Source organism: Salvelinus fontinalis, chromosome 23 (assembly GCF_029448725.1).
Source record: "Salvelinus fontinalis isolate EN_2023a chromosome 23, ASM2944872v1, whole genome shotgun sequence".
Lineage (NCBI taxonomy): Eukaryota > Metazoa > Chordata > Actinopteri > Salmoniformes > Salmonidae > Salvelinus > Salvelinus fontinalis.
In genome coordinates this window covers 33,560,486-33,680,821 of record NC_074687.1, presented here as the reverse complement: position 1 = coordinate 33,680,821, position 120,336 = coordinate 33,560,486, and the positions used below count along the sequence as shown (strand labels likewise).

General features: G+C 42.9%; 1 protein-coding gene across 2 annotated transcripts; it reads left to right on the top strand.

The window, feature by feature from the left end:
• Positions 1-14,656: 14,656 nt before the first annotated feature.
• LOC129821172 (transmembrane protein 163-like) lies at positions 14,657-107,454 on the top strand. 2 transcript variants are annotated; one of them, XM_055878519.1, is made up of 8 exons: positions 14,657-15,146; positions 32,710-32,829; positions 89,800-89,843; positions 90,505-90,596; positions 91,489-91,585; positions 97,984-98,095; positions 99,101-99,242; positions 100,524-107,454. In XM_055878519.1, the coding sequence occupies exons 1-8, from the start codon at positions 14,963-14,965 to the stop codon at positions 100,582-100,584; spliced, it is 852 nt and encodes a 283-aa protein (XP_055734494.1). In that variant the 5' UTR covers positions 14,657-14,962; the 3' UTR covers positions 100,585-107,454. The 2 variants fall into 2 exon arrangements, with proteins under 2 accessions (XP_055734494.1, XP_055734493.1); XM_055878518.1 differs by having other exon boundaries at positions 14,657-15,149.
• Positions 107,455-120,336: the final 12,882 nt, after the last annotated feature.

Below are 120,336 nucleotides of genomic sequence, written 5' to 3'. Positions count from 1 at the left end.
CTGCAAGCTGAAAATCTTTGCCTGTGCATGTTTTTTTGTTGCTACCTGCTCCTACCCTTCAAAACATAAGATAGACTTTTAATTAGCGAGATAATGCATGTCACAAGAAGATGCCCAGTGTCTCAAGCCTCCTCAACCCTCTCTAGCTTTCACCCCACCCGCAAAATTCCAGTCGCATCTTGCGCCATAGGCTACACTTTGTCTGTCCATCACGCATGTAAATAACTAGCTTGCCTACTCTATCCACACTTGATTCGTGAAGTAATTTAATAAGCTCAATGTAAAAAAAGAAGAAGTATTTCACAGGTTAAAAAAGGAACAGAAAGGAATGATATAAACCAGTACTTTTTGTTATAAAAGCTTTATGAATGCATGCAGAAAAACACCTACAGTAAAGTGTTACCAAATATTTTCTGTTGCAATCTTCAGTTGGCTCCTCTTATATTAAATTAATATAACAAGTATTAGTGTGATAAAATGCTTACTGAGAATGTAAGTGCAGTTTACATTCAGCCATAGAATCAATTACCAAAGAAATACATATTTTCAACTTCTGGAATCGACTTTTTTTCAGAACATAAAATTTACCCGATTTCAACGTCCCAAAAAAATACATATTTTCAACGTCCGGTTAATACGTATTTTCACCTTTCATCCAGAACCTAATATTAACCTAACCTCAACATCTGGAAAACACCTTTTCAATGTAATTTTGCTTACTGGATATTAAGCTTGAAGTACGCGATGGACTGCTGATCGACATGATAACTCATGAGGAACCTTTCAACAGAAAAATTTAAGCATTGTTCCCTACTTTTAAGTAAATTTGAAACTCATGATTTGGAATAGTAATTCAACAAGCTCTCAGACTCACTGCAGAAGTAAATGTTCAGCCATGTTCTCCAAACTTCAAATTTTGAAGTTGCTCCAAACGTCGAATTTCAAAGTGTTTTTTTGCTCCTGCTGATCTATATTGTTCCAATTCTCCAAACGTCAAATTTTTAAGTCAAGAGTTTAGTTGAGGCACTCATTATGAGTGGTTAAGGTTTGGGATAGGACTAAAGCTTCTTCAGGATTGGTGGGTCCCCTGCGGGATGGTTGAGCTAATGTAGGCTAATGCGATTAGCATGAGGTTGTAAGTAACAAGAACATTTCCCAGGACATAGACATATCTGATATTGGCAGAAAGCTTAAATTCTTGTTAATCTAATGCTGCTCATGCAATTGAATCTGCTCCTCAAGGACATCATGGCACTGAAAACAATGGATACACTCTACAAGAAAGCCATGGAAATGGTTAGGTATGTGAAGGGTCATCAAGCTATTGCAGCAATCTACCTCACCAAGGAAAGTGAGAAGAATAAGAGCACCACATTGAAGCTGCGCAGCAATACCCGTTGGGGTGTTGAAGGAGTCTCTCCAGGAAATGGCCATATCACAGTCTGCCGATATGGACAGCCCTATCAAGAGGATCCTCCAGGATTATGTATTTTCCAGCAGCCTGAAACCTATAGCAGTAGCCGTTGCACGGATTGAGGGAGACAATGCCATCCTGTATGCTGTTCAAACTCTGCTTGCAGATGTAAGAAAATAAATCCATACTGCCCTCCCAACTTCACTGTTGCTCCAAGCAGAGGAAACTAAAGTTCTGAAATACATCAAAATCGTGAAGACTTCTGCCTGAAGCCCATACACACCGCAGAGTACATGTTGGTCCCCAAGTATGCTGGCAAGAGCATCCTGTCTGGTGCAGAGATCAACAAGGTCTATGGTGTCATCACTACCGTGTCTTGCCACCTTGACCTGGATGAGGGCAAGGCTCTTGGCAGTCTGGCGAAGTACAAGGGCTTTGGGATGGAGATGCAATATGGCAGTCGTGCCAACATATCTCATCAGCCACATGGAAGGGACTTTGTGGATCTGAGGCTCTTTCCCCTGTTGCCTCCATCATCCTCCAAATCCCACCAACATCAGCCGCCTCTGTTCCTAAACAAGGACCAGTTGGGCTCTAACACACCAAAGCATACAACAGGCTGACCAATTCAAGGATTGAAAAATTGGTGTCCATCTTGGAAAATTTGAGGCTTTTTGAGCCTGCCAACGAGCCATCCTCAACAAGGTTGGAAAGTGACAGTGAAGATGAGGCCTCAGAGTCTGATGTTCAAGAAATGGACATTGAGGAGGTCCAGGGAGAAGACATGGAAGCCTGAGAGGAAGACAGTCTAGAAACTAAAGCTTTGGTTATCATTTTACAGATGTATGTTGAAAATGTTTTTGGGAGATGCGATGGATCATTGGGGATCATTCCACATTCCCTTTCTTTTGTTGTTCAGTGAAATCCTCCCATATGAAGAGTCAGCTCATTTAATTAAAGTTAAATTCGTAACTAAATTGTTTAAAAAATATATATATATTGGAAGGATTTAATCATTTGCAATTATGTCTACTTATGAAAAGGTAAAACGTTTATGTTTCTGTCTCTATATGATATGGTAAATATATCCAATGCAAAAAAAACATCTACATTTAAATGGTATGATATGAATGAACATATATTTCCGTTAATTACCCCGGGATGTTTCCACCTCTGAATATACCCCAAAATGTTCAACCCTATAGGAGAAAATTGTGGTGGTTAATTTCTTTACATACAATAGAGAGAGAGACAAACTTATCACACAAGTCAGAGTTATACTTAAACTAAATCTTTAATAATAAGAGCTTTGCAATAGCAATGACTTTCAATAATTCTCCATTTCTAATGAACCGTTGAGAGTGACAACACAATGGCTACTGAGATCTTTTATAGCAAAGATCCACCCCCTAGTCGACATAACAAACCACAGATATTAGGGACAGTTCACAAAGGAATACTTTATAAATGAGAAAGAGTATCCCGTAGCCAGATAGCATTCGCTATAAATTACCGTTCAGTTTGGTCCCTAAAACGAGGTTCTAATCCCGTTCCTGGTACTTCATTGCCCAAAAACACCAACTCATCCAATGGCATAACTCAATTGCCAACTCTAGATACCCCCATCTCAAGTATACCCCTTCTTGACCCCACTCCTGGACAAGCTCACTGAGGGGAGTGAGCATCTAGGTCATACACTATCCCAGGATAAGTGCAACAGAGAGGACATACAATTTGCATGTAGGTCCTACTGCAGCTCTGATTGGTTATGTCGCACAGGTCTGTGTAGAGTAAAAAATATTTAAAAATATTAAATTTTTATGAAATCACAAGTGCAATACACCAAAACACAGCTTAACTTGTTGTTAATCCAGCCGGCGTGTCAGATTTCATAAAGGCTTTACAGTGAAAGCAAACCATGTGATTATGTGAGGACAGCTCTCAGCAGACAAAACATTACAAACAGCTAGCGGCAAAGTAGATTGGTCACGAAAGTCAGAAAAGCAATAAAATGAATCACTTACCTTTGATGATCTTCGTATGTTTGCACTCACGAGACTCCCAGTTACACAATAAATGTTTGTTTTGTTCGATAAAGATTCTCTTTATATCCAAAAACCTCCATTTGGTTGGCGCGTTTTGTTCAGTAATCCACAGGCTCATGCGGTCACGACGGGCAGACGAAAATTCCAAATAGTATTCGTAAAGTTCGTAGAAACATGTCAAATGTTTTTTATAATCAATCCTCAGGTTGTTTTTACAATAAATAATGGGTAATATTTCAACCAGACGGTAGCCTTTTCAATAGAAGAGAGAAAGAAAAGGTCTCGCTCCCGGCGCGCGCGCATGCACAAATCTGAGGACATCTGGCTATCCACTGACGCGATGTGATCGTTCTCGCTCCTTTTTCAGACTAAAAGCCTGAAACTATGTCTAAAGACTGTTCACATCTTGTGGAAGCCATAGGGAAAGGAATCTGGTTGATATCCCTGTAAATGGAGGATAGGCTTGCAATGGAAAAGAGTAGTTTCAGAAAAACAGCACTTCCTGGATGGATTTTCCTCAGGTTTTCGTCTGCCATAATCAGTTCTGTTATACACACAGACAATATTTTGACAGTTTTGGAAACTTTAGAGGGTTTTCTATCCTAATCTGCCAATTATATGCATATTCTAGCTTCTGGGCCTGAGAAATAGGCAGTTTACTTTGGGCATGTTTTTCATCCAAACATCAAAATACTGCCCCCTAGCCTAAAGAGGTTCACACAGGACACTGGATAAGACAGGAGAAATACTCCAGATATAACAGACTGACCCTAGCCCCCCGACACAAACTACTGCAGCGTAAATACTGGAGGCTGAGACAGGAGAGGTCGGAAGACACTGTGGCCCCATCCGACGATACCCCCAGACAGGGCCAAACAGGCAGGATATAACCCCACCCACTTTGCCAAAGCACAGCCCCCACACCACTAGAGGGATATCTTCAACCACCAACTTACCATCCTGAGACAAGGCCGAGTATAGCCCACAAAGATCTCCGCCACGGCACAACCCAAGGGGGGGGCGCCAACCCAGACAGGAAGATCGCGTCAGTGACTCAACCCACTCAAGTGACGCACCCCTCCTAGGAACGGCATGGAAGAGCACCAATAAGCCAGTGACTCAGCCCCTGTAATAGGGTTAGAGGCAGAGAATCCCAGTGGAGAGCGGGGAACCGGCCAGGCAGAGACAGCAAGATCGGTTCGTTGCTCCAGTGCCTTTCCATTCACCTTTACACTCCTGGGCCAGACTATACTCAATCATAGGACCTACTGAAGAGATGAGTCTTCAATAAAGACTTAAAGGTTGAGGTCTGCATCTCTCACATGGGTAGGCAGACCATTCCATACAAATTGAGCTCTATAGGAGAAAGCCCAGCCTCCAGCTGTTTGCTTAGAAATTCTAGGGACAGTTAGGAGGCCTGCGTCTTGTGACCGTAGCGTACGTGTAGGTATGTACGGCAGGACCAAATTGGAAAGATAGGTAGGAGCAAGCCCATGTAATGCTTTGTAGGTTAGCAGTAAAACCTTGAAATCAGCCCTTGCCTAAACAGGAAGCCAGTATAGAGGCTAGCACTTGAGTAATGTGATGAAATTTTTTGGTTCTAGTCAAGATTCTAGCAGCCGTGTTTAGCACTAACTGAAATTTATTTAGTGCTTTATCCAGGTAGCCGGAAAGTAGAGCATTGCAGTAGTTTAACCTAGAAGTGACAAAAGCATGGATACATTTTTCTGCACCATTTTTGGACAGAAAGTTTCTGATTTTTGCAATGTTACGTAAATGGGAAAATGTTGTCCTTGAAACAGTCTTGATATGCTCATCAAAAGAGAGATCAGGGTCCAGAGTAACGCCGAGGTCCTTCACAGTTTTATTTGAGAAAGACTGTACAACCATCCAAAGTAATCGTCAGATTCAACAGAAGATCTCTTTGTTTCTTGGGACCTAGAACAAGCACCTCTGTTTTGTTCGAGTTTAAAAGTAGAACATTTGCAGCCATCCACTTCCTTCTGTCAAGATAGAACTGCCAAAGGGGGAGGAGTTGCAATGTACTGCAGAGATAGCTTGCAAAGTTCTGTCATACTTTCCAGGTCTATGCCCAAACAGTTCGAGTTTCTAATTTAAAAAATGAATCTCTCCAGAAATAAGTCTCTCACTGTTGCCGCCTGTTATAGACCCCACTCTGCTCCCAGCTGTGCCCTGGACACCATATGTGAATTGATTGCCCCCCATCTATCTTTAGAGTTCATTCTTTTAGGTGACCTAAACTGCTTAACACCCCAGCAGTCCTACAATCTAAGCTAGATGCCCTCAATCTCACACAAATTATCAAGGAAACCACCAGGTACAACCCTAAATCCGTAAACATGGGCACCGTCATAGATATTATCCTGACCAACTTGCCCTCCAAATACACCTCTGCTGTTTTCAATCAGGATCTCAGCGATCACTGCCTCATTGCATGCATCCGCTATGGGACCACCCCTGCGAGCAGGCCTTTCTAATCGACCTGGCCCAGGTATCCTGGAAGGATATTGACCTCATCCCGTCAGTCGAGGATGCCTGGTCGTTCTTTTAAAGTAATTTCCTCACCATCTTAAATAAGCATGCCCCTTTCAAAAAATATAGAACTAGGAACAGATATAGCCCTTGGTTCACTCCAGACCTGACTACCCTTGACCAGCACAAAAACATCCTGTGGCGGAATGCAATAGCATCGAATAGTCCCTGTGATATGCAACTGTTCAGGGAAGTCAGGAACCAATACACAATCAGTCAGGAAAGCAAAGGCTAGCTTTTTCAAACAGAAATTTGCATCCTGTAGCTCTAACTCCAAAAAGTTTTGGGACACTGTAACGTCCATGGAGAACAAGAGCACCTCCTCCCAGCTGCCCACTGCACTGAGGCTAGGCGACACGGTCACCACCGATAAATCCATGATAATCGAACATTTCAATAAGCATTTCTCTGGCTGGCCATGCTTTCCTCCTGGCTACCCCAACCCCGGCCAACAGCTCCGCACCCCTCGCAGCTACTTGCCCGAGCCTCCCCAGCTTCTCCTTCGCCCAAATCCAGATCGCAGATGGTCTGAAAGAGCTGCAAAACCTGGACCCGTACAAATCAGCTGGGCTAGACAATCTGGACCCTCTCTTTCTAAAATTATCCGCCGCCATTGTTGCAACCCCTATTACCAGTCTGTTCAATCTCACATTTCGTCCGAGATCCCTAAAGATTGGAAAGCTGCCGCGGTCATCTCCCTCTTCAAATGGGTGACACTCTAGACCCAAACTGTTACAGACTTATATCCATCCTGCCCAGCCTTTCTAAATTTTTTGAAAGCCAAGTTAATAAACAGATCACTGACCATTTCAAATCCCACCGTACCTTCTCCGCTGTGCAATCCGGTTTCCGAGCTGGTCACGGGTGCACCTCAGCCACGCTCAAGGTACTAAACGATATCATAACCGCCATCGATAAAAGACAGTTCTTTGCAGCCGTCTTCATCGACCTGGCCAAGGCTTTCGACTCTGTCAATCACCGTATTCTTATTGGCAGACTCAACAGCCTTGGTTTCTCAAATAACTGCCTCGCCTGGTTCACCAACTACTTCGCAGATAGAGTTCAGTGTGTCAAATCGGAGGGCCTGTTGTCCGGACCTCTGTCAGTCTCTATGGGGGTATCACAGGGTTCAATTCTCGGGCAGTCCCCTTTTCTCTGTATATATCAACGATGTCGCTCTTGCTGCGGGTGATTCCCTGATCCACCTCTACGCAGACGACACCATTATGTATACATCTGGCCCTTCTTTGGACACTGTGTTAACTAACCTCCAAACGAGCTTCAATGCCATACAACACTCCTTCTGTGGCCTCCAACTGCGCTTAAACGCTAGCAAAACCAAATGCATGCTTTTCAACCGTTCGCTGCCCGCACCCGCCCAGCCGACTAGCATCACTACTCTGGACGGTTCTAGCCTAGAATACGTGGACAACTACAAATACCTAGGTGTCTGGCTAGACTGTAAACTCTCCTTCCAGACTCATATCAAGCATCTCCAATCCAATCCAAAATCAAATCTAGAATCGGCTTTCTATTTTGCAACAAAGCCTCCTTCACTCACGCTGCCAAACTTACCCTCGTAAAACTGACTATCCTACCGATCCTCGACTTCGGCGATGTCATCTACAAAATAGCTTCCAATACTCTACTCAGCAAATTGGATGCAGTCTATCACAGTGCCATCCGTTTTCTTACCAAAGCGCCTTATACCACCCACCACTGCGACCCGTATGTTCTAGTCGGCTGGCCCTCGCTACATATTCATCGCCAGACCCACTGGCTCCAGGTCATCTACAAGTCTAATCTAGGTAAAGCTCCGCCTTATCTCAGCTCACTGGTCACGATAACAACACCCACCCGTAGCACGCGCTCCAGCAGGTATATCTCACTATTCATCCCCAAAGCCAACACCTCCTTTGGCCGCCTTTCCTTCCAGTTCTCTGCTGCCAGAGACTGGAACGAATTGCAAAAATCGCTGAAGCTGGAGACTTACATTTCCCTCACTAACTTTAAACATCAGCTGTCTGAGCAGCTAACCGATCGCTGCAGCTGTACATAGTCCATCTGTAAATAGCCTACCCAATCTATCTACCTCATCCCCATATTGTTTTTATTTACTTTGCTGCTCTTTTGTACACCAGTATCACTACTTACACACCATCATCTGCTCATCTATCACTCCAGTGTTAATCTGCTAAATTGTAATGACTTTGCTACTATGGCCTATTTATTGCCATACCTCCTCATGTCATTTGCACACACTTTATATAGACTTTATTTTTTTCTATTGTTGACTGTATGCTTGTTTATTCCATGTAACTCTGTGTTGTTTCTGTCACACTGCTTTGCTTTATCTTGGCCAGGTCGCAGTTGTAAATGAGAACTTGTTCTCAACTAGCTTACCTGGTTAAATAAAGGTGAAATAAAAAATAAACAAATAAATGTCTGAAACACAGGCTTCCAGCAAGGGCAAGTTTGGGGCGTCACAATGTTTCATCGAAATGTACAGCTGTGTGTCATCTGCATAGCAGTGAAAGTTAACATTATGTTTCCGAATGACATCACCAAGAGATAAAATATATAGTGAAAACAATAAATGGTCCTAAAATGGAACCTTGAGGAACACCGAAATTGACAGTTGATTTGTCAGAGGACAAACCATCCACAGAGACAAACTGATATCTTTCCAACAGATAAGATCTAAACCAGGCCAGAACTTGTTCGTGTAGACCAATTTGGGTTTCCAATCTCTCCAAAAGAATGTGGTGATCGATGGTATCAAAAGCAGCACTAAGGTCTAGGAGCACGAGGACAGATGCAGAGCCTCGGTCTAACGCCATTAAAAGGTAATTTACCACCTTCACAAGTGCAGTGATGGGGTCTAAAACCAGACTGAAGCGTTTCGTATACATTGTTTGTCTTCAGGAAGGCAGTGAGTTGCTGCTTCACAGCAGGAATGGGAGATTAGATATAGGCCTATATATTTTTTTTTTTCTGGGTCAAGGTTTGGCTTTTTCAAGAGAGGGCCAAGCACAGGGAGCAGCACTTTCAGTAGTTTAGTTGGAATAGGGTCCAATATGTAACTTCGAAGTTTTAGAGGCCAGGATTATTTTCATCAATGTGTCACGCTGCGTGGTGCAGCGTTGTAAACGCTTAAAAATAAACAATCGTGAAGCTTAACAGGGCTATAGTGCCACTAACAAAGATAACTACCCACAAATGCGAAAGGAAAAAAGGCTGCCTAAGTATGATTCCCAATCAGAGACAATGATAGACAGCTGCCTCTGATTGAGACCACACCCGGCCAAACACAAAGAAATAGAAAACATAGAAATAAAGAAACTAGAATGCCCACCTTAGTCACAGATATAGTTGCGCTTGGTGACCTCTGACTGTTTCATCCTAACATAGTTGGTGCCGACGTGGATAACAATATCCCTATACTCTCTACACTCGCCAGTTTTAGCTTTAGCCAGCACCATCTTCAGATTAGCCTTAACGTTGGTAGCCCTGCCCCCTGGTAAATAGTGTATGATCGCTGGATGATTAGTTTTAAGTCTAATACTGAGGGTAATGGAGTTGCCAATGACTAGGGTTTTCAATTTGTCAGAGCTAATGGTGGGAGGCTTCGGCGTCTCAGGCCCCGTACCGGGAGGAGTAGAGACCAGAGAAGGCTCGGCCTCTGACTCCCGACTCGCTGCTTAATGGGGAGAACCGGTTGAAAGTTTGTCGGCTGAATGAGCGACACCGGTTGAGCATTCCTACAGCATTTCCCTCCAGAAGCCATGAGAAAGTTGTCTGGCTGCGGGGACTGTGCGAGTTGATTTATACTATTATCTGTACTTACTGGTGGTACAGATGCTGTTTCATCCTTTCCTACACTGAAATTACCCTTGCCTAACAATTGCGTCTGAAGCTGGGCTTGCAACACAGCTATCCCCGCCATAAGGCGATCGGTCTCCTGTATATTATGCGTACAGCGAATGCAATTAGAAGGCATCATGTTAAATGTTACTACTTAGCTTTGGCTGGTGGAGGTCCTGATGAACCACGTCCAGATAAAGCGTCCGGAGTGAAAAAGTTGAATGAAAAAAAATGTTGAGCGAGGGAAAAAAGGCACAGCAGCACGTAAACAAGTCTGCAAGTTGTGACCGGAATATGCTGTTTAACCCCAAATTGAAAAAACAGTGGTGATGCGTTATTAGCCAACTAGTATAGCACAACTGGATGAAAACATCACGTTTGCAGACGACACAACAGTAGTAGGCTTGATTACCAACAACAACGAGACCGCCTACAGGGAGGAGGTCCCGTGTGGCTCAGTTGGTAGAGCATGGTGCTTGCAACGCCAGGGTTGTGGGTTCGTTTCCCACGGGGAGCCAGTCCAAAAACGTATGAATGTATGTACTTGTAAGTCGCTCTGGATAAGAGCGTCTGCTAAATGACTTAAATGTAAATGTGAGGTGAGGGCTCTCGGAGTGTGGCGTCAGGAAAAGAACCTCTCACTCAACGTCAACAAAACAAAGGAGATGATCGTGGACTTCAGGAAACAGCAGAGGAAGCACCCCCCCCATCCACATTGACGGGACAGCAGTGGAGAAGGTGGAAAGTTAAGTTCGGCGTACATATCACTGACAAACTGAAATGGTCTACCCATAGAGACAGTGTGGTGAACAGCGCCTCTTCAACCTCAGGACGCCTCTTCAACCTCAGGAGGCTGAAGAAATTTGGCTTGTCACCTAAAACCATCAAACTTTTACAGATGCACAATTGAGAGCATCCTGTTGGGCTGTCTCACCGCCTAGTACGGCAACTGCACCGCCCACAACCGCAGGGCTCACCAGAGGGTGGTGCGGTCTTCTCAAGCATCACCGGGGGCAAACTACCTGCGCTCCAGGACACATACAGCACCCGATGTCACAGGAAAGCCAAAAAGAACATCAAGGACAACCACCACCCGAGCCACTGCCTGTTCACCCCGCTACCATCCAGAAGGCGAGGTCAGTACAGCTGCATCAAAGCTGGGACCGAGAGACTGAAAAACAGCTTATATCTCAAGGCCATCAGACTGTTCAACAGCCATCACTAGCACAGTGAGGCTGCTGCCTACATACAGACTTGTAAGCACGGGCCACTTTAATAAATGGAACACTAGTCACTTTAAAAATGTTTACATATCTTGCATTACTCATATCATATGTATATACTGTATTCTATACTATCTATTGCATCTTAGCCTATGCCGCTCTGATATTGCTCTGACATTGCTCATCCATATATTTATATATTCTTATTCCATTGTAAATGTTACTTAGATTTGTGTGTATTAGGTATTTGTTAGATATTGCTCCACTGTCAGAACTAGAAGCACAAGTATTTCGCTACACTCACAATAACATCTGCTTACCATGTGTATGTGACCAATAACATTTTATTTGATGCCACCAGAGGTCTCTACACAGCCCCCAAGTCCAAAACAGACTATGGGAGGCGCACAGTACTACATAGACAGAGCCATGACTAAATGGAATCAAGTAACTCATCCAAGCAGTACAATTAGATTGAAAAAACTGAAAAAAAGACACCTTATGGAACAGCGGGGACTTTGAAGAAACATAGGCACAGACACATGCATACAAATGTAACAGATGTTTATCTACTCTACTTGCATTGTGTTTTGTCCAAATAAATCACCCCTGTCTGTGGTCCCAGTTGAGCATTATTTATTATCTGCTGTTGTTAAATAGGAAACAGCACGTTAGTTGTGCATGGCTTGATGATATTGATGGCTGTTGATGGTAAAATGCCTTGCATCACATTTTCATACTGGGGCTAAACAAAATACAATACAAAATATAACATGTGTAAATACCTGTTATTAAATAGGGCTTGATGATGTGCAGGGCTTGATGATGTTGATGGCTGTCGATGGTAAAGTCTGTAGCATGAAAACAACTGTGTTAGCAGTGGGCTTATGTGACCAGCACACTAACTAACACACTTATATACAGCAATCATATACCAAAGCACATCCCAGAAAGCCCCTAAATCCCTAACAGGTACCATATACCCACACATGTATGAAATCAGTAATGTACAGCAAACTTGTACACACTGTAAAATAGAAAACAGTATTCAGAACGTGACCTACCCCTTGCCTCACATTTTCATACTGGGGAGACCTGACGTTCGCGATCTCCCCCTATCTGCAAGCGGGGCCAATCACAACACGCCTTATTGTCATCAGAATTGAACAAACCAATAAGAATGCTTGAACATTAAATACACCTTTCTTTAGAGGCAAGTGGAAACATAACCATCCCTGTTACACAAACACACAATAACATACACTATACACACGTACACATAGATTTTGTGTTGTAGATATGTGGTAGTAGAGTAGGTTCCTGAGGGCTACACACTTAATATGTTGTGAAATCTGTTGTGAATGTATTGTCATGTTTTAAACAATTTGTATAACTGCCTTCATTTTGCTGGACCCCAGGAAGAGTAGCCAAGGCAGCAGCTAATGGGATCCATAATAAATACAAATACAAACGTTACTTTAACAGGCTAGGTTAGCTAACGTTAGCTTGGTAGATTATAGCCACGTTAATGTTAGACAACAATACAAACCTAGTACACATACACCAAAGACACAGCTCACAGTGAATGGCAAAATGTTTTGCCTAACTGAAATTCCTTATCATCTCTGCTAACCAAGACCATGAGGAAGACTCACTGAAAGTTTGAAACAGAGCATAACAAATCTGCTCAATTAGCTTATTCGCTTGAAATATGCCCACTTCGGTTGATCAGCCCACTTCTGTTTACACATCACTTTCAAAGACTCTCCACACATGACTCTGAAAATGCGGCAAGTCAATAAAGTTATGCCACAGACTAAGTTACGTACCAAATTTCGTGTTTACTGGATGTACACTACAATGTATACTACAATAAATTAATGTACACTACAATACCAAAAGTATGTGGACACCTGCTCATCGAACATTTCATTCCAAAATCATGGGAATTAATATGGAAATGGTCCGTTGTTGCTATAACTGCCTCCACTCTTCTGGGAAGGCTTTCCACTAGATGCTGGAACATTGCTGCAGGGACTTGCTTCCATTCAACCACAAGAGCATTAGTGAGGTTGGGCACTAATGTTGGGCGATTAGGCCTGGCTCGCAGTTGGCATCCCAATTAATCCCAAAGGTGTTTGTTGGGGTTGAGGTCAGGCCAGCCTGTGCAGGCCAGTCAAGTTCTTCCACAACGATCTCGACAAACCATTTCTGTATGGAACTCGCTTTATGCACGCGGGGGGGGGGGGGGGGCATTGTCATGCTGAAACAGGAAAGGGCCTTCCCCAAACTGTTGCCAGATCTGTATAGAATGTCATGCTGTAGAAAAACAGCCCCAGACCATTATTCTTCCACCATTAAACTTTACAGTTGGCACTATGCATCTCCTGGCATCCGCCAAACCCAGATTTGTCCATCGGACTGCCAGATGGTGAAGCGTGATTCATCACTCCAGAGAATGCGTTTCCACTGCTCCAGAGTCCAATGGCGGCGAGCTTTACACCACTCCAGCCGACGCTTGGCAGTGTGCATGGTGATTTTAGGTTTGTGTGCGGCTGCTCGGCTATGGAATCCCATTTCATGAAGCTCCCGATGAACAGTTATTGTGCTGAAGTTGCTGTCAGAGGCAGTTTGGGACTATGTTGTGAGTGTTGCAACTGAGGATAGACGATTTTTACGCGCTATGCACTTTAGCACTCTGCAGTCCAGTTCTGTGATCTTCACTGCTTAGCCATTGCTACTCTTAGTTGTTTCCACTTCAAAATAACAGCACACACAGTTGACCGGGGCAGCTCTATCGGTGGAGTAATTTGACAAACTGACTGACTTGTTGGAAAGGTGGCATCATAAGACGATGCCACATTGAAAGTCACTGAGCTCTTCAGTAAGGCCATTCGACTGCCAATGTTTGTCTATGGAGATTGCCTAGTGTGGCTGAAATAGTTGAATCCACTAATTTGAAGGGGTGTCCACATACTACTGTATATATTGTGTACGTTGCAAAACTGAAAACTATGTTTTGGTTGGTAATGTGAACCATAGATTAAGCTATAATACACACATATTTTATGTTAATAACTGTTTATTATAATTCAACAACAGGTGCATCCGGCGTTCTGTTTTCTGCTATGTGCAGTTTGCGCCACCTTGTGGACTCATGCTTTCAAGTTGCTGAAAACCCCCACTATTGATTGAGTTGCATTCACTCATACCATTCAATCCATTACTGAATTTATATCTATTACTTGTAAAACCAGATCAACTGTAGGCAACATTGAAAAGTAACCTATTATAATAGTTAATATCAAACTAGAAAATATATTTACAAACCAATAGCTTAAGTAATTATTGTCAATCAAGTCGGCCCAGGTAGCCTATCGCTATCACACTAAAGGCTATTATTTTCCAACAATAAATTAGAGAAATAGTGTATGGAATCCAAACCCAGTGATACTGTATATTGACAGTAGTTTTTTTGAGCGGGGTTCTTGCATTTTGCGCATGGTTGCGTGCAAGGATTTAGAGGGAGGGGTGAAAAAGTTGCTGTGTCTCAAATGACAATTGAGCATCACATGGCAGTCTTATGTCTAGCAAATGCATGTGCTGACAATCAGATCTCTCCTACACAAGTGAAACAAAATAACCTTAATTTAGGATTCTGCACACGTCAGAGTTGAGAGGGAGGGGTTTGGGGTCTGTTGCTGCTGATGCTGTGGTGTGGATATTGCGTTTATCTTTCTTCTAGTCATCGCCGCCTTCACTTCGTACCTGTCAACACCGGCGGCATTCGCGCCCTAGATGGCTGCACTTGGCAGTCCTTTGTGAGATTATTTTCCCGAGGATTTTTGACCTATAAGTAAACCATGACTGACCCAACGACACAAGATTCCTTTCCCGTCCCGGATCCCACAATCGTGGATCCTTCAGCTGTAAGAAACGGCGGATGCGCTCCGGAGGCGAACCTATCCAAAAGACCGAGTCAGGGCGATCCTTTCAGTATGGACCGGGACCAAGAGATGAAAATCACGGACAGTGTTGAGGGACAAGGTAGTAAGTAATGCAGGGATTACAAACTTTATTGTTGTAAAAGTAAATCCCCACTTCGATGTGATTGATTGGCACTTCTGGACTTTACTTATAGGCCTACCATCTAGAAAGTGTTTTTAAAATATATAAATTATGAATTTGCTCAATTGTTAATGTGTTCTTCTAATAATTTACAACGTGCATAATAGCCTATCAAATACATGGCAATATGTCACACATTTCTTTGAGAGACAAATAATAGTCAAGCATTTTTCTTGTCATTATATTTATCAAGGTGTTAATTGAGTTTGACATCTATTTTTTCTCGATGAATCACAAAAACCCTTATGTGAATGTGTATAGGTTATCAAACAATACAAAAATGAATGTACATTCTGAGCCCTAACTCAGTCTGTAACATATATATATTTTAAGAGAGATAATAAGATACAGTTTACAAAACAGTCCTGCAAGAGAGTAGAGAGTCTTTGGTGATGCAGTGGTTATGACAATTCACTCAATATTCAGAAGTTTTGTCACTCTCTCTCTCTTTCACACTCACTCGCTTACTCACACACACACACACACACACACACACACACACACACACACACACACACACACACACACACACACACACACACACACACACACACACACACACACACACACACACACACACACACACACACACACACTCTTGTTTTAAATCCCTGTTTGAAAGAATTGTGTTCACAACCACAAAATGTGCTATTGTCCTCAGAAAGGTGGTGAGGACATCATTAATCTTTACTTTATGGTCATGCAACATAATCATACATGATTACTATAGCTTATTTGAACTCAATACCTGACATAAATTCTATACATAACCTATGTTATATACACTTATAAAACTGGTTGTTTGGATCCTGGATGCTGATTGGACAAGCAGCGTTCCAAGCCGTGCTGTATTGGCAGTCACAGACACACACATATGCCTGCTAAAAGTTCCATCTGAAAATGATCACTACGCCCCCCTAAGAATATCATGTTCATTGTTGCTGTCCGAATCATCCAGTGGTGTAGTGGTATACCCACTTATTTTCCCGGGGGCGTTCCGTATACTCACTTCTTAATCCCCACTGATACGTACCAAAGTAGTGTAGTGGAGGTATACGCCGTTTTAATTAAGAAGGCTGATGGAACAGATCAGCATGTTTAGCTTAAAATGTTGATAAACTATTATTCCTTCACTTTTTAGTCGCGACAATGTACAGACAGACGGCGGTAGGCCTTCGCTTAAATGTTCCAAAATGCAATTTGCTGGAAAACAACGTTCTATAACGTGCACCGCACATGCGAGCGGTTTCATGGACCGAGATAGACATATCTATTAGAAATTTAGAGAGAGGGGGGATTTAAACATGCAACAACTATCGTGGGTTGCTAATATGACTAGGATAATGCCTTTGGCTGCTAGACAATGAAAGACAGAAAATCAATAGAACATTAGAAAGCATATGAGTAAGTCATACAAATAATTGCCTCCACATATCTATCGTGGGATGTTGGCTATGGGCTACTTTCAAGTAAGGTAGGCCTAAAACATGCCTCATAATATGAAGTAAAACGTCCAAGTTTCAAACAAATAAGGAATAGCGTATATGTTTTCTAGCGATGCGAATGGTAGGCCTAACCATCTTCTGGTAGATGGAAAAGCTTTCCCAAAACCTTGTCTATTAAATGTTAACTACAGTAGCTACAAAGTAGCTTTGTCTGTCAGAATGATATCATGATTATTTGCATCAATCCAATAGCCATTTATTTTGCAAACTCCAACTCATGTGGTACAGAAACACCGCTAATCAAACAACAGTGCTCGGTGCTTCTACACTTTAATTAAGGGTAACTACACTTAAAAATATAAATTTCTTACATTTTTCCAAGACCTCAAAAGTGGTCTCCTGATGTAGTTTGAGCATGGTTATGGACTTGGAACTGTGTTTCCCAACCCTGGCCCTCGTGTACCCCCAGCAGCACACATTATTGTTGTAGCCCTGGACAACCACACCTCATCCTCTTCCATTGAGGGCTTGATGATTAGTTGACAAGTTGAATCAGGTGTGCTTGTCCAGGGTCACAATAAAAAAAAGTGTACTGTTGGAGGTACCCCAGGACCAGATTTTGGAAACACTGACTTAGAATATTAAATTTTTTGTTTGTTTCTGTTAAAAAAAAGTGTGACTTTGAGAGTGAAAACCTGAAAAAAAATTGGAAAAATCTGAAACCTGTGATTTTTATTTTTACAAGTATCTGTTTCAATGGTAGGATTACTAGTAGCATACTTGCACAGTACAGCTTGGGTTGGCCTGACTGTGAAAGACCAATATGGGATTGATCATTTTAGGGAATTCAGAGTGCATGTCACTGTTTCTCCCTTTTAATTTTTCACACAGGGCGCCTTTCCTTCACGGTGTTTGAATAAAAAAAATAAAAAAAATCAGTATACCCACTTCTCCAGACACCACTATACCACTGGAATCATCTCTTGTAATTATCTTGTATTTATCCTAACTCACACATTATTTCCCCATGCTTCCAGCCTAGTATTTAGTTTGGTACAGCGGTGGTTAATATAACCCTGTCCAACCTCGGAAACAATGTTTCACTTTTGAATTTCTATTTCTGTAGTACCATACATAGAGTGAACGAGACAACCACGTTGCATCGTGCATAAGAACAACCATTAGCTGTGTTCTATTGGCCATATACCACACCACCTCGGGCCTTATTGCTTAATTCTTACATGTTCTATGTTTGAGCATCGTTCATTATTTTCCATAGAACGCATAGCCCCTCGTTGATTATCCTTTACATGATCTCGTTCACAAGTTTGATCATAATCCCTTTGTTATCCACATGGAGGCTTGAAAATTATAAAAAATATTACTGGATTGTCACAGATGCCTCTGGAACTTTCATTGCGCACACCTGGCCCCTATTCCCACTGATTGTATTTGTATATATGTGTCCTTTGTTCACCATGGTGGGGTTGATTATTGTTACTAGGTCCGTTGGTGCGTGTGAGTACCTGTGCTGTGTGTTTTGGGCTTTCGTGCCCTTGTGAATTGCACAGATGATTACGGGTCTCGTCCCAAGTGTTAATCATTGTGTTCGTGTGTGATTTATTCGAGGTACTCCTCGCTCTTTTGTTTGGGTTTCAACTCTGTGTTTTTGTATAGTGTTTGTTTGGTCTTCGTCCCCGTGTCTTTACACGGCACGCCGTAATTTGGGTGCAATAAATACCCCTATTACGCATTCCTTCGTCTGTCTCCCGAATCTCTTTATACCAACGTGACATGGATATGACCAAGGATATGACCAAGGCCCCAATTGTGCTTATCATAACTCCCACCCCCACTTGGCATTCATCTTTGTAATAGTGTGAGATTACACATGGTGGCCCCTTCCATGCCAAATTATTAACACATTTTCTTTTTTGCTTTATGCTGTAATATTTATATTTACGCTTAATGGAAATCCATTACCAATTGGGTCATATGATGACCAGAGCCGTTGTAATGAGATGGTAATAAGGTAATATAACATATAATTTCCCTAAACATTATAGTATTTAGTATCTCAATCAATCTCGGTAGAAATTTTACAAATAGAGAGGTTCAAGACCCTCATAAGACATCACAGTAAAATAGAAGGATGTATTGCAAAAATAAACAATACAATGGTAGTGAACTGGGAAAGATGGGTTAGTCTGTGGACATCTGAGGGTTGGAATTAAGATTGGAGTGATTGGTTGATTGGCAGATGTGCTTGGATTCCAGTGCAATTAGGAAATAAACTTATATATAATTTGTATGTTTTCCATTAAGTCCTCCAATCAGGGGAGAGGGGGGTATCGGCATAATAAATAAAACAATACAGTATATATAAAAAAAGGGGATTAGAAATTATGCAAGTAATGTTACTTGATAGACTTCAATTCTATCTGCTTATTTCATAGCTGATTTATCCCCCCGCCAAGGACCGCCTACTGTAGTTCTGTAAGTACCTATCAAAAGCGTCTGTTGAAGACAGACAGGTAAAGTGGTGAATGAGGTGAAATCCTAACTTCCTTAAAAGGAGCCACTCACCTGCCCTCTGGTTATTCTGAAGCATGCTTCTTTTCCTCACACTCTTGCAAGCAGGGGAATGCGATGATTGATGTCACTCATATTATTAGTTCTCTTTCAAATACTTGACAATTTTTAAAATATTTTTTATATATATAGTCACATAAACCAGATAGGTGTAGTAAAATGTGTTAATTTACAGGGTCAGCCATAGTAGAACACCACCCCTGGAGCAAATTAATGTTAAATTCCTTGCTCAAGTGCACATCGATAGATTTTTCACCTTGTTTGCGCATGTATTCAAACCAACGATCTTTGTGTTTCTTGCCCAATGCTCTAACCGCTAGGCTACCTGCCACCCTAATTTCACTGCATCACTATGGGGATATGGCCAACATCTGTATCGCAAAACATACTTTCCGAAGCCAGGGAAGTCCCAAAATCAGCAACACTCAGAGGTCCCGAAACTAAGGGAGTACTGCCCCAAAAAGATGCAGAGACAACCCATTAAGGGAAAAACCTCATAACAAAGTGAGGGGAAGCCCAATACAAGGCGCATACAGTGCCAACAAGAAAATAGCTTCAAGTGTTTTGTCCAAATACTCATGGATTCTAGTAATAAAAGAATGGACGACCTGACCAGAGAGGTCCAGGACCTGAAGAACAGTTTGCAGTTTTCTCAGGGTCAGCTCGATGAGTTGAAACAGGAGAACGGCAAGAAGACAGCAATCTGTAAGTCATTGATAGAGGACATCAGTTCTGTGTATGAATCCATGATAGCAATGATTGTCTCGAGGGACAATCAAGGCAGAACAACATGGTTGTGGATGGAATTGCAGAATCTCCACATGAGACATGGATGGAATCTGAGGACAAAGTGAGGGAAATGATCTCTGAGAAATTGAAGATGGACCACAGGAAGATTGAGGTGGAGCACGCCCACAGGACTGGAAAACCCACCCCCGGCCCAGGTGATAGGCCCAGGCCAATAGTGGTCAAGTTCCTGAGGTTCAAGGACAAGGTAGCTGTTCTGGAAAGAGCAAAGATCCCAGCAACTGATCCCAGCCATGAAAGCTGCCAGAGTGCATGGGGACATTGCTTGCATCTGTTATGACAGGCTCATTGTCCACCCTCCCTCCCAGAAGCCTGGAAGGGATGAGAGAGCCAAGCCTATGGTTTCGTAGCTTCAACCCCGCAGCACACACACACACACACACACACACACACACACACACACACACACACACACACACACACACACACACACACACACACACACACACACACACACACACACACACACCAATTGATTAATGGACTGCTGAAGGTATATGTTTTTCTCTTGCTTTGTTTGCTCTTTTCAGTTTTATGTCCCCCTCTGATAAGGTTCATGAAATCAATAACTTGCTAATATCAGATAACATTCATATATTAGCCATTTATGAGACTCACTTAAATAATTAATTTGATGATACATCAGTAGCAATACAAGGATATAACATCTATAGAAGAGGTAGAAATTATTTTGGGGGAGGTGTTGCTGTATATATTCAGAGCCATATCCCTGTAATGCTTAGAGAAGATCTTATGTCAAGTGTTATTGAAGTGTTGTGGTTGCAGGTTCACTTGGCACATCTAAAGCCTTTTCTTTAGGGGTATTGCTATGGGCCACTAAGTGCTAACAGTCAGTATCTAAATAATATGTGTGAAATGCTTGATAGTGTATGTGATGTAAACAGAGAGGTCTACTTTCTTGGGGACCTGAATATTGACTGGTTTTCATCAAGCTGTCCGCTCAACAGGAAGCTTCTTACTGTAAACAGTGCCTGTAATCTGGTTCAGGTTATTAATCAACCTACCAGGGTGTTTACAAACACTACAGGAACAAGATCATCTACATGTATCGATCACATTTTTACTAATGCTGTAGAACTTTGTTCTAAAGCTGTATCCGTACCCATTGGATGCAATGATCACAATATAGTGGCTATATCGAGGAAAGCCAAAGTTACAACAGCTGGGCCTAAAATAGTGTATAAGAGATCATACAAAAGATTTTGCTGTGACTCTTAGGTGGATGATGTTAAAAATATGTGTTGCTCTGATGTGATTAATGAGGAGCATCCAGATGCTGCACTTTACACAATTTATGCAATTGCTTCTTCCAATTATTGATAAACATGCACCTGTCAAGAAACTGACTGTTAGAACTGTTAAGGTACCATGGATTGAGGAATAATTGAAAAACTGTATGGTTGGAAGAGATGGGGCAAAAGGAGCAGCTAATAAGCCTGGCTGCACATCTGACTGGTTTACTTCTTGCAAATTGAGAAATTATGTGACTAAACTCAACAAAAAGAAGAATAAACTTTATTATGAAGCCAAGATCAATGATATAAAGAATGATTTTTTTTGAGTACTTTAAATGAAATTATGGGCAGAAAGACAAATTCAACTCCATCTTTCATCGAATCAGATGGCTTATTCATCACAAAACCATTTGATGTTGCCAATTATTTTAATTATTATTTCATTGGCAAAGTGGGCAAATTTAGGCAGGAAATGCCAACAATGAACAGCAATTGTATTCATGCATAAAAATAAAAAAAATAATGAAAGAAAAGCATTGCAAGTTTGAATTTTGTAAAGTTAGTGTGGGAGAGGTGTAAAAATGATTGTTATCGATCAATAATGACAAACCTCCTGGCATTGACAACTTAGATGGAAAGCTACTGAGGATGGTAGCTGACTATATAGCCACTCCTATCTGTCATATCTTTAATCTGTAAACTGTCTAGGTCAAAACATATAGATTCAATGATTGTAAATATGGGAAGAGGTCTAGCCGTAAAAAAGAGATACTCTACTTTTTTGACACCACACTTCAAAAAGTATGTTCTGCAGGCTCTAGTTTTGTCTAATCTTGATTATTGTCCAGTCGTGTGGTACAGTGCTGCAAGGAAAGACCTAGTTAAGCTGGCCAAGAACAGAGCGGTACGTTTTGCTCTTAATTGTAATCAGAGAGCTGGTATAAATACTATGGAGTCTTTCTTGGCTAAGAGTTGAGGAGAGACTGACTGAATCACTTCTTCTTTTTATAAGAAACATTAATGTGTTGAAAATCCCAAATTGTTTGCATTGTCAACTTACACACAGCTCTGACACACGTACCCCACCAGACATGCCACCAGGGGTCTTTTCACAGTCCCCACATCCAGAACAAATTCAATAAAGCGTACAGTATTATATAGAGCCCTTATTGGATGGAACTTCTCGTATTGCTCAAATAAACAGCAAACCTGGTTTGAAAGAAACAGATAAAGCAAAACCTCGCGACACAACGCCTCTCCCCTATTTGACCTAGATAGTGTGTGTGTATGTACTGATATGTAGGCTACGTGTGCCTTTAAAAAAAAATGTATGTCGTTCTGTCCTTGTCTATTGATGTTCTGTATTATGTCATTCTGTATTATGTTTCATGTTTTGTGTGGACCCCAGGAAGAGTAGCTGCTGCTTTTGCAACAGCTAATGGGGTTCCTAATAAAATACCAAATACCAACTGAGATATGTTCCAAAAACAGTTCCCAATAGGTAAACTCATCAGAATATTGTCCCAATGAGAGAAGAGCATGACACCCTTGCCCAAGCGCTCTTACAATCCAAGTTGATGCGAACCGCACGAACTGGACAACGACAGCGACACCTTTCTAGGGAAGGCGACAGGTGAAAAGCCATAGTCTCCTAAGGTGCAACAATGCGAGAAGAAAAAAAATTGACCCGAGCCAAAGATGGGTTTCGGTACATTAACCTAAAAAACCTCTGGGCAGACTACAGGCGCGAACAGTGGCTGGTAGAGCACAGTCCAGACATACGCTTAGGGCAGTAGTAAAGCATAAGTTGGAGAAATATTATATCTCCAAGCTTTTATTTATTTTATTTATTTTTATTTTACCGTTATTTTACCAGGTAAGTTGACTGAGAACACGTTCTCATTTGCAGCAACGACCTGGGGAATAGTTACAGGGGAGAGGAGGGGGATGAATGAGCCAATTGTGCTTTAAGCACAATAGACATGCCCCAGGACGAGCTAAAAGCTTAGCGACTGGGCATAAGCAACATGCCCCCCTTAGAGACGACACAACAGTTATGGATAAACTGTATAACTGTCGGGGCCTTGGCAGGCAGAGAAAGATGAACCTTCTCTCCATCCAAAAGATCCCGCAGGGAGTATAGGACCATGGAAAACAGAGTGTAGGAAGGAACAATCTGTATAGTCACACCACTTCTCCACAAAAAATGTAACAACTGTAAAACAGAGAGCGTGCATAAGAGGCTGGCACTCTTTTCCTACTCTCTCCCCCCCCTTTTTCTCTCATCAGCTATCCCCGAAGGCTAAAGTGTCCTAGCCTGACGACTTATACTAAATTCTTCCACTGCTCTATTGCTTGGTAAATACTTTAGTCTGAGACTGCCACTATTGAAGTTGTTTGTGGTGACGAGGGGCATGGGTGGTGTTGTACAAAACAAAGTCATCAGCGATTGGATTGTCTCTAACAAATCAGAATATCAAAGCCAATGACACTTCTTTTTAATTTTTTAATTTTTTTATCCCCTTTTCCCCCCAATTTTCGTGGTATCCAATCGCTAGTAATTACTATCTTGTCTCATCGCTACAACTCCCGTACGGGCTCGGGAGAGACGAAGGTCGAAAGCCATGCGTCCTCCGAGGCACAACCCAACCAAGCCGCACTGCTTCTTTAACACAGCGCGCCTCCAACCCGGAAGCCAGCCGCACCAATGTGTCGGAGGAAACACCGTGCACCTGGCCCCCTTGGCTAGCTGCGCCCAGCCCGCCACAGGAGTCGCTGGAGCGCGATGAGACAAGGAAATCCCTACCGGCCAAACCCTCCCTAACCCGGACGACGCTAGCCCAATTGTGCGTCGCACCACGGACCTCCTGGTCGCGGCCGGCTGCGACAGAGCCTGGGGGCGAACCCAGAGACTCTGGTGGCGCAGTTAGCACTGCGATGCAGTGCCCTAGACCACTGCGCCACCCGGGAGGCCCAATGACACATTTTCTAACTGCCTACCACCGCTCAGTCAGACTGCTCTATCAAATCATAGACTTAATTATAATATAATAACACACAGAAATACGAGCCTTAGGTCATTAATATGGTCAAATCCGGAAACTATCATTTCGAAAACAAAACGTTTATTCTTTCAGTGAAATACAGAACCGTTCTGTATTTTATCTAAGGGGTGGCATCCCTAAGTCTACATATTGCTGTTACATTGCACAACCTTCAATGTTATGTCATAATTATGTACAATTCTGGCAAATTAATTACTGTCTTTGTTAGGAAGAAATGGTCTTCACACAGTTCGCAACAAGCCAGGCGGCCCAAACTGCTGCATATACCCTGACTCTGACTGCACAGAACGCAAGAGAAGTGACACCATTTCCCTAGTTAAAATGAAATTCATGTTAGCATGCAATATTAACTAAATATGCAGGTTTAAAAATATATACTTGGGTATTCACTTTTTAGAAAGGCATTGATGTTTATGATTAGGTACACATTGGTGCAACGACAGTGCTTTTTTCGTGAATGTGCTTGTTAAATCATCCGTTTGGCAAAGTAGGCTGTGATTCAATGATAAATTAACAGGCACCGCATCGATTATATGCAACGCAGGACAAGCTAGATAAACTAGTAATATCATCAACCATGTGTAGTTAACTAGTGATTATGTTAAGATTGATTGTTTTTCATAAGGTAAGTTTAATGCTAGCTAGCCCCTTACCTTGGCTCCTTGCTGCACTCGCATAACAGGTAGTCAGCCTGTCACGCAGTCTCTTCGTGGAGTGCAATGTAATCGGCCATAATCGGTGTCCAAAAATGCTGATTACCGATTGTTATGAAAACTTGAAATCGGCCCTCCCGATTAATCGGTCGACCTCTAGCATAAAGCAATCACAGGTGTTGATCAGGAGAGCTAAGACAACACCGGGTAAATGGCGATGAATGGGAAGAGCGGGTCAGTTAGGTACATATAGGACCTGAGTTGAAGGTTTGGGCCGACTGGTAAACAAAATGAAGTACCGTGTTATTGAAACAGTCCAGGGGGCATCAGCTGTGTAGCCGAGTGATCATAGGGTCAAAAGAGCAGCAATAGGCGAGTCAGGGTGCCGTTCGGTAGTCACTACTACGCTAGGCGAGCAGGGGACACAGCGTTCAGAAAAGCTAGCGGGCTTGGGCTAGTAAATGGTTCTTCGGCGACATCGTAACAGAATAGCCTGTTGAGACCACATCGGGCGATCACGTCGGCAGTCCAGTCGTGATGGATCGGCGGGGCTCCGTGTTGACAATAAAGGGTCCAGGCCAATTGGCAAAGGAGGTATTGTAGCCCTAGAATTAGCTGGTATATGGGCCTAGCTCGAGGCTAGCTCAAGGCTAGCTAGTGCTTACTTCAGGACAGAGGTGTTAGCTAACAGTAGCCACTCGTTTGCAGCTAGCTAGCTGCGATGATCCGGTGTAATGATCCAGAGCGGCAGGAATCCGGTGATATGGTAGAGAGAAGCAGTCTGATATGCTCTGGGTTGATATCGCGCTGTGCAGACTGTCAGGTGTCGTCTGAGCTAAGGCTGGCGGGTTACCGAGAAAAATGTGAAGACCATTAGCCGTGGCTAACAAAGACTAGTAGCTAGTTAGCTGACTAGCTCCTGTTGGGAGTTCCGGTTATAAGGAATAAAAATAGCAGATCCATACCACATTGGGTGAGGCGGGTTGCAGGAAAGTATATTTAGTTTGTAGATAGAAAGTGAGATTAAGATATATACGAAAAAGACTGGCTATTTACACGGGATAAGACGCGGGATAAGACAACGACAAATACACACGTTCTACTGCTACGCCATCATAGGCATTTGTATCTTAGCTCTTCCATCCCAAACGGCATGGTCACCATGTTTTGGGATGGGGTCTCCCTGGGCCCTCATAGGATTGTCTTGTCTACCAGGCTGCAGCAAGTCAGTATGGATAGATGCAGCAAGCGGGCTCTTTCGGGACAGAGCAGCCAGAACCATGACATAAGACATCAAGCAATAAAGCCTAAGGAAGAAGCAAACAACTGTGGCGCAGTATTCGTAATCCTGGGCAGCAGAACAGCTTCGTAACTGGTATGTCTTGGCCCTGCTCCATGAAGAAGGGTTTTCAAGAGCAAAGGCAGAGCAGGCAGTGACCCGGCTGCGTGAACCAATCACAGTAAAAAGCGGTAAGATGAAAAGCCGAAGCTTTGTGGACTCCCAAGACCGCAGAGCCATGAGGCTAGCCAGTCGGTCTAGTTAACACAAGCAAATAAACATGGGTTAAACTTGATGAGAGAATGGAGAATGGCCCCGGTGATGTACTGGGCTGTATGCACTACCCTCTGTAGTGCCTTGCAGTTGCCATACCAGGCAGTGATGAAACGTGTTGGTATTACAGACTCAGACAGGGAGAGGTTGAAAATGTCAGTGAAGACACTTGCCAGTTGGTCAGCGCATGCTCGGAGTACACGTCCCGGTAATCCGTCTGGCCCTGCGGCTTTGTGAATGTTGACCTGTTTAAAGGTCTTACTCACATCGGCTGCTTAGAGCATGATCACACAGTCGTCTGGAACAGCTGATGCTCTCATGCATTTTTCAGTGTTACCTGCCTCGAAGCGAGCATAGAAGTTATTCAGCTTGTCTGGTAGGCTCGTGTCACTGGGCAGCTCTCGTCTGTGCTTCCCTTTGTAGTCTGTAATGGTTTGCAAGCCCTGCCACATCCGACGGGCATCGGAGCCAGTGTAGTAGGATACGATCTTAGTCCTGTATTGACTAATACTTAATACTTAGACTGTTTGATGGTTCGTCGGAGGTCATAGCGAGATTTCTTATAAGCTTCCGGGTTAGAGTTCTGCTCCTTGAAAGCGACAGTGCGAATGTTGCCTGTAATCCATGGCTTCTGGTTGGGGTATGTACGTACAGTCATTGTGGGGACGAGGTCCTCAATGCACTTATTGATAAAGCAAGTGACTGATGTGGTGTACTCTTCAATGCCATCGGAGGAATCCCGGAACATATTCCAGTCTGTATTCCAATCTACTATCCCCCAAAGTTGACGTATTCTATTGGTGAACTTGTCCTTCTGTGAAATAAATATAAATTTAACACTCTTTGTTTCTGTCCATTTTGAGCCTGTAATCGAACCCACAAATGTTGATGCTACAGATACTCAACTAGTCTAAAGAAGGCCAGTTGTATTCCTTCTTTAATCAGTACAACAGTTTTCAGCTGTACTAACATAATTGCAAAAGGGTTTTCTAATGATCAGTTAGCCTTTTAAAATTATTAACTTGGATTAGCTAACACAACATGCCATTGGAACAAAGGAGTGATAGTTGCTGATAATGGGCCTCTGTATGCCTATGTAGATATTCCATAAAAAAATTGCTGTTTCCAGCCACAATAGTCATTTACAACATTAACAATGTTTACACTGTATTTCTGATCAATTTGATGTTATTTTAATGCACAAAAAATGTGCTTTTCTTTCAAAAACCTGGACCTTTCTAAGTGACCCAAACTTTTGAATGGTAGTGTACATGTTAGATATAACATATCTGTGTCTGTGTGTCTACAACTGTGCCTTTCTGCTCCTCATAGATTTAAGCTGAGGTTTCAGAGTCTTCAGACCCCCATCAAGTGTTACTTGGAATCACCCCAACCAATCAATTCAGTGTGTTGACTCATTTAGGAGTGTTTTTAATTGACAGCTGGCAATATGGGAGACTGTGGGGAGGAGTGGAATGTCAGAGTGAATTGACATTCTGTTGGATCTACCTTTTGAAAGGGAGGGTGCCATGGGTTTTATTCATATAATTTATTAACATTCTAAGAGAGATTATACTCATAGCTAGAGTGTCATGGGAATCTAATTACCTATCCATTAGAGGGAGAAAATTGGAATTACTGCCAATATGAGTATGTTGAACATTCTGAATCTATTCAATCCACAAAATCAACATGGATGGAAAATCTATGTATTTCTCTGGGATGAATTAAACACTAGCCACTACGCATACAGTGATCTTTACCCTCCGTAGTTCTGGGAAAGGGAAAGTGTGAATCATCCAATGTATGCTGTTTATCATCATGACGGCAAATGTAGTGTGTGTGTGTGTGTGTGCATGTGTCTACAGAGGGGTTTGTTGGGCACATGCTTCCACTGCTGATCCTAGATGTGGATCATGTGAGTTGAACGAGGCTGCATCCTTCCTTGCTGCTCTCTCACTCACTAAACACACACACACACACACACACACACACACACACACACACACACACACACACACACACACACACACACACACACACACACACACACACACACACACACACACACACACACACACACACACACACACAGCTGATTGCAGGTCAGTGCTCAACAAGTGATAAGATCTGTTGGGTCCTGATGACGTTCAAATCAAGTCAAATCAAATTGTATTTTTCACATGCGCCGAATACAACAGGTGTAGACCTTACAGTGAAATGCTTACTTACAAGCCCTTAACTAAAAATGCAGTTTGAAGAAAAATGAGTGTTAACTAAAAAATAGATACAAATTAAATAAATAAAAGTAATAAATATTTAAAGAGTAGCAGTAAAATAACAATAGCGAGGCTATATACAGGGGGTACCGGTACAGACTCAATGCAAATAGTCTGGATAGCCATTTGATTAGCTGTTCAGGAGTCTTATGGCTTGAGGGTAGAAGCTTGTTAAGAAGCCTTTTGGGCCTAGACTTGGCGCTCCAGTACCGCTTGCCGTGCGGTAGCAGCGAGAACAGTCTATGACTAGGGTGGCTGGAGTCTTTGACAATTTTTAGGGCCTTTCTCTGACACCGCCTGGTATAGAGGTCCTGGATGGCAGGAAGCTTGGCCCCAGTGATGTACTGGGCCGTACGCACTACCCTCTGTAGTGCCTTGCGGTTGGAGGCCGAGCAGGCAGTGATGCAACCAGTCAGGATGCTCTTGATGGTGCAGCAGTATAACTTTTTGAGGATCTGAGGAACCATGCCAAATCTTTTCAGTCTGAGGCTTTGTCGTGCCCTCTTCACAACTGTCTTTGTGTGTTTGGACCATGATAGTTTGTTGGTGATGTAGACACCAAGGAACTTGAAGCACTCAACCTGCTCCACCACAGCCCTGTCGATGAGAATGGGGGCGTGCTCGGAGTGGGACTAGGGTTGGAGTGGGACTAGGGTTTCTGGGATGGTGTTGCTGTGAGCCATGAGCAGCCTTTCAAAGCACTTTATGGCTACAGACGTGAGTGCTACGGGTCGGTAGTCATTTAGGCAGGTTACCTTAGTGTTCTTGGGCACAGGGACTATGGTGGTCTGCTTGAAACATGTTGGTATTACAGACTCGGTCAGGGACAGGTTGAAAATGTCAGTGAAGACACTTGCCAGTTGGTCAGCGCAAGTACATCCTGGTAATCTGGCCTTGTGAATGTTGACCTGTTTAAAGGTCTTACTCACATCGGCTACGGAGAGTGTGATCGCACAGTCATCCGGAACAGCTGAGGCTCTCATGTATGTTTCAGTGTTACTTGCCTCGAGGCGAGCAAAGAAGTAATTTAGCTCGTCTGGTAGACTTGTGTCACTGGGCAGCTAGCGGCTGTGTTTACCTTTGTAGTCTGTAATAGTGTGCAAGCCCTGTCACATCCGAAAAGAATCGGAGCCGGTGTAGTACGATTCAATATTAGTCCTGTATTGACGCTTTGCCTGTTTGTGTCACGCCCTGACCAAAGAAATCCCTCGGGGTTCTCTATGGTGTTTTAGGTCAGGGCGTGACTAGGGGGTGTTCTAGTCTTTAATTTCTATGTTGGTGTGTGTATGGTTCCCAATTGGAGGCAGCTAATGATTGTTGCCTCTAATTAGGGATCATACTTAGTGTGGTCCTTTTCCCACCTGCGTTGTGGGATATTGTTTTTGTTTAGTGCATTGTGCGCCACGAACTGCACGTTCGTTTATTTATATGTTGTTTGAGATTTCACTAAATAAATATGTGGAACTCTACTCACGCTGCGCTTTGGTCCACTCATTATAACAAACGTTACAGTTTGATGGTTCGTCAGAGGGCATAGCGGGATTTCTTATAAGCTTCCGGTTTAGAGTCCCGCTCTGTCACGAATGTCGTCAGGGAAATGACCGGACCAAGGTGCCAACAAAACAAGAAACAACAAAACCGAACGTGAAGCTGTCTAGGGCTATACAGGCCACTAACACAGTCAAATACCCACAACTAAGGTGGAAAAACAGGCTGCCTAAGTATGATTCCCAATCAGAGACAACGATAGACAGCTGTCCCTGATTGAGAACCATACCCGGCCAAAACATAGAAACAGAAAACATAGAAATAAAGAAACTAGAATGCCCACCCTAGTGACACGCTCCTTGAAAGTGTCAGCTCTACCCTTTAGCACAGTGCGGATGTTGCCTGTAATCCATGGCTTCTGGTTGGGGTATGTACGTACAGTCACTGTGGGGATGACGTCATTGATACACTTGTTGAAAAAGCCAGTGACTGATGTGGTGTACTCCTCAATGCCATTGGAAGAATCCCAGAACTTATTCCAGGCTGTGCTAGAAAAATTGTCCTATAGCTTAGCATCTAACCACTTTTTTATTGACCGAGTCACTGGTGCTTCCTGTTTTCGTTTTTGCTTGTAAGCAGGCATCAGGAGGATAGAATTATGGCCAGATTTGCCAAATGGAGGGCGAGGGAGAGCTTTGTACGCGTCTCTGTGTGTGGAGTAAAGGTGGTCTTGAGTTTTTTTCCCTCTGGTTGCACATTTAACATGCTGGTAGAAATGAGGTAGAACTTATATAAGTTTCCCTGCATTAATGTCCCTGGCCACTAGGAGTGCCACCTCTGGATGAGCGTTTTCCTGTTTTCTTATGGCAGTATACAGCTCATTTAGTGTGGTCCTAGTGCCAGCATCAGTTTGTGGTGGTAAATAGACAGCTAGGAAGAATATAGATTGGTAAATAGTGTGGTCTACAGCTTATCATGAGATGCTCTACCTCAGGCGAGCAAAACCTCAAGACTCCCTTGGATTTCGTGCACCAGCTGTTTACAAATATATACAGACCGCCACCCCTTGTCTTACCAGAGGCAGGTGTTCTATCCTGCCGAAAAAGTGTAAAACCCGCCAGCTGTATGTTATTCATGTCGTCGTTCAGCCATGACTCGGTGAAACATAAGATATTACAGTTTTGAAATATCCCGTTGGTAGGATATACGTGCTCGTAGTTCATCTGTTTTATTATCCAATCATTGTACGTTGGCTAATAGGACCGATGGTAAAGGCAGATTACCCACTCGCCGTCGGTTCCTTACAAGGCACCCAGACCTACGTCCCCGATATCTCTGTCGCTTTCTCCTGCGAATGATGGGGATGAGGGCCTTGTCAGGTGTCTGAAGTAAATCCTTTACGTCCAACTGGTTAAAGAAAAATATCTTATTCCAGTACGGGGTGAGTAATCGCTGTCCTGATATCTAGAAGCGCTTTTCGGTCATAAGAGACGGTGGCAGAAACATTATGTACAAAATAAGTTACAAATAACGCGAAAAAACACACACAATAAATCTGTAAAATGGCAGCCACCTCCTCCGGCGCCATTATTCCTGCCTCCCACTGAATACAAATCAATGAATGAAGGGACTGGGAGAAGAGCTGTGAATATTCTGTGAAAATTCTATCACTATTGTCCTCCAAGGCAATTTCTCAGAGAGAGTGCCCTTGTCCCCTAGCATGGGACTGTTAGGATCAGAATAAAATGAGAGGAGGGGTTCCCATGTTGTTTTCCACCCTTATGATATCACTACATGACTTTGCAATCTCCTGTCAGTCAGTGTGTATAAAATGTTAAGTCTTACTGCTCATTCACATGAAGCCACATGACAATGGAGAAGGAAGCCACGCCAGATTCACAATCCCAAATTCTAGTAATTCTCTCTCTGTGCCTTTTCTTCTCAGGAGTCTGTCTTCATGGGTCCATGATCACACCGCCACTTGTCAGCACACTGTATTTAACTTCGCAACAGCAAACTTAATTCATCCTTTATCAAAAAGAGCAGCAAATTAGTGAGCCCTGCCGTGTCCTGAGAAACAATTTAGTCAAGCTAATTAAATGTAGCTGTGTTGTACCTTGCTCTCAGTGAGTCATGCACCCTTTACCTCCCTACAACACCTAGCAAATTACATATTCACTGACCCAGTGCTTTCTTTGCTAGCTGGGACAGGAGGAGAGGGAGAACTACTCCATTGTGGTTTGAAGCAGTGTTAATTAGCTCTTGTTGTGGTGTATTCTTCTCCTGCCTTTGGTTTGACGTGCATGGGGGCTGCCATTAACCACCAGTTTCTCACCTCTCTACAGGCCTGCTGGAAAGCAGCATGCGACTAAAGCCCCACGAGGCTCAAAACTACAGGAAGAAGGCATTGTGGGTGTCTTGGATCTCCATCGTGGTGACACTCATCCTGGCAGTGGCAGCGTTCAGTGAGTACATACCATTAAATGGTGTCCTTCAATGGTTTAGTGTACCCTGGTGTCCTTCAACTGTTTTATGTTGTTAAGTGAATGTCCCTGAGTGACTGTGGTTCCAGATGTTTCTTGATGAGCATTGCTATTAGGTTTTTAACTTGGTGCTCATGGTGAAGTGTGACAGAATATTTTTATTGCAAAAAAGGCTATACTGTAATATTTTGTTGTCAGTATGTTTGTTACACTCAATTATAACTCAGTCCAACAATAAAAAGACCAGAAGAAAGAATGAGAGGGGGAAAAAATGTGGATAGTCTTTTGAAGCATTTGTAAGCTAAACCAACCTGCCACTAAATCTCTGGCCCATTGGCACTACCGTACAAAACAACAGAAAGATAACTTTGCAATCAGACAGAACAGAAGACCAAATCTAACTCTTGTTCATAAATATTGTAGAACATAATTATTTTGAAGCCTTCACAATGCACTGTGAAAAAGGAAAGCAGGCCTATGAACTACAATTCGGGAAAATACTCTTGCAGTGCTGCCATTCATTGCTAGTCGCGTCATGTCAAAAAGTTCACTTCATGAGGACTCATTCTGTTTGGTGTATTTTGGTGTTTAGATTCAAGAGATAAAGAAGAGAGAGATTGTCTCTTCAGGTTCAAAGCACACTAGGGCATTCCATTCCAACTTCCTGTTACAAGTCACTCTAGGGCCCTTGAACTTTCCTGTGACCTTCGACACCATGAAAAGGGGCCAGGGTTGTCTTTATGGTGTGGTGCATTCACTTGGCAGGTTTGACTTTTAAATATCTCTGTGAAAGGCTGCGGTGTCATCATGTAACCTTTTCAAGCTTTCATCCGAGGAGGATGTCTTTTGTCCTCTTTCAGGTGTAACTGTCTCTCACCTCAGTGTTTTATATTACAGTTATATTGCCATAAACGGCCTTGCGTGACTCAAAGTACAGCTTACTGTTGCTAGCTGCGAACAGCTGTGGCTCAGAATCAACATTTTGTTTCCTTTCATAAACCAGCTTTTGATTGTACGAAGTAGTTGCACAAAGTGGAGCATCTTTAAACTGGCTCAGTCATAAGTGTCTGCAAACTCAACAGAAAAATAGAATATAAAACGTTGGAGGTTTGGAGTAGACAAAATCAAATCAAATTGTATTGGTCACATACACATATTTAGCAGATGTTGCAGGTGCTGTGAAATGCTTGTGTACCTAGCTCCAACAGTGCAGTAGTATCTAAAAATTCCCAACAATACGCGCAAATCTAAAAGTAAAAGATTGGTATTAAGTAATATATAAATATTAGGACGATCAATGTCAGAGTGGCATGGACTAAAATACTTCAGAATAGAATACAGTATATACATATGAAATGAGTAAAGCAGTATGTAAACATTATTAAAGTGACTAGTGTGCCATTATTAAAGTGACCAGGGATTCCATGTCTATGTATATAGGTCAGCAGCCTCTAAGGTGCAGTGTTGAGTAACCGGGTGGTAGCCGGCTAGTGATGACTATTTAACAGTCTGATGGCCTTGAAATAGAAGCTGTTTTTCAGTCTCTCTGTGGATCTATTGGGGCGGTAAGCAAATTGAAGTGTGTCTAGGATGTCAGGTAAGGTAGAGGTGATAGGATCCTTAACTAGCCTCTCAAAGCACTTAATGATGACAGAAGTGAGTGCTACAGAGCGATATTCATTTAGTTCAGTTACCTTTGCTTTCTTGTGTACAGGAACAATGGTGGACGTCTTGAAGTAAGTGGGGACAGCAGACGATGTGCCCTTGAGCAAGGCCCTTCACTCTAATAGGAAATTCAGATCTATCCAAATAGCTTGATTGTCCACATGGTAATGAGTATCTACAGTGGAATAAACCTAATGTATATTCTAATGTTGCACCTTCCAGAATAGTGGCGTTTGTTTATTTTTTATTACATTTTTATTTCACCTTTATTTTATTTAACCAGGTAGGCCAGTTGAGAAAAAGTTCTCATTTACAACTGTGACCTGGCCAAGATAAAGCAAATCAGTGCGACAAAAACAACAACACAGAGTTACACATGGGATAAACAAACCTACAGACAATAACACAATAGAAAAATCTGTATACAGTGTGTGCAAATTAAGTAAGGAGGTAAGGCAATAAATAGGCCATAGTGGCGAAGTAATTACAATTTAGCAATTAACACTGGAGTGATAGATGTGCAGATGAGGATGTGCAAGTAGAAATACTGGTGTGCAAAAGAGCAGAAAAACAAAAACAAATATGGGATGAGGTAGGTAGTTGGGTGGGCTATTTACAGATGAGCTGTGTACAGCTGCAGCGATCGGTAAGCTGCTCTGACAGCTGATGCCTAAAGTTAGTGAGGGAGATATGTCTCCAACTTCAGTGATTTTTGCAATTCGTTCCAGTCATTGGCTGCAGAGAACTGGAAGGAAAGGCGGCCAAAGGGGGTGTTGGCTTTGGGGATGACCAGTGAAATATACCTGCTGGAGCGCGTGCTATGGGTGGGTGTTGCTATGGTGACCAGTGAGCTGAGATAAGGCGGAGCTTTACCTAGCAAAGACTTATAGATGAGCTGGAGCCAGTGGGTTTGGCGACGAATATGTAGCGAGGACCAGCCAACGAGAGCATACAGGGCGCAGTGGTGGGTTGTAAATGGGGCTTTGGTGACAAAACTGATGGCACTGTGATAGACTGCATCCAATTTGCTGAGTAGAGTGTTGGAGGCTATTTTGTAATGATATCGCCGAAGTCAAGGATCGGTAGGACGGTCAGTTTTACGAGGGTATGTTTGACAGCAAACGTGAAGCAGACTTTGTTGCGAAATAGGAAGACGATTCTAGATTTGATTTTGGATTGAAGATGCTTAATTTGAGTCTGGAAGGAGAGTTTACAGTCTACCCAGACACCTAGGTATTTATAGTTGTCCACATATTCTAAGTCAGAACCGTCCAGAGTAGTGATGCTAGTCTGGTGGGCGGGTGCGGGCAGTGAAGAGCATGCATTTAGTTTTAGTAGATTTTAAGAGCAGTTGGAGGCCATGGAAGGAGTGTTATATGGCATTGAAGCTCGTTTGGTGGTTTGTTAACACAGTGACACTTGACAATTACATGTAAATGAGGCAATGTCTCATCTGTTAGACAAACGGTAGGCAATTTGTGGTTGTTAGTAGTAGTGGTCCTCTGTAGCTCAGTTGGTAGAGCACGGCACTTGCAACGCCAGGATAGTGGCTTTCAGTTCCAGGGACCACCTGTATATGAACTGTATGCACGCATAACTGTAAGTTGCTTTGGATAAAAGTGTCTGCTAAATGGCTTGTGTTATACTGAACAAAAATATAAATGCAACAATTTCAAAGATTTTACTCTGTTACAGTTCATATAAGGAAATCAGTAAAAAAAAAAATGTAGGCCCTAATCTATGGATTTCACATGACTGGGAATACAGATATGCATCTGTTAGTCACAGATATCTTTAAAAAAAAGATATGGGTGTGGATCACAAAACCAGTCAGTATCTGGTGTGACCATTTGCCTCATGCAGTACAACACATCTTCTTCACATAAAGATTATGGGAATGTTGTTCCACTCCTCTTCAATGGCTTTGCCAGGTTGTTGGATATTAGCAGGAACTGGAACACGCTGTCGTACACATCGATCCAGAGCATCCCAAACATGCTCAATGGCTAACATGTCTGCTGAGTATGCATGCCATGGAAGAACTGGGACATTTTCAGCTTCCAGGAATTGTATACAGATCCTTGTGACATGGGGCTGTGCATTATCATGCTGAAACATGAGGTGATGGCGGCGGATGAATGGCACGACAAAGGGCCCCAGGATCTCGTCAGGGTATCTCTGTGCATTCAAATTGCCATTGAAAAAATGCAATTGTGTTCTTTGTCCGTAGCTTATTCCTGCCCATACCATAACCCCACCGCCACCATGGGGCACTCTGTTCACAACATTGACATCAGCAAACCGCTTTCCCAGAACAAGGTGCATCTGTTTAATGATCATGCTGTTTAATCAGCTTCTTGTTATGCCACACTTGGATGGATTATCTTGGCAAAGGAGAAATGCTCACTAACTGGGATGAAAACAGATTTGTGCACAACATTTTGGAGAACTAAGGAATCTTTTATTTCAGCTCATGAAACATGGGACCAACACTTTACATGTTGCATTTATATTTTTGTTCAGTGTATATAATCATATCTCTGTGGGATTGTGTGATGCCTGATGATGATTGAAAGTGTTTTAATTATTGTGCCTGCTCTATCTACAGTAGTCTATGCCTTCGAAGGTTAAATACGGTGTATTACTGTTCTGCGTGCCTGCTGAGAGAGCACTATATAATAGCAAAGCTGCTTCATATTCAAAGACGCGTTTCTTCACAACAAGCTGATTTAAGAAAGCCTACAGCCCTGTTAGGGATTGTCTGAGGATTCTGGATGGTGACAAATGGTGTGCTGCTCGATTAATCTGTCCCTCTGTCCGGTTCCATTTGATGCTATGTGAGGAGGGAGGGAGAGAGAGAGGGAGAGAGAGAGAGAGAGGTAGGGGCAGAGGGAGGGAAGGAGAGAGAGATGGGAGAAGCAGGAAGGAGTAGATGAGAAGGAGAGAGATTGGGATAGAGAGTGAGATAGAAAGAGGGATAGAGATAGGGATATAGAGAGGGAGAGACAGAGAGAGAAAGCGGGAGAGATGGGGAGAGAGGGAGCGAGAGAGAGGAGGATGAATAAAGCACATCAGTGCAATCTCTGTTATGGGTGGTCCAAATTATTCCCATCTGAATGAGGAGAGAGCTAGTTTGGCTGAGAAAACAGTCGCTCCCTCCTCTTATCCATCTCTCACAGCAGTAATTGGCTTGGTTTTAACCCAGTTATAGTCTGAACACAAGTTAAAAATAAACACTCAATGATTCTGGCTATTGAATCGGGCCAGCAACATACCACCCTGCATCCCACTGCTGACTTTTCTCTGAAGCTAAGCAAGGATGGTCCTGGTTGGCCCCTGGATGGGATACCAGATTGGGAATCACACACGAAGTGGTGTTGGAGAGTGTTGGAGAGCCAGTAGGAAGCACACTTACCTCTGGTCTAAAAAAATATCCCAATGCCCCTGGGCAGTGATTGGGGACAGTGCCCTGTGTAGGGTGTCCCACGTTAGACGGTTGTTCTGACTCTCTGTGGTCACTAAAGATCCCATGACAATTGTCATAAGAGTAGGGGTGTTAACTCCGGTGTCCTGGCTAAATTCCCAATCTGGCCCTCATATCATCATGGCCACCTAATCATCCCCAGCATCCAATTGGCTCATTCATCCCCCCTCGTCTCCCCTGGAACTATTCCCCAGGTCGTTGCTGTAAATATGAATGTTTTCTCAGTCAACTTACCTGGTAAAATAAGGGTTCAATTAAATTGGCTATCCAGTTCACATTAAACGGATTCTCTGGTACTTTTGTATACTTTTTAGCCAGTTGTTCTGAAAGTAGCACCCACAAGCCAAAAGTGGTCTCCTAAAATTGCGTACTACATCACATATGTGCAGATAATGTGCCCCAAGTCATTGCTCTCTCCCTCTCCCTCTGTCGTGTGTGATTCTTGGCTGGAACTTGAATTGCTAGGGGGCTGGCCCATGTAGGGGAAATGTAGGGAAAATGGTGCAGCACCGCTTCCAAAAAACAGTTGCTTTCAAACTAGGGATGTCTTGGCTAATTGAGGTAAGACAGTGATTATGCATGTATGAACTACACATTGATACATCCACCCCAAAGTGGTTTAAAAAAGACTTAGTAGTCCCCAAAAAAACGGAGTCTTTAAGATAACTTTGTGCACATAAGGGACATTCTCTTGCAGGTACTAAAACAGTTAAATGTGGTAGCTAGTGCAGGCAAATGTTCACAGGAATCTATATATTGTGTATTGGCCATCAGATCTGAAGAATGAATTATCTTATTTGAGACCACTTATGTCGTAGAGGTAGCCCTTTAACTAGAATCATTGGCCTTCAACTTGGTGCTGTGTTTTCCTATGTTGCTCCTAGACCTCCAGCTTTCCCCTTGGTTTTAAATAAAACATTAGCTGGCTTTCACAAACCGCTGTGCCGCCAGGCTTAGTGCACTTCGCCTCCTCCTTCTTCATTCCCTCTGTTTTCTAATCAACTTCAAATCTAATAATTTCAGCCAAAGTGCAGCATCAAAATTGCTTTTAGAGCACAGGAGTATAAGGGAATGAATACCTTCACATCTTTAGAAGATACTGTTCATATTCCATTCCTATAAAAGGATATTGTCATATAATATTCTGTTCTTTGAAGTGGATGAGGCATACAATGCCTTCAGAAAGTATTCACACCCCTCGACTTTTTCCACATTTTGTTGTGTTACAAAGTCGAATTAAAATGGATTTAATTGTCTTTTTTTTGTGAACAATCTACACAAAATACTCTGTAATGTCAAAGTGGAAGAAAACATCTAACATTTGTATAAAAAAATATATAATTTCAAATAAAACAGTCATATATCTTGATTAGATAAGTATTCAACCCCCTGAGTCAATAAATGTTAGAATCACTTTGAGTCTTTCTGGGTAAGCCTTTAAGAGCTTTCCACATCTTGATTGTTCAACATTTGCCCATTATTCTTTTCAAAATTCTTCAAGCTCTGTCAAATTGGTTGTTGATCATTGCGAGACAACCATTTTCAGGTCTTGCCAAGGACTTTCAAGCAGAAGTTTAGGTCAAAACTGTAACTCGGCCACTCAGGAACATTCAATGTCTTCTTGGTAAGCAACTCCAGTGTAGATTTGGCCTTGTGTTTTAGGTTATTGTCGTGCGGAAAGGGGAATTCATCTCCCAGTGTCTGGTGGAAAGCAGACTGAACCAGGTTTTCCTCTAGGGTTTTTGCATGTGCTTAGCTCCATTCTGTTTATTTTTTATCCTTGCTGATTACAATAACATGATGCAGCAACCACTATGCTTGAAAATATGGAGAGTGGTACTCAGTAATGTGTTGTATTGGTTTTGCCCCAAACATAACACTTTGTATTCAGGAGAAAAGGTTAATTACTTTGCCATATTTTTTGCAGTATTACTTTAGTGCCTTGTTGCAAACAGGATACATGTTTTGGAATATTTTTATTCTGTACAGGTGTCCTTCTTTTCACTCTGTTATTTAGGTTAGTATTGTGGAGTAACTACAATGTTGTTGATCCATCATCAGGTTTCTCCTATCACAGCCATTAAACTCTGTAACTGCTTTAAGGTCACCGTTGGCCTCATGGTGAAATCCCTGAATGGTGTCCTTCCTCTCTGGAAACTGAGTTAGGGAGGACGCCTGTATCTTTGTAGTGACTGGGTGTATTGATACACCACCCAAAGTGTAATTAATAACTTTACCATGCTCAAATGGATATTTAATGTCTGCTTTAATTGTTTTACCAATCTACCAATAGGTTCCCTTCTTTGCGAGGCATTGGAAAACCTCCCTGGTCTTTGTGATTGAATCTGTGTTTGAAATTCACTGTTTAACTGAGGGACCTTACATATAATTCTATGTGTGGAGTACAGAGATGAGGTAGTCGTTCAAAAATCATGTTAAATTATTATTGCACACAGAGCGAATCCATGTAACGTATTATGTGACTTGTTCTCAACATTTACTCCTGAACTTGTTTGCCGAAGGGGTTGAATACTTATTGACTCAAGACACTTCAGCTTTTCATTTTTTATTAATATGTAAAAATTTGACATTATGGGGTATTGTGTGTCGGCCATTGACACAAAAGATAAATTTAATCCATTTGAAATTCAGGCTGTGACTCAACAAAATGTGAAAAAAGTCAAGGGGTGTGAATGCTTTCTGAAGGTACTGTACATTTTAATCTAATGCTATTTAGGTTTGTTTCCAACAATAAAGCTTTACATTCCATGGTGAAATTACAATGTGGTGTTGTGAAAAGATTAAACCTTGTTCGAACATAAATGTACCTGAGGTCATTACTCACACAGTATTCAGGGATTTGACTATGACTGGTCCCAGATGCCATGCCAAATACCATAGAGTTGGTAAAACAGCACATTGAGATCTGGGACAAGGCTTTGGAATGTGAGTGACACTTGGAAGAAAAGCTTCACTATAGTTGCTGGGCAGCTGAACATGACAGATGGGTGGAAAAGCCACATTACAACGGAGGGCAGTCCACCCCCATTCCGTCTGAAAACTCTGCTAAACTGTTGGTGATTATCTGTGTCCTAAATGGTACCCTTTTCCTATATGGCTCTGGTCAAAAATAGTGCACTATATATGTACATGTAGGGAATAGGGTCCCTATTGGGACTCCCACAAAATATTTTTTTAGAGAGACAGACAGATGTACAGGAGTCTGGAGGGAATACAATAAATCATTTGTAGCTTTGAAAACACCCAGCAAAGGAAAACATTCTCACCGGCGCAGCCATTCATCATGTCGCCTTTTGCTTGGTGGAAAACATGATTATTTATTCATTTGTTTTTCTTTCCTGTAACCTATTTGTGTTGGTAAATGTCAAAACAACAGGGAGAGATGGACAACAAGGCATGGTGAATAAAAATGGAATCCATTTGTGTCTATAATTAGAGGGGCCAATGTGTGACATCGGGGTTAAAATTTCTAAATGGTTTGATATACATTTAAATATAATTGTCTTGCAGCTTCACATGTGCAGTTACATTAATACAATTCTAGGTAGGTACAATGAGACCATAAATCCACCTAGCAACAACAAAACATTTACATGTCATTCAAAATGTCACAAGAAACATGTTTCTTTGTCATGCCTAGTTGCCAGGTCTTTTTGTGCTTTAGTCAACTTCTCTATCATGTATAGCCATGCTGAATAATGAAAAAGATAAATAACACCATTTATATATGTTTTAATAGTTGATATAATAATGGAATATAATAAAATTATATAATACAATGGGTTCTGTCAACAAAATCATTAACACTTATAACCAATAATGAAATCGTTGTAATAAGTTAACTCTTCAAGCATTTTGTGTGTGTGAGTCTGTCTGAAAACTTGCCATCAAATTCTTGCTTCCTCTGTCCTTCCTCCACTCCTTGTCTCTCCTTGAAAATGCATTGTAGCCTGAGGAGAAGGACCTTCACCCCTCACCCCCAAAGTGCTTTGAGAGGGATGAGAGGAATGGTGAAAAAAAAGGGGAGAATCTCAATTGCATTTCTTTGCTGCCTCACATCCTCTCTCCTCGCCTCTTTCTTAAAATCCATTGGATAAGAAGGTGAGAGGGGAAGGACCGCTGACATTCTCATCCAATCGGTTTTGAGAAGGAGATGAGGAGAGAGGATGTGACGAATCAGGGAAATACAATAAAAATTATACCAAGCACAGAGGAAGCAAGTATTTGACAGCTATTAAAGCCCCCATGCAGTCTTTCTAATTGTATTTTTAAATCACTGTATGTCTAATAAATCCCTCCTAAATATTTGGCACTTGAAATGCTCAGTCTGATCGTGTGGGTGTTATGAAACAAATTTGAAGATATTTACATACACAGCCCTGATCTGCTGATAGGATTGTCTAGAGAGCCTACCCCCTTACCAAGATGAACAGTCATTGGTGTATTATAATCAGATCACATTGTGACGTCATGATGTTCCAGAAGGACAACCATCTCTGCAGCACTCCACCAATCAGTCCTTTATGGTAGAGTGGCCAGACGGAAGCATCTCCTCAGTAAAAGGCACATGACAGCCCGGTTGGAGTTTGCAAAAAGGCACTTAAAGGACTCTCAGACCATGAAAAACAAGATTCTCTGGTCTGATGAAACCACTATTGATCTATTTGGCCTGAATGACAAGTGTCACGTCTGGAGGAAACCATGCACCATCCCTACGGTGGAACATTGTGGTGGCAGTATCATGCTGTGGGGATGTTTTTCAGCGGCAGGGACTGGGAGACTAGTCAGGATTGAGGGAAAGATGAACAGAGAAAAGTACAGAGAGATCCTTGATGATAACCTGCTCCAGAGCGATCAGGACCTCAGACTGGGGGCGAAGATTCACCTTCCAACAGGACAACGACCCTACGCAGGAGTGGCTTCGGGACAAGTCTCTGAATGTCCTTGAGTGGCCCAGCCAGAGCCCGGACTTGAACCCAATGGAACATCTCTGAAGAGACCTGAAAATAGCTGTGCAGTGACGCTCCCCTTCTAACCTGACAGAGCTTGAGAAGATATGTAGAGAAGAATGGGAGAAACTCCCCAAACGCAGGTGTGCCAAGCTTATAGCGTCATACCCAAGAAGACTCAAGGCTGTAATCGCTGCTAAAGGCGCTTCAACAAAGTACTGAGTAAAGGGTCTGAAAACTTATGTAAATGTGATATTTCAGAAGTTTTTTTAATAAATTAGCTAAAATTTCTAGCAACCTGTTTTTGCTTTGTCATTATGTGATATTGTATGTAGTGTAGATTGATGAGGGGAAATTTTTTTTTTAATCCATTTTAGAATAAGGCTTTAAACGTTTTCTTTGGGGGGAAAAGTCAAGGGGTCTGAATACTTTCCGTATTTACAAACGATCAAAACGTACACGGACCACAATCTTACCTCAGGAATCTTGACATAATGTTGTTCATGGCTAATTATCTTGACCACCATAACAAAATGGACACAAATGTTCTGTCAATTCTCCAGATCAACATTAATTCCCGCACTTTGGCTGTTGTTCAATCGCGTGCAGTATTACACCCACTCTTTATCACTTGACTGTCATTCAGAAAATCCTTTCCTGAATTAGCTGATGTTGCGCGATAATTTCCCCACGTAACTAAATAGCTAGACATCAAATGCGCATCAAACAACTATTACGCATAATTATTGAAGAACCCCATTAATGACCCTAGCGATTTTGTTTAATTCATCTTGTTAAAGTTACTCTTTCTGTTAGAAGCAATCAATTTTGCAAACCATACATTATTTTGGATATGTGTGCCCGTGAAAACTATTGTCAGACTAACATAGAGAGATACAAAATGTTACAGGTAGGTTACAGTGCTCTTCTGAGATCTCCATAGATAAAAAGTCTGACAGCAACATTGGCATTCATTCATGGATGCCAAGGGAAGCCAGGGTTCCCCCAAAAATGTTTACATTTTTTTTAATCTTTCGTCTATCTGTGTTTATTTTTCTTCAATTCGCAAGAGGTTGAATGCATCTCACCTGAGATGGCATCCGAGTGCCCCTCTGTCTCTGTATGTGTAGCCCATCTATCTGATACTGTCTGGTCAAAAAGAATATGATATTGTGCCGCCCGTAGCATTGAATGCAAGGGAAGCCAGCGAGCATTTGGCCTCCCGTGATAAAACATTTATAAAATAATAGCCATTCAGCGTTGAGCTAAACTGAACGAGCTCAACTGTGAATGGTCCTGGCGCACCAAAAAAAAGCGTCAAGGGAAGCCAATTTGACTTCACACCAATCACATCACATCGAAAGCCAAATGTCATTGACAGAAAAACTTGAATTGCTGCATCTTGTAGTGTTGTTGTACTCCAGTGTCCCTGTAGATCAGCTTTAATATTGCAGATAGATTGTGGCTTCTGTCAATGTAATTGTCTGCATCATTTCCAATCCCCCATATATTATTTATATATAGTTTCACTTAATTCCCCGAACTGGCCAATTATGGCGTTTCTGATCCAACCATAAATTCGTACATTGTGCCCCTTGCCTGAAAGGATGAAATTTCAATATGTAGCTAGCTGTATTAGGCTAATATTAACTAGCTGACCCATTGTTGCACATGAAAGGAAGGTAGGCTAGCAAGCAAGCTAAAAAGCGTGTACCAGGGTTGCCAACTGTCCCGTATATTGGGCTAAATTGGTTTGTCCCATACGGGACCTCCCTTGTCCTGTATATTCATCCAATCACAGTATAGCGTAAACTGGCCAATTCCTGCAAAGTAAATTCTGTTATTGTTCGGTCGGTTTGGCATATCAAGGAAATATGGATAAACCTGCAAAAATGAAAAGACTGTGCAGCTACAACAAACAATGTGAAGCAAAAAAGACGTGGGTTAAGCCCGTCAGTGGTGACTCGACGAAAGCTTTCTGTACTTTATGCATCGGGAATTCTCAATTGGCCATGAATGGGAGAATGACCTAATTCAGCATGCATCCACAGAAATGCACAAGGCCACGCTAGCTAAAGGTGCTAGCAATATCGGTGCATTCTTGGTGACGTGTCCTGCAGAAACGGACAAAATTGGGAAACACCTCTCCTTTTAACAGTTATTGAGCAGTGCCAACAATCACATTCTGAAAGCTAATTGCCCAGCTCACATAGCTCATAATGCCTGCAATCAGCTGTCAGTGGATATTGAGACAATTGTTTTACAGATCTACAGCCACTTATCAGTATCTGCTTCCCGAAGGGACGAACTGCGAGCATTTTTTTTGCCTTTGTTGACATTGATTGGCGTGAAATCCTGCGACATGTTTGCACACGATGGCTCTCTCTTCATCCAGCTGTCGATCGTCTTCAGCAAAGCTGGCCAGCTCTTACATCATACTTCAGGTCCCTTGGAGAGACCTGTCCTGTGGCACTGAAGAGTATTTTTGATTATGAAGAAAAAACGGAAGCTGTTGAGATTTATGTGATTTTTTCCACAACGTGGGGTGTGTTTATGACCAACTCGTAAAAAAGCTGGAGGAAACAACGCTCTGCATCACAGATGTTTACGAGGAAGTCCAAAAGTTCAAAATGAAGATGCTTAAACTGAAACAGGACAGTTTTTTTCCCGATACCAGACCAAGCAGCTGATGGACAAACAATTGTCAGCACAAAGGTCCAAGCAGCAACAGGACTTTGAAGTTTGAAGTTCTATGACACTGTCATTACATATATTGACAAGTGGTTTGATTTCTCACCAGAAAATGTAATGGTGAAACTGATCGGCCTCTATGAGGAGCTCTCCTTCACTGACCTGGAGCAGATGGTGGTTGCCCTCAAAATGAGACAGTCAGTATGGACCAACTCTATGAAGAGTTTTGTGCTAGCCGGGAGGAAATACAGAAAGCCAGACAGGATATCACAAAATCCACCAATGAGCAGTAGGTGGCATTTTTCCAAAACCTAGGGAAAGCCAACTTGGTCAACATGCTCAGGATTGTCTCATTTGTCCTCAGTGTGCCAGGCTCAAATGCATTTGTAGAGAGAATTTTCTGTCTGATGACCATTAAATGGTCACACTCAAGAAAAAGATGTAGCACAGAGCTGATCAAAAATGAACTTCAAATATCTGTGAACTGTGACTTGTCATGTAATGACTTCTCTCTGGCTATGCAAAAGGAGAAAGGACTGCTTGAATCAGTGAAGGGCAGCAAAAAAAATGGGAACTTGGTGAGTGACTCATGCTCCTCTTTTCCTCTTTTGCATTTGAAAAGTTGTTTTTTTGCTGTAAAGGTCCAAATTGGGATTTCTTTGATAATTTATTTTGAGGTTTATTCACATAAGTTTACATAATGATACAGTTTTAGTAAAGCTATAGGCTAAATGGAATGTACAAATGTTTTTCCTTTCCAATTGAATAATATGAATATACACTGTATATTCATTCACACAACACCATACCCATACCGCCGTGGCACCGTGCACTGGCACGCAACCTTTTGTCCCTTATTTGGTAGTGAGAACGTTGGCAACCCTAGCATGTACTGTATGACAGTGTCATAGACCATGTCAGCAAAATGAAAGAGAGGAAGATGGCATTGGCATTTCTTTACAAGTAGGGTGAGTCAACATGTTTGTTCTACTTACAAGCACGTACACGCACACGCACAGAAATCAGTTCCATGGACAGCCACATCATATTTAGCTGACATTGATTGGACTAAATTTTTTTTGTATCTTTTATTTGTCACTGTGTTAGACTAAGCATAGGTGATTTGATGATGTTGAAATGTTAAAGTTGAAATGGTGCTAGAATAGTGGAGGCAGCTTCGGTTTTCTTTGTGACTTGCGGTAGGTAGCCTAACTCTCCATGGTTTTAAATCAATAACATTAGTTGTTTAGTAGTCCGGATATGTTGGAAACATTGACTTGCTTGACCGTGCTGTAGGTTTTGTAACTGTTTGTTACGTGCACTATGCTTTGTGGACTTCACTAGATAGATGTTGCTCTCTGATTTTGTGATGAAACACAGGTGTGGTTGAATTTATTCTGCCACTGTGTCTTCTTATTGTCTCGGCCTTAGGCCTATATATCATGGTGGCAAGGCATATGAACTAACAGGTTATAGCGCAAACAATACAATTATCACAACACATACAGTAGGTTGTAATATGGCTATTTTTCCTGGCTTTGCTTCCCCATATAAGGGCACAAGGCGAGACCCAGATGCAGACACAGGAGGCAGATGGTTTGAGTCTTTGATATTTATCAATCAATCCAAAAGGGCCAGACACGAGAATGGTTGTGGACAGGCAAAAGGTCAAAACCAGTTCAGAGTCCAGGAGGTACAGAGTGGCAGGCAACCTCGAGGTCAGGGCAGGCAGAATGCTCAGGCAGGCGTGTACCTTAGTCCAGAAAACAGGCAAGGGTCAAAATCGGGAGGACTAGCAACAAGAGAATAGAAGCAGGAGTACGGGAAAAAACGCTGGTTGACTTGAAAGGCATACAAGACGAACTGGCACAGAGAGACAGGAAACACAGGGATGAATTCACCAGGGAAAGTAAGCGACACCTGGAGGGGGTGGCGACAATCACAAGACAGTTGAAACAGATCAGGGCGTGACACCCCAGTGATTTTACCAAGGCACCGCTACTTGACAGCAATATCCACACATTTTACAGGATCAAGCTCATTGTGTAATTATATTGTGAAATGCTTAGTATGATATAAGAACAAACAGCAGCATCATAAATGTAAGAAAAGAAAGGTAGTGTTTTATGTCACATAATTTTTGCCAAATATGTGAAGACTCCAAGCATGAGAAAGGTTTTAAACATTAGGTTTTGATTCAACTCATGGATTATATTGAGTGTATTTATGTTCCTTCCCCCTTTATATCTTAATGTATTAACGTAAAAAAATGTGAATGATTATGAATGACTTTGTAACAGCTCCAAACAGTTGTCCTCTACAAGAAATAGAATATAGAATGACCCATTTACTGTGAGACATTTACAGATTTTTCTTCAACGTAATTGTGTTTTCCTCCTTCACATAAAGGCAATATTCTGTCGGGTACAGTACATTGATTAAAACACTTAGTAAAGCAGTGATCTATGGAATGCGTTGTTTGTATGAACTGCTGTAGGAAAATAATGTGTTACTGGAAAAGCAAGGACCAGTGAGTTCAAGCTTGTACAGCTTTTATATCCTCTAGTCTACGGGATCGGTGTCCCTATACCGGGGCGGTTGATGCTAACTTGCGCTAACGTGACTAGAATGACATTGTAAGTAACAGCAAACTTTCCAGGACGTAGACATATCTTATATGGGCAGAACACTTAAATTATTGTTCATCTAACTGCACTGTCCAATTCACAGTAGCTATCACAGTGAAAAAATACCATTGCTATTGTTTGAGGAAAGTGCACAACAACAAACTTTTATCACAGCAACTGGTTTGATACATTCACCTCTGAAGGTAAATAATGTACTTACATTCAGTAATCTTGCTCTGATTTGTCATTCTGAGGGCCCCAGAGATAAAATGTAGCATAGTTTTGTTTGATAAAATCAATTTTTATATTCAAATGTAGGAACTGGTTTTTACAGTTTGAACCCCTGCTGTCTCTGGCTCCACACCCACCCCGCCAGTCATCTAGATGTGTGAAAGTTAGTGTATAAGCTAATGATCCATCATGTATGACATTCCTGGGAGTGTGTAAACTTAAATGTTGTATTACCATATCATTTTTGTATTTTCTCTATAGTTATGTACTTGAAAATGTATCAATTGACCAATTCCGCACATTTGGGCAGACTTGATATAAAATACTGTTCAGTATTGCAATGCTTCTATCACGCTTTAAGGTATGACCCAGGTGCAGACAGTGTTGAAGAAACAAAAGTTTATTCTTTAAACAGGGGCAGGCAAACGACAGGTCAAGGCAGGCAGGGGTCAATAATCCAGAGAGGGTGTAAGGCACCAAAACAGCAGGCGGGCTCAGGGTCAGGTCAGGCAGAGGTCAGTAATCCAGAGTAGTGGGGCAAAGGTACAGGACGACAGGCAGGCTCAGGGCAGGCAGAACGGTCAGAACCTGGAAACTAGAAAACAGGAGCAAGGAGTAGGCGGGCGCAGGGAAACAAAACGCTAGTAGGTTCTACGAAACAAAACGAACTGGCCCCAGACAAACAAAGAACACAGGTATAAATACACAGGGGATAATGGGGAAGATGAGACAAGCACAAAGACAGGTGAAACAGATCAGGGTGTGACAGCTTCACTGGATCAATCTGAAACGTTGCACACACACTGCTGCCATCTAGTGGCCAAAATCAAATTGCGCCTAAACTGCAATATTATATTATGGCCTTTCTCTTACATTTGAAAATGCATATTTTTTTTGTACTATCTTTTACCAGAACTCATGTGTTATATTCTCCTACATTAATTTATCCTACATTAATCTAGTGACTTGTGTTATAACATTGTATTTTTCCACCGAGGCTGCCCACACGCCTACATGGTCACAACCACTTTACTTTGTTGACCCATCTCTTGCATTGGAGTCATTGGAGTGGACTGCATCTCTCGGAGTCTCTCTTTACTGCGGCAGGTAGTCAGGTAGAGAGATAGAGACACTGGGGTGGTGGACTGAAAGATCTCACAGGGAAGTGTTTGTGTGTGATGATAGATACTTTATTATCTGTTAGGACAATGCCTTTGTATCACAGGCACCATGGTGGCAGCAATAGTGTGTGTGTGTGTGTTTTGTGTGAGACGTGTGTATGTCGGGATGTATCACTGACTATTTGTCTTGTTTATTATCAGGGCCGCCACTTGCCACAGGGTAGAGAATAATTTTGTAATAAAAAGTAGCAATGTGCCTCTCCGCTGTCTCCCGAGGTCTGGTGGTATGAATACATCTTTGTTACGTGTGTCTAGATGACCGGGCTATGGGCAGATCGACTGGAGCTGTTTTTCACCACTGATGTAATGGTCTGCATGACTTAGTACACAAGCACAGTATCTCATGTGAGGGGTGGTATGTACATTTCTAAAATTTACATTGAATTGGGAATCTATGGTGTGACGTGAGGTTCATCCAACTATGCTGAATACAGCTTTTTCAATCCTCAGGGAATTAATGACACAACATGCCCTGTCTCCTGATACATTCCTTGGCATGTATATTTGCTCCCATTAGGCCTGCATTGTAAACGTTTACAATGCCTGTTGTCAGTAAACTGATAGGGAGTCGATCTGTTAATCAAACAAGGTATGGTAACCCAATTATGTTGAATTAGTTGAAGTAAGTAACAGGAAGCACCCATTGATACCACCATTTTTTTAGTAACTATCAATGGAAAAGGTGCCGTAAAATAAAGTGATAAAGTGCAACCTAACAGGTAAAATAGCTCAACAATGGTTTGTAAGTAAGTAAGTTTGTATTAATTAAACCTATAGCTAAACTCTGTTAATCAAACGAGGTATGGTATAATAATCTTGTTAGAAGCTCAACAATCCAGGACTTATTCTTGGGGTATGCATGTCATGAATGAGCAGTCTGGTTTAACCAGGCTATTGGAGAATGCTGTATCATTATTAGACAGACAGACTCTCTCTCAACTGGTCATCATTGCACAGCAGTGACTGAGCCCTCCAACAGGAAGTTCTTAGGTCACATGCCAGATGTAACATTTCACAGTTCCCCCTTGCCTCTCTTCACGCCTAATGACACATGTTGTGGTGGACTTGTGACTCTCTCCTTCTGATTCTAGATAACACAAACACAGAGGCATTCTCCTTTTTTACATTTTTTTCTTTGATAAATATTGCCTTACCCTCAAAATACGTGTTTGTACCTATCATATGATGTGTTTATGAAATGTGTTCTTTATGGATATTACGAGAGGTTATGATCATTTTGCTTCAGCTGTGGTTATTAAATATTTTATAAGGCCATGGAAATGTCACTGTCACGACTTCCGCCGAAGTCGGTCCCTCTCCTTGTTCGGGCGGCGTTCGGCGGTCGGCGTCGCCGGCCTTCTAGCCATCGCCGATCCACATTTCATTTTCCATTTGTTTTGTCTTGTCTTCCCACACACCTGGTTCCAATTCCATAAATACATATTGTGTATTTAACCCTCTGTTTCCCCCATGTCCTTGTCCGGAATTGTTTATTATAAGTGTTTGTGCTAGTTCTGTCTGGCGTGCGAAGGGTTTTTGTCCCGTTGTATGTATTTATTGATTTTGTTCATGGTGATTTTTATTATTAAACTGCGCCATTGTAACACAGTCTTTGCTCTCCTGTGCCTGACTTCTCTGCCGCCAGTACGCACTCACTACAGTCATAATCAGCGATTATTCATTATTTGTTTAAAATTCAGTCATTATTATTTATTATAAAACATCCACATACAAACAACAACATACAAACGCACACCAACATCCTCAACATCACCCCTGCCCAGACTCACCTGCTCACACCCCCGTCTCCAGCGCTCGCATCATTCTCCGCTACATGGCCTCAAACTGCACCATTTTTGTTTCTCTTCGTCGTCCTTGGCACTTTCAACATATAGTTAATGAAGCATTTGACCTTTATAATTCACAGTCATTCTGCTGCAATAGTTCACAGTTAAACTTTGTTCAATGAGCTTTGATTTATGCCAAACCCAGACTAAAATATATCGTTTTCAGCAGAAATTAGATTTTTGTTGATACCTTACGCAGTTTTATTGAATAGAAAGCAGTGTTAGAAAATATTCCTTGCAAATGATTATAGCCAAATTCAGAGGATATTACAGTAAATAAATACAAAACAACACTTCCAGTTATTGGTCCTTTCCCTAGGGCACAACCACAGTTTCCTCCATAGGATCACATCAGGACATAGACATTACTGGTGTCATATACACAACATAGAGCATCTGCTCACTGTAGTGCTACATGGAATTATTAGGTACCAGCTCATAGAGACAGTGGCAGAGGATCTGTTTCTGCTTACCTTTTGACAATTCCGTCAGTAAATGTCTAATTACTATTAATTGAAATGTGGAGTAAATGTTATATTTCATTCTGATAGGACCAGCCAGCTCATAGAGACAGTGGGCTAACTAATGGGAGTGTAAAGTTCAGGTCTGGTGAATCTGTATAAATCCTATAGTTTCTGTAAGTCATATAACTCAGGGTCAAACTATATCTGCCTACTGAAGCATGTATGTCGCCCTGCAGTCCAAGGTCACCCATGGCAACTGAGTAGACTGAGTGTGCTGGTTAGATACAGCAGTTTGTTTATGGGCTTGAGGGCATCAGCTGTTTATGGGATGCAGAGGGGATGTAAAGGGGATGTGTGCTTCAACATGTGCTTCACTGATCCCAGTCCAAAGGGATATAAGAATGAAAGTGGGATTTTCTGTTTACCAGCCTGACCACTGTGTCTAAAAGACCCTATTCACACTGTGCATTAATATGCAACATACTGTAGATAAAATAACCAGTATACTATATGTCACATTCTTATTGTACTGCGTTTAGATACAAACGCTGATGTGTTGCACCATAGTGTGTATAGCTTGCGCAAATGTTTCTAGGTGCAAGGTAAACATCCCTCAAAGAGAGAGATTAGGGTCACATAATGCTCACTGCCACACCCTGATCACAGACACTTCTCATGGGATTATGTGTAAAATTCCACCACAAATCCGACTAATCCAGCCAGACTGTTGTGCCAAGGGAAAACATCCATACAGGCCAAGTGACTGACCCAGCCAGCTAAAAGGCCTAAAAAGGTGCCTCTTTATGACCTCCTAGACTGCCAACTAAAGCTAATCTCCCCATGGCACTAAAAATAACTCCTTGATATATGTTTTATTTTGAGTTTAAACAGATACAAATAGATGTATTCTCTCTCGGCTTGTCAAAACGACAAAGTCATTGTCAGTGCACAAATGTTCACTTGTATTTCCCTCAGATAGGCCTACAACATGTAACTGTCTGTCCGTGCCATGTAGTCAGTAGTTCATACACAAGGTATATTCACTGGTGTGCTAATGCCAGTTAATCTGTGTATGACCACTTGTAGAGTGTGTTCTGTACATTTAGTCAAAGGCACAGGTGTACATGTTGTTGACCAACCCCTCTTACATCACAGGTACAGGCAGCTGCTGTGAGGTGAGTTGGTCCAGGATTCTGGCCATCCTGATATACTGTCTCTCTCTCTCTCTCTTTCTCTCTCTCTCTCGCTCTCGATTAGTACTCTGGTCATCCTGTTCTGATAGCAGCTGCAGGGGCAGTCGGGGCTTAAAGGGAGTTGTCAAGGAGATGATAAGTTGTCTATCCCTCAGCGTCAGGAATTGGCCTTGTCTCTCTCCTGTCTGAGTGGATGGAAGCTGTTTGAGCATTACACCAGATTTACCTCTGATCTGGCATGTTGTTTGTTCCGCCCAATTAGGTTTTATGAGTGGCGCGCTCTGCAACCCCACTAGGCCCTGGTAATGCTCCATCAACAGAAAAAGCAGTACTCTTACAACAGCAGCATCAGTCACTGTCACTTATAGAGTTCCCTGTTTAGTGGAGTTCCTTCTTCTGTAGTGGGTTTGGTAAACTAGGTTTGGCCTCTGGCAAATTTTTTATGTGCTAATAATCGGCGGGCCAGAAAATAATTTGCATAATAGCACAGTGAATAGGCCTACACTACAAATTGAACAACATTTTTAACACATCTGATTAGTGCATAATAAATTCAATGACAATAAATAATCATTTCGATCTGATTACACTCATAAAATCACCAAAGTCTCTATTCAATGATTATATTTGTCTATTTCTCTGTGTGTTGATTGGTGGGGAAAAAGGTCTACCTACGTAGCCTACTATAGGCTACTCTACTTTTTTTAACGTCAACATTCGTTCAGAACAATTAGTTTGCTAGCAAGAGAAACTGCTGCTCTCAAAAAGTAGCAAAAGAAAGGTGGATAATGAAAAGGTTCAGGGAAGAGATATGCATTCATCTTACCATCTTTCTCCAATGCCATGCCAGTGTGTCTTATTTGCAATGAAAATGTTGCTTTTTTCAAAGAATTCAATCTCAGACGTCATTATAATTCTAAGCGTGGTACTTTCAAAGTGGCTTTCCTGCCCCAGACAGAGGCCCGACGCAGAATAATTTAAACGTTAACTGCAAGCTGCACATGGCAGCCGAATCATCCTTCATGGCCTGACCCAACAACAGAAGGTCACCAGTGATCGTCGTGTGTTCTGACTAAACACAACATGCCCTTCACAGACGCGGAGGTATTTAAAGTGCATGGGGACAGTTTTGGAGGAATTGGCTACCGGCAAGTCTATGGATAGCATAATTGGATGGGCTCAATCAGGCTGAGAATTTTTCCCTGGCTATTGATGAGAGTACTGACAACACCGATGTAGCACAGTTGTGTGTCCGTTATTTTGATAGAATTGAATTTAAAGAACAGCTAGGTACTGGCACTGATTCTCATCGAATGACACCACCGTGGGACATCATATTCACAAAGCTGGAAGAATTGTTTACGCAGCATGGCCTGTCATTCCAAAAAGTGAACTTCGTGGTCACCGACGGGGCACCTGCTATGGTGGGCCGAAACAGGGACCTGGTCATCAGGCTAAAGGAAATCGCCCCCCAAATGAATGGCTTGCGTTGTCTCATCCACCAGAGTGTTATGTGTGCCAGACTAAACGCTGAGCTAAAAGATGTGATGGATAATCAACTTTGTCAGGGGGACATCAAGCGTCCAACACCGTCTTTTTCACAAGTTTGTGACATAATCAGAGGAGGCCACCCAAGATGATCTCCTGCTTCACATCGACGTTTGTTGGCTGACTAAAGGAAAAGCGCTGGAGCGGTTCTGTGAGCTGCATGACCAGGTTGTGGATTTTCCCAGAAAAAGCTAAATGAGGACAGCAATTGACCATCTTCGTATTCTGGGAAATTGTCACAGAGGTGATGGAAGATCTCATCAAGCAGCTGAGGGACATCTTCTCCACCAGATTTGAAGACTACAGCATGCCCAATGATATCGTTACGTTTGTACATGATCCTATCATAATCTGCACAAGTGGAGAATTCTCCTCCCTTGCTAAGAAAACGATACACTCGCTGGATGAGGCCGCAATTCAAACTGAGCTGATTGAATTCCAGATATCGAGCCAAATCAGCAATGTGCTCAGGACTTCCGAGTCCCTGTGTGCGTTTTGTGTGGCATGCACAGAGGAATACAGCGAGTGCTTGACTTGGACTGAAATCGGTGCCGATACTCATGTTGGGTGCCAGTACTGTTTATATTTAGGTGCAGGAGCTACACAATACTTTTGTGCTAATATTCTATAAGAGGAACTGGAGCTCAAGTAGTAGAAATGTGAGGCGCCTGTACTCAGCTCCTATGAGCTCCTGCCCAAATCATACAGTGAATACAACACAATCAAGAAACATCGAAATAAAGACTTACACCTGCAGGTTCTCCTTTTCCTCTTTGAACGCAATCAAGACTCACGACAGGAACGATACAACATTTTTGGCCAGTTGCCACTGTAAGTAGGCCTAATTAAAAAATACCACTTCTATTAGGACACATATTTTCTCAGCCAGTTAAGTAATTTTTTAAAGGCTTGAAAGAAATAGACTCCAATTAAGCCCTCTTGTTGTTTGTAAAGTCAAATTAAAATGAAGATTATTGTTGAAATGAATTACTCGACTGGTGTAGTTTTTCTCCATCTGTTGCTGTGCGCCAATTGCATAAAAAGTTAGCTATATTTTCAGCACCAGGCGCTGTTCACCTCCTATTGATTGCGCTGCAGTTGCACCACAAAATGGCCCGCTGCCTGCTTTATTAGTTGACTGTCTCCTGCATTCTCTCTCCTCATGAATAAAAGTTAAAATGTAACTTTTGCATTATTTAGGTGGGGTAACTTCCTTCTTGGGACATTGTAGTTGGGACTTTTTGCATCTCGGGGCCGAGATTTTAAAACAAATAAAAAATATTGATATTTTATTTTGGGGGCTTTGGGGGGCCAAATAATATTGCCAGATTTGGCCCGCTGCCGTTGGTTGGGGAACCCTGTTCTATAGAGACCACCATAAGACCAATACCTTCTGAGACCAATTTAATGGTTGATGGAAAGTCTAGTTTTGCCATGTTTTTGGCAGTGCTTCTAATGGAGGTAATAATAAATAGTGTTATAATGTGTCTAACACATTATAGGATCAACATAGCATCGTTTCCTCCTATCTTCCACAGTCTATATATACGGTATACCACTCCTCTGCTGTCTGAAAGGAGAAAGTGAGACTTCATGGTGTGAGGAAAGAGATCTGGCATAGTGAATGGTAGGGCGTGATGAGGATGGGGATGGTAAGGGGGGCTAGTGAGGCCTTTAAGCGTAGTTGTGATGGCCCACGAACCCGAAGAGGAGGTGCAGAATTTCACACCCACTTTAGAAGTCCCGATTACTAGGGCTAGAGCTGTGACCCTCTCTCCTCTCCCACTCCAAACCTGTCAAGTTCATCCGTGCTGCTGTCATTCAGTGAGCAGATGCTACGTATGTTCTGTTTGACAGGGCTCACCTTTCAACTCCGCAGCCACCTCATGCATCATGCTATCAGCACGAGACAAGCCCGTGCTACTAAATCAAACCCAGAGGACAAATATAGCTCACTGAAACACCTTTACACAGACACACTTTGTGACACTTTTCAATAATAAATGTCCTCGTTTTCTTTACACACATATGAAATGTCCCTCATTACCTGCTCTTTAAGCATCTCATCATGTGGTATATATGAAGCATATTTGAGCTCCCTATGGGAAGAAGCTGAGAGTGCATAGAGCTATCTTTATTTGCATCAGCAGAAAACCTCCTGGAGAAATCAGCACTACATATTGATCAAAGGGAAGTGAGCACTATATGTTATCCATTACCAACGGCCTGCTTCAGGCTTTGTATTAGAGGGTTATTTGTTATCTGCAAACACATTTAGCTGTGCTCCAATTTGGCCTCCGGAGTAAACTGTTCCCCAGCTGTGTTTAATGTATGTATGTTATATATCCTCCTATAGAATTGCTTTCCACAGTTCCTATAGCGGAGGTAATGGAAAACAGAAACCAGGCAGCCATGGGTAAGGTATCTCTTGACTTCATAATGATTCCAAGACTCTGCCACCTATTTCAGAACAAAAATATATTCTCACATGAGATGGCCTTAAGCATAGATGCATCTATTTTTCACCACGTTCTCAGTTCTGTTTGGTGCCAGCCTGCGAGAAAGCTTGTGAGAAAAGGTGTCTTGACAGGAGTCTTTCTTCAAAAGCTGAACAGTGCCTTAGTTTCAAGCCTGCCTCTAGAGCCATGGAGTTGCTGGTCTATTTCTCAAGCTCCGATGTGTGATATTGAGATGAAAAGACAACGGCTGATTTGAGACAAGTTTCTTGACAGGATGGATTAATTCCTGTACAAATGGAAGGTGGTTTCGGGGGTATCGTTGGTCATCCAAGCAGAGTTACTGTCCTTTACTGAGTGTCCCCTAGCACAGTGTTTCCCAACCTAGGTCCTCTTGTACCCCCTACAGTACACATTTTCATTGTAGCCCTGGACAACCACACCTCATTCAACTCATTGAGGGCCTGATGATTAGTTGACAAGTTGAATCAGGGTGCTTGTCCAGGGTTACAATAGAAATGTGTACTGTTGGAGGTACTCGAGGACCAGGGTTGGGAAACATTGCGCCCAGCATATCAATTAAGCTGCTATATTCTTATAGTTGGTTATTTTGTGGCTTGGAAATGTCATTTTCAGAAAAGTGTCCTGCTATGGGTTGGGATAATTAAGAAGAGTTCAGTGCTGTGTAGCAATTAGAACCAAGGTGAGAGAATGGAATCAAATGTTTTTCAGAACTAATATAAAATATGCCATTTAGCAAACACTTTTATCCAAAGCAACTTACAGTCATGCTTAAATAAATGTTATATATAGGTGGTCCTGGGAATCAAACTCACCACCCTGGTGTTACAAGCGCCATGCTCTAACAACTGAGCTACAAAGGATCACTGTCTGAATCCTTGAGACGGTGGCCTTCTCAGACACACAGACAGACTGCTCTTGAGACAGCAGAATAATTTACACTCAATTTGAAGGCAATCACTGGGCACCTCTCTCCCAGATAGAGTTAAGGGTCCTTCAGTCCTTCAACCAGGACTGTGACACATACCTCACTGTCTTGCTTTTTACACAAAGGAAGTGGATATATTCTGTGCATGTACACAAACAATAAGCATAGATACAATACCTTATTCACACCCCTTGACTTTTTCCACATTTTGTTGTGTGACAGCCTGAATTTAAAATGGATGATATTGAGATTTTGTGTCACTGGCCTACACACTATACTCCATAATGTCAAAGTGGAATTATGATTTTAGACATTTTAACCAATGAATAAAAAATGAACAGCTGAAATGTCTCAAGTATTTAACCCCTTTGTTATGACAAGCCTAAAAATGTGCTAAATAAGTCACATAATAAGTTGCATGGACACATTCTGTGTGCAGTAATAGTGTTTAACATGATTTTTGTTGTTATGACTACCTCATCTATGTACCTCACACATACAATTATGTGAATTTCAATAACAGATTCAGCCACAAAGACCAGGGAGGTTTTCCAATCACTCGCAAAGAAGGGTACCTATTGAAATAGCATACATTGAATATCCCTTTGAGCATGGTGAAGTTATTAATTAAACTTATCAATACACCCAGTCAATACAAGGATACAGGCGTCCTTCCTAATTCAGTTGCCGGAGAGGAAGACACCACTCAGAGATTTCACCATGAGGTCAATGGTGATTTTAAAATAGTTATAGAGTTTAATGGCTGTGATAGGAGAACACTGAGGATGGATCATCAACATTGTAGTTACTCCACAATACTAACCTAAATGACAGAGTGAAAAGAAGGAAGCCTGTACAGAATAAAAATATTCCAAAACATGCATCCTGTTTGCAATAAGGCATTAAAGTAAAAAGAAACATAATAGAGCTAAGCACAGGCAAAATCCTAGAGGAAAACCCAGTTTATTCTGCTTTCCAACAGACACTGGGAGATACATTCACCTTTCAGCAGGACAATAACCAAAACACAAGGCTAAATATACACTGGAGTTGCTTACCAAGATTACATTGAATCTTAAAATTGGCTTGAAAAACTATGGCAAGACTTGAAAATGGCTGTCTAGCAATAGCGAACAACCAATTTGACAGAGGTTGACGGATTTTTAAAATAGTAATGTGCAAATATTGTACAATTCAGGTGTGCAAAGCTCTAAAGAAGTCAGCTTGCTTTAGTTCTGCTGCCACCTAGCCGAACTCGGCTAGCCGAACCGAATGAGTGTGCTCACATACTCCATTAAAAGTCCTTTGCTTGAAAAATGAGAAAAAAGCGGCAATTTGTCTACTTTGGTCCATTTTGAGACGCCATAGCCAGTATACACTTCCTCAAAATAGTCAGAATTAATCTAACATATCTCAAGAAATCTGTCATTAATATTGACGTTTTGACTTGAGTCAAGTCAAGCATATTGACTTGAGTCAAGTAATTTTACATCTAACTAAGACATTTGGTGCAGTATTTCTCCCCAAAAATGTTTTCATGAAAACTAGTTGTCTCTTGTTGAATGATAACAAAGACTTCATTAAATAACCCCTATTGTTGACCAATCACCGACGAGGGGGTGTAGACTTTAGAACTTCGACTTTCCTCCATAAGAAATGTTGTGTTCCCAAAACAGCCGAAATAAAAACCCCTCACCAAAGTCCAAAATGAAAAAAATACTTCACAAAATGTCATCAAAATATTATGTACGAACTCTTCCGAACTGTTTCTGCTGGGAAGCATGCGGACACCTTTAGAGACTTACCCAGAAAGACACAGCTGTAATCGCTGCCAGAGGTGTTTCTAACCTATACTGACACAGGGGTGTGAATACTCATGCAAATTAGATATTTCTGAATTTTATTTTTAATACATTTGCAACAATTTCAGAAAACATGTTTTCACTTTATCATTATGGGGTATTGTGTGTAGATGGGTGAAAAAAAATCTATTTAATCCTTTTTGAATTCAGGCTGTAACACAACAAAATGTTTAATAAGTCAAGGGGTGTGAATAGTTTCTGAAGGCACTATATATGCTTTCTTGACTCTCATCGTGGGCATATGGGGTCAACCACTGAGTTTGCATGTTACATAGAGAGCCTTTCCAGAAAATGGCATTAGTTGAGCTCTATCTTTTTAGTGACGCATGTGGATCATGACAAGCCCATGATCAGATGGATTTCAGTTCAACATTAGACCATGACTAGGCAGACGATCATGTGGCTGGCTGTTGTTATGAGGACATTGTTGTGGTGTGATTTATCTGCCCTGTGGTACAGTTCATTTTAAATGACCATACTTACTGATTACTCCATGGCTCACCACATGCTGTTGACTGAGATTCTTTGAAATGCAGGGCTTGTGTTGATATTTGACAATATTGACTTGTTATTTATTTTACTTCTCTGACCCTTTCTTCTCTTTCTATCTGACTTTCGCTCTCATCCCTTCCTCCTTGTTCAGATCTGAGATCAGACAGAGACTGCCAGTCAACAGAGACAAGAAATGGCAAAGGCTACTTTCATTCACTCTGTCTCCCAGTTTTCAACCCACCCAAAATGAAGGGTAGAGTATTGAAAAGTGACAATAGAATACAAATAGATGTTGGTATGATGAGTTAGACATCATGCATTTTTCAGTGATGAATGTGCAACTTAATGTTTTTTCGTGAGACGTTTGTATTAAAGCCTTATGTGTGTGTGGAACACAAGGCTTTGTGATAAATGTTTTTTTCTTAAACTTGACAAAGTTTAAGTTACGAATGGCTGCTCTACACCTGTGATTTAGTTGAACAGCCAATCAGTGTGGAGTGGGGGCCACTGCTTTTGTCTGTTGCTTAGAGAGATAATGAAACTGCCCTGGGCTGATAGGATAGGTGTTGCTCTGGTATCAAAATGGAAGTCCTATCCTCCATCCTCCACTGCAATAATCTTTCACTTTCACCCCTTCAGCCCAGTTTTTTTGGCGGCAGAAAAATGAACAGTTCAGACTCAGCCATTTAGGATATCAGACTCTTTTATGCTCTCTAACATGACTGGATCACATATGGTATATTGCAGATCTGATATTTAGACCACCTAATTACAGCTAGAACTATATGAGGAAGACATTTGGACTCAATGTAACTCTCTTGACAGGCTATATGATATGTGCAATGCCAGAGAAACAACCAAACATCGCTTATCGCTTTGCATTTGCATATTAGCATTTTCATAGCCTGTCCTCAATATTCGTCATTGGATTTAAAGATACTGAAAAGTATTTCATAACAGTATATTAATTTATCTACTCCCTGTGTGTGTTCTTTACTAAGTGATAAATAGGTGTGTTATAGAATTACTGGTACTATCATCCAAAGGGATATTAAATTGTAATTTCCAACAGTAGGAGGACATTTAGACAGCGCTGTTGTGATGTGTGTGCGTGTGATGTACTGTTACTGTATGAGTCACAGTTGCATTGACGTCACAACATTACCTCTGATTAATCACATCTCCTGCCTTATTTGTGCTGTGCTTCATAACATTGAGATATACTTGATCACTTACTGTTGTACAATACAAGTCATTAATAATATCACTGTAGAAATATGGTCTGCGTCCCGAATATTAGGAAGGTGTTCTTTATGTTTTGTACACTCAGTGTATAGGGAATAGGGTGCCATTTGGGACACAGCCATGTTGTCTGTGTCTGCGCAACCAATGAGCCTCTGTCTGCCTGGTACACTCTAAAGCAATAAATAGTGGTTTAGCCTTGAATTTAGCCCTGATTTGAGGTTGTTTTGTCACTATTTCATCTTGCGTTAATAACCTCTACTGGATCAGTGTCCCGAAATCGGGAAACTTGTTGCTCAATATGCAATATTTGACTAGAATGTCTTTGTAAACAACAGCCAACTTTCCGAGGCATAGACATGTCTTATATCGCCAGAAAGGTAAAATGATTGTTAATCTAACTGCAGTGTCCAATTTACAGTTGCTATTACAGAAAAAAAATACCATGCTATTGTTTGAGGAAAGTGCACAACAGCAAAACACTTTTATCAAGACAACTGGCTTGATACATTCACCTCTGACGGTAAATAATGAACTTACATTCAGTAATCTTGTTCTGATTTGTCATTCTGAGGGTCCCGGAGATAAAATGTTTTGTTTGTTAAAATACATTTTTATATCCTAACACGTGTTGTTTACAGCGATTTGCATGAATTCTGACTCTTTCAACTGATAATTTATGAAATCTAATTAACAAAACTTTGTTTAACCCGGTCAAGTTCGGTTTCTGTGCTCAGATGCTCTAGAAGGCAACCAAACTTGTTTCGTCATTCTACATTACGTATTGGCTACACAACACGTCAATTAGCCCATGAAGGTCAGCCATCATTACGCACAAATGAGACGAGCGGTGTTCACTTGATTGACAGTGTCTTGGTCCAATGACAACCTATCATTTTGAAACATAGCTAGCTAGAAAGCCAATGAGCTGGGCTTTACAGTAGTATGTAAAAGCCCTTTGTACGACAAACAGCCATCATGCTAGAGCTGTGCGCAACCATATTCATTCTCAAGGGGAAAGCAAACAGGACGCACAGTGGTCGTACTAAGCCAAAATACGTAACTGTAGACCTGTATGTGCCTCAGGGCAAAAAGAGCACAGCAGGGAGGCGTCGTTGTACAGTACTCTGTGCCACTAGAAATCTCCCATCACCTGCACTATCTGTGCTGTTTCCCTCTGCTTCACAGCAGAAATGGACTGCTATGGGACTTGGTATCAGCAGCACAATCTTGTGTTGAGGACTGTGGGTCTTCTAAATACTCTAATTGTAATAGTGTGTATATGTGTGGTTTCGTCACGTCTCTTCATAGGACCTTTTATGTAGGGAAGCTAATGATCCATCATGTATAACATTCCTGGAAGTATGTAAACTTACATTTGTCATTACCATAGCATTTTTGTATGTTCTCTGTAGTTATGTACTTGAAAATGTATCAATTGACCAATTCGGCCATTTGGGTACAATTGGGCAAACTCGTGAGGGACACCTGGGAGGCTTCATACTAAATATTATGTATCTCTCTCATTCTCGAATGTACCAGTCTGAAACTGTGCACACACACCGTAGCCCTATTGTGGACAACATCTAAATTGTCCCCAGTTACCTATCTCAATGTATAGCCTTTATTTTGCATTTCAAAGATGATGCAACAAAAATAAAATAGAAAACGCATGTTTTTGTTTGTTTTCTCTTTTACCAGATCTATTGTGTTATATTCTCCTACATTTTTTTCACATCTCCACAAACTTCAAAGTGTTTCTTTTAAACTAGTATAAAGAATATGCATATCCTTGCTTCAGGTCCTGAGCTACAGGCAGTTAGATTTGGGTATGTCATTTTAGACGGAAATTGAGATGAAGGGTCCTATCCAGAAGAGGTTTTAAGATGGGTGTATCAGCTCTGTGTCTGTCATTTTTTAGGTTAGAGGCTGTTGACTTGCTAAGAGGAGTGTTGCAAAACCGATTAACTAGCCGGCTAATATTGCTGCACTCGCTAAGTCAAATCAAATCGTCATGTACACATATTTTGCAAATGTTATTGCAGGTGCAGTGAAATTCTCATGTTTTGTGGCTCCAACATTGCAGTAATACCTAACAAAACAATACACACAAATCCCCCAAATAAAAAGAAAGAAATTAAGAAATATCAGAACGAGCTATGTCAGAGTCCGGAACATATAGTGCATTCGGAAAGTATTCAGACCCCTTGATTTTTTCCACATTTTGTTACGTTACAGCCTTATTCTAAAATTGATTAAATATTTTTTTCCCCTCTTCAATCCACACACAATACTCCATAATGACAAAGCAAAAACAATTTTTTTGAGAAATGTTTGCTAATTTATAAAAAAAGAAACCCGCTAATATCACATTGACATAAGTATTCAGACCCTTTACTCAGTACTTTGTTGAAACACCTATGGCAGCGATTACAGCTTTGAGTCTTCTTCGGTTTTAGTCTTCTCGGGTTTGATGCTACACGCTTGGCACACCTGTATTTGGGGAGTTTCTCCCATTCTTCTCTGCATATCCTCTCAAGCTCTGTCAGGTTGAATGGGGAGCGTCGCTGCACATCCATTTTTATGTATCTCCAGAGATGTTTGATCGGGTTCAAGTCCAGGCTATGGCTTAGCCACTCAAGGACATTCAGAGACTTATCCCGAAACCACTCCTGCGTAGTTTCTTGGCTAAGCGCTTAGGGTCGTTGTCCTGATGGAAGGTGAACCTTCGCCTCAGTCTGAAGTCCTGAGTGCTCTGAAGCAGGTTTTCATCAAGGATCTCTCTGTACTTTGCTCCGTTCATCTTTCACTCGATCCTGACTAGTCTCCTAGTCCCTGCCGCTGAAAAACATGATTGGTGGAGGGCTGCAGAGCGTGCTGCAGAGATGGTTGTTCTCCTATCTCCACAGAGGAACTCTAGAGCTTTGACAGAGTGACCATCAGGTTCTTGGTCACCTCCCTGACCCTCCCAGGCCCTTCTCCCCTGATTGTCAGTTTCCTCTGACATGCACTGTCAACTGTGGGACCTTATATAGACAGGTGTGTGCCTTTTCAAATCATGTCCAATCAATTGAATTAACTACATACAGGGGGACTCCAATCAAGTTGTAGAAGGCGGTATTACAGCCACACAGGATGCTCTCAATGGTGCATCTGTAGAAGTTTGTGAGGGTCTTAGGGGCCAAGCCAAATTGTTCAGCCTCCTGAGGTTTAAGAGGCGCTGTTGTGCCTTCTTCACCACACTGTCTGTGTGAGTGGACCATTTCAAGTTGCCAGTGATGACCACGCTGAAGAACTTGAAGCTTTTTGCCCTCTCCAATGTGGATAGGGTCTTGCTCTCTCTGCTGTCTCCTGAAGTCCACGACCAGCTCCTTCATTTTGTTGACGTTGAGTGAAAGGTTATTTTCCTCTGCCAGGACCCTCACCTCCTACCTAGAAGCTGTCTCGTTGTTGTTAGTAATCAGGCCTACCACTGTTGTGACGTCAGCAAACTTAATGATTGAGTTGGAGACGTGCATGGCCACACAGTCATGGGTGAACAGGGAGTACAGGAGGGGGCTGAGCACACCCCTTTTGTGTGGCTCACTGCATTGTGGAGCAGCGTGCCGGAGGTATTGTTGCCTACATTCTCCACCTGGGGTCGGCCTGTCAGGAAGTTCAGCACCCAGTTGCACAGGGGTGGGTTCAGACCCAAGGCCCTGAGCTTAGTGCCCTATAAGCTCATCATTATGGTGTTGAAGGCTGAGCTGTAGTCATCTTGTCCAGATGGGATAGGGCAGTGTGCAGTGCAATGGTGATTGCGCGTCCGTGAATCTGTTGGGACGGTATGCAAATTGTAGTGGGCCTAGTGTGTCGGGTAAGGTGGAGATTATATGATCCTTAACTAGCCTCAAAGCACTTCATGATGACAGAAGTCATGGGGGGACAGTCATTTAGTTCAGTTACCTTTGCTTTCTTGGGTACAGGAACAGTGGTGGGAATCTTGAAGCAAGAGGAGACAACAGACTGGGATAGGGAGAGATTCAATATGTCCGTAAACACTCCAGCGAGCTGGTCTGCACATGCTCTGAGGACACGGCTTGGGATGCCATCTGGACTTGCAGCCTTGCGAGGGTTAACAGGGTTTGATTTGCCGAAGGGAGGGCGGGGTAGGGCCTTGTAGCCATCCCGGGAATGGGGAATAGCAATGTTCCATAGTGCTCAATGCCCGAGTAGCACAGGAGATGTGTTGATAGAACTTTGGGTAGCGTTTACCTCAGATTTCCTTTATTAAAGTCCCCAGATAATATAAATGCAGCCTCACGAAATGTGGTTACCAGTTTTCACAAAATCCAATGTAGTTCCTTGGGAGCTGTTGCAGTGTCGGCTTGGAGGGAATATACACGGATGTGACGATGACCGAAGAAAATTATCTCGGGAGGTAATGCGGTCGACATTTTATAGTGAGGTCTTCCAGATCGGGAGAACAAAAGGACTTGAGTTCCTGTACGTTTCCACAATTACACCATGGGTACTTAATCATAAAACATAAACCTCCACCTTTCCTTTTCTCTGAGAATTCTTTCTTCTTCTCTGCGCGATGGACGGAGAACCCCGCTGGCTGAATGGACAGGGACAGTATATCCAGAGAGAGCCATGATTCAGTAAAACAGAGTATTTTATAGTCCCTGATGTCTCTCTGGAAGGAAATCCCTGCCCTGTGCTCGTCTAGGGGTCTTAGGCCTAGCTAACTGATCTTTAACCTGATTTGATGTGTGCATTATTATGAGAAGTACAGTGACGCAAAAAAGTATTTAGTCAGCCACTAATTGTGAAAGTTCTCCCACTTAAAAAGATGAGAGAGGCCTGTAATTTTCATCATAAGTACACTTCAACTATGACAGACAAAATGAGGAAAAAAAATCCAGAAAATCACATTGTAGGACATTTGGTCAATAACAAAAGTTTATCTCAATACTTTGTTATATACCCTTTGTTGGCAATGACAGAGGTCAAACGTTTTCTGTAAGTCTTCACAAGGTTTTCACACACTGTTGCTGGTATTTTGGCCCATTCCTCCATGCAGATCTCCTCTAGAGCAGTGATGTTTTGGGGCTGTTGCTGGGCAACATGGACTTTCAACTCCCTCCAAAGATTTTCTATGGGGTTGAGATCTGGAGACTGGCTAGGCCACTCCAGGACCTTGAAATGCTTCTTACAAAGCCACTCCTTCGTTGCCCGGGCGGTGTGTTTGGGATCATTGTCATGCTGAAAGACCCAGCCACGTTTCATCTTCAATGCCCTTGCTGATGGAAGGAGGTTTTCACTCAACATCTCACGATACATGGCCCCATTCATTCTTCCCTTTACAAGGATCAGTCATCCTGGTCCCTTTGCAGAAAAACAGCCCCAAAGCATGATGTTTCCACCCCCATGCTTCACAGTAGGTATGGTGTTCTTTGGACGCAACTCAGCATTCTTTGTCCTCCAAACACGACGAGTTGAGTTTTTACCAAAAAGTAATATTTTGGTTTCATCTGAGCATATGACATTCTCCCAATCTTCTTCTGGATCATCCAAATGCTCTCTAGCAAACTTCAGACGGGCCTGGACATGTACTGGCTTAAGTAGGGGGACACGTCTGGCACTGCAGGATTTGAGTCCCTGGCGGCGTAGTGTGTTACTGATGGTAGGCTTTGTTACTTTGGTCCCAGCTCTCTGCAGGTCATTCACTAGGTCCCCCCCGTGTGGTTCTGGGATTCTTGCTCACTGTTCTTGTGGTCATTTTGACCCCACGGGGTGAGATCTTGCGTGGAGCCCCAGATCGAGGGAGATTATCAGTGGTCTTGTATGTCTTCCATTTCCTAATAATTGCTCCCACAGTTGATTTCTTCAAACCAAGCTGCTTACCTGTTGCAGATTCAGTCTTCCCAGCCTGGTGCAGGTCTACAATTTTGTTTCTGGTGTCCTTTGACAGCTCTTTGGTCTTGGCCATAGTGGAGTTTGGAGTGTGACTGTTTGAGGTTGTGGACAGGTGTCTTTTATACTGATAACAAGTTCAAACAGGTGCCATTAATACAGGTAACGAGTGGAGGACAGAGGAGACTCTTAAAGAAGTTACAGGTCTGTGAGAGCCAGAAATTTTGCTTGTTTGTAGGTGACCACCATAATCTGCAAATAAATTCTCATTTTGTCTCAATTTGTCTGTCATAGTTGAAGTGTACCTATGATAAAAATTACAGGCCTCTCTCATATTTTTAAGTGGGAGAACTTGCACAATTGGTGGCTGACTAAATACTTTTTTGCCCCACTGTACCTTCAGCAGTCCATTAATCAATTGGTGTGTGTGTGTGTGTGTGTGTGTGTGTGTGTGTGTGTGTGTGTGTGTGTGTGTGTGTGTGTGTGTGTGTGTGTGTGTGTGTGTGTGTGTGTGTGTGTGTGTGTGTGTGTGTGTGTGTGTGTGCGTGTGTGTGTGTGTGTGCTCTGAATTGCGGGGTTGAAGCTACGAAACCATAGGCTTGGCTCTCTCATCCCTTCCAGGCTTCTGGGAGGGAGGGTGGACAATGAGCCTGTCATAACAGATGCAAGCTATGTCCCCATGCACTCTGGCAGCTTTCATGGCTGGGATCAGTTCTTTCCTCTTCTGGCGCACAGCTTCAGGATAGTCCTCGTTGAGGAAGATATACGTTCCTCTCAAGTTCTTTGCTCTTTCCAGAACAGCTACCTTGTCCTTGAACCTCAGGAACTTGACCACTATTGGCCTGGGCCTATCACCTGGGCCGGGGGTGGGTTTTCCAGTCCTGTGGGCGTGCTCCACCTCAATCTTCCTGTGGTCCATCTTCAATTTCTCAGAGATCATTTCCCTCACTTTGTCCTCAGATTCCATCCATGTCTCATGTGGAGATTCTGCAATTCCATCCACAACCATGTTGTTCTGCCTTGATTGTCCCTCGATACAATCATTGCTATCATAGATTCATACACAGAACTGATGTCCTCTATCAATGACTTACAGATTGCTGTCTTCTTGCCGTTCTCCTGTTTCAACTCATCGAGCTGACCCTGAGAAAACTGCAAACTGTTCTTCAGGTCCTGGACCTCTCTGGTCAGGTCGTCCATTCTTTTATTACTAGAATCCATGAGTATTTGGACAAAACACTTGAAGCTATTTTCTTGTTGGCACTGTATGCGCCTTGTATTGGGCTTCCCCTCACTTTGTTATGAGGTTTTTCCCTTAATGGGTTGTCTCTGCATCTTTTTGGGGCGGTACTCCCTTGTTTCGGGACCTCTGAAGGTTGCTGATTTTGGGACTTCCCTGGCTTCGGAGAGTATGTTTTGCGATACAGATGTTGGCCATATCCCCATAGTGATGCAGTGAAATTAGGGTGGCAGGTAGCCTAGCGGTTAGAGCATTGGGCAAGAAACACAAAGGTTGTTGGTTTGAATACATGCGCAAACAAGGTGAAAAATCTATCGATGTGCACTTGAGCAAGGAATTTAACATTCATTTGCTCCAGGGGTGGTGTACTACTATGGCTGACCCTGTAAATTAACACATTTTACTACACCTATCTGGTTTATGTGACTATATATATAAAACATATTTTTAAAAGTGTCAAGTATTTGAAAGAGAACTAATAATATGAGTGACATCAATCATCGCATTCCCCTGCTTGCAAGAGTGTGAGGAAGAGAAGCATGCTTCAGAATAACCAGAGGGCAGGTGAGTGGCTCCTTTTAAGGAAGTTAGGATTTCACCTCATTCACCACTTTACCTGTCTGTCTTTAACAGACGCTTTTGATAGGTACTTACAGAACTAGAGTAGGCGGTCCTTGGCGGGGGGCGGGGGGATAAATCAGCTATGAAATAAGCAGATAGACATGAAGTCTATCAAGTAACATTACTTGCATAATTTCTAATCCCCTTTTTTTATATATACTGTATTGTTTTATTTATTATGCCGATACCCCCCTCTCCCCTGATTGGAGGACTTAATGGAAAACATACAAATTATATATAAGTTTATTTCCTAATTGCACTGGAATCCAAGCACATCTGCCAATCAACCAATCACTCCAATCTTAATTCCAACCCTCAGATGTCCACAGACTAACCCATCTTTCCCAGTTCACTACCATTGTATTGTTTATTTTTGCAATACATCCTTCTATTTTACTGTGATGTCTTATGAGGGTCTTGAACCTCTCTATTTGTAAAATTTCTACCGAGATTGATTGAGATTGAGATTATAAATACTATAATTTTTATGGCAATTATATGTTATATTACCTTATTACCATCTCATTACAACTGCTCTGGTCATCATATGACCCAATTGGTAATGGATTTCCATTAAGCGTAAATATAAATATTACAGCATAAAGCAAAAAAGAAAATGTGTTAATAATTTGGCATGGAAGGGGCCACCATGTGTAATCTCACACTATTACAAAGATGAATGCCAAGTGGGGGTGGGAGTTATGATAAGCACAATTGGGGCCTTGGTCATATCCTTGGTCATATCCATGTCACGTTGGTATAAAGAGATTCGGGAGACAGACGAAGGAATGCGTAATAGGGGTATTTATTGCACCCAAATTACGGCGTGCCGTGTAAAGACACGGGGACGAAGACCAAACAAACACTATACAAAAACCCAGAGTTGAAACCCAAACAAAAGAGCAAGGAGTACCTCGAATAAATCACACACGAGCACAATGATTAACACTTGGGACGAGACCCGTAATCATCTGTGCAATCCACAAGGGCACGAAAGCCTAAAACACACAGCACAGGTACTCACACGCACCAACGGACCTAGTAACAATAATCAACCCCACCATGGTGAACAAAGGACACATATATTCAAATACAATCAGTGGGAATAGGGGCCAGGTGTGCTCAATGAAAGTTCCAGAGGCATCCGTGACAATCCAGTAATATTTTTTATAATTTTCAAGCCTCCATGCGGATAACAAAAGGATGATCAAACTTGTGAACGAGATCATGTAAAGGATAATCAACAAGGGGCTATGCGTTCTATGGAAAATAATGAACGATGCTCAAACATAGAACATGTAAGAATTAAGCAATAAGGCCCGAGGTGGTGTGGTATATGGCCAATATAACACAGCTAATGGTTGTTCTTATGCACGATGCAACGTGGTTGTCTCGTTCACTCTATGTATGGTACTACAGAAATAGAAATTCAAAAGTGAAACATTGTTTCCGAAGTTGGACAGGGTTATATTAACCGGTAAGGTATGGGCTTCCATATAAAACAGCTTGTCACTTGTTGCAACTTGTCAGTGAATTCACTTATATATTATTCAGTCACAATTTTCTTTTACCACATGTAGGCCAAATGATTTGCATGATAATGATAAAATGAAGCTTGACTTGTTGTTATGTTGTGAGGTAGGCCTACTCAATTGGCAGCACCTGATATGCTCATCAAGGCTTTCTGATATGCTCACCCCCCTGTGTTTGGTTGATATGAACTGGTTCAAAAGAGCAGATTCAGCCAACATCATACATGTAAAGCCATGGGGAAGGCCACTGTTGATGATGTAAATGGCAATGCTGAATATTAGTACATCCTTTACAACTAGAGAATAGGGAGTGTGTTGTAAAAACTCTTCAGAGGAATGTTATTATTGCAAGAGTTGATGAAACATTGATGTGCAGTTTGACATATTTGCATGACTTATTTAGAGAAATGCAACGTTCGCTGTCTGTCTTTGTATATAATAGGAATACTATACACCTGGTGTACAAAACATTAAGGACACCTGCTCTTTCCATGACATAGACTGACCAGGTGAATCTAGCTGAAAGCTATGATCCCTTATTGATGTCACCTGATAAATCCTCTTCAATCAGTGTAGATGAAGGGGAGAAGACAGGTTAAAGAAGGATTTTTAAGCCTTGAGACAACTGAGTCATAGATTGTGTATATGTGCCATTCAGAGGGTGAACGGGCAAGACAAAATATTTAAATGCCTTTGAACAGGGTATGGTAGTAGGTGCCAGGCACACCGGTTTGTGTCAAGAACTGCAACGCTGCTGGGTTTTTCACGCTCAACAGTTTCTAATGTGTATCAAGGATAGCGTTATACATTTTGGGGAATATATATTTTGAGGTGGAAACGTTCCGTGGGAATTAACGGGAATATATGGGAATTAACGGAAATATATACAAATGAATATTGATGCCATTTAAATGTAGATGTTTTCTGCATTGGATATATTAACTATATCATATGTAGACAGAGACATAAATATTTTACCTCATCATAAGTAGACATAATTGTAAATTATTAAATCCTTCCAATAGAAATAAAAAAAACAATTTAGTTACGAATTGAACTTAATTAAATGAGTTGACTCTTCACATCGGATTATTTCACTGAACAACAAAAGAAAGGGAATATTTATCCCCAATGATCCATCGCATCTCCCAGAAACGTTTTCAACATACATCTGTAAAATGATAATCTAGAAACTAAAGCTTTGGTTGTCTTCCTCTCAGGCTTCCATGTCTTCTCCCTGGACCTCCTCAATGTCCACCTCTTGAACATCACTCTGAGTCCTCATCTTCACTGTCACAATCCAACATTGTTGAGGATGGCTGGTTGTCAGGCTCAAAAAGCCTCAAATTTGTCCGGTAACGTCACCAACCCTAAATCCGTAACCATGGGCACCCTTGTAGATATCATCCTGACCAACTTGCCCTCTAAATACACCTCTGATGTCTTCAACCAGGATCTCAGCGATCACTGCCTCATTGCCTGCGTCAGTAATGGGTCCGCGGTCAAACGAACAACCCCTCATCTCTGTCAAACGCTCCCTAAAACACTTCAGCGAGCAGGCCTTTCTAATCGACCTGGCCCGGGTATCCTGGAATGGTATTGACCTCATCCCGTCAGTAGAGGATGCCTGGTTGCTCTTTAAAAGTGCTTTCCTCACCATCTTAAATAAGCATGCCCCATTCAAAAAATGTAGAACTAAAAACAGATATAGCCCTTGGTTCACCCCAGACTTGACTGCCCTTGACCAGCACAAAAACATCCTAATGCGTACTGCATTAGCATTGAATAGCCCCCGCGATATGCAACTTTTCAACAAGTCAGGAACCAATATACACAGTCAGTTAGGAAAGCTAAGGCTAGCTTTTTCAAACAGAAATTTGCATCCTGTAGCACTAATTGCAAAAGGTTTTGGGACACTGTAAAGTCCATGGAGAATAAGAGCACCTCCTCCCAGCTGCCCACTGCACTGAGGCTAGGAAACACTGTCACCACCGATAAATCTACGATAATTGATCATTTCAGTAAGCCTTTATCTACAGCTGGCCATGCTTTCCACCTGGCTACCCCTAACCCCTGTTTATCCTTCACCCAAATCCAGACAGCTGAAGTTCTTAAAGAGCTGCAAAATCTGGATCCCTACAAATTAGCTGGGCTTAACAATCTGGACCCTCTCTTTCTAAAATTATCCACCGAAATTGTTGCAACCCCTGTTACTGGCATGTTCAACCTATCTTTCGTATCGTCTGAGATCCCCAAAGATCCTAAACGATATCATAACCGCCATCAATAAAAGACAGTACTGTGCAGCCGTCTTCATCGACCTGGCCAAGGCTTTCGACTCTGTCAATAACTGCATTCTTACCGGCAGACTCAATAGCCTTGGTTTCTCAAATGACTGCCTCGCCTGGTTCACCAACTACTTCTCAGATAGAGTTCAGTGTGTCAAATCAGAGGGCCTGTTGTCCGGACCTCTGGCAGTCTCTATGGGGGTGCCACAGGGTTCAATTCTCGGGCAGACTATTTTCTCTGTATATATCAATGATGTCGCTCTTGCTGCTGGTGATTCTCTGATCCACCTCTACGCAGAGGACACCATTCTGTATAGATCTGGCCCTTCTTTGGACACTGTGTTAACAAACCTCCAAACGAGCTTCAATGCCACATAACACTCCTTCCATGGCCTCCAACTGCTTTTAAATGCTAGTAAAACTAAATGCATGCTTTTTAACCGATTGCTGCCCGCACCTGCCCGCCCGACTACATCACTACTCTGGACGGTTCTGACTTAGAATATGTGGACAACAACAAATACCTAAGTGCCTGGTTAGACTGTAAACTCTCCTTCCAGACTCACATTAAGCATCTCCAATCCAACATTAAATCTAGAATTGGCTTCCTATTTCGCAACAAAGCCTCCTTCACACATGCTGCCAAACATACCCTTGTAAAACTGACTATCCTACAGATCCTTGACTTTGGTGATGTCATTTACAAAATAGCCTCCAACACTCTTCTCAGCAAATTAGATGTAGTCTATCACAGTGCCATACGTTTTGTCACCAAAGCCCCATATACTACCCACCACTGCGACCTGTATGCTCTCGTTGGCTGGTCATCGCTTTATATTTGTTGCCAAAACCATCTATAAGGTCATCTATAAGTCTTTGCTAGGTAAAGCCCCACCTTATCTCAGCTCACTGGTCACCATAGCAACACCAACCCGTAGCACACGCTCCAGCAGGTATATTTCACTGTTCATCCCCAAAGCCAACACCTCTTTCCAGTTCTCTGCTGCCAACTACTGGAACAAATTGTAAAAATCACTGAAGCTGGGGACTTATATCTCCCTCTCTAACTTTAAGCATAAGTTGTCAGAGCTGTGCCTGTACACAGCCCATCTGTAAATAGCACACCCAACTACGTCATCCCCATGTCATCCCCAAATAGTTTTGCTCTTTTGCACCCCAGTATCTTTACTTGCACGTTCATCATCTGCACATCTATCAATCCAGTGTTAATGCTAAATTGTAATTATTTTGCCACTATGGCCTATTTATTTCCTTACCTCCCTAATCTTACTACATTTGCACACACTGTACATAGATTTTTCTATTGTGTTATTGACTGTATGTTTGTTTATCCCATGTGTAACTCTGTATTGTTGTTTTTGTCGCTCTGCTTTGCTTTATCTTGGCCAGGTCGCAGTTGTAAATGAGAACTTGTTCTCAGCTGGCCTACCTGTTTAAATAAAGGTGAAATATATATATATTTTAAATACACATTTAAAAAAAAATCAACCCTTGTATTGGTCAGACTGTTGCGTACTTTGGTGTGTGTGTTCCCAAACACGGACCAGTTGCGCTCTGAGGCGGCTAATGGTGGCATTTGGCATTTTGGAGGATAGTGGAGGCAACACGGGAAAGAGCCTCAGATCCACAAAGTCCCTTCCACCAGGTGGCTGATGAGATATGTTGGCATGACTTCCATATTGCATCTCCATCCCAAAGCCCTTGCTTGGAAGTGTACTTCGCCAGACTTCCAAGAACCTTGCCCTCATCCAGGCCAATGTGGCGAGACACGGTAGTGATGACACCATAGGCCTTGTTGATCTCTGCACCAGACAGGATGCTCTTGCCAGCATACTTGGGGTCCAACATGTACGTTGAGGCTTGTATGGGCTTCAGGCAGAGGTCTTCACGCTTTTTGATGTATTTCAGAACTGCAGTTTCCTCTGCTTGGATTAACAGTGAAGTGGGTAGGGCAGTACAGATTTCTTACATCTACAAGCAGAGTCTGACTCTGAACATCAGACAGGATGGCATTGTCTCCCTCAATCCGTGCAATGGCTACTGCTATAGGTTTCAGGCTACTTACCAGTCTCTCCCAAAATACATCCTCCAGGATGATCCTCTTGATGGGGCTGTCCATATCGACAGACTAAGATATGGCTAGTTCTTGGGGAGACTCCTTCCCCTCCAGGAGACTGTCAAACATGATGACAACACCACCCCAATGGGTGTTGCTGGGCAGCTTCAATGTGGTGTGCTTATTCTTCTCACTTTGCTTGGTGAGCTAGATTGCTGCTATAGCTTGATGATCCTTCACATACCTAAACATTTTCTTGGCTCTCTTGTAGAGTGTATCCATTGTTTTCAGTGCCATGATGTCCTTGAGGAGCAGATTCAATGCATGAGCAGCACAGCCAATGGGTGTGATGTGAGGGCAGGACTCCTCCACTTTAGACCAAGCAGCCTTCATGTTCACAGCATTGTCTGTCACCAGTGCAAATACCTTCTGTGGTCCAAGGTAATTGATGACTGCCTTCAGCTCATCTGCAATGTACAGACCAGCGTGTCTGTTGTTCCTTGTGTCTGTGCTCTTGTCGAATACTGGTTGAGGGGTGGAGATTATGTAGTTAATAATTCCTTGCCCACGAACATTTGACCATCCAGCAGAGATGATTGCAATACAGTCTGCTTTCTCACTTGAACTCTGTATAACTCTGCATCCAGCAAATTAGTAGATAAAGCATGTCTGGTTGGAGGGGTGTATGCTGGGCGAAGAACATTCAGAAATCTCTTCCAATACACATTGCTTGTGAGCATCAGAGGTGAACCAGTTGCATACACAGCTCGAGCAAGACATTCTTCAGCATTTCTCTGACTATGTTCCTCCATGGAGTCAAAAAAGCTTCTGTCATCATTGATTCATCATGATTCATCATTTTCACCTCGAATAGAAGTAGAGGGACTTTTGTCAAGGTTGCTTGTTGTGAGCACTGAGGGAACCTAATGCACTTGGCCAGATGATTCTGCATCTTCGTTGCATTCTTCACATATGATTTGGCACAGTATTTGCAAAAGTACACAGCTAATTCCTTGAGTAAAAAAAACGAGTAAAAAACGAATACAATTCCATGTACAGATAAATAGTTAAGCAGTTAGATTAAACAACTCCTTTGTAAGATAAATGTTTTGAAATGATACATGTATGGAAACAGGTGAATTAATACTCCTCAGTTAGCAGGCTCAAGCAATCTAAAACCCACATGGTAACAAAAACTAACTAGCAGAAATTGTTAACACGTTAGAAATTATTTAAACACACTTTGCTGTAGGTTACTAGTTACTAGTTAACAAAAAATCATGTATGTCATATAAAATATATTCACCCCACCCAATCAAATCTTACCAGAAAGCATGTAGTCCTTGGCTCAGACGGTGAGGTAGTGTGGGCTCAATAGCATCTCATTAGTGTGCAAGATCTTGAGAATAAGCTGTACTTGTGATGGAAAAATGCACTGCACATGTGATGGAAGAATGCATTGTGCATGCAGATTGTTGCAATTCCATTGAATTGGGGATGGTTTAACCTTATGCCTTATGTGTATCCCACAAAAAAATTGAGGCTGTTCTGAGAGAGAAAAAAGGGGGGGTTGCAGCTCAATTTTAATGTTTGGTAACCTCAGTGTATATTTACCTCAGTAAATGGAAATAAAAGCATAGGTTTATGTCCTTGAAAAAGTTGCTTGAAATATATTTCTACCATTGCTTACAAGCTGATCAATTCTGCCTCTTTGAGGTGTGTGTGTGTGTTATGTGTGTGTGTGTGAATTGATTTAAAGTGAAACCCAAAACAAAATGCAGATCTCCATCTTCAATTTACACAGGAAATTAATCCCATATATTACCCAGTGTAATTCTGAATCAGCATCTCTACAAGGTTGGCCGGACTCGATCAGAATGCAAGACAACAACAACAAGGCCCCCACTTTGTATGATTCCAATCATTCTATGAGAAACTCACAAAGTCTAACTGAGCACAGACGTCAATTCAACATCTATTCCATGTCGGTTCCACATCATTTTCTCATTGAAATGACGTGGAAACAACATTGATTCAACCAGTGTGTGTCCAGTGGGTTGTAAGTACCTCACCATTTAATAAGAAGTCTCCTTTTGTCTGGTTACGTTAAGACATGTCCACCAAGGATATACATTTACCATACTTCGCTACATGTGATATTAATGAGGTTTGATGGTGGCTGTAGAAAGATAATGTGTGCTATGGATTCTGCCTCTGTGTAGAATTGTGACAACCAGTCACAGTATTTTCCCAAATGTGTGAGGTTTATAGGTCTGGTAGATGACTGTTTATGGCCCCAGCAGATTGGCCCTTGGCTTTTTTCATGACCTATTTCTCCCATCATCAGACTAGCCTGCCCAGAGAGTAACCTGAGCAGGGCTGTCCAGTGCTGTCCACAGAGTTACGTGCCCTTCTGCCCCATTAGAGACAAGTCCAACCATGTTAAGCCACAGTGTTTAACTCAGGTTAATTCCATCTATTAACCCATCACTATGGCCAGGCTCCCACCACCCAGCACTTCTTTGATTAGAGGGGAAAGTCTGGGAGTTCCAACGATGGCCGCCATTCTATTATCGATTAATCAATCAAACACAATCATTCCTCATACAGTTTAGAATCATACTTCCTAATACAGTTTACTTTTCTCACCCTTAGACATGTGTCTCTCTTTTGAATAAATGACACACCTCTATATATCAAATATTCCCTCAAAACACTGGTTGTGGGGTAACAGAGACATGTCGGCGGCCATTTTAGGCTACACCTTAGAACGAGGCCCTGATGCACGTCAGTAGAGAAACACTGCTGGGTTAGCTGCTATGGAAACACAATGACTGACCACATTAATGTATTCCCAACGCTGCTTCTTGCCACTAAAAGCCAGAGCAGCAGCCCCTCAGTCTAAAAATAAAAGGATGATGTAGACCAGCGAGTTTGGACCAGTCCAGCTTTCCTCTGCTTCTCAACCAACCCAGACACAGCCCTTCTCAGGAGAGGCTCAGCACCGTCTGCTCCCAGGGCTGGCACGACACTGGCATGCTGACAAAGGTCTATTGACCTGAAACATTGTTTCTACTGGGAGATCCATTATGTTGTCTGGGGACTATTCAGGATTACCAATAGTTATCTTCTTTTTAAAATCGAAAATGTCTGCCAATATCTGCCAATCCTTGATCTCACTTTAGAACCTTGGTTTGATCAGTACACAGTCACTTTGGGCATCTGCTTCTGGGCTCCCGAGTGGCGCAGCGGTCTAAGGCACAGCATCCCTGTGTTAGCGATGTCACTACAGACCCTGGTTCAATACCAGGCTGTATCACAACTGGCTCTGTTTGGGAGTCCCATAGGGTGGTGCTCAATTGGCCCAGTGTCATTAGGGTTTGGCCAGTGTAGGCCATCATTGTAAATAAGAATTTGTTCTTAACTGACTTGCCTAGAAGGTTAAATAAAACATTTTAAAACCATGGACCAGTCAGTCTGACTGTGTCCTGTCAAAAAGATTCTGTTTTTCAGCAAATCAATGACACCCCTCTTCCCCACCCCTCCTATCCCCAACGGGTTGGACTGACTGCTCATATCTCCCTAATCGCCCTAAGGAAAGAAATTGTAAGCAGCTTTCTGCTATTCAGTTGTCCAGGGTGATGGATTGCAAAGCACCATTGGCGCGCAGGACATTCTAGGGACTTGGACAGAGTCCAGACAGAGAATTTGCTGTGTCAATAAACACTGTGCGGAATGTAGCGAGCTGGATGAGGCTATAGAAATCTTGTTCATAGCCTGTCTGGCAGGCAGGATGCATCTATCAATTCAGGACTGACCAAGTACTGCTGCTTGGTGCTGATTTAGATAGTCTTCTTATTATTCTAATACTTTCCGAAGGCACTGTATGTATCTGACACAGCCTTTGATTCCTACTCACAGACAGACCCGGTCAAATCAACCAGGATCAGATGAAAAGACAGGTGTGCACAGCACTGGTCATCAGGCCATTGGAGTCACTCATACAGCTGTACTCAGCTGATATGTTCCTGGTCAACATGTAGGCTACTGCAGCCACTGGGAATAAACATGTATCACAATGAACCTTCCAGGAATGCATTAAACTACTATAATCCTCTGTACGTCCATGTAAAAAGCTCACATGGTTTCTGCATGTTACGCCCTACTACTCCATGGGTCATGCTGGCTACTACTGTACAGGGTTCCGCTACCCCTATTGTTTATCAGTACAATCATTGCTCAGTTTAACTTACTTTTGTTAATCCAAATGAGCTGGAACAGACAGGCAGTCAATGTGTCTGTGGGTGCAGTAGATAGATAGAGATGGCACAGACAGAGACAAAGACAAAGAGAGGGAGAAAAAGAGAAACAGAGGGAAAGTGAGAGAAGGGAGCGAGAGACAGAGAGAGAGAGAGAGAGAGAGGGAGATTGCACAGCACACACTGGGCTCTCTCTGTGAGACGTTCCACAACCTACATGTGTTGTTATATAAATAATAAACTCACTAGAAAGTCTCTGTGTCTGTGTGAAGGGGAGCCCCACTGCAGAGAGCTGGCAGACAGTAACTGTCTAAACTTCTTCAAGGGCTGCTGCCCTCCATGTAACTGCCCGCGGCAGCCAGCCAGCCGGTAACGGACGCTGCTATTGACCCTCCAGTGGGTGAGGGAAAGAGAGGCGTCAAACCCAGCAGAAGGTGAAAGATGACTGAGACCAGAACCGTGGCACATTTGTGCCTGCTGACAGTCATCCATTTGAGACTGAAAAACCCTGTGGAGAAAGAGGCTTAGAGTGATACTGGCTACAAACAGATCCTTCTCCATCAGACTCATTACCTAACTAAATATACAGCATATTGCCAGTTAGCTAGTAGCCCTAATGCATCTGAAGCTGAGCTGAGAGGGAAATTGGTGTTAGTTTGTGTTTGCATTTGTGTATGTGTGTGTGCGTTTGTATGTGTCCGTTTGTGTGTGTGTGTGACTGTGTGTGTGTGACTGTGTGTGTGTGTGTGACCGTGTGTGTGTGTGTTTGTTTGTGTGGCTGTAAAGGGAGGGTTAGGATGGAGCAGGTGCAGTGTGGAGGACTACTGTTGGCCCTGGTGTGTAATCAGAGCCTAGATGAATCATGTTGTTCATGAAAAAGGAGTTCAGGTGAATCCACAGCCAGTCCCAGTTAGTTAGCCTGGTCTCAGGAGGCACTGTGGAACCATGGAACCTTCATGGAGCTGGGAGTAGACAACATTAGGCTGCTGTAGTGACCTCAATAGATCAACCCAGATTAGACATGCCAAGGTAGCACTGGATACAAAGTGTACCTTTTCATATCAGCCACAACAAGGTAGGCACCAGGCAGCTGTCAGACTCTGCACTCAATGGCCTCAACATAGGAACCAAACAGATATAGCCTGTTCTCACACTGTCTAGTCTTCAGAGGTGTACATCACTCATGCTTTTCTCTATCTATCTCCATAATGTTTAATTACTCTACAGTTATCCAGGATAATGAATCATAAGCTGTTTAAGATCAGGCTGTGGCAGTGTCAATTCTTGCTACTGGCGAATAAGAGTCCTTAAGGATTAAGGATTTGAAAGCTGATAATGAATTGATTTAGTAAACACTGTTGTAATGTTGTTTGGCCTCTAATGTGTTGGTGGGTAAGTTGAGTTTGCCCCAAGAGAAATGTGGTTTCTTTGTGTGTGTGTGTGTGTGTGTGTGTGTGTGTGTGTGTGTGTGTGTGTGTGTGTGTGTGTGTGTCCACGTGAAATTACTCAAAATTACATCATAGACTTTCTATGGCTCTGTAAGCCTCTACAAAACACTTTAACAAACTGTCCAGTTTTTCAAGATTTGTATAAAATAGGACCTATAATTATTTACAGTGTGAGTAAAATAGTTTTCCTTGATGATATGGGCGTACCTCAACAACAGAATGTTGTGGGCATATACGGGCCATTAAAAATATTCAGGAGAGTAGACTGCTGATTGGCCAGCTCCTCCTCTATGAGGAAACAAGAATGTTCTGTTTGAGATCAAAGTTTGAGGTGGGGTGTTTGAAGTGTTTTTTTCTCTCCAATTAATGCTTTGGGCACAAATACACTAGACGACCAAAAGTATGTGGTCACCTGCTCGTCAAACCTTATTCCAAAATCATGGGCATTAATAGAGTTGGTCCTCCATTTGCTGCTATAACAGCCTCCACTCTTCTGGGAAGCCTTTCCATAAGACTTTGGAACATTACTGCGGAGACTTGCTTCCATTCAACCACAAGAGCATTAGTGAGGTTGGGCACTGATGTTAGGCGACTAGGCCTGGCTCACAGTTGGTGTTCCAATTCCTCCTAAAGGTGTACGATGGGGTTGAGGTCAGGGCTCTGTGCAAGCCAGTCAAGTTCTTCCACACTGATCTCGACAGACCATTTCTGTATGGACCTCACTTTGTGCACGGGGTATTGTCATGCTTCAGGCCTTCCCCATACTTTTGCCACAAAATTGGAAGCACAGAATTGTCTAGAATGTCATTGTATGCTGTAGCGTTAATATTTCCCTTCCCTGGAACTAAGGGGCCTAGCCCAAACCATTAAAAACAGCCCCAGTGTAACGTTTGTCGTCGGAATGAGACCAAGTTGCAGCGTGGTAGAAGTACATTCTTCTTTAATTTAAATGTACACCAAAAAACAATAAACAATACAACGACCGAACAGCTTCGTCGTGCAAACTACATGCACTCAAAACAAAGACAAGATCCCACACTGAAGGAGGGAAAAAGGGCTGCCTAAGTATGATTCCCAATCAGAGACAACGATAGACAGCTGCCTCTGATTGGGAACCACACTCGGCCAAAAACAAAGAAATAGAAAACATAGAAATAAAGAAACTAGAATGCCCACCTTAGTCACATCCTGGCCTAACCAAAATAGAGAATAAAAATATCTCTATGGCCAGGGCATGACAGTACCCCCCCCCCCCCCCCCCCCCTCCCAAAGGTGCGGACTCCGGCCGCAAAACCTGACCCTAACAGGGAGGGTCTGGGTGGGCATCCCTTACGGCGGCGGCTACGGTGCGGGACATAGACCACCCTCCGCCCGCAGATCCCTCCGCTTTGGTGGCGGCCCTGGTGCATGGATCTTCACTGGAGGAACCGGGCCGCAGATCATCGCCGGAGGAACCAGACTGGGGTTCCTGGGGCTGGGGACCGTCGCTGCAGACCCCGGACTGGGGACCGTCGCTGCAGGCCCCAGACTGGGGACCGTCGCTGGAGGCCCCGGACTGGGGACCGTTGTTGGAGGCTCCGGACTGGGGACCGTCGCTGGAGGCTTAGTATGTGACGCCGGAACAGGTCTCACCGGACTGAGGAGACGTACTGGCAGCCTAGTGAGTGGAGCTACCACAACACATCCTGGCTGGATCCCAAACCATCTCAATTGGGTTTAGGTCAGGTGATTGCTGAGGCCAGGTCATCTGATGCAGCACTCTCCTTCTTGGTCAAATAGCCCTTACACAGCCTGGAGGTGTGTTCTGGGTCATTGTCCTGTTGAAAAATAAATTATAGTCCCACGAAGCGCAAACCAGAGGGGATGGTATATCGCTGCAGAATGCTGTCGTAGCCATGCTGGTTAAGTGTGCCTTGAATTCTAAATAAATCACTGACAGTCTCACCAGCAAAGCACCCCCACACCATCACACCTTCTCCTCAGTGCTTCATGGTGGGAACCACACATGTAGAGATCATCCATTCACCTACTCGGCGTCTCATAAACCAAACATCTCAAATTTGGACTCATCACACCAAAAGACAGATTTCCACCGGTCTAATGTCCATTGCTTGCGTTTCTTGGACCAAGCAAGTCTCTTCTTCTTATTGGTGTCCTTTAGTAGTGGTTTCTTGGCAGAAATTCGACCATGAAGGCCTGATTCATGCAGTCTCCTCTGAACAGTTGATGTTGAGATATGTCTTTTACTTGAGCTCTGCAATCTGAGGTGCAGTTAATTGCCGATTTCTGAGGCTGGTAACTCTAATGAACTTATCCTCTGCAGCAGAGGTAACTCTGGGTCTTCCTTTCCAGTTTCTTCATAGTGCTTGATGGTTTTTGCAACTGCACTTGAAGAAACTTTGAAAGTTCTTGCAATTTTACGCATTGACTGACCTTCATGTGTTAAAGTAATGATGGACTGTCATTTCGCTTTGCTTATTTGAGCTGTTCTTGCCATAATATGGACTTGGTCTTTTACCATCTAAGGCTATATCCTGTATACCACCCCTACCTAATCACAACACAACTGATTGGGTCAAACACATTAAGAAGGAAAGAAATTCCACAAATTGACTTTTAAGAAGTCACACCTGTTAATTGAAATGCATTCCAGGTGACTACCTCCTGAAGCTGGTTGAGAGAATGCCACAAGTATGCAAAGCTGTCATCAAGGCAAAGGGTGGTTACTTTGACAAATTTGTTTAACACTTCTTTGGTTACTACATGATTCCATATGTGTTATTTCATAGTTTTGATATCTTCTACAATGTAGCAAATAGTAAAAATAGAGAAAAACCCTTGAATGACTAGGTGTGTCCAAACTTTTGACTGGTATTGTATAGATATTTTTTTAGGAAACATTGCACATCTAATAGTCAAATCATAGCAGGTGAGTTGGTTCTACTATTTTGGGACATTTCTTGTGTTTTGTGGTGGAAAATTGGTGGGTCAAGCATAACATGTTTAAACCAGTCTGAGAAAACACACATTCATTATTTATCTCCATCATATTTGTCCTGAATTCTCCCAATTAAGCTGTTCCTCTGTTGGCTTCTCGCTGCGCCCTCCCACGGCTCAACGTAAATCAGATCAGTCGGATTCTGTAGAGTGGCCTCAGTTCTCCAACAGCAAATCATCAGTAGTGCAAATATGCTTTTCAAAGGTGTTTAATTGTAATTTGCCAGCTTACTCCATGGATTTGCAATAAGAGAAAACACAGCAGTTATTTTCAGTTAGCCAAAACTAAACCTAAACTGTCAAATGTATGTAGTATATGCAGTAGACTACAGTTGGCAGATGCAGTCCCACAGGATTTAATATCAACGGCGAGTGTTTTTTAAATGTATTGTCATTTTAAGCCGTAAGCCTTTGCAGACAGTTAGTGAACAAACAGCCTGGTGGACCTTGAAAAGTGATGCTGTTGTTTGGTGCTGCTATGCTGTGTTTTCACACTCAGCTGGTCTTTTGTGAGAGAATGTGCTGAGATGTCCTTCAGCAGCACACAGCACGATGTGTCTCAGAGCTGTGAAGAAAGTGAATATACTGACACACTGGAGACCGTTTTTCTTCAAAATATAAACATTTTAACACTTTCCATGTCTATTTTGTTGTTGTGGGTCAATGTTGATACCACTGAAGACTTTCTCCTGTAATGTGTATTTGTGCCATGCTTTAGTCCAGGTGCCTGCCCCCCACTTTTCTTGACACAAACTCTCATCAAAACAACAGAAGCCTCAGTGGCAGGCAGCCGAATCCCAGGTGGCACTTCCCTTACTGAAGGAATCGATCGTTTGCATTGAAATCGATTTGGGAGAGGGCCTGAGAGGTGCTGCAGACAAAGGGGAGGCTGGGGGAGCCAGTGTGGACTGGAGGGAGGGGGAGGGGGAGGAAGGGATGTGGGTTCCTCCCCTGGTCATGCAGGGGAGCTGTGGACTGGAGCGGTCCTCTCAGCCAGAGTGGAGCGGCCCAGTGCTGTAGGTCCTGAATTATTAAACACAACATATTGCAGCTGAGCAGCGGGGTAAAGCCATGTCAGACGTGTCTACTTTTCAACTGGGCCGCTGCTCTGAGGCTCTGTGAAGGACATAGGGGGGTGGTTTGGGAGGAAGGGGAGGACAGAGGGGGGTGATTTGGGAGGAAGAGGAGAGGTCTGAGTGGTCTTGCAGTGGGAGGTTGAAGCCCCTCAGATGTCTTCTTATTGTATAAGTGCCTGTTAATTAAGAAGAAAAGATCCGGGAGCAAAGGGCTTTGTTTAAACCAGCTGCTGCTGCACCAAGGATTTAGTTATGTTTATCAACATGAGACAATTAGCTAACGGACCAAGATAAAGGACTAAACCATAGCTAACCTCTCTCAACAACACTGTTCTCAACCTCACTCTTACTGTATGTACAGTACATGCAGACATGCACTAGTACACACACACACACACACACACACACACACTGCAGTGATCTGCCAGTGATTTCTAGAGCATCCCATTTCCACGAAGGTTTGAAAGTCTGCCTCTGAAGACAATGATAGTGCATTCTCAAGCTCAGCCTCTCTCTCTCTCTCTTTCTCTCTCTCTCTCTCTCTCTCTCTCTCTCTCTCTCTCTCTCTCTCTCTCTCTCTCTCTCTCTCTCTCTCTCTCTCTCTCTCTCTCTTTTCTACACTCAGATGGGGTTTTATGTTTTGGTATCTGACAACACTGCATCCATCTAAGATAAGAGATGCTATATGATTGCAGATGACCCTCCCCAATTCATTTGGATTCTCCCAAGATCATTGACTACACCCCGGAATCTGGGAACATAATTACATTTCTCGTTAGCCGCAAATGATTCCTGCGAGTCTGTCAGAGCTATTTGTCATAGCAGGGTGAATGATGAGTTATTTAATGAAGAGGAGTGGAGTTGGGGTTTAAAGGGGCGTGAATCACAGTTCATGGCGAGGTGTGATGCTTGTCTCCTGGGATAAGGGTGACAGCAATTTATTTTGTTCTAGTAGATTTTGTATTGATCCTCTGAAGGGATTTAGCCAGAATCTGGGGTTCATTTAAAGTACTAGGACTGGGTTCCAAACCAGAAACACCCTCTAGAAAGCAGAGCACTGTCAATGTATTTTTTTAATTTTATTTATTTAACCTTTATTTAACCAAGTCAGTTAAGAACAAATTCTTATTTACAATGACGGCCTACACCGGCAAACCCTAACCCGGATGACACTGGGCCAATTGTGCGCCGCCATATGGGACTCCCAATCACGGCCTGTTGTGATACAGCCTGGAATCGAACCGAGGGTCTGTAGTGACGCCTCTAGCACTGAGATGTGCCTGAGACCCTGTGGTTGGGCCACTTGGGAGCCCAACCAGCTCCTAATAGGAGGAGCATGGTTATCTTTCCTCCAAGAAAGAAAGAGGATAGCTACACACTATATTGCTCAGATACAATACATTTGACAGCAAGCTGCCTTTATGAGGGCATCTTTCTACCAAGCTACTTCCTTTCAGCTCTACATCTCCTCTCTCTGCTTTAATGTCTTGAAGTAAGACGTGGGGACTGATGTGAGATCAGTTGCTGTAGTGTAGTGTAGCATCTTGCGACCCTGGGCTCAGCAGTGCCACTCCTGCCAACTAAACGACCCTGCTTTGGTTTGGCGTTCACCCAGTCCTTACATAACAGGCTCAGCATTAGGACATTACTGCTGTAGTTAAAACCCTGCAAAGTTCATTAGTATCTCTACCTCAGATAATTTAGGATCTTTGCAGGTATTTAGGGTCCCAAATCAATTTCTTAGTGGAGGTAGTCATTTCAGTACTAAACTGAGACTCGATATACAGTAATGTATCTGAAAAAGCTGATTGATTCTTGAGTATACGCTGTGTGTGTGTGGGTGTGTGTGCAGTAGATCACCAGATTTCTAGTTATGGCACATTACTGTATGTGTGTCTGACATGTTGAGAAATGAGGTAGAAAAATGAGATGTGTTTAGTTGCCACTGAGAGCTCCGCTGCTATTTGTCTTACTTATGGAAATACCCAGTCTCACTTTTATGATCAGTGTTGAAGATAGAGGAGAATACGAGATCAGGCTGTCTGTGAGTTAGAGAGGGGACAGTTGATGCTGAGGAGACGGAGAAGAAAGGGACATTAAGGTGAGGAGTCACAGTCCAATTAAACGTAGCCCTGTGAAAATACTGTTGTTACAAGATTCATAGAACAGAACAAAAGAGCAAATGAGATGCAAAACCCTGTATACAGTACATCATATTCTGTTTTCCACAGAAGATTATATACTGTATTGTGTGTAAGAGTAGTCAATTCTCAAGCCAACAACGGAAGCATCCTATAGCTTCAATAACAACATCTTCATCTGTATCTGTATACTATCTATGTTCTCCCCAGCTAAAGTGCTGCTTGTCAGGCATGGTTGGCTCCCTGATAAATGTGTGGTATCAGCCGAGTGCTGAGTGCTCCTCCATGCGCCTCCTTTCATAAATCACAAAGAGATCTTCTACAACAAAGCTTTGTAGCACTGCCGTCTCTCTTTGTTTTGACACGGAACGGGTACATTTTCTGACACGCCAATCGCCTCTGAAAGCAAAGCTGGGTAAACGAATCACTAGTATTAATACCAACAACAGGGAAACATAAGAAAACCTTATGTTTTCATGAGTCTGTTAAGCAAGACTTTTTTTTGCCTTTTATCCAGCTCAAGTTTTTGCTTATCTTTGACTCCTTGGCTGGATAAAAGGCTACACTTATTAGCGTGATTCAATACTTTTTCGCCCCATCGCCCAACACACTAGCCCCATCCCTCCCTCCCTCTCCTCCCCTAACCCATGGTCATTGCTCTGGAATGTAGACAGTCACATTTCCAGGCTTACCCTGGTCCCTGACCCATTTCACCAGCATGGAAGCCTCTATTGTCTCTGTATCCCTGTTGCCCCTCCTCATTACCCCACACAGTGTGTTCTCTGTGGAAATGAATGCACAGATTAATGATCCCACTTTGTGCTGAAACAAATATACAATTGCTGTTGTTATAGGCTAACTGCTGTGCTGGTCAGTGCCAAGGCTAATGATAAGCATCACTGTAGTGACCTGCTGTATTGCTTGTCTTGTTCTGGGTCCTGTATCTGCACTCACTCTGAGTGAGTGCATTTATGTATGTGGCTGCATGGTTCAGTGCCAATAGTAGTGAGTCTGTCTGTTAGTGTGGGTGCTGTGCTTGCAGGGCAGACTAACATTCTGGGCACTATGTAGGGAATAGGGTGCCATTTGGGATGCTTCCCTGGTCTGGGAGAAGAGAGTGCGGAGCTTTGGCAGCCCTTGGCAGGCTGTGTTGGCTGGCGTCCTGGTGCCTTGATCCAGACGGCTTGGGAAGAGAACAACCTAAGGGCTCCCTGTACAGGACTGGATGCTGACAGTACGGCCAGCAGATCCACTCATCCTGTTTCACGCTGTACTGCTGCCGCAGCTAGCAGACCAGCTGTCACCAGGAGTGAGCCTGTTTGTTCCTCTCTCTCACTTGACTGTTGGACTGTCAGACTGTCCCGCAGATCCCTTTTTTGTTTGTGTTCTTTGCATCGATCCGGCCTACGGTGTTGACTGAGAGGATAAGAGGAAGTTGGTAGTTCTAATGTGGTGCCAGTCTGCCAGAGCGTCTTAGCATCATGCGTCATGGGTCTGTCTGTCACCATGGTCCCCTACGCCACAGACCATTTTTAAGCCTTTTAAGACCTAGACCAGAGAGGTCACATCATAGCCTCCATGGCAGCCATTGATTGGTGGATCAAAGATAGAGAGACTGAGATAAAAGCCCTGTTAAAACTCTCCTCCAGCTCAGCTCGCACTCAGATTGCCAGTCTCCATGGTGATCTGCCTAGCGACAGGGTGCCCCGTGGGACTGTTACTGCCCTGAAAACGAATGCATCACAGAGGAAACTTAAAAGCCCCCAGCTTCACAAGGACAGAATGAACAGAAACGGATGGAGAGAATATGGAGAATTTGGGCCAGACTCAGATGAATCAAGCTTGTTATTATAACCATTAAGTGCCTGATGAGTCAAATGCTACGAATGTATAAGATGCTTTAATGGATAATCTTCTGTTACATTCTCAACTCTAACAATCCAGTATTGAGGAGAAATCAAATGGAACGTGTTAACAGATCTTTATCCTCTATGCCTTTCAAACCTTCCCTGTGTAGGATTATAGCTGTTTAAATCCATACCATTTTTGCTCAGAGATTATTACAGTATAGTGCTAATCTCTGAATAATTCTCCTCCAATTCAAGCTACACTTTAAGGTGTGCTGATAAAATGAATTATGTACAAACAGAATAGGTTATCAGTGTTTTGATCTTTGAACCTGAAAAATCATAAACTATTACATAACAAAAATGATTTATTGTTATTATTATTTTTATTATACCATTATTTTACCAGGTAAATTGACTGAGAACACGTTCTCATTTGCAGCAACGACCTGGGGAATAGTTACAGGGAAGAGGATGCGTGTCTGTGTGTGTCCGTGTGTTTGTCTGTGTTTGAAATAGCAATATTTACACGGATGTTGCTGTTATCATTACTTTTGCTGTTAGAATCCTTTGTATTTTGTTCCTCAGGCATTCATTTATTCTCTCTCCCTCTCTCTTCTCTCTAGCTGTTTCATTCATGAGACACAGCGCATCAGCATTTGGATTTGCAGTGAGTTCCATTTATACTTCTTAATTAGTCATATAGTCATGGTGTTAATTTATTAACTCTGGTTGGGATCAGATGTAAGTTGTCTGCCATTGTTTCCTTGGTAACAGCACATCAGAGCTGAGGTAACAGAAATATCCCCACAGAGACTGTGGGAAGCTCTAGAATGCTATAAAAGAAGCTATCATGTCATGTCAGGTAAACGAGGACAGTTTACTAGAGCGAGTCAGCATATTAGACATGGATGATAATGAACCAATGAGGAGCTGTTAGGGCCATGTCTATAGAGGGGTCATAATAGTTTTGTAGGCCAAACCGTTCGGACACTCCGGACAATTTTGTGAGAAGACCGATTTTCTGCTTGTCTCATGGTCTGACATACACCGCTCTAGCTCTGTCACTTTTCACCACAGGTGTGGAAGTGCGACATCGGCGGATGGGGTTATTTGAGGCAGATATCGCTATTTAAAATTTACAGATTTAATTGGGGATTTTTATCCTACTGTTCAATAACCAGCCTAGTCTGTTAGTAGAGCATATGGAGTTTAAGTAGGGGGGAATGGGAGGTGGGACTAGAGTTGAGTGTTTTCCTGAATGTACTATATACGTTGTTATTTGATTTATCCTCACTGGAGGCCTAATAGCAGATTGTCTGTCTTTGCAGTTTGACGCCACGTTGGACGTGCTATCTTCAATTATCGTGCTGTGGCGCTATAGCAATGCCGCAGCTGTCCACTCCGCCCATAGGGAGTACATGTGAGTAAAACGGGCACAACATTCATATTCATCTCATTGAACATACAGGTTGCATGGTGTCCCCTATTAGAACATTCCATGTACACCACCATAAAAACAGTTCTCTCTCCCCTAGTAGCCTACTGGGTTATTATCTTCAGAAACCTGCCTTGTACATTCCCTTTGGCTTGAATCTTTATCAGTGTGTCTCAAACGTTACATTATTGAGCTGTTGAGACATTACATTTATTTTTAGTCCAGGCAGCCACATCCAGGTACAGTATATCTCTCCCAGTGTACAATGATACAGTACATTGTCCACAGTAATACAGGGGTTCGTCCCAGTTTACATCTTGTTCCTGGTTGACGGCCTTGTTCTGGCATGTCACAGCTACTTCCTCAGCACTGCAGGCGCTACAATGATAAAGGACAATGCCGCCCATCTACCATCCATCTTATGCCCGCCTGCTGTAGGGGGGGATGGAGGTGGAGGGATGGATGGATGGAAACATTCTCATTCCTCCTTTGTGGAAGTGTCAAAATGAGAGATAAATGGGGAAGAAATGGCAGAGGAAGCAAACATCTTTCTCTGGCGCCAAAGTACTGAGCTGTGAAGCTGCTGCTGTAACCGTAGCCAGGAACCCAGATAACAGACGCTTTTCACTTTTATTTAATTGGAACAGATCTCCCCTGCCTCTCTATGCCTGATTACACCTGTGTTAAAGTAGCATTCACAAACAGTTATGGCTCCCTGGAGAACCAATACATCTATTTAAGTGTACCACGGTGAGGTGCAGCAAAGAAAACTTACTAATTAACTTTAAAATATGTTTTTGTGAATATTTTTGATTCCAATTTTACTGGAGGATGACAATGGAAGAAGCCCTAAGACTTGATTTCTGTCTGTCCACAGAGCGTGCGTGGTCCTTGGGGTGGTCTTCATCTTGTCCTCCCTGTGTATTCTAGGAAAAGCAATCCATGACCTGGCCACCAAGCTGCTTCCAGAAGTGGTGAGAGACCCCCCCTCACACACACAGATGTGCACGCAAGCACACACACACACACACACACACACACACACACACACACACACACACACACACACACACACACACACACACACACACACACACACAGAATCCTAGGGCGATATATAACTGGTATTTTCAGAAGCTTTTCTCAAAGTCTTCACCGTGTTTTATACTGTATGTACTGGCAGGTGGCTTTTTATAGCCCCAGTTTGTGCCTGTGACATCAAAGAACTCTGCCTGTTCCTCTGTCTCTCTCTGTTTCACCTGCCCATGTGATGGAGTGCAAGAGCTGCTGAAGTTAAGGCGAGGAAAAGGAAGCAGAGAAAATAGTGACTAGTTTATGACACTAATCCCGGAATAGTCTCATTTCGCTGTTGCCAGGCAATGCAACCTTTCCTACACTTCTGTAGATTGATGCTGCAGTAAACATCAAAAACATCAACAGGACGAAAGTTACCGAATCAAAACAACTGTTCAGATATTTCCATTCTAGGTAGACAACTAGATGCACTAGCAGCTATGAGAGCAGAATTATCACTTTTTCAGACTTAGCCCTTACCATTTCTTACAATTTCTTTCTTTATATATTAGGTCCACAATTTGCACAAATCCTATCTGTTCTTACAATGTTTGAATGAATGCAAATATACTTCCACCCTCACATTTTTTCTCTCTCTCTCTCGCTCTCTCTCTCTCTCTCTCCTTTCCTTATTTGCTGTATTGGTTTGTAAATTAGTGGTTTCTCTCTCTGATTTGGAGCCGACACCTGTAATCAGTGGCGCAGAAGGACTGATAAGTCTTTTAAGTCTGCTCCATGGCAACGAAGCGCCAACAGCTGCTGTGAGATGTACCCACTGGTCTGAAAACGACCAATTAGCTGCACATTACCACGTCAGGAACTACAGACCTACAGCCCAGCCTAGCCCAGTCTTGATCTGTGTTGTAAGGACAGAGATGGAGAGAGGGAAATGGGGAATAGAGTAAATTGTGTGCGAAGGGGGGTAGGGAAGCAGTGAGAAGGAGAGAGAAAATGATAGGTAGAGAGAGACAGAATCAGAGCGAGGGGAGGAGTGATAGATTGAGATGAGTGCCGGTGAGGGGATATCTGTTTGAACCAGCAGCTCTGCTATGTTAATCAAGCCAGTGAGTCTTGTGCTCAGGAGGATATGTCTGTCCGGGGAGGGCCCATTATCACTGGCTCTTCTTCTGGCGCATGCAAGCGCAATCTAAAAATATCGGCAGTATTTCATATTTCATATTTCATCTCTCTCTCTCTGTAGCTCCGTCTCAGGCTCTGCTGTTGTGCAGTGGTTGCACAGCCTTTCCTCTACAGGGAGCCAGGTTTTCCTGTGTCTACCCTTCTCAATGGCAAGGCTGTGCTCACTGAGCCTGTACTCTCTCTCTCTCTCTCTCTCTCTCTCTCTCTCTCTCTCTCTCTCTCTCTCTCTCTCTCTCTCTCTCTCTCTCTCTCATTCAATTGGCTTTATTGGCATGGGAAACACGCACGCGTGTTATATTAACAGTACACATATCCTGTTCATTCTGGCCCTTCTTTGGACACTGTGTTAACAAACCTCCAAACAAGCTTCAACGCCATACAACACTTCTTCCGTGGCCTCCAACTGCTCTCAAATAATAGTAAAACAAAATGCATGCTCTTCAACCGATCGCTGCCCGCACCCACCCTCCCGCCCGACTAGCATCTCTACTCTGGACGGTTCTGACTTGCAATATGTTGACAACTATAAATACCTAGATGTCTGGCTAGACTGTAAACTCTCCCTCCAGACTCACATTAAGCATCTACAATCCAAAGTTAAATCTAGAATTGCCTTCCTATTTCACAACAAAGACTCCTTCACTCATGCTGCCAAACATACCCTCGTAAAACTGACTATCCTACCGATCCTTGACTTTGGCGATGTAATTTACAAAATAGCCTCCAACACTCTACTCAGCAAATTGGATGCAGTCTATCACAGTGCCATCCGTTTTGTCACCAAAGCCCCATATACTACCCACCACTGCGACCTGTATGCTCTCATTGGCTGGTCCTCGGTACATATTCGTCGCCAAACCCACTGGCTCCAGGTCATCCTTAAGTCTTTGCTAGGTAAAGCTCCGCCTTATCTCAGCTCACTGGTCACCATAGCAACACCCACCCATAGCACACGTTCCAGCAGGTATATCTCACTGGTCATCCCCAAAGCCAACATTTCCTTTGGCTGCCTTTCCTTCCAGTTCTCTGCTGTCAATGACTGGAACGAATTTAAAAAATCACTGAAGTTGGAGACATATCTCCCTCACTAACTTTAAGCGTCAGATGTCAGAGCAGCTTACCGATCGCTGCAGCTGTACACAGCCCATCTGTAAATAGCCCATCCAACCAACCAACTACCTACCTCATCCCCATATTTTTTTTTGTATTTTTGCTTGTTTGCACACTAGTATTTCTACTTGCACATCCTCATCTGCACATATATCACTCCAGTGTCAATTGCTAAATTGAGAGCTTTTTATGTCTCTATTATGGTTTGGTCAGGGTGTGATTTGGGCGGGCATTCGATGTTCCTTTTTCTATGATTTGTATTTCTGTGTGTTTGGCCGGGTGTGGTTCTCAATCAGAGGCAGCTGTCTATCGTTGTCTCTGATTGAGAACCATACTTAGGTAGCCTTTTCCCACCTGTATTTGTGGGTAGTTGTCTATGTGTAGTTGCATGTCAGCACCAGTTGTTTATAGCGTCATGTTCATTTTGTTAGTTTGTTTATTTAGTTAGTTTGTGTTCTTCGTTTAATAAAGAAGAATGTATTCCAATCACGCTGCGCCTTGGTCTCATTGTTACGACGAACGGGACAATTTCACCCAATAGATATGGGAATTTATAAACATTGGCAGGATGTTAGGAAGTGTAGCTCAGTTTTCACCTCATTTTGTGGGCAGTGTGCAGATCGCCTCTCTTCTCTTGAGAGCCAGGTTTGCCTACGGCGTTCTCTCTCAATAGCAAGGCTATGCTCACTGAGTCTGTACATAGTCAAAGATTTCCTTAATTTTGGGTCCGTCACAGTGGTCAGGTATTCTGCCACTGTGTACTCTCTGTTTAGGGCCAAATAGCATTCTAGTTGGCTCTGTTTTTTTGTTAATGCTTTCCTATGTGTCAAGTAATTATTTAGGGTGTTTTCTCATGATGTGGTTGGGTCTAATTGTGTTGCTGTCCTGGGGCTCTGCGTGGACTGTTTGTGTTTGTGAACAGAGCCCCAGGACTAGCTTGCTTAGGGGACTCTTCTCCAGGTGTATCTCTCTCTAGGTGATTGCTTTGTTTTGGAAGGTTTGGGAATCACTTATTTTTAGGTGGTTGAAGAATTTAACGTCTCTTTTCTGGATTTGGATAATTAGCGGGTATCAGCCTAACTCTGCTCTGCATGCATTATTTTGTGTTTTACATTATAAACGGAGGATATTTTTGCTGAATTCTGCGTGCAGTCTCAATTGGGTGTTTTTCCCGTTTTGTGAAGTCTTGGTTTGGGAGTGGACCCCAGACCTCACAACCATAAAGGTCTCTATCTCTCTTTCTGTTCAGCCTCTTGTTAATAAGCCCCCAGAATACTCTTGGTTCCTGTTTAGGTAGCTGCTGGTAGGCCGGTTGTTTCAGTAGAAGAGGGCCTGTGTGGTCTAAGCTTTGTAAGCCTCAGCTGTCTGGTTAGATGTTTCTCAGTGCATAGCTTCCGGCAGAGTGTAAGAGAAGTAGAAGAAATAATGTGAGTTCATTTGGTGCTGTATAATACAATTTAGTGACTGAACTGATCCAAAAGATCTGTCTTTACACAGACATCCACCCTCACACCAACTCTTTTTAAAGATCTCTCTCCATCCTGCTCTCTCTCTCTCTCTCTCTGTCTATGTCTATGTGTTGATATCCCACTCCATCCTCCTTCCATTGACTCTAAACAAGGATGAGTGTGATGGGAGCGAGTTTAACAAGCTTCAATTCATTCAATGTCTTGGCCTTATTGGGCCAAAGACTCATTTAGCTGTCTCTCCTCAGTAGGCTCATCTATACTATACTATACTATACTATACCAGGGCCTGTTGCCAAATCAAACCTGCCCCTGGGGTCTCCATCAAGCCACACACACACATCTGCCTTGGCGCCTCATTTATCAAAGGGGCATGTGCACAAAAAAGACTCTAAACCTAAACTCTAAAGGTTGGTATTTAAACATCTTGAACTTGAAGAGAAAGTGTGTGCATCTCCACGCAAATCTCAGACCATGTGTACACACAACTTCCAGTGGTTGATCAAGCAAACGTTGTGCTTTTGGGGGAAATGGAGATGTTTGATGCACAGGAATTATAATGATGGTAGGCTAATAAAAACATTCAAACGTATGCCTAATGATAAAACAGAGACATTTGCCATTGGTAAGAAGATCACATAGCAGCATGTTGCCTAATATATTTATTTTACTTATTTTACTTTTATTATATGGGCCTAAATCATGATCATATTGCAGGGCATGTCTCTCCTCTGCTACACAATAAATATTAGGCCACCATTTATCCATTGCTCATTCAATAGCCAACCATGCCTGAAAGTAAATAGACCGGTAGCCTATGACATTATGGGTAGGCTACAGTATTTCTGTGTGATAGGAGCGTGACATTATAGCCTATTTAATCCCAGAGCCTATACCAAGGCAGGAGATGGAAACAAAATCATGTATTGATAAACAAAATATTGAGGAACAACACACTTTTCCATAGAGGTGTAGGCTGTAGGCAGCATGTACTTGTCTTGCAGTGTTTGGCACTCACTATAGACAGCATGCATTTTTTGTTTGAAAAGTCACTGCTACAGATTTAAACATTCTGCCCACACCTCTACAGAAATGTGATCAAATGTGATATTCTGCTTCTTTAAGAAACTGTCATGGCCCAGTTCCAACATTTCCAAATCATACAGCAAATGGAGGCGCTTTTGTTTCCATAAAAGGTTAACGGATGATATTTTCCAGGCGGGGTTGTAACATGGCTCTTGTTTATCAATGAAAACATGTGTATATGTTGCGGTTGACAGTTTGATAAATCCTAATAATTTGGCACATGCAAATCCTACAATCTCCACGTACGCCTGCATTTTGTAAGAAATGTACATGAGAGGTTATCCATCAACCGGACACGATTAACTGGCCTGGGTCCTAGTTAGACACCAAGTATGGTGGATAGGGGTCATTGCTCCCAATTCAGACTGGGGAGGACTGGGTGGTAGAGAGTGATCAGGCAGATGGCCTCATTTGGTGTGTGTGTGTGTGTGTGTGTGTGTGTGTGTGTGTGTGTGTGTGTGTGTGTGTGTGTGTGTGTGTGTGTGTGTGTGTGTGTGTGTGTGTGTGTGTGTGTGTGTGTGTGTGTGTGTGTGTGTGGCAGTGTATGGATGTGATTCCTATCATGCTCCCTCAGAGTGCCCAGTGAGTTTGAAGCCTCATTAAAAATGGAGGAGGGATATTGGTTTCCCAGCTGCTGTGTGGGAGAGGACCTTTAATTTGAACCAGGGGAAAACAACAGAAAGAAACAAAGAGAACGAAAGACACCTTCTGTATTTCCTCTCTCTCTCTCTATCCCTCTCTCTCTCTATTTCTCCCTTTCTCTCTCCCTTTCTCTCTCTATCCCTCCCTCTCTCTATCTTTCTCTCTCTTGCTCGCTCTCTCGCTCTCTCTCTCTCTCTCTCACTCTCACTCTCACTCTCACTCTCAATCTCTCACACACAGACATACCCAACAGTCTCACAGCCAGAAGGTGTTTAAGTCTGAACACGTCAAGGGAAGACAAGATATCTACACATTAGAGGGAGGAACAAAAATATGTGTTGTTCAGTTTTGATACACGACTGCAGTTTGACCTTATACTGTAAAGGCTTGTGATGTAAAGAATGACGCTTTAACAAAACAAGGATCTAAAAAACAAGATTGAGACTATTGAGGTTTACAGAGAATAAACATTTATATCTAATAAAAAACAAATCCTACTCCATGTACAAGGCACTGAAATTGACCATCCTATTAACAGTAACAAGAAATGTGGCATATTGCATCAAGACAACATGTCTACACTAAGCTGATTGTCATCTCTTTGTTTTACTAATACTCTAATACTGTATCATGTGTTTGTAAAGCAGTGTGTTATTACTAGGCTCCTCACAAATGTAATGACCTTGTGGAGAGGAGAGGCACCTGATCAGGCCTCTGATCCTGGCTGTGCAATATTAATGATACCGCTGAGGACAAGAGAACTCTGTAACCCTTTGACTCATCACTCTATATTTACTACTTTTCCCCCTTTTTATTCTCTCCCCTCTCTCACTCTCTCTCTTTTTCTCTCTCAGGATGACTTCCTCTTCAGTGTGTCTATTGTCAGTGGGATTGTATGTATCATCCTGGCCGTGTTCAAGTTCCTGCTGGGGAGAGTGCTGACCAGTAGAGCCCTCATCACTGACGGTAGGCTGGGAAAGACTGACTCACATGTCCAAATTCCAAACATATACACACACACACACACACACACACACACACACACACACACACACACACACACACACACACACACACACACACACACACACACACACACACACACACACACTGTACTGTACTGTACTATACACACAACCCCCCCCCCCCCCCCTCCCCCACACACACACACTTGCACTCACAAATACCAAGGGCTTGCACAGCATGCCTTGTTGAACTGAAGCCAATTAAAGTAGCGATATAAGGCCTGGTGCCAGAGAGGTGAGAGAAATGGATGAGAGGCGGAAAAACAAATGATGGTAATAAATAAGAGCTGGGGGGCGACTGGTGTACGTGGTTCAGCTGTAGACGCTCCGCCCCTTCCCTCCATCCCCCTCCCCTTCTAGACTCCTTCCTCTCTTTATCTCTGTCTTTATTGTTTTTTGTCTCTGTCCCTTTCTCCTGCTCTCCATCCTGTCTCTCCCGCAGGCTTCACAACACACACAGCAACAATCCAATAAACCTGATGTTGCTGTTCTGCTTTCAGACCGTCCACTTATCTCCCACTAGACACATATGGAGGCAGGTGCTAGATCGAAGCACATGACTAACTGGTTAGGAAAGGGTCTCTGTCTATCACTCTGTTTCGGGGGTGCAGTTGAGCTCACCTGCACTGTTACCACAGGCATTGGAATAATCAAAGAGGTTTGACTCTGACTGACTGGCTTTGGATGCCAGATATTCAGAATAGAGTAGCTTCGTATATTATAGTTCTAAAAGAGTGAAAGAAAAGGGAACGTCATTGTATAAATTTGTATGATAGCCAGGTAAATGCACATGAACTCAGACTGCTGAATGAGAACACACCTGGTTTGTTTTATCAGATGTGAAAAGGTAGATGTTGTTATTTATTATAGCCCTTTACTTTGCCTAATCAACATGTTCCATTTTCCCTCTTGTGGTTATTGATGTGGTTCTTCTCTGTGGCTGTAGCTTTTAACTCCATGGTGGGGGGCATCATGGGTTTCTCCATCCTCATCAGTGCTGAGGTGTTCAGACACCACCCTGACGTCTGGTACCTGGACGGATCCATCGGCGTCATCATCGGACTCATCATCCTCGCTTACGGTGTCAAGTAAGAGACATGTAGCCTACAAACCCACACACATACAAATGCAAACAGACGCACAGACACGCTCACTAATGTAAACAGACAATCACATGTCAGACAGTCACATGACACACCTGTACGCACACTCAAATTATGCACAGACATACACATACCCATTATATACTGTATTCTATTATATACCCATTATATACTGTATTCTATTATATTATATACCCATTATATACTGTATTCTATTCTATTATATTATATACCCATTATATACTGTATTCTATTCTATTATATACCCATTATAAACTGTATTCTATTATATTATATACCCATTGTATACTGTATTATATTATATTATATACCCATTATAAACTGCATACTATTATATTCTATTATATACCCATTATATACTGTATTCTATTATATACCCATTATAAACTATATTCTATTATATTCTATTATATACCCATTATATACTGTATTCTATTCTGTTCTATTATATACCCATTATATACTGTATTCTATTATATACCCATTATAAACTGTATTCTATTCTATTATATACCCATTATATACTGTATTATATTCTATTCTATTATATACCCATTGTAAACTGTATTCTATTCTGTTATATTATATACCCATTATATACTGTATTCTTTTCTATTCTGCTATATTATATTATATACTCATTATATACTGTATTCTATTCTGTTATATACCTGTTATAAACTGTATTCTATTCTATTATATACCCGTTATATACTGTATTCAATTCTATTCTATACATTTTAAACTGTATTCTATTCTATTCTACTGTATCTTAGTCTATTTTTTTAATTTATTTTTTATTTCACCTTTATTTAACCAGGTAGGCAAATTGAGAACACGTTCTCATTTACAATTGCGACCTCTATGCCGCACTGACATTGCTCATCCATATTTTTATATATTCTTAATTCCATTCCTTTACTTAAATGTGTGCGTATTGTGTGTATTGGTGTGAAATTATTAGATATTACTTGTTAGATATTACTGCACTGTTGGAGCTAGAAACACAAGCATTTTGCAACCCCCGCAATAACATCTGCTAAACATGTGTACGTGACCAATAAAATTAGATTTGATTAGCCATAAATAGGAACACATATTGACACGTGCACATATGCACACACATTCCCCCATGGGGAAAATAAAGTATTTATCTTACATTATACACAGTCAATCATCTAATGTCTTATGACATCTAATGTCTGCTCTTGTATCCCATAATGTCTCTGTCTTCTCTCCCTCCAGACTGCTGCTGGACATGGTACCCCGTGTGAGACAGACCAGGAACTACGAACGCTTTGAGTGAACGCTCCTAGGACCAGGGTTACACCTGATGCACCCCCTTCCCCTCCCCCTCCCCGCCCCTCCTCTCTTTCTCTCTCACACACACACACACACACACACACACACACACACACACACACACACACACACACACACACACACACACACACACACACACACACACACACACACACACAGACACACAGACACACACACACAGACCCTGGCCTTGAGAGACTCTGAGGGCAAAATAGTAAAAGACATTATGATGTTGTTGGCGTGTTGGCCAACCTCTCATTCAAGGTTTTCCCACCGAGCCACCCCCTTCTAACTATTTGTCTTTACCTCCTGTCCATCATTATTACTATCCAGAAGGAGGGAATGAAGAGGTGAGAAAAAGGATTAAGAAGAGGTTGGCATTAACGGCTGGTCCAGAGAGATCAGCATTTGTTTGCCATGTGTATCTGAACCCACTGCTGTTGCTAAGCGACCTAGAACCCCTGGTTCACAGGAGAAAACCTGTTGTAGACCATCCACATAAACTTCTGTGACTTTTAAAATCCCTATGCATTGTTAGAATCGGAATAACTTATAACTTGGAATCATGCCACTACTTTCTGCCCTTGTCTGTTTTCACAGATCTCTATGGTTCTGTGTGTGAGTCTCCATTGCTCTTTGAGATTAGAAGCTACAGTTGAAGTCCTAAGTTTACATACACTTAGGTTGGAGTCATTAAAACTCGTTTTTCAACCACTCCACAAATTTCTTGTTAACAAACTGTAGTTTTGGCAAGTTGGTTAGGACATCTACTTTGTGCATGACACAAGTAATTTTTCCAACAATTGTTTACAGACAGATTATTTCACTTATAATTCCTTGTATCACAATTCCAGTGGGTCAGAAGTGTACATACTGTAACGGTCCTGACCTGTTTTATGTTGTTTTTTGTATGTGTTTAGGTCAGGGCATGTGTTTTGGGTGGGCAGTCTATGTTATCTGTTTCTATGTTGGTTTTGGTTGCCTGGTATGGCTCTTAATTAGAGGCAGGTGTTTTGCGTTCTCCTCTAATTAAGAGTCATATTTAGGTAGGGTGTTCTCACTGTTTGTTTGTGGGTGATTGTCTTCCGTATCTGTGTTATGTCTTGCACCATACGGGACTGTTCGGTTGTTTGTTTCGTTTCGATGTAGTCTGTTCCTGTCCGTAAGTGTTACGTTTAGTTATGTAAGTTTATGTTCAGGTTTCGTCTACTTCGTTTTCTTGTTTTGTATTTTTGAAAGTGTTTTGTTTTTCGTGTAGCCATCGTCGTTACAAATAAAGAGATGGCTTATTTCCCTAATGCTGCATTTTGGTCTGATGATCCTTCTCTCCTCTCCTCGTCCGAGGATGAGGAGAGAGACAGCCCTAACACATACACTAAGTTGACTGTGCCTTTAAACAGCTTTGAAAATTCCAGAAAATTTAGATGCTTCTGATAGGCTAATTGACATCATTTGAGTCAATTGGAGGTGTACCTGTGGATATATTTCAAGGCCTACCTTCAAACTCAGTGCCTCTTTGCTTGACATCATGGGAAAATCAAAAGAAATCAGCCAAGACCTCCACAAGTCTGGTTCATCCTTGGGAGCAATTTCCAAACCCCTGAAGGTACCACGTTCATCTGTACAAACAATAGTACGCAAGTATAAACACCATGGGACCACGCAGCCGTCATACCGCTCAGGAAGGAGACATGTTCTGTCTTCTAGAGATGAACGTACTTTGGTGCGAAAAATGCAAATCAATCCCAGAACTACAGCAAAGGACCTTGTGAAGATGCTGGAGGAAACAGGTACAACAGTATCTATATCCACAGTAAAACGAGTCCTATATCAACATAACCTGAAAGGCCGCTCAGCAAGGAATAAGCCACTGCTACAAAAACGCCATAAAGAAGCCAGACTATGGTTTGAAACTGCACATGAGGACAAAGATTGTACTTTTTGGAGAAGTGTCCTCTGGTCTGATGAAACAAAAATAGAACTGTTTGGCCATAATGACCATCGTTATGTTTGGAGAAAAAAGGGGTACGCTTGCAAGCCGAAGAACACCCTCCCGACCGTGAAGCACGAGGGTGGCAGCATCATGTTGTGGGGGTGCTTTGCTGCAGGAGGGACTGGTGCACTTCACAAAATAGATGGCATCATGAGGAAGGACAATTATGTGGATATATTGGAGCAACATCAAGACATCAGTCAGGAAGTTCATGCTTGGTCGCAAATCGGTCTTCCAAATGGACAATGACACCAAGCATAATTCCAAAGTTGTGGCAAAATGGCTTAAGGACAACAAAGTCAAGGTATTGGAGTGGCCATCACAAAGCCCTGACCTCAATCCCATTGAAAATTTGTGGGTAGAACTGAAAAAGCGGGTGCAAGCAAGGAGGCTTACAAACCTGACTCAGTTACACCAGCTCTGTCAGGACGAATGGGCCAAAATTCACACAACTTATTGTGGGAAGCTTGTGGAAGGCTACCCGAAACGTTTGACCCAAGTTAAAAATTTGATGGCAATGCTACCAAATACTAATTGAGTGTACGTAAACTTCTGACCCAATGGGAATATGATGAAAGAAATAAAAGCTGAAATAAATAATTATCTCTACTATTATTCTGACATTTCACATTCTTAAAATAAAGTTGTGATCCTAACTGAGATAAAACAGGGAATTTTTACTGGAATTAAATGTCAGGAATTGTGAAAAACTGAGTTTAAATGTATTTGGCTAAGGTGTATGTGAACTTCCGACTTCAACTGTATGTAGCTATAGTACATAAAGCAAGATATATAGAGTGGAAGTCTAGGTAGGTCTGTGAGCAGGTCACACAGCTGGAGTCATATATTGTAAATGAATGTGCCCTCTGCAGTGCTTCTCCTTGCTGCTCCACTGATACGACCCAAGTGGGAGTAGAGGGCACAGAGATAAATCACACATGTATCTATCCCTATGGTAGAGGACTATGTCTAGTCAGTTCGCTGCAGTCCTCCACTCTCTGGCTTGACAGAGAAACAAGAGAGAGAGAGGCCCAAACAGCAGGGCCAGGCCAGTATCTGGAAAAGTGTGGCTGCCCATAGAGCAGTGGTAAGATAGAGAGTACTGTACTGTACATGCACAAAGCAAAGCACACCAGAGCAGACCAGACCTTGACTGTCAAGCAAGGGAGTGACTAGTTCACAATCAAGACTGACTTCAGGGTTGAGGGCAAAAATCAAACTGTTGGTACAGTGTCAGTAAAAAATATATGACATTACAGTGTCACACCGAAAAGCTGAAAACAAAGCGCACACGTTTTTCAATCACTATCCAGATGAGAGCACTAATTATTGTTCCACTGTGATCTAAACTAGAGAATGGTTAGGTAGCTACAGTGATAACGCTTGTCCCAGGTAGGCTTACCACACTGTTTTGTTCTAACAGTGTTCAATCTTGTCATAATAATGACTATATCCTTCCACCACCTTGTCTGGGATGACCATGACTATATAATTGATAAACTAATGTTTCAGTGCCATACATGCTCAGATTCCTAAACTAAGACAACATTATTTGCCAGCTTATTTGCTTGGCATGCCATATTTATGTTTACAATTATAGATATTTATCTGTCGGTAGAAGTTGAGAGAAAGACTGAGGGCAAGGTGTTTTCTCTTATTTGTGAGACATAAGTAACTGGTTCAGGTAGTGTAGTGTACGTATGTAATGAATACTGTATTGCAAAATTGTACTTATAATTTTTTAAGCAAAATTAGAATTATTAACATGTCATGCAGTAGCCAATAGATGTGAATATGTGCCATGTTTTACAATTACACTTATTTCTATGGGGATACATTCGAGTTATATTGCAAAAATGTACACATCCCCACTTCATCTGCCTGTCCTGACAGTATGGACAATACCCAACATAGAGATTCAATATTATGTGAAGCCATAGATCTCTACACATATCAGTGATCTGCTTCACAGCATATTGGATCATCATTAAAGGCAATGTCCTTTCTCTTACTGTTTACCTTCGCTTAAACCTCATAGCAGTAATGCCAGCACGTTTCGTGTATACTGTACGTAAATTATTGTAAATACAAAACATGAAATGTGTACAAATGTTTAATACACTGTTTAGATAGAGGCTTCTAGCTGTAGCAAACCAATAGGAATAGCCAGACTTGACAGATTAATTGTTCTAGTGCTATTTGTTCTTTTCTAAATGATATATTATTATTAGATTATATTTACACTGTAAGTTCCGCTCCGCTTTGAGTTGATACACTGTAAACTTGTAAAGTGATAGTTTTCTTTATATCTTTCAGTACCATTCAAACATTTGACACACCTACTTATTCAAGTTTTTTACATTTTTAAAAACTATTTTCTACATTGTGGAAGAATAGTGAAGACATCAAAACTATGAAATAACACATGGAATCATGTAGTAACCAAAAAAGTGTTAAACAAATCGAAATATATTTTATATTTGAGATTCTTCAAAGTAGCCTCCCTTGATGACAGCTTGGCAAACTCTTGGCATTATCTCAACTGAGAGGCCAGGTCATCTGGCCTCCACAATCATCACTCTCCTTCTTGGTCAAATAGCTCTTACACAGCCTGGAGGTGTGTTGGGTCATTGTCCTGTTGAAAAACAAATGGTAGTCCCACTAAGCGCAAACCAGATGGCATGGCGAATCGCTGCAGAATGCTGTGGTAGCCATGCTGGTTAAGTGTGCCTTGAATTCTAAATTCATCACTGACAGTGTCACCAGCAAAGCATCATCACACCTCCTCCTCCTTGCTTCTCGGTGGGAAACACCGAACACCGGATCATCCGTTCACCTACTATGCGTCTCACAAAGACACATCTGGCCATGATTGGGAGTCCCATAGGGCGGCGCACAATTGGCCCAGCATCGTCTGGGTTTGGCCGGGGTAGGCCATCATTGTAAATAAGAATTTGTTCTTAACTGACTTGCCTAATTAAATACAAAATTTAGCTCTGGGTCTTCCTTTCCTGTGGCGGTCCTCTTTAGAGCCAGTTTCATCATAGCGCCTGAGGGTTTTTGCGACTGCACTTGAAGAAATGTTCAAAGTTCTTGAAATTTTGCGGCTTGACTGACCTTCGTGTCTTAAAGTAATGATGGACTGTCATTTCTCTTTGCTTATTTGAGCTGTTCTTGCCATAATATGGACTTAGTCTTTTACCAAATAGGGCTATCTTCTGTATACCACCCCTACACAACATAACTGATTGGGTCAAACCCATTAAGATGTAAAGAAATTCCACAAATTAACTTTGAACAAGGCACACTTGTTAATTGAAATGACTACCTCATGAAGCTGTTTGAGAGAATGCCAAAGCTGTCATCAACGCAAAGGGTGGCTAGTTTGAAGAATCTCAAATATAAAATATATTTTGATTTGTTTAACACTTTTTTGGTTACTACATGATTCCATATGTGTTATTTCATAGTTTTGATGTCTTCACAATTATTCTACAAGGTAGAAAATAATAAAAATAAATAAAAACCCTTGAATGAGTAGGTGTGTCCAAACGTTTGACTGGTACTGTATATCAAGGATTGAGAGTGTGATCTGTTCACAGCTCATCTTTTCAACTCATCAACAGCACAGGCATTTGTATGGTCCCTTCCCCCACAAGATGACAGTCTCATAAGTCTTTAATGACTCAAAATGACAAAAGCACCGAGTTTAGACCGTTAAATTCCATCCAAATAAGCACATAAATAGGTGTTTCATATTATTTATAATAGATAAAGAAATGGTATACTTGCTAGATTGTGCTCTGATAATGTCTAATAATACTAATAGTATCATTCCTGGTCTTACATTGTTACATTTTGTCTGTGTTTACTGCTTAGAAGTATAACACTCACAATAACACTGACAAACTGTCTCAGCAGCTGAATTTATAGATGTTGAAAAGGATTGGAAAATGAAAACGGTACGTATACTCTCATGCCAGTCAGTGTATTAATTCCAGTGTATGATGTCATACAACTGGGTTGTGCTGTGTGTATTGTAAGGTGAATATACTATAGATGTGATAGATTGACTGATGTTATAGGAGCAATATTGATTTTGTATTTACTTCACTGTATGGATGTGTTTTCTCCTAAATGTTGCCAGATGATGTCTCGTAAAGCTGAATTCTTGCTAATCATCTCTGTTACAGTAATTCCCGATTCAAAGCTGTGAAATCATTTCTAGATATGTGTTTAAGGATGTAAATGGCAGCAATTCTCTTTGAATGAATTGGCCCATGCGTTTGACTTCATAATAAGACAGACACAGGTATACATAGAAACACACAGGGAAGGTAGGGAAGCAGACACAAACACAAAAGCACAGTCTCACAGACAGTGTGTAATCATAGTGATGCCTTCTACTAATCATTTAATTAAGTTATATTATACAATAGCAATACAAGCCCTTTCCACTGCTTAGCTTGGACTGACACAAACTTAATCTTTAAAAGTAACATGCTTTTCAGCTTTTCTGAGACACACACACACACACACACACACACACACACACACACACACACACACACACACACACACACACACACACACACACACACACACACACACACACACACACACACACACACACACACACACACGCTCTCTCTCTTCTTGACACATCTTAATGCAAAATACGCCTGTGAACAGTTTGAGAGTAGAATTATGTGTCTGATTGTAAATATTTAAATGGTATTACATATGATGTAAACACTGTGTATATTTATGTAGGACACATACAGTATATATATGACTATGTGGACCTCTGTCACAGAGGAAACGTTTTATTGATAAATAAAGTTTTATCCTGCTCATTCATTATGAATGTTGAGTCACTCCTTTCTTCCTACCTTTGCATAATTTAAATTTGAATTAAATAATACAATAATACAAATGAAATAATAAATACATATACAAATAATCAAATAATACAAAACAAATATGGAAATTCTCGCCGGTGTTAGAAAAAGCTAAAGCATTACCTGGGGTATAATAAGAAAATAATAATACAAATTCTTCTCCCCATGGACAAGTGAGAAGACTCCGGGCAATGAGGTCATGATACAGTGCAGATGATTTTGTGCTGCCTGTACTTCCATTGTAAACCACACAGTGGGCAGCAGAGACAAGCTCATACAATTATTGGGCTGCAAGTCTTTTAAAAGCAGCTTTTGTAGATTAGCTTTTTTCTTGAAGTTAGGGTTAGGGTTATGGATAAAAGTAGAGTTATGGCTAGAGTTAGGGTTGAGCCTGGGTGTGGACATGAAGCTAGGGTTAGGGTTTAGGCTCAGGTTACGGCTGAAACAGGGTGTGGACATGAAGCTAGGGTTAGGGTTTAGGCTCAGGTTACGGCTGAAACAGGGTGTAGACGGGTAGCTAGGGTTATGGTCAGAGTTATGGTTGAGTCTAGAGTTAGGGTTGAACCAGGGTGTGGACATGAAGTTAGGTCTAGGGCTGTGGTTGAGGGTTAGGGTTGAACCAGGGTGTGGACATGAAGTTAGGTCTAGGGCTGTGGTTGAGGGTTAGGGTTGAACTGGGTTGTGGACATGTAGCAGAGGAGGCTGGTGGGAGGAGGTATATGAGGAAAGGCTTATTGTAATGGCTGGAATGGAATAAATGGAACAGAGTCGAACGTGGTTTCCATATGTCTGATGTGTTTGATACTGTTCTATTTATTCCATTCCAGTCTTTACAATGAGCCCCTCCTACAGCTCCTCCCACCAGCTTCCTCTGACATGAAGCTAGGTTCGTGTTAGGGTTATGGCTAGGCTTAGGGTAGATTATATACAAAATAGATAAAGTGAACATAGAGCAGCAAGAGAATGAGCAAATTTACAGTGGATATACAAATTTACAGTATAAATATAGCAATATCTACACTCACTGGCCAGTTTTTTAGGTACACCCACCTAGTACCGGGTCGGACCCCCTTTGCTTCCAGAACAGCCTGAATTTCCGGGGCATTCTACAAGGTGTTGGACAATGCTGATGCGATGACATCACACATGTTGCTGCAGACAGGACGATGGTACATTCATTTTGTGAACAGCCCGTTCCATCTCATCCCAAAGATGCTCTTTTGGGTTGAGGTCTGGGCCCTGCTCAGGCCACTCAAGTATACTGAGCTCTCTGTGCCATGTTCCAGGCAATGTTTTTCCACTCCTCAATTGTCCATTGTTGGTGACTGCGTGCCCACTAATCGCATCTTCTTGTCTGATCTATTGCAATAGCCCATCCGTGACAAGGATCGAAAAGTTGTCCGTTCCGAGATGCCGTTCTGCCCACTACTGTTGTACTGTGGTGTTATTTGTCTGTTTGTGGCCCGCCTGTTCACAGTTGTGCTAAGTTGGCTGGCTGTCCTTTGGGTGGTGGACCATTCTTGATACACACAGGAAAATGATTGAGTATGAAAAACCCAGCAGCGTTGCAGTTCTTGACACAAACCGGTGCGACTGGCCCCTACTAGCATACCCCGTTCAAAGGCATTTAAATATTTTGTCTTGCCCATTCACCCTCTGAAAGGCACACATACTGTACACAATTTATGTCTCAATTGTCTCAAGGCTTAAAAATCCTTCTTTAACCTCTCCTCCCCTTTATCTACTCTATTTGAAGTGGATTTAACAAGTGACATCAATAAGGGATCATAGTTTTGACCTGGATCCACCTGGTCAGTCTATATCATGGAAAGAACAGGTGCTCTTAATGTTTTGCATATCAGTGTATGTACAGTTCAAAGATGGCTTCAATTGGTGTGCAGCATAGACTGCATAGTCTCTTAATGTCTCTGGTCCAGATGGCCGGTTGGTGATGCTCACAGCACGGGGAAAGAAACTGTTCAGGTGGCAGGTGGTTTTGGTCTTCATTGACCTGAACTGTTTGCCAGAGGAGAGTTTTAGGAAGAGGGGGTATTTTTCCTGCACTCTTCCTTGCCCCGGAATCATACAGGTCCTTGATGGTGGGCAGGTGACAGCCGATGACCCTCTCCGCACACCAGACAATGCGTTGCAAATTTCCCTTGGAGCCGGCAGACGCATTACGAACCAGACGGTAATAGAAGAGGTGAGGATGGACTCTATGATTGAGAATGGACTCTATGATTGATGCGTAACTGGATCATGATTGACTGGGGGAAGGTTGTGTAGTGGTAGGGCAAAAACTAAAATGTGCACCCATTGGGTCCTGAGGACTGAGTTAGGGTGGTTAATACACATATGTTTTGTGTGTCCAACTTCTAACCACTAGGTGGCAGCATAGGCCAGCACACAGTTGGCTTGAAGCAGGTTGGCCACTGCATAAGACACACAGCTCATTTTAAAAGGAAAGGGGAAGGGGGATATCTAATCAGCTGTCCAAGTGAATGTATTCAACTGAAATGTGTCTTCTGCATTTAACCCAACCCCTCTGAATCAGAGATTGTACTTATGTAATTGAGTTGTATGCAACAACAAAGCTGGACAGTCAGAAGTCACAGAATGATGCTTTGGTACCTTGATACCTCATTTCTTTGGAATATCAGAAAGGATAGTATAACTACTACTGCAAGGTTTTAGCTGTTAGTTTTGGATATACTGATGAGAACTGCACCCGTGAAGGCACAAAATCTTCACCAAATGTTGCTCTGCATATAGTTCCCATATCGGCCTTCTTTATTTGATTATAAAACCATTAATATGATGTGACGTGTAATAAAGTGATAATATCGAAATGTTATAATATTGTGGTATTAAATTACTTAGCATTACAAAGATAGTTGTCTCATTACCAAAATGTTTGCTGTTAGGACAACCTTTATTGCACACTGAGTTAGTCCATGCAACTTATTATGTGATTTGTTAAGTAAACGTTTACTCCTGAACTTGCCATAACAAAGGGGTCAATACTTATGCAACCAATATATTTTAGTTACTTATTTGTTATTAATTTGTAAAAAGAATGTTGACATTATGGAGTATTTAGTGTAGATCAGTGACAAAAAAAAAAAGACAATTAAATCCATTTCAATCCCACTTTGTAACCAACAAAATGTGGAAGAATCCAATGGGGGGTGAATACTTATATGATAGGCAGTGTATCTCCCCAGACCCAATTATTCACACAAAGACAGAATACATTCATATTGTGAACAGCATCATTGCTCTAGCTTAATTGCTGTTCTGGATTACATTAAAACCCAAACCGCAGATACGATGGTGTGACTCGGCACAATGTTGATACAGTGTTCTCATGGAAACCAATGATTCTTGCCATACAGTTAAAAACCATTAAAGCAAACACCCATTAAAACTTTGTTCAAAGTTTAGCATATACCACTCAATGATTAAAGTTGGATACAGTGCACAGTACTTTAAGAGTGAGTGTGTCACTTTTGACGACGCAAATCTGGCCATTCCATATCCTTTTTTTTATTATTTCAAAGTCTATGGTCTTACTTACCTTCCTAAACGCTTGAATAAATCACCTGGAACCTCTGACTCATTCAAGTTATTACCCAAAGGAAAACATTTTGATATCGAACAACAATCTGTAACGGCGTTCCTCCTCCTCTTCGACCGAAAAGGAGGAGTATTGATCGAACCAAGGCGCAGTGGAGTTTGAACACATATTTATTGAACAAAACACGAACTTAACTAAACTAACAAAACAACAAACGGTGTAGACAGACCTATACGACGAACTTACATAAAACAAGAAGAACGCACGAATAGGACAATTAGACTACACAAACCGAACAAACCGTAACAGTCCCGTATGGTGCAAACAATTACACAGACACGGAAGACAATCACCCACAACGAACACTGTGACAACGCCTACCTAAATATGACTCTTAATTAGAGGAACGCCAAACACCTGCCTCTAATTAAGAGCCATACCAGGCAACCCAAAACCAACACAGAAACAGAAAACATAGAATGCCCACCCAACCTCACGTCCTGACCAACTAACACACATAACAAACTAACATAAATAGGTCAGGAACGTGACATAAACCCCCCCATAAGGTGCGAACTCCGGGCGCACCAGCACAAAGTCTAGGGGAGGGTCTGGGTGGGCATCTAACCACGGTGGTGGCTCAGGCTCCGGGCGAGGTCCCCACCCCACCATAGTCAATCCCAACCTCCATCTACCCCTAAAAATGTCCACCCATATCCCACAAAATCCTCTTTGTAACATCCATGACAGGGACAGCACCGGGACAGAGGAATAAATCAAGACAGAGGGATAGATAAGAATAAAGAGGTAGATCAAGAAAGAGAGGGAGATCATAATAGAGGGGCAACTCCGGACTGAAAGGCAGCTCCGGACAGAGAGACAGCTCTGGACTGAGGGGCAGTTCTGGGTATATAGCCATTTCTGGCTGAAGGGCAGCTCCTGGCTGACTGACGAATCTGGACGCTCATGGCTGGCTGACGGCTCTCGACGCTCATGGCTGGCTGACGGCTCTCGACGCTCATGGCTGGCTGACGGCTCTCGACGCTCATGGCTGGCTGACGGCTCTCGACGCTCATGGCAGGCCGACGGCTCTCGACGCTCATGGCAGGCCGACGGCTCTCGACGCTCATGGCAGGCCGACGGCTCTCGACGCTCATGGCAGGCCGACGGCTCTCGACGCTCATGGCAGGCCGACGGCTCTCGACGCTCATGGCAGGCCGACGGCTCTCGACGCTCATGGCAGGCCGACGGCTCTCGACGCTCATGGCAGGCCGACGGCTCTCGACGCTCATGGCAGGCTGACGGCTCTCGACGCTCATGGCAGGCTGACGGCTCTCGACGCTCATGGCAGGCTGACGGCTCTCGACGCTCATGGCAGGCTGACGGCTCTCGACGCTCATGGCAGGCTGACGGCTCTCGACGCTCATGGCAGGCTGACGGCTCTCGACGCTCATGGCAGGCTGGCGGCTCTCGACGCTCATGTCTGGTTGGCGGCTCTGGCGGATCCTGTCTGATTGGCGGCTCTGGCAGATCCTGTCTGATTGGCGGCTCTGGCAGATCCTGTCTGATTGGCGGCTCTGGCAGATCCTGTCTGATTGGCGGCTCTGGCAGATCCTGTCTGACGGACGGCTCTAGCGGCTCCTGTCTGGCGGGCGGCTCTAGCGGCTCCTGTCTGGCGGGCGGCTCTGTAGGCTCATTGCAGACGGGCGGCTTTGCAGGCTCATTGCAGACGGGCGGCTTTGCAGGCTCATTGCAGACGGGCGGCTCAGACGGCGCTGGGGAGACGGATGGCTCAGATGGCGCTGGGGAGACGGATGGCTCAGATGGCGCTGGGGAGACGGATGGCTCAGATGGCGCTGGGGAGACGGATGGCTCAGATGGCGCTGGGGAGACGGATGGCTCAGATGGCGCTGGTGAGACGGATGGCTCTGGCCGGATAAGGCGCACTGTAGACCTGGTGCGTGGTGCCGGAACTGGAGGCACCGGGCTAAGGACACGCACCTTCATACTAGTGCGGGGAGCAGGGACAGGGCACACTGTACTCTCAAAGCCCACTCTATACCTGGTGCGTGGTACCGGCACTGGTGACACCGGGCTGAGGACAAGCACATCAGGATTAGTAGGGGGAGAAGAAACAGTGTGTACAGGGCTCTGGAGACGCACAGGAGGCTTAGTGCGTGGTGCCGGAACTGGAGGCACCGAACTGGATACACGCACTACAGGGAGAGTGCGTGGAGGAGGAACTGGGCTCAGGAGACGCACTGGTAGCCTAGTGCGTAGTGTAGGCACTGTAGGTACTAGGCTGGGGCGGGGAGGTGGCGCCGGAAATACCGGACCGTGGAGGCTTACTGGCACTCTTGAGCATTGAGCCTGCCCAACCTTACCTGGTTGAATGCTCCCGGTCGCCCGACCAGTGCGGGGAGGTGGAATAACCCGCACCGGCCTATGTAGGCGAACCGGGGAAACCATGCGTAAGGCAGGTGCCATGTATGGCCCGAGGAGACGCACTGGAGACCAGACGCGTTGAGCCGGCCTCATGACACCTGGCTCAATACCCAATCTAGCCCTACCAGTGCGGGGAGGTGGAATAACCCGCACTGGACTATGCACTCGTACAGAAGACACCGTGCGCTCTACTGCGTAACACGGCGCCTGCCCGTACTCCCGCTCTCCACGGTAAGCCTGGGAAGTGGGCGCAGGTCTCCTACCTGCCCTTGGCCCACTACCTCTTAGCCCCCCCCCCAAGAAATTTTTGGGTGTTACTCACGGGCTTTTTGGGCTTCCGTGCAAGATGCGTCCCCTCATAACTCCGGTTCCCTTCTCCGGTTGCCTCTGCTCTCCTCAGTGCCTCCAGCTGTTCCCATGGGAGGCGATCCCTACCAGCCAGGATCTCCTCCCATGTGTAGCAACCTTTCCCGTCCAATATATCGTCCCAAGTCCATTCCTCCTTCTTTTCCTGTCCCTTACTCCATTTACTCCGCTGCTTGGTTCTGGAAATTTGGTGGGTGATTCTGTAACGGCGTTCCTCCTCCTCTTCGACCGAAAAGGAGGAGTATTGATCGAACCAAGGCGCAGTGGAGTTTGAACACATATTTATTGAACAAAACACGAACTTAACTAAACTAACAAAACAACAAACGGTGTAGACAGACCTATACGACGAACTTACATAAAACAAGAAGAACGCACGAATAGGACAATTAGACTACACAAACCGTAACAGTCTCGTATGGTGCAAACAATTACACAGACACTGAAGACAATCACCCACAACGAAGACTGTGACAACGCCTACCTAAATATGACTCTTAATTAGAGGAACGCCAAACACCTGCCTCTAATTAAGAGCCATACCAGGCAACCCAAAACCAACACAGAAACAGAAAACATAGAATGCCCACCCAACCTCACATCCTGACCAACTAACACACATAACAAACTAACATAAATAGGTCAGGAACGTGACACAATCATTAAAAACATACTGCATGCAAATCACTTAATTACCGAAACTGGTTGTCTGCCGTACCTACTGTATACTTGACAAAGCCACAAAATGTCAATTGGTTAAAAATGATCCTCAAAGGTCGATGATTCACATTCAGATTCACTTAAATTAAACATTTACTGCCGGATATGTACAGTGGCTCCTTTGTTTTCTCACACAATCACCTTGTTATCCCTGTGATTTTTATATCTGCTCGCCCTTTTATCCCCAACGCCATCCTTTCAGCCCTAATTGCTGGTAGAGTATGTTAGTGTAATCACTGGTATGCTATGCCAGTGATTAGGCCATGAGTTGCTCCCTGTATCTGAACAGCTCGGGGGGTGACACAAGAGTTGGAACAAAGAGAGATGTACAGTGCCTTCATAAAGTACTCACAGCCCTTGAGTTTTTTCACATTTTGATGTTACAATGTAGAAATAAAAATGATTTAATGCGAGGCACTGGAAAATCTCCCTGGTCTTTGTGATTGAAATGCACTTCTCGACTGAGCAACCTTACAGATAATTGTGTGGGGTACAGAGATGAGGTAGTCATTTAAAAATCATGTGAAACACGATCACACATAGTGAGTCCATGCAATTTATGTGACTTGTTAAGCAATTTAAGCTTTTTATGAATTTGTAAAATTCCCCTTTGACATCATGGAGTATTGTGTGTAGGCCAGTGACAATTTTTTAAATTAATTTTAAATTCAAGCTGTAACACAACAAAATATGGAAAAAGTCAAGGGGTGTGAATACTTTTTGAAGAGAGCGAGAGAGAGCGAGAGAGAGCGAGAACACTAGACACAATGGAACACAAAGCTTTTACTATCTCATTCTGGAATATACAAGATCTGAGGTCATCTGACTTTGGCCTATAGAGCAGGCTGTATAAATACAGACATTGTCATTCACAAGAACATGATATAAAGGAGACGGACCCATTGGTTGCCCTCTAGGTTACAGAGGGCTGGTAGTCCCATCGACCAAACTACCAGGTGTGAAACAGGGAAGAGACTCAGGGGGTATGTCAAAACAGGAACATTTTACATCTGGCTAGAAATGAAAAAGGAAATTATCTCAACAGAGAACAATGTCCTCATGTGTGCTACCTATATCCCCCCAATAGAATCCCCATACTTTAATGATGACAGCTTCTCCATCCTAGAGGGGTAGATCAACAATTTCCAGGCTCAGGGACATGTACTAGTCTGGCGACCTAAATGCCAGAACTGGACAAGAACCCGACACCCTCAGCACACAGGGGGACAAACACCTGCCTGGAGGTGACAGCATTTCCTCCCACATACAACCCAGACACAACTACGTCAACATAACCAACAAAAACGGGTCACAACTCCTGCAGCTCTGTCGGACACTGGGTATGTACATAATCAATGGTAGGCTTCAAGGGGACTCTATGGTAGGCACACCTATAGCTTACTGACCTCAACCCAGAGTCTCTTCAAGCATTCACAGTCAGCCCACTGACACCCCTATCAGATCACAGCAAAATCACACTCTACTTGAACAGAGCTATGCTCAATCATGAGTCATCAAAGCTAAAGGAACTGAATAATATTAACAAATGCTATAGCTCATAGAAAAGTAGGGTGGAAATCTACCAAAAAACAATTAGGCAACAACAAATTCAGTTCCTTCTAGACAATATATTTGACCTCTCAGCTTCTCTATCAAATCTAAAAATGTCAAGCAGACAACCTAAGAAAATTAACAATAATGGCAAATGGTTTGATGAAGAATGCTAAAACCTAAGAAAGAAATTGAGAAACCTGTCCAACCAAAACATATAGAACCAGAAAACCTGAGCCTACTCCTTCACTATAGTGAATCACTAAAACGATACAGAAATACACTTCGGAAAAAGAAGGAACAGAACGTTAGAAATCAGCTCAATGTAATTGAACAATCCATAGAATCTAATCACTTCCTGGAAAATTGGAAAACAAACAATACAAGGAGTTATCTATATTAAAAAACGAAGATGTATGGATGAACAACTTCTCCAATATTTTTGGCTCTATAACAAAGAACAAACAGCAAAAACATATACATGATCAAATACAAATCTTAGAATAAACTGTTAAAGACTACCAGAACTCACTGGTGTCACGATCGTGTGGAGGATTGACGGACCAAAATGCAGCTTTAGGAAAATAAGCCATCTCCTTTTTATTTACGAAGAAGGCAAACGAAACAAAACACTTAAACACTAAACAAAACAAGAAAACGATCGTGAAGCTAAACAACGATGTGCACACACTGGCTACAAACGTATCACATAGACAACTACTCACAACAAATGAAAGCCTATGGCTACCCTAAATAAGGCTCCCAATCAGAGACAACCGAAATCAGCTGTCTCTAATTGGGAACTCATTCAGGTAACCATAGACTCTCCTAGACAACTAAACATACATAGACAACGCTAGACACATGTACTCAACACAAACCCATATACTACACCCAACAACCCCTTTACCATAGAATCACCCAAAACCAACAAAACACAAACATTCCCCATGTCACACCCTGACCTAACTAAAATAATAAAGAAAACAAAGAATACTAAGGCCAGGGCGTGACATAACCCCCCCCTTAAGGTGCGAACTCCGGGCGCACCATTACACAGCCTAGGGGAGGGTCTGGGTGGGCTTCCATCCACGGTGGCGGCTCCGGCTCTGGTTGTGGTCCCCACAGTCCCTAACCGCCTCCTTAGCTTCCTCCAAATGACCCCCCTCCACATTAACCCCACTGCATTAAGGGGCAGTTCCGGACTAAGGGGCAGCTCCGGACTAAGGGGCAGTACCAGGGTAAGGGGCAGTACCAGGGTAAGGGGCAGTACCAGGGTTAGGGGCAGTACCAGGGTTAGGGGCAGTACCAGGGTTAGGGGCAGTACCAGGGTAAGGGGCAGTACCAGGGTAAGGGGCAGTACCAGGGTAAGGGGCAGCACCAGGATAAGGGGCAGCACCAGGATAAGGGGCAGCACCAGGATAAGGGGCAGCTCCGGACTGAGGAACGGCAGCTCCGGACTGAGGAACGGCAGCTCCGGACTGAGGGACTGCAGCTCCGGACCGAGGGACGGCCCATGGCTGGCTGACGGATCTGGCTGCTCATGGCTAGCTGACGGATCTGGCTGCTCATGGCTGGCTGACGGATCTGGCTGCTCATGGCTGGCTGACGGATCTGGCTGCTCATGGCTGGCTGACGGATCTGGCTGCTCATGGCTGGCTGACGGATCTGGCTGCTCATGGCTGGCTGACGGATCTGGCTGCTCATGGCTGGCTGACGGATCTGGCTGCTCATGGCTGGCTGACGGATCTGGCTGCTCATGGCTGGCTGACGGATCTGGCTGCTCATGGCTGGCTGACGGATCTGGCTGCTCATGGCTGGCTGACGGATCTGGCTGCTCATGGCTAGCTGACTGCTCTGGCAGATCCTGTCTGATTGGCGGCTCTGGCAGATCCTGTCTGATTGGCGGCTCTGGCAGATCCTGTCTGATTGGCGGCTCTGGCAGATCCTGTCTGATTGGCGGCTCTGGCAGATCCTGTCTGATTGGCGGCTCTGGCAGATCCTGTCTGATTGGCGGCTCTGGCAGATCCTGTCTGATTGGCGGCTCTGGCAGATCCTGTCTGATTGGCGGCTCTGGCAGATCCTGTCTGACGGACGGCTCTAGCGGCTCCTGTCTGGCTGGCGGCTCTAGCGGCTCCTGTCTGGCTGGCGGCTCTAGCGGCTCCTGTCTGGCTGGCGGCTCAGTAGGCTCATGGCAGACGGGCGGCTTTGCAGGCTCATGGCAGACGGGCGGCTTTGCAGGCTCATGGCAGACGGATGGCTCAGATGGCGCTGGGGAGACGGATGGCTCAGATGGCGCTGGGGAGACGGATGGCTCAGATGGCGCTGGGGAGACGGATGGCTCAGATGGCGCTTGGCAGACGGGCAGTTCAGGCATCGCTGTGCAGACGGCAGACTCTGCGCACTGTAGGCCTGGTGCGTGGTGCCGGGACTGGTGGCACCGGGCTGGGGACACGCATCTCAGGGCTAGTGCGGGGAGCAGCAACAGGACGCACAGGACTCTGGGGACACACAGGAGGCTTGGTGCATGGTTTAGGCACTGGTGGTAAAGGGCTGGAGACACGCACCATATGGCTAGTGCGTGGAGGAGGCACTGGTGGTACTGGGTTGGGGCGGGGAGGTGGCGCCGGAAATACCGGACCGTGCAGGCGTACTGGCTCCCTTGAGCGCCGAGCCTGCCCAACCTTACCTGGTTGTATGCTCCCCGTCGCCTGACCAGTGCGGGGAGGTGGAATAACCCGCACCGGCCTATGTAGGCGAACCGGGGACACCATGCGTAAGGCTGGTGCCATGTACGCCGGCCCGAGGAGACGCACTGGTGACCAGATGCGTTGGGCCGGCTTCATGACATACGGCTCAACGCTCAGTCTAGCCCGGCCGATACGTGGAGCTGAAATGTACCGAACCGGGCTATGCACGCGTACAGGAGACACCGTGCGCTCTACTGCGTAACACGGTGTCTGCCCGTACTCTCGCTCTCCACGGTAAGTACAGGGAGTAGGCGCAGGTTTCCTACCTGACTTCGCCACACTCCCTTTAAGGCCCCCCCCAAGAAATTTTTGGGTTGTACTCACGGGCTTCCAGCCTTGTCTCCGTGCTGCCTCCTCATATCGCCTCCTCTCGGCTTTAGCTGCCTCCAGCTCTTCACGAGGAAGGCGATATTCTCCCGGTTGTGCCCACGGCCCCTTACTATCCAGTATCTCCTCCCATGTCCACGAATCCTGTGTAGGTGGGTCCTGTTGCCGCTTTCCATGCCGCTTGGTCCTGTATTGGTGAGTAGTTCTGTCACGATCGTGTGGAGGATTGACGGACCAATACGCAGCTTTAGGAAAATAAGCCATCTCCTTTTTATTGACGAAGAAGGCACACGAAACAAACACACTTACGAACTAAACAAAACAAGAAAACGATCGTGAAGCTAAACAACGATGTGCACACACTGGCTACAAACGTATCACATAGACAACTACTCACAACAAATGAAAGCCTATGGCTACCCTAAATAAGGCTCCCAATCAGAGACAACCGAAATCAGCTGTCTCTAATTGGGAACTCATTCAGGTAACCATAGACTCTCCTAGACAACTAAACATACATAGACAACGCTAGACACATGTACTCAACACAAACCCATATACTACACCCAACAACCCCTTTACCATAGAATCACCCAAAACCAACAAAACACAAACATTCCCCATGTCACACCCTGACCTAACTAAAATAATAAAGAAAACAAAGAATACTAAGGCCAGGGCGTGACAACTGGATTCTCCAATTACATTGAATAAACTACAGGACAAAATATAAACCCTCCAACCCAAAAAGGCCTGTGGGGTTGATGGTATCCTAAATGAAATGATAAAATATACAGACCACAAATTCCAATTGGCTATACTTAAACTCTTTAACATCATCTTCAGTTCTGGCATCTTCCCCAATATTTGGAACCAAGGACTGAAAATTGGAGACAAATTTGACCCCAATAACTACCGGGGGATATAGCAACCTTGGGAAAGTCTTCTGCATTATCATTAACAGCAGACTTAACAGCCAAAACAATGTACTGACAAAATGTCAAATTGGATTTTTACCAAATTACCGTACAACAGACCAAGTATTCACCCTGCACACCCTAATTTACAAACAAACAAACTAAAACAAAGGCAAAGATTACCACAG

What these genes read in the sequence shown, in the direction of transcription:
- LOC129821172 (XM_055878518.1), top strand. Translation starts at nt 14,963, where the DNA reads ATGACTGACCCAACGACACAAGATTCCTTTCCCGTCCCGGATCCCACA. An exon ending in CAGTGTTGAGGGACAAGGTA is followed by an intron (nt 15,150 to 32,709) that starts GTAAGTAATGCA and finishes ACCTCTCTACAG; the next exon opens with GCCTGCTGGAAAGCAGCATG. An exon ending in TCCGCCCATAGGGAGTACAT is followed by an intron (nt 90,597 to 91,488) that starts GTGAGTAAAACG and finishes GTCTGTCCACAG; the next exon opens with AGCGTGCGTGGTCCTTGGGG.